Consider the following 122,953-nt stretch of genomic DNA (forward strand, 5'->3'; position numbering starts at 1 on the left):
GGATAGTATGTTTCTCATACAGGGCAAACAGTGGCTCACTGGGGCTGCTTCTGGTTGGAAAAAGAGTGTGTGCATGGTGTGTGTGGGGGGTGCTAATCCCCTTCTCCTCGTGTACCTGAGGTAGCCAACACTAACCTGGGAAATTCCTGGGGTTTGGGGGGGGCAAAGCTTGGGGAGAGCAGAGTTTGGGGAAGAAAGGGAGTTCCGCAGGGGTATGATGTCATAGAGTCTACCCTCTGAAGAGGCCATATCCTCCAGGGTAACTGATCACTGTGGTCTGGAGGTCAGTTGCAATTCTGGGAGAACTCCAGACCCCACTTGTGGGGGGGGGGCAACTCTATATGCACCATGGTCCCAATCTGAATTGAGCCCTGTTAGATAAATTTAGTTGCAGAGTAGAGAGTTTGCACAGCAGATAAAAGAATCACAAACACAGGCGTGTTCAGCTTCTAAAATAAATGTTTACTACATATAGGGTAAAATAATAAAGGTTACATTGGGGATAAAATAAAGAAGGGCTAACTTAGTTCCTACATCCTTACATCCTGGAGATAACGCTCTAACTCACCGGAGAGCAATGGCGTCCTGAGTAAGGGAAATAATGTCAATTGCCCCCCAATAAACCTGGTCAGCCAATAAACAATCCTAGATCTGTTCATTAAGCATGCAACTCCCCTTTACCCTGGTGGGAAGAACAACTCTCTAACTCTAACTGGCCTTATGCTAACTAGCTGCCTCTAACTAAACACAGATTGTATTGTCGAAGGCTTTCACGGCCGGAGAACGATGGTTGTTGGGGGTTTTCCGGGCTGTCTTGCCGTGGTCTTGGCATTGTAGTTCCTGACGTTTCGCCAGCAGCTGTGGCTGGCATCTTCAGAGGTGTAGCACCAAAAGACAGAGATCTCTCAGTGTCACAGTGTGGAAAAGATGTAGGTCATTTGTATCTACTCAGGAGGGGTGGGGTTGAGCTGAGTCATTCTGTAAGAGTTTCCCAGGGTGTGGAATGCTAATGGCGGGAGGCTTCACTGTATCCTGAGGCGGTTCTTTTGCATATGGATTGGTGCTTGATGTGCTAATCTTCTCTGCAGGGCTATTGTCGGGTGTGGAGTGTTTTGTTGGCCTGGTGTTTTTCAGAACTGGAGCCCATGCTCTGTTCATTCTTAAGGTTTCTTCTTTCCTGTTGAAGTTTTGCTTATGCTTGTGAATTTCAATGGCAAACACAGATTAACTCTTTCATGACTGAACAGAATGACACTTGTAAAAATCCCAACAAGCCCTAATGTACCTGAGAAGAATGGAACTCCAGAACATACTTCTCGAGCAGACTTGCATAGTTAGGCTCGATTAAGAGTTTGGTAATGCAGAGAAGGGAAACATTTTCTCAGCTGAGTTTCTGCTTGGCACAAGAACCTTGTCTGGGTGAAAAAGTAACTTTACTTTGAGCCACTTTTTAACTTTGGCTACTTTTTAACCTTTGGGCAAATTGACTTTTAATTCAACTCCAAATGCAGTTCATTGCTTACTGATTTGTTTTCATTTGTCTTTGTCAGCTAGCAGGCTACATCTCAGCCAAGACAGAAGGAAATTCCTAGTGTGCATGATAGAAATGCATTGCCATCGAAGCTGAATTTGGATGTTCCTTTTCCCATATTGGCACACTAGTGCCCAGGCAACTTCATATGCTTCCCTTGAGCGCATGTGTGAAAATTTAAAGGACTGGGGGCAGGAGGGCCTGTAAACAGCGGGCAGAAAGAGGGCACAGAAGGAACGGAGCTTTGAAGGTCAAGGGAGAAGATGGCTGGTGGGAAGGGTCTTTTTGTGTGCCATATATTTTCTTAGAGAAAAAGTGTGTCCATATGTTCCAGCAACTACACCTCTGCAAATCTAAAAGTGCTTGGGGTGGGGGTAGGGGTGGGGGATGTAAATGAAGCCAAGTGGGCTGACACGGCCAGAAGAAAGAAGAGGATTCATCCGACAGGAGCAACCGTCCAATTTTAAACTGACCAGACAGGCTGCCTTTTGCCATCTGCCAGACATTGCTCATGGCTGCCAGACAGTCTTCCCAAAAGGGGACCAGGCCAGCTGTGATCAGACACTTGGGGGCAAAGGAGGATGAGAGCGGAGGATTCTGGGAAGCAGGTCATGGCCCACCTTGATCCTGAACAAAGATGAAAGACACAGGGATGGGGAATTGGCTTCACTGCACAAATCAGACTTATTCTTCAAGAAGCAGCAAGCAGTGCTGTTTAGTGATTTTTATGTGAGAAATCCCTGCATCCATTGGGTTTGTGCCTGTCATGTGATTGCTCAATGCACTGGAGCTCTGACAAAAGGAAGGAAGGAAGGAAGGAAGGAAGGAAGAGAATCTGTGCTGTTAGAGTCAAATGTTTTTATCATACTTTGTAATTCACTTGCTGTTTGACTGAATAGTTCTTGTTGTATTTGTAATCTGTCTTGAGTAACAGTGAGAAAGGTGGATTACAAGTGAAGCAAATAATAACAAATATATTATGCAAAACAATTCCCCCATACATGTTTGCGCCTGTACAGTTATACCTAGCTCCGGCAGGGAAGTCTTACAGCCCTTCTGGAAAGTGATCAGGCACATACTTTGAGGTCTTTCAGGGACTCTAAATCAAATTAGACATCATGGTGGCTATGGGTCTGACCCATGGCTGCCAATGTCATTTTACAGAAGAATTAGAGAAGAATTTGGCCATTTAAAAATGCCATGGCACACCTATTTTGGCACTCTAAGGAGGGACAAGATCACCTGGTCCTGCTGCACCATGGCCTTGCAGCATTCATAAATGGCCAAATTCATCTCTAAAATGGCATTAGCAGCCATGAGTTGGATCCATGTCTAGTTCCAGAGGAGTTAGCCATGTTAGTCTGTAGTTGCAAAATAGTAAAAAGTCCAGTAGCACCTTTAAAACTAACCAACTTTATTGAGGCATAAGCTTTCGCTTCGTCAGAATCTGACTAAGAGAGCTGTAATTTTTGAAAGCTTATGCCTCAATAAAGCTGGTTAGTCTTAAAAGTGCTACTGGACCTTTTACTATAATGTTTAATGTGGGCCTCAGATCCCCACTATTGCAGACCAGCCTTCTAGATCATTGAAAGATTGTAGTAGCTTGACCGAACCACAGTTTCCTCTCCTCTAAATTGGGCTCGAGAGATGGAAGGCACTTTCAGTAGTTTTACAAATGACAACAACTCTTCAGAAATGAAAACCTGTTTTTTAATTTAATTGAGTAAAACAGTGAGAAAAAAACAAATAAAAGAATAAGTGCATTCTTTGAGTGTGACTTCCTTATTGAGAGCTGTGGAGACATCCTGAAGTACTGCATTAAAACTTACAGTATCCGCTGCAGAATCTGATTGGGGGAAAAATAATTTAAAAATCTGGCAATTAATTCCTGGCTTGCCTTCCATCACACTTACTCCAGATTTAACCTTTGGGCAAAGCCGAAGCGCAGAGCTAGTTAGACTCTATAGGTGGGTGAGGGAAACACATCCTGGTTTAGGCAACAGAAAGTTAAAAGCACAAAGAAGCAAATAATTAGTGGCCATCACCCAGTTCTGGGATGGTTTGCAATTCAGCAACCTTTATTGGCATTACAGTTCTGGGATGGAAAAAATACCTCTGTGGCTTCAGTACCATTACCCAGCCGCTGCCTGAGCAGTTCATGGAATGTTCACGGGTCAGCCACTGAGAGAGAGAGAGAGAGAGAGAGAGAGAGAGAGAGAGAGAGAGAGAGAGAGAGAGAGAGTGCAAGTCCTTTGTGGAACATGAAAGGTCAGTTGAGATTCAGGGGGGGAAACCCACCCAAGAGATACTAAAGGAGATGGGGCCTGGAGGGGCATTCTTATTGTTACATCCCCCCCACCACGTTTTCATTTAAGCACAAAACTTCAAAGAATCAAAGTGGTGTTTAAGAAAGTTTGTGGCTGACAGCATAGGTATAGCATCAATAGTGTGTGCATGCCAGTGCCTTTGCACTACTAAGCAACATGACAAACCACCCCTCACTCTCTGCCCACCACCACATTGTGCCATCTTGTTTTTCCGGCTGGGAGCAGGACCAGTCTCACTCAGCAGACAGATCGAGCAGAGATCCATGGCTTTCCCAAATCAGACTGGAAACCAAGGGTTGCATGTTACTCTCATACCTTAAATTAATTCCCATGCCCTCAAACCTCAGAGCCATTTTTCATTGGTGTTAGCCAGTAGGCATGGACACCAGCAGGCATTTCTCCTAAGGAACGACACTCCTCCCATTTTCTGTTTCTGAGCCACGAAGCATCCCGACGTGAGAGGAAAACGCAGTATGTTCTCAGAGTGGAGAGGTTTGGGGGATGATTCTTGTGGAGTCGAGGCTCAAATATTGCTGTGTGAATGGAAAGCCATTCCCACCTGTTCTCCTGTTTGTATAAATTCGTATCTTCTTGATCCTAATTTTGGAGCAACTAATTCCCTTTCTGTAGTTATAAATGCCTAAGTGCTGATGGCAAGTTACGGAGGCGTGTCAAACTGACACTGCCTGGCTGCAATGAAACCCTCCCAAGCAAGACACAGTTTTTCTCCTCTCTCCCCCTGCACTTGCCTGGTTCTGTCAGCAGTGACTCCCTGCTTTGCCTTGGATGGCACAAGGTCTGGCTAATGAAAGAACTGGGTGTTGAAATGAGTGTGGTCTTCAACTCTCTCTCTCTCTCTCATATCCACAAAAATTAGGACTAATGTTGTCAGGCTATGGATGACAGGATACAGCAGAGAGATCCCTGGACCATTGCAGCAAGACACAGGTTCTTGGTCAAATGGCTTCTACTCAGAAATCAGATCATTTCCATCTACATGTCCATAGGACTACTTAGAAGCAAGGTAGGCATCTAAGCAGCAAGAGTAGAAGTTGATAGGAATGACATCATGTGAGAGAAACTTCTCTTTTAACATTCAAGTCTGCTCTTTCTCCCCCTCCCAATCATTAACCAGATTTTGCCACGTTTTTTGTGTGAGAATGTTTCACATATTTGTAATATCAAGTTGAGTCACTAGGAAGAAAGAAAAAGCAAAGGCTGAGATCACAAGGTCATAAACACTGGAAGCTGTTACAGTCCCTCAGATAAACACCTGTGGAAGCCTGTAAGAGAAATAATTATGATACTGGTAAAATGACACTGAGTTACAGCAGGATACATTGATTCAGCAGAGAAAGATCATTAACATTGGCATGGATGGGTTTCAGACATGACAAATGTTGGCAGTGCCACAGGAAATGACTTCATGCTGCAGGTGTGGATTTTAGGAAAACTCTGAGACTATTCCTTGTAGGGCCAATCTGTTTTTCTCTCTCTCATAGATAGTCCTTTGACTAAGAGGCAAGCTGAATTCCAACTGCATGCCAAGGCAGGGCCTCTCCTTTTGGTTCTAGGTAGACCAGCTTGCAAAACTCCTGCCATGTGAGTTGACCATTCCCAAAACTTCATGATCGCAGTGCACAGAATTCATCACCGAATAAGCTGAAAGACAGGGTCCTCCTTGCCAAAGTAACTTGCCATCTGAAATTTGATACAGAGGAGAGGTGAGAACAGGTTCCTAACTCCAAATTGGTGGTGGATCCTGAGGAGGGGTGGGTTTGGGGTAGGATTGCCAACTCCGAGTTGGAAAATTCCTGAAGATTTTGGGGGAGGAACTTAGGGAAGGTGGGAGAGGGGGAGAGGAAGGAGCTCAGTGGGGTATCGTGCCATAGAGTCCACCCTCCAAAGCAGCCATTTTCTCCAGGGGAACTGATCTCTGTCACGTGGAGATCAGTTGTAATTCTGGGAAATCTCCAGCCACCACCTGGAGGTTGGTAAAACTATTGCCAACTAGCATAGGGCTGCCAGCTTCAAGTTGGAAAATTCCTGGAGATTTGAGGTGGAGCCTGGGGAGGGTGAGAGGTGATATGATAACCATCTTCAAGTACTTGAAAGGCTGTCATATAGAGGATGGTGCGGAGTTGTTTTCTGTTGTCAGACCAGAACCAATGGGTTGAGATTAAATCAAAAGAGGTTTCAGCTGAACATTAGGAAGAACTTCCTGACTGTTACAGTGGTCCCTTACTGGAACAGGCTTCCTCAGGAGGTGGTAGGATCTCCTTCCTCTGAGGTTTTTAAGCAGAGGTTAGATGGTCATCTGATCACAGTGCTGATTCTGTGAACCTAGGTGGATCGTAAGAGGGAGGGCAGGAAGGGTTACATCAGTGCTTGGTTTTCGCGACCCCTTCTTATGCACTCAGGGTAATGCTCATTGCCACTCTGGGATCAGGAAGCAATTTTCTCCAGGCCAGTTTGGCTAGGGATCCTTGGAAGTGTTTTGTCATCTTGTGGGCATGGAGAAGGGAACACGGGGGGGGGGGGTAGCTGTGAACGTCCTGCATTGTGCAGGGTGGTTGGACTAGATGATCCTGGAGGTACCTTCCAACTCCATGATTCTATCACTCAGTTCTTTATGGACTCAGAACAAAAGAAGCGGTTCTGCACACAACCTTTTGTTCTTTCCCTCCTTCAGAGTTGCCAAGAGCTCTCAGGGCCGCCAGCCAAAGAATGATGGGACAGATGTTCCCTTGGTTGCCAATGTTTGAGGAACAAGACAGGGGAAAGAGAGATGAAGTGTGACAGAGTGTGAATGGCACAAGGTCTCCAGCCACGCTCCCCTTGATTTGAGCCTCTCCTCCTGAAATTTTCATCCTTTCCCTGGACTACCTGAGGTGGCTGAACTTCTAGGCCAAGGAAAGCCAAGAGGTCTCCAAAAGCAGGGTGGAGAGAAGAATGGGGGAAGCTAATGGAAGGACCCTGAAGGAAAGTGGGGGTATGCAATCAGCTGATAGGGAAAGTGTAAGTGGAGCCAGGAACAATAGAGTGGGGGGATGCTGAAGCTCCCATGTTTGTTTGATGAAATAACCAACCAAGTCTTTGGCTGCAAGCCTCTGGCTACAATGCCTCTTGCCAAAATGCCTCTTGCATCTGACGAAGAGAGCTGTGGTTCTCGAAGGCTTATGCTACAATAAAGTTGGTTAGTCTTAAAGGTGCTACTGGACTCTTTTTGATTTTGCTACTACAGACTAACACGGCTAACTCCTCTGCATCTTGCCAAAAGGGAGTCTTCTTTGATCACAGTGCCATTGCACAACTGCCAGGGAAGCTGAAGAAAATTGAGCCAGAAGAACTGGATGATAGACTCTTCTCTCTGGATTTCAAAAGCACAAGACTCCGCTTTCCATTCACTTTTGTGCCACTTTAAAAACATTCAGAAAGGCCAAAGGCCAGAGGAATCTCACCTGAGCTCTGGTTGTATGCAGCACTTCACAGCAGGAGCTTAGTCAAGGCAGATGTTGGCTTTGCTCTTATTGCTGAGGCAGCTGGATCTGATAGGAAGCCCTGGAGGCAGCTGGTCCCTGGGATGTCTGACATAAGGCAGCTCTATTGATAAGTGCACTTTATATTGTTTTTACCTTCCAAGTAGCTGACACTCTCCTTTTTTTGGATTTCTGCATGGTGAAACATTTTTGGCTTTCTGCACGATGAAATGTTCTGTGCATCTCAAACAATCCTATGCAGAGTTATGAGTGCCGATTGGTGTAACTCTGCATAGGAATGCACTGCAAAACCATCATGATTCTTCACATGCGCTTGCATGTGGCTGTCTGGATTGGGGGGATTTGTAACTCAGAACAGTTGGTCTCGGGCAGTCGCCTCTTCCTCCCCTTGACATCTTCCACATTTCCTTGTGCAATAAAGTCTAGAGGAGGCAGGGAACAAGAGGTTTAGACACTGCACATAGTTTTGCAGGAATAACCACCAAGGGGTGCAGAATGACAGGAAGACAGGCCTTGGCTTGGCCTGGCAGACTCCCAGCTGCCTCTGCTTTCCCCCTTCTCTGTCACTCCAGGCTGCACATTGTCAGGATGAGAAACAAGCCTCTCTCCGTCTTTCTCTTAAATTTTCTCACTCTCCCCCTCCCCTCACCCTGTCAGGGCCATTTAGCAGCAGCTCTGGATATCTATCCGCCTCCTGATTCCCTTCTGCTCCACTGGTTAGTTGACGTCTAACAAAGTCTGACAGGTCCTTCCCTGAGCCATGCAGTTCTTTGGGCACAAGGAGGACCAGAGGCCAGGCAGAGGAAGGCAAAAAAGGGGCAGCCAATGCCAGCCCTGCACACAAGCTGCCTCGCTGGCAGCCATCTCTGCTTTGGAGCAGAGTAGTGGAGAAACAAGAGATGCACTACAGCATCTCATCACTGCCCTTTGCCTCCTCCTGAAAGGCTGGCTGGAGCACAGCCATTCTGACCAGCTGGGATTGGGGTGGCAGAAGGAGCTAAGGGACTGGCCCACCTGCCAGAGCAGTGCCTTCCCTTTGCCCTGCAGGGCTCCCAAGTCACTCACACAGGCAAATGATGACGATCAGACACTGACTGAACCACAACATTCATCTGGTCCTTGCTAGACTGTCAACTGACTGGGGAGAAAAGCCATGACCAGTTTTCTAAAGGCACACATTTTTGGCAAAGGCAGTCAGTGTAGAGAGTTGATGTGCCAATTAAAAAGCCCTTTGCTTATGTATCACAGAGCAGAATACTCAATCTCAGCAAACCCCCTTCTTTGTTCAGTTGTGATCCAGGGCTCTAAAAATTCTGTATTTCATTGTGTCTTATTGAGACCCTATTCTCATAGAATGGCCCAGGGCCATTAACAGCATGTCCCCTTAAGAGTTCCAGTGATTAATTTCTATTACTAAATTAATTAACATAGAGAAGTTAATTAACTTAGAAATGAATGTCTACTTCTCAAGAACAGAGCCAGGCTCAGTCCTGCTTGGAAGTCACACCCTCTATGCCATAGAGCCAGAGGAGTTAGCCATGTTAGTCTGTAGTTGCAAAATAGTAGAGTCCAGTAGCACCTTTAAGACTAACAAACTTTATTGTAGCATAAGCTTTCGAGAACCACAGCTCACTTCGTCATATGTATGGAGGGTAAGAAGAAACTGGCCAGATATATATAGGTACTGAGGGGAGGGTGGAGAGGGTGCAAGGAATGAGGGTCATGTAAATGTAAATCAGCTGCAAAAGTCATGAAAGAGGTGGAGTGTGCATAATGTTTCTGTTGAACTATGGTGACCTTTAAGTCCTTGATGGAACGTCCTGGTAGACTGAAGTGTTCTCCTACTGGTTTCTGGATATTGCCCTTTTTGATGTCAGACTTGTGTCCATTTATTCTTTTGCGCAGAGGTTGGCTGGTTTGTCCAATGTACAGAGCAGATGGGCATTGTTGGCACATGAGGGCATATATCATGTTGGAGGATGAGCAACTGTAAGAGCCAGAGATTGTGTAGTTGGGGGTCAGAGGCTGAGCATGCAGATGAGAACTGCCTACAATGGCTTAGAGCCAGGCTTCACTATCCAGGCCAGCGTTCTTTATCCAGCTGAGGGGCAGCAAGGTGCCCATGGGGAGTTTACAAGCAGAGCAGAATGGAGCTAGTCATCCCCTGTGGCTTGCCTCCAGCCTTGCGATTGGAGTCTCCTGCCTCTGTACATGGCACGTCCTGACACTATATTGCCTGTGGAGTAACAGAATATGGCTTAATGCAAAGCAATGGATTTAACACATTATACACACAAGCACCATCTTTGTGTTATTCAAGGCAGCACCTGTTGACCTGTCTAGTACTTTTTTATTTCACTCTTCCTTCAAGAAGCTCTGAACTGTATAAGTGGATCTCCCTTCTTTATTCTAGCCTCCCAACAGCCCTGTGATAGGCTAAAAGAGTGTGACCCAAGGTCACCCTGCAAACTTCCATGGCAGGGTAGGGATTCAAACCTGGCTCTTCCAACTCCCAGTCCAATATTCTGACCACAGTGGGTTCTATGATGGAGTTAAAGCAAGATATATATATAAATAAATAAATTCAGCCAATCAGTTTCAGAAGCTTCCCTCACAAGCAAAAATGAAAGTGCTATTAATATTGTTCCATAGCTTTAATCCTCTGATTTGTACTTTACTTGCAATGCTGATTTATCTCTGCCTCCCCAATAGGGTCTATATTTACCCTGTTTCCTCACTGGACTTGCATCTCAGCAGGGATATATTTTCACTGCTGACAGTAAGGTATGCCATGACACTCCAGCATCCAAAGGTGTGAGCACTTTCATTGGTAGTGATCTTCACCTGCCACCCCCACCCCCAGCAGAGGTGATAATGAGGCCAAGGTGAGAGGACACCTGGGGAAAAAATGCTAAGCAGGCACTCGGGCTACAAATGCAGCTGAGCACACCAGGATATTTGGAATGATGCAGCAGAGACTCTCATGGGTAAGGGATTGCCCTTCCCATTGGGCTATGTTAGTGAGCCCCAACATGGTACCCATGGTAACCATGACACCCACTTGCTGAGCCAATTGATTTTCCTTCACCTCCTTTGGGGCAGGAGGTGCTTCAGCTGAGCCCAGGAGCAGGGTTGCCAACTCCAGGCTGGGAAATTCCTGGTGATTTGGGGGTGGAACCTGGGGAGGGACCTCAGTGGACTATAATGCCATTGAGTCATTGCCCGCAAAGATGCCATTTCTTCTGGAGGAACTGATCTCTGTAGTCTGGAGATCTGTTGCAATTCCAAGCGATCTCCAGGTCTCACCAAAAGCTGCAACCCCACTGCCTTTGAGTCTGCGGTGAGCACTCATTTGGAAACAGCATGCTTTTACACTGATAAATATTTGCCTGATGGAGCCAGTGTAGGAACTAAGAGTAAATTAACTACTCTTGATTAGCATGCTTCTGTGACTTTGCAGTTCAGATGCAACTTCAGACATGGATGTGATATGGGGTTCCAGGACTCAGCTGCAGTAGGTGTCTGATACCTATAAAACACAGAACATCTCTCTGAGCATGTGCAGAATGCTGTTTCCTCATCACAGAATAACGACTACTCATTGGCACAGATCTGGAATGATGGGATAGGCCTCTAGGTGTATATGAGTGTTCCAGGGGATCTCAGGCTGGATTTGATTCTGTACACAGCCAGAGAATTTCTCCCCGTCTCGGGAGATCTGTCAACCTCACCATAATGCTGTGTGCCCCGTACATAATTTTTACAGTGCAGGACTGGGGTTCAAGTTTGTCTAGAAGCGATGATCTTGGACCTGGAAGAAGGGTGGCCAGATCTCCCCCTCCCCTCCCTTTTTTGCGTCTATCCTCTGAAATGTCCAGGTGTTGTCTGCTCATGGTGGCTTTCATGACTGGGGAGGCTCAAATCCTAAGCAGCCACAGGGTGCCCCGAACTCCTTGCAGCTGGAAAAATTGCTGCTCAGTCTAGCCAGGCTGTTTGAGGAGAAACAAGGGTAATTGCGGGTAGATGTTCTTACTTAAGTCCCAACAGAGCCTTTGGAAACTTTGCAAAAAGTCATACATGCGCACTCTACCGCTCCCTCATACCATACCCACTGGCTCGAACCATGTGGGCGGAGAGTTTTTGCTAACAAGCTCAAGGAGAGAGCGTCCCCATTGCATTTCTGCACAGCAAACTACAAACAAGAATTCACTGGGAGGGGGGGTGGTAAGTGACAATTATATATATGCATTGCGTAGGCTGGTTCGCTGTGTTTCACCGGGTTATTAGCGTTGACTGATTTGCACGCGTAAATGAGGCCGGTTACAAATAATGTACAAGGCACGTATGAACACACATTTGCTCCTGAGTGTGCACGTGTTCGCGCGCGAACTTTCACATTAATATAAAAGAAAAGCACTCTCATAGATTACAATAACTGTGCAATTAATCGACAGTTATAAAACACGTTTGTTTTGTCACCTCAACGGGCTCGGAGCGACCAGGGTATGCAGAGAAGTCAGGCGAGGGGGAAACTACACCTCCCAGCATACATGGCAGCAATCCTTTTTTGTCTCTCCCGTCTCTTGGCATGGCGTGGCCAATTAGGAGATGCCTTGCGGTTGCGTAAGGGACTTGGCGGCCAATAGGAAATGGGCAAAGCCAGATTCGAATTAGAGAGCGGTGGAAAGCAAAGTGTTTGTAAAGCGGTAAGTTGCGCGGGGGGGGGGGGGGGGTTAGTCTCTTCCCCTCCCCTGGTAAGGGGACTAAAAAAGACTATGGGATCGAGAAAGAACTGTTTTGGACAGTTTGGAGCTCTTTTAGCAGGAGTATTTTTTAAGGCACGGAGAAAATAAGCAGTTGGTCGTATAACTCGAGCTGCTGCTAGAGGTACAGGAGCAGAGCCCAATAGAAAGCTGGCAACCTTTCCACTCCTCTACGAGATCCGCTAGTTGGGGACTTGGGGTGGGAGAACGGGTGTCATTACTAGGGTCGTCCAGGTGTTGTCTGGAGATCTGGAATTACACCTGCTTTCCAGGCGACATAGATCAGTTCCCCTGGAGAAAATGGCTGCTGTGGACTATTGCATTATGCCCTACCGAAGCCCCTTCCGTCCTCAGATCCTGCCCTCTGCAAGATCCACAGCCCCACCCCACTCCCATCCCGGAATTTTCCAACCTGGAGCTGGCAACCGTTCTTTCCCGCTGTTTTTAAACGTCACAGTTCAGGTCCAGTAGCAGATTAAAGACCCACTAGACTTACAGGGTAACCCTAGAAATCAAGTTGGTCTTGAAGGTGTCACTGGACCTGAATCTTGCTCTTCTACTATAGACAAACACAGCTACCTATCTTCTTAAAATTAGCATAGCCACCTTTACAACGACCATGCAGGATGGTTTGTTGTTTGTGGTTGTAACACCACACGGAACTGAGTTCAAGCTCTGAGGCTTCTCCTTAGCCATCAATGACTGCTCCTGGGAGGAAGCACACACACACACACACGATACCAGAATGTAGGGTCTCAGGACTGGGCAGGAGCCATTAGCTGGGTGAGGGCAAGAAGCAAGTGGTGTAAGGCAGGCAAAAGCCAGGCTTCCAAATCAGCATCTCATGAGCAGGTGGATGAGGCTCGCTAAGTAGGGTTGCCAACTTCAGATCTGGAAATTCCTAAAGACTTGTGAGTGGATCCTGGGAAGGGTGGGGGGAAAGCAGCATGGTGTAGCCCAGTCTCATCACATCTCAGAAGCTAAGCAGGATCAGTACTTGGATGGGTGACCTCTAAGGAAAACTCTGCAGAGGAAGGCACTGGCAAACTACCTCTGCCTCTCACTTGCCTTGAAAGCCCCAGCAGGGGTCACCGTAAGTCATTTGTAACTTGACGGCATTTTACCCCACCTGAGAAGGATGAGGTTTGGGAAGAGAGGAACATCAGCAGGTTATAGTACCATTATATAGTCCACCCTCTAAAGCATCAATTTTTTTTTCTAGGGGAACTGATCTCTGTAGTTTGCAGATCATTTATAATTTCAGAAGATCTCCAGGCCCCACCAGCAGGTTGGCAATCCTATAGCAAACTATTGGGTTCCAGAGGCAGCTAGTGTGATTTGGGTGGTTCCGTATTGCAGGCTTTCTCTGTGAGTTTATAGCTGGATCCTCTGATGGGTCTTCTAGAGCTGCATACTCAATACTTGTGTTGAAATCGGTGGACTTTGCAGATAAGGAATGTTTCCTGAAACTGGCCTGTTAATGAAGGGCTGATCTGATCTATACTAGCTGGACCACTGAGTAAATTGGTGAAACACGAGGGTTATTTTGGATACTGCTCTTCGCTCCTCTGATGCTGTTAAAGTCAGGGGGAAATGGCTTCAAAATTATCAACTTGAGCAGGGATCAACAAAGCCTTCCAGGAGCTCTGCTGAAATAATCAACATGGGTTTATTTTCCTATCTGCTTGATATCCCTGGGTAGCGCACCATCATTACTGGCCAAACCAACATTCCCTATGTCTCCCAGAACAAAAAAGAGAGATCCTCTACCCTGCACTCAGAAAAAGATGTGTGCATGTCTGTGCGCACTCACAGTCAGCAGCCATAGTATGCTGATAGTTTCAGGTGGGTAGCAGTGTTGGTCTGCAATTGAAGAGTAAGATCTGGGTCCAGTAGCATGCTGTGTCTCCTCTGCCTTCCGTCTTTGCCTGTGGGTGGCTCAGAGAGGGAGGCTGCAATGGAGAGAGTGAACGGGTACTTCTATTTTCCCATCTGCTCAGCAGTGGGAAATTGCTGTTCACCCATCTGAGTGGCAAATTACCTGGTTGGTGATCCAGTCTGATGCTATTAAGAGAAACCTGGGAAGGGGAGCTTTGCTCAAGAGCTCAAGCAAAGATCTTTCTGAGCTAGTCCCTTAAGCAAAAAGACAGAATTTTCGCTCCTCGAACATTGAATGATCATACGTTCAAGTTCCAAATTTATCAGTTCAAGAAAAAACAGCTTCTAAATATATTTTTGCTTGAGGCATTTGAACCCTGGCCTAGCTCCAAGGAGTTTTTTATCCAATGTCACTCTGTAGGCCAGGGTGAGAGGGAACTTCAAGGCCATCCACAACTCCGTTTTGTCACTCAGAAGGAAAAGTTATGGATTTCCTACCGTGGGGGGTGGGTTGGAAATAAAAGTTCTTTCTTCACTTCCATAACAGTTGTTTATAGAGCTGCCCTCAATAATTCTCATAAGCATGCACAGTAGAGCTGATATTCCCAGGATCCTTCAGGGGAAACAATAGTTAAAAACCAGCTTCAAGATTTAAATTCACAGGAATGATAAGCTCTGACTGTGCAGAACAGCTTTAAACATTACTAACTGCTTACTACCAAAGAAGCAAAGGCACTGTAGGTTTATGAAGAGCCTGGGGATCTCCTCGCAAAAATGAAGGTTTCAGGGTTGGCTGGGGAAAGTCGTGGTGGTGAAACTGGCTTCAGGCAATTATGGGCTGTAATTCATCCCTGCTTCCTAATGCCTGGCTTTGACTCATGGAAGCTTATATCCTGGAAAATCTGGTTGGTCTTTAAGAGGCTCTTGGACTCGCATTTTGTTCTACTACAACAAACTTAAAATTGTTGTCCCACCTGAAACTAACAACTTTTCCAGTTATTGGTGCAACTGGATTTGGGGGCATTAAAAACAGTGTAAAAACTGGCATTTAGTAGTTATATTTTGAAGGTGATGATGCTAACTAGATAAATCTTTGTTTTTACCTGTCCTTTGGAAAGGAATTTCTACATTCTGGATTCAGTGGTTTTCAGAATTGCTGAATTCTGAACACACTTTTCTTCCTGCCATGTGTTGCCCAATTGAATATGTATCATTTCACTTGAGTTCAGGATGCTTCTGAGCTACTTTTTTATTTCTCTTTTGGCACAGGTTGGTCAAAAAGTGATTGAAATGCAGCCATTAACAAACACAAGTTCCATCTCCTAAGGTAAATGCAAACAGGCTGTCTCACTAGAAAGCCAATCAGAGGTGACTGCTGTTTTCCAGAGAGGACAGCTGTTATTAAAGCCCACATTTATAATCTTGCAACAAATGAAAGCATTGATTAGTCAATATAATCAATCAATGAATGTCTTTGGCCCTTAATCCCTAGCAGCTAAATGGAGCTGTAAATGTGTTGCTTTAGCAATGTTAAACTAAGACAGATCTTTGCAGCTATGGGTTCAATTCTGGGCTCTGAATTTTAGGAAGGTTGTAAAATCACTGGAAAGGATTCAGAGGAGAGGCATGTGGGTATTTAATGCAGAGGTGTGATTTGTGATTTTCTTGCTCAAGAGGGCTGAGATGGTGTATAGAAATAGTATCCCTGTGTCAACATTTTATACTCGCTCATGTTGAATCTGTTCTGTTCCCCGTTATTAATGTTTGGGAGATTCTTCACATTTTGCTTGGGATTGTCAGGGATGTGAATTCATTGTTCTGAGTATTGATGGGGGTATTTTCCTCTCTTTAACACAGTGCTTTGTAACGATGGTGCCTGTGCCACCTGCTGAAGAAGGCAATGTGTCTGTGGTGGTACGAGTACGGCCCCAGACCTCACGGGAGAAGGAGGGCAACCGCCAAAGTGTGGTGCAGGTGGTTAGCGATTGTCTGCTAGTTTTCGATCCCGAGGAACCCAGCCTGCTAGGCGTCTTGGCAGGCTTCCAAGGGCATGATTCTGCCCCAAGACACAAGGGCAAGGATCTGAAGTTTGTTTTTGACCGGGTGTTTGGTGAGAGCGCTACTCAAGTGGAAGTGTTTGAAAATACAACCAAAGGGATCCTGGAGGGTGTCCTGAATGGCTACAACTGCTCTGGTAAGAAGACCAGAAGTGGGTGTTAGGAATGCAGCGGACAGCCATGAGGTAGTGGTATTTGGGGGAGGGCCATGGCTCAGAGGTAGAGCACCTGCTTTGCGTGCAGAAGGTCCCAGGTTCAATCCCTGGCATCTTCAGTTAAAAGAAACAGGTAGCAGGTGATGTGGAAGACCTCTGCTAGAGGCCCTGGAGATCCACTGCAAGTCAGACGAGACAAGACTGACTTTGATAGGAAAATGGTTTGATTCAATGTAAGTCAGGTTCATGTGTTCAATATTAGCAGAACACAAAGAACTTCTAGAATCTGCCATTGGTCATGATTCTCTCTAGCCTTCTCCTGCTTCTCTATGGCTTGCACTCTGTTGGCAATTGGCTTAGCACTTGAAGTGTCACCTGGGGCCCCTGCTGTAGCACTTCCAGAGTAGTTGTGCATGAATGAAATGTTCCACTTGCTTTCCATCCCAGTTGTTCCAAAATATCTTTCAATAATGCCTCTACATTCTTGAGCCCTTTCTGTACACAAACATCTCTTGCTCAGGGTCTAAAAATTGCCTTGAAGCAGTTGCCTTGTCATAGACTTTCTATGGACACACTGGAGTTTTATGGTAGCTGCTTCCCAGGTTGTGTTTTTATCCCACCCTTCCTCTAAGACGCTCAAGACAGCCTCCATTTTATCCTCCCAACAAACCTATGTGAGGTAGATTGGGCGGAGAGAAACAGTGACTGGCCCAAGATCACCCAACAAGCTTCCATGGCAGAGTGAGGATTTGAACCTGGGCCTCCCAGGTTATAATCCAACACTAACCACTCTACTGGCCTTGAGTTTTCATGGGCTCTAGGTCTTTCTAGGGCAAATTAATAACTAAATCACTGACTGTGAGAATTACCTCAGACAACTGGAAAATATTTCAGGAATTGCCGTTTATGTGTAGGAAGGTATGCTAGTAAGACTACTTGGGGGGGCTGCTGAATTCTGTGGATTGATTGGCAAGTGCTTTGACATGGTCCTGCTGTAGCTCCCATAATTTTGACCCAATTCACACACCTATTTGCTTCAATCCAATACTTGAAATATGTTGTTAATGTAGCAGCCATGTCCCACCTGAGGATGTGAGAATTCTTGTAGCACTTTCCAGAGTGACAGTAGCAGGTTTTTAAAAAACGTACTAGTATAGCTAACGTGCTGTGTAACATGTGACCCAGCTATTCTAATTGTGAGCAACAATTGCCAGAAATGTGATTTTTGAATCTGAAGGGTATGGCAAATTTTCTGGTGGTCCTAACAGAACATTTGATTTTAAGGATTAGCTCTTCACCTTTTTCTGCTGTAAGAGAAATGTAGCATCCAGCCACACAGTTTCCCCACCAACACACACACTTGTGGCCTGTTCCATACTGAAAAACTATCTTATATAACCTTTCTTAGAAAGTCAGAATATTGGAATGAAATTGAGAAAGGAGAGCCTTATATGCCATCCTGAGGACAGACAAGGTAAAAATAAGTAAGAGAGCATTTGATCCTGGGCTAAGGGAAGCCCACCTAGACTGAGGCAGAAAGTTTGTTCAAAGTCCTAAGGAGCTAGGATCAAATTTTCAGCCCCAAATAGACTTCTATGTTTATTGAAATTAGAACAGATCATGAAATAGTGCATCTGTAAGTGTTGGGTGCGTAAAGTGGATGAGTTCATGCAAAGCAGGAGAGTGAGGTGAGCACCACCCCAAAATGGCTGCCATGAGAGGCAGAGCCAAATGCAAAATGGCTGCCACAGGAGATGGGGTCCAAAAGAGTTTGCAAAACGGTTGCTGCTGGGTTTGTGTGCTTAGGTGTTGGGCTTCTCAAATGAAACACATTTCAATCCTTCTCTACCACAGTGTTTGCCTATGGTGCAACAGGGGCTGGGAAAACACATACCATGCTGGGGTCCGAGAAAGATCCAGGTATCATGTACCTCACCATGGCGGAGCTGTACAAGAAAATAGAGGCCAAGAAAGGGCAGAAGCAGTGGGAGGTTCTCATCTCCTACCAAGAGGTACCTTTCTGACTTGTTTTACAGGCTGTAGCTTTACATTAGTCTTCATCCACAGCTTCAGAACTTATCTTACACATGTGTAAGTCAGACTCCAGATTAGCTCTCACTCCTATTCCTCCCCCCCTCCCCCCATGCTTCCTATGGGCCATATGCCTTTTTAAGAATGTGTGTGTTTCTCTCCAGGTGTACAATGAGCAGATCCATGATTTGTTGGAACCCAAAGGCCCTCTGCCTGTCCGGGAGGATCCAGAGAAAGGAGTGGTTGTGCCAGGGCTCTCTTTTCACCAGGTGGGTAGGAGAGCTGCCTTGCAGGCCAAACAGCTCTGGGTGGCTTCAAGGGCAGCTAAGAGACCACCTGTGCTTCCTCAGAATTCTGGGAATTCTAGCCCATGGGATTCAACAGCCCTGATTCCCAGACTGCGTATGTAGGATCACAAACATGATATAATAAATAACTGTCAGATACTTAAAATTGTGAGGCTGCTTAGCATTTTATATAGTCCCCATGGTGTGCAAGGTGCAGTACAGAGCTCAGTCCTGGACTGGACTTCAGTCCTTATACCTAGTAGAAAAGCAGGAGAGAAGTATTTAAAATCAGTACCGTCTGTGCCCCAAGGGCTTCAGTCTACTGCAAACTGACCAGATGAAAAGGGCGAGGTGTTGGGGGTTGATGGAGGGAGTAGGGAGGATGTAGAGAATTGGGCAGGAGTAGAGGAGGGGCTGTGTTTGCTTCCATAGCAGGCAATCAGTGCCTTTAAAAAATAATTTGAGGAGAACCTGGAAGGAAAGAGAAGAGCTGCTAGAGAAGGAGGATGCACTTCAGGCATAAAAGGAACTGAGAGTTCTGTTCACCACACAAACATGGAATTCCTTTATGTATTTACAAAAGCCTCACATATTTTTGTCCTTTTCAGGGCTACCAAGGCAGCTAAGAGACTAAAAAATATTCATGATAAAAACACGTTTTAAAAAGCATTGAAATGAAATCCTGCTCTCAAGTTGTGGTGACCCCTGGTGTGGTTTTCATGGCAAGAGACTAACAGAGGTGATTTGCCATTGCCTGCCTCTGCAACCCTGGTCTTTGCTGGAGGTCTCCCATCCATTTGCTAACCAAGGCCGACCCTGCTTAGCTTCTGAGATCAGGCTCTCCTGGGCTATTCAGGTCAAAAAGTGTTAAAGCCAAACAAAAACACATCATTAAAACCAAGCTAAAATACACATATTAAAAACAGAAACACCAATTAAAACATTGGGCAGGAAGGAGGCATCATTGAGGGAACACTAGATGAAACAGAAAGATCTTCACCAGCAGGCAGAAGACAGCAACAGCAGAGAACAGACAAGTCTATCTGAGGAGTGAGTTTTGGAGCCATGACAGAAGGCCCTTTCTCAGGTTTCCACCCACCTAATCTCAGAATGAGAGGGCGCCTGACACAGAATGTCAGAAGATGACTTCAACAGGCAGTTAGCTGTTCAAGGCACTAAATTCAGCCTTTGGACAACATCTGCTTGCTTTTAAAAAAAGCAGTTTTTAGCTACTGAAGTTGAGAAGGTAGTTGAGCAATGCCCAGTGAGATCTCGGGTGTCCCTAGGCTGGCTAAACAGTTTAGTGTAGTGGTTAAGAGCGCGGGACTCTAATCTGGAGAACCAGATTTGATTCCCCACTTGAAGCCAGCTTGGTGAACTTGGGTCAGTCACAGCTTCTAGGAGCGCTCTCAGCCCCACCCACCTCACAGGGTGTTTGTTGTTGTGGGGATAATAATAACATACTTTGTAAACTGCTCTGAGTGGATGTTAAGTCATCCTGAAGGGCGGTATATAAATCAGTTGTTGATGTTATAGTTCTGTGGGTGGAGTTTTAGTACAGCTTCTCTCTTGCAGTGGGATGTGGAGAAGAGCAGAGTGACACTCTAGCTTCCTAGAGAGCTTGCTGAGTGTGTGAGATGCAAGAAACTGAAATGTTTGAGTTTTCTCCTGTGGTGAGGTGCAGGGGAGCCACAGTCCTGGAGCATCTTATCAGACCATTCCTGACCTTTTCCTTCTCTCTGATGTCTCACTTCCTTCTAGCCCAAAACTGCAGAGCAGCTCCTAGAAATGTTGGCACGAGGGAACCAGAACCGCACGCAGCACCCTACGGACATCAATGCCACTTCTTCTCGCTCTCATGCTGTCTTCCAGGTAAGCATAGCCTTGGCTAGAAACAGCAGCCATCCAAGAAAGCCTGAGGTTCCATCTCCCCATTGTTTAGCCATCCTGCAAAGATATCAGAAACGTGAGGACTGTTGACTTCATGACATTTCATGGCAGAGTTCCAGAAGTCAACTATCCATTGTGTGAAGCAGCTCAGCAGAACATCTACATGCAGAGAGGCACTCTACCTCTGAAGGCTGGTGACAAGCAACTGGTGGGAGTGAGGGAGGAGAGGCTTTTGCCACGTTGTCCTGCTGATTAGTTTCTGGGAGGCATTTTGCTGGCTGTGGCTGGAAGTGACCAGGATGGTGAATATTCATACCTTTTGTTCATGTGTTTTATTGGGCTCCATGTTTAGCCAGCCACAGACTGCATTCAGGTAGGGGGTGAAGTCGTCCATCCACACGCTGAATCACTGTTACAAGGGGTGCTTTGTTAGGTGGGGTTGCTTAGAGAACCAATGGACTAGGACTGAGGTGGAGAAACCCTGGTTCAGATGCCCGCTCTTCCATGAAGCTCACTGGGTAACCTTGGGACAGTCACCCTTGCAGTTTTGGAGTTGGCATAAAAATGGAAGCACAGACAAACATGTATGCCACCCAGAGCAACTAAAAAGTGGGATACAAATTTGATTGGAGAGAGATTGTCAAGCACCTCCTAGTATTCAGGGCAAAAGGGTTCAGAGGGAGAAAACCTCAGTCTTAGCAGCAGGAGGCAATCTTGGGGGAAGGCCCTGGCCCCTGAGCAACTGGTTAGCCGGTTTCTGAGACAGGACGCTGGACTAGAATGGACGTCTCGTCTGATCCAGCAGGACTCTTCTTCTGATCTTCTTAGCTTTTTAAAGGATTCTGAGGCTGTCTGGGGCACCTTACCCTTTCCACAGCACCCCATGGGCCATTCTGTGTAACTGAACACTCCAGAAATAGCCCTGAGCCAGAGTTATATAGTATTTCCCAAACGTCTGATGTTCTGAGTCCCACTGCTTTCAGAATCAAAGTTGGAGCCATGCTTCACTTTTATACTCCCAAAGTTGCATTGTGCATATGTAAGAGTATTAATTGCTTTCCCTCAATGGAACCCATCCATTATGAGTCACTGATATTAGTGGATGTCCTGAATGAAAGGAGGCACTCCCAGAGCAGTGACTCATGCTCAGATGCAACAGTTAGCTTCCATAGAGCGAAAAGTAATTTTTCTTGGATTTGGGTATGAATTAATGTTCCAACAACACCTGATGCAGCTGAATTATCTGCTCTCAGCAGAAGGAAAGAGACCTAAGAAGAGCAGGATTACTCTTATCAACTAACTTACTCACAGTACAATTTCCACCCCTTCCTCTGACTCAGTCATTGCAGAGATGCAACAGGCAACCTCATTTAGGGGGATTTTTTGGGCAGTGGGTTTGTTTTTAAAGGCACTTTGGCACTTCTCCTACAGCAAGTTACTGTGCCCTGGCCTAGTTTGAGCATGACTGCCCTAATGTCCTCAGACAGGGTTACTTGTCAATGTTGTGGGCAATGGAACCCCTTCAACTGACTCTCTTTTTATTTGTTTGTTTATTTACAATATTGATAGTATGCCTTTCTCACTGAGGCTCAAGGCACAGTACATAGTGCAAGGGAAATATAATCAACAGGATGAGGTATCGTACTGCAGAAATCTATAACAGAGCTGAAACAAAACATAAGCTTTTAAACATGACACATTAAAGATTGCAGAAATTACATAGCAGAAGTATATTTACAGCAACAGACATGGTATATTTACAGCAACAGCATGGTAGTATAGTCCACATTCCCTATCCAGCAACAGACGTGGTATATTTACAGCAACAGCATGGTAGTATAGTCCACATTCCCTATCCCTTTACCAGTGCAACTTTCGGAACCATTGCATTACCATACAGCGCTATTACCTTTGCAAAGAAGCCCTCCTGAACAATTCAGCTTTACATAGTTTGTGGAAAGCCAGGAGATTGGGAGCCTTCCTACCCACCTCAGGCAGACCATTCTGTAAGGTGGAGGCTACAGCAGAGAATGCATGTGTTTAGGCAGTTGTAGATTTTGCCCATTTGCAGAGTAGCACCTGCAGAAGGCCCTGCTCAGATGAGCAAAGCTGTTGTGGCGAAGCATAGGGAGAGAGTTGATCTTGCAGATATGAGGGACTAAAGTCACAAAGGGTTTTGTATTGGCTATCACATACTTCGAATGCAGAGCAGACTAAACCGAGTTGGAAGAAAGCATTTTTTGTAGCTGCATTAACCCACTTCTCCAGCAGCAACGCTGGTATCAGTATAACCCTAGGTAGGCTCTTAACCAAGTCAGCAAGGGTCAGCTGAACCCCATCAAATGAGGAGAGCGCAATGTCCTTCGATGTCTGTGCCTCTCCAACCAGCATCACTTCAGTTTTGTCTGGGTTCAGTTTCAGTCTGCTTTCAGCCATTTGACTACATTAGTCGTGCAGTGGCTCAAAACTTCTACTCCATCACCAGGGGATTTTGACAGAGAAATATAGAACCAGGGGTCATCCACATATCGATGATGTGTAATTCCAGAACTATGAATGATTTCTCTAAAAAGCTATGAATAGAGGTTGAATAAAATGGGGATAAGATTGCACCCTGTGGAACCCCACAAGATAACTCGTACATTGAAGAAAGCTGGTGGTTCCAACAACAATCTTTTGAGCTCAATCCATGACGAATGATTTAAACCAGTCCAAAGCCCCTGATACCTACTTATGCCTCCAAACACTTCAATAAGACAGCTTGATCTACTGTATCAAAAGCTGCAGATAGATCCAGGAGGAGCAACCAAGAAATATGGCTTTTGTCTACATTCAAGCAGACTCATTAACTAAAGCCACCAGAGCTGTCTTTGTCCTGTAGCCCAGACTGAAAAGGGCCCAAAGCCCATGAGTTATCCAAGAAGATCTGACTTTGGTCTGCTACTGCTGTCTCAATCATTTTGCCCAGGAAGGGCAGATTAGATTAGAGTATCATCTTTGCACGAAGCCCTCAACATTCAGGACTAGGTTCAGATGTCTACTAAGTACATAAAACTGGCTTGATAGTCTTGTCTGGGATGGAGCAACGTACACCGGCAAATGCACCATTCACAACTAAGACAAAGCAAAAATGAAGTTTTAACACACAAGGTTCAACATGCTCTGTGATTTAAAAAAACAACCACCGTGAATTCTGCAGCAGGGAATCTCTGCTCCTGCCCCCAGAAGAGCAGTATTACTTGTGTTAGCCAAGAACAAACCTGTACAATTGCTGCCTCTTCCTCTGATAAGGTCTGTGCCTGTGAGCTTTGATTATCTTCTCTAGTTGCAGATTTCCTTACTTCAGTTGCAAATACTTTAGAATTTTAACAGAAATTTGAGGGTACACTGAAGTGACCGACAGAGCAGGAACAGAACAGAACAAACAGTCAACTAAACCTATATTTTGATCCAGTATCCTCTATCCTGGATGTTTTCTGCTGTTCAGAGAGTCCCAGTGCCCTGCTAATCCCATGTGTGACCTTTGCTCTCCCTCTCTCTTCTTTGCAGATCTACGTGAAGCAGCACAACAATGTGGCGGGCATTACCCAGGACCTGCGAGTAGCCAAGATGAGTCTGATTGACTTGGCAGGCTCAGAACGGGCATCCATTGCAAACACCAAAGGGGCGCGGCTGCGGGAGGGTGCCAACATCAACCGCTCCCTTCTGGCACTTATCAATGTCATCAATGCCTTGGCTGATGCAAAAGTAATGAGCGTCTTCCCCGCCCCCTCCTACTGCTTGTTGAGCATGACTTCCACAGGAATGTGGAAAAATTTTCTCTTAGAGCTAGACTATAAGAGACGAATTACACAAGGATGCTCGTGTGAAGGGAGTCATAATGTTAGCCAGGAAGCTGAGTTTTAAAAAAACGGAAGGCACTGTCAATTTCCCCTCTCTACAGAGCTGGAAAGATGGCTCCTCAGGGGGTTTATTAATTTCCTCTTCACCTCTGGAAGGCTCTGTCAGTTTCACCTCCCCTTCTAGGAGGCAAAGAGGAAATAAATTCTCTGAGGAGCCATCTTTCCAGCTCTGTAGAGAAGGGAAATTGACAGAGCCTTCCGATCTCTTTTAAAACTCAGCTTCCTGGCTAACACTGGAACTCCCTTCATGTGAGCGTCCTCGTGTAATTCGTCTCTTGTAGTTTAGCTCTCAGTGGAAAATTTGCCACTTAATGGCAAATAACTAGATTACTTTATTTTAAAAAAATAGTACCCCTTTAATCTTAAATTTCCAAGCAGTTAACAAAGCAGAGTATAAACAAAATGTAGAAAGCATTCATAAATACATCCTAGATAAACTGGTAAAAATGGATGGGTGGTTTGTTTGAAAATAACCTGTTTCTTGCTGCTGAAGCTCAACCAAATAGGAAAGTCTTGGATTGCTTCCTGAACATTGGCAGAAGAGTCCACGACCGATCTCATAAACGTGGAATCTCCACAGAAAAGGCCCAAACTTTCCCACCAGTCTTAAGAACATTATGGGAAAGATTGATCCACTTTCTGTCTGTGTGTTTGCCACTCTTCTCTGTAACATCTAGATAAACAAAAAGTGTGATGTGATATTGTCATACTCAGCTACACTTTGCATTGTTGGCTGTCAGCCACAAGAGCGGGACTGCACACAGCAAGATGGTGCTGCATCATGCATGATTCGTTCCTTTTTCTACTCCTTGTATCTGACAAAGGGAGCTTTGACTCTCGACAGCTCACACTGGAAATCTAGTTTGTCCTTAAGGTGGTACTGGACACAACTCTTAACTTTCCTACTGCAGACCAAAATGGCTACCCACCTCAAACTACCATCATGCACTGTGTTTACTTAGTCATTGTGGAACAGTGGCAGGGAGAAAGAGAGAACAGCAAAAGGTCACTAACCCTCACAACTTCTAATTAGCCCCCAACCACAGTTGGAGGTTAATAGAATTTTATGATCAGATCTGCTTAGACAATATTAAAGGACGTCCTAGTGTCCTCCCTGGAAGTCATACCTTTAGATTTGTTTTCGTATAATGAAATATATATATTTTTAAATCTGTTCAAAACTTTTAGCATGCAGAATTACATGCTGAGGGCATTTGTGCTGCCTTTTTTCCTTTATGCAGAGGTGTAATTGTAATTTTTACTTGGTTATTTGTTTTTATACATTGTTCTCTCCACATAAAAGTTGAGAGAACACGAAGAGAAATTCAGCCCCTGAAAAGGACTTTCTCTATATTGTCGCTAAAAACTACCTTCATAAACAACTTCTCTTGGTCCCCAGAGCAAAAAACCTCACATTCCATACCGGGACAGCAAGCTGACACGCCTTCTGAAGGACTCCATTGGGGGGAACTGCCGGACCATCATGATTGCTGCCGTCAGCCCATCTATGCTTTCCTATGAGGACACTTACAATACCCTCAAATATGCCAACCGGGCCAAAGAGATCAAACTCTTGGTGGGTACCAACACTGACATTTAGAGCCTGATAGATCAGTGATCTGACCCCAGCCTGGCAGTTCCTGTGCATGTCTCCAGTACTCTAGTTTGCCCATCACTAGAGCTGCCATCTAAAAATGAAGCCAAATTCCTTTCAAATTCTGCATCAAAGACCAGCAGGATTCAGCATAGATGAATGTCCTTATTTTTGCAGGTCCTGAGGGGGGAGCAGGACACAGAATCAGTATGACCGCCAAGCACCCTTCTCACTCCTTTCTTAGGCTTCAGAAATTACACCAGATGTGTCCCCGCAATTTCAAGCTTATATTCAGATTCACAAGTGCTAGAAACTTGAGTTTTTTAAAAAAAAGAACTTAAGATTCTGAGGACACTGAATTTTATATCTCATACCAGTTCCTTGGTTTGCATAATATTCCTGTCCCTCACTTGTGTGTTCTCTGATTATGAGAATGGAAATACAGAATGCAGCATCTTGTGTGGATCAGCTTTCATGATTTTTTTAAAAAAGCAATGAAAAAGCAAATATGACAATGAAGATAGGCGATAGCAGTGAAATCCTAAGAAGAGTTATTCCAGTCTAAACCAATTAACATCAATGGGTTTAGACTGGAATAACTCATCTTAGGATTTCACTGAAAACTGTTTCTCTTCACTCCAAAGGTGAGAAAAACTCAGTCTCCACCTCCTTCACAGCTTTCTCCTGTTTGAATGTTACACAACATAAAATTTAGAGGGCAAGGCCTGAGTGATCTTGTCTTGTCCCTCAACAGGTGGTTGATCTCGAGAGTAGTTCAGTTCCTCCTAGGTTTATGGAATTGGCTTGATAAACTGATGTTGGAGTCAGGCAGGAATGGACTGCGGTGGCTTGTGGGCCTTCTGCCCCATTTGTATGAGCCCCTAATCCATGGAAAAGCTGGTATTTTCCATTACTTGGAGTCCTGGCTTTTGGGTCCTGCGTGAATATATAGTGCATTTTATTCCCTCAGAAAGTTTTTTTTAACTCCATCCTATTCTTGCCTAAGCTAGTTCAAATTCCACTTACCTAAGAATGGGACAGCTGGGCAGAGTTTCCCTTTGTTCCCAGCTGAACTGACATTGTTTTGTTCCTCTTCCCCACCTCGGCCTGCAGATGAAAAGTAATGTTCTAACCTTGGACTGCCATATCAGCCAATATGCAGCCATTTGTGAGCAGCTGAAAGCAGAGGTGAGATGCCCTGACTGAGGTTGTCTCTGGAGGGATGGAGTGTGCCTCCCCAAGGTCATGCCAGAGGCCTATTTAGGGTGGGAGTGGAAATATCCTGGCCCTTCATACCTGCCTTGGCACATATACTCCCCCTCTGCTTGGCTTCCCATTGGTGCCATGGATGCCATATTGGATCTAACATCCTACCTCTTACTTCCCATTCTCTAAGTCTGGGCTCACTGATTCCAAATTCTGTTGTGTGGGGAATTATGGTTCTGGGAGGGTGCTAAGGATTTATATGCTACCATTCCTCTCTCAGAGAATCTTCAGGCCCCTGGGCCTCTCAGATAGTGCCGTGACAGTAGCGTTGCCAAATTGGGGCTGGGAAATACCTGAAGATTTGGGGAGGGGGGGGGTGGAACCTGCAGGGGGGACAGACCAGAGCAGGATATACCACCATAGAGTCTACTCTCCAAAGCAGCTATTTTCTCCAGAAGAACTGTAGTCATTTGTAATTCTGGGAGATCTTCAGGCCCCACTTGGAGGATGACAACCCTATGTGGCATTGAAATCATCTCACAAGTTAAAAGTAGATGCTGATCTATCTCCAAGGCTCTCCACTAGCACCAGAAATAAGACATTTTCTTATTCATTTTCATCCCTTTCAGGTGGCAGACCTGCGAGGGAGGCTCCAAGCTTACGAAGAAAAGGGTCTACCAGTGAACCCCCACGGACCGGCTCAAGATTCTAGGCCTAAGCAGGAAGAGCTGGTCAGGTAAGGCTGTGACTTCTGAGGGAGAAAGAGGAGGGAGGGAAGGCCTAGTTCCATACATTCCCTTCTCCACTGACACCATGAAGTGATTCTTGTGTGCTGAACCACAAGGCAAGTGAGAGGGACCTGATTTGGCCAGGAACAAATCTTGGCATTTGAAGGAGGCTTCTAGGATAATAAAGGCCTTCATTCTCTTTTCCCACAAGAAATTAAACCTCTCTTGTTTCAAGATACTCAGGTCTCTATACTTGTCCCTCTTTTTTCTGTCATAACCATGAGGGCTAGAAACTTTATTTAGAAAATTATTTTCTAAATCTAATAATTCTTTAAGATTCTCAGTGTAGTGGAATCAGAGGGACACTATTGGTTAAGTCCTTACCCTACTGATACATACATACATACAAAAGAGGGATGAAAGGGGTCTTTGGCTTGACTTCCTCTGCGCTGAACTCACAAGAACCTTAAGGAAGCCACCATCTTTTGCCATCCATTCCCTCTTACTATGCCCAGCATGACAAATTTCCAATATGGGTGAAGTGCCTTACCGTACAAGGTTTTTGTAAGGGTTAAAATGAAATAATGTATTAAAACACTTTGAACAGCATTTATATAGTATTTAGGTAAGTGTAGTTTGTTTTGGTAATTAATCCTATATGATTTATCAGGAACAAGTATGAGGCTCAGCTAGTTCCCCTGAGGCTGCATTGTAAGCACTGGGCCCATGCTTCTCATCTTTTTCAGTTAAACACAGATTCCTGTGGCCTGAACTACACGTTACACCCTGTAATGTGTAGGGCCTGGATTCCCTTGGCCTGACTTTGCTGCCAACAGTCAGATGCCAGGAGTGGAAGATCCTTTTTCAAGCACCTAGATCCCTGATTCGGAGTGGGACCATGGCACAAGGGGGCAGAAGGGTCTTCAGCCTTTCCCCGCTCCTCCAAGTTGTTTCAGGTCAGGAAAATGGCACAGAGAGAAAACGCTTTTCCCCCTGCCCTGTGCTTCCACTCTGAATCAGGGCCCCAGTCACTTGAAACCTAAGCTCCCCCACTTCTGATGTCTGACTGTCAACAGCAGAGTCAGGGAGGGAAACACAAGACCCTACACGCTACAGATCATAAGCTGTAGTTCAGGCCTAAGAGAGCCTCCAGCTGAGCAGGGGAGATCTTTGTACATGGATAGGATTGGACTAGGTCAGCTGTTTCAGCCCCTACCATTTTTCTATGGTGTCCTTTGCCTGCTGCAGGATAAAGGAAACCTGTCTGGGACATAAGGGTGATGGGGAGATGGATGCAGAATCGAAGCAACTGAAACTGGGTGGTGGCCCCTCATGTTTGGGAGAAAACAGCCTGAAGCAGGTAAGGGGAAGGAGGATGTGGGATGGGATCTAGATCAGGGAACGTTGACATAGAGGGAGTTTTCCCATTAGGTTTTAGATTCTCCCTTTTGTGATTTGGTTCACTTTGTCCTGGGGATTTGCATATACAGTTGAGAGTTTCTTTGCTATTGCCAGGAGCTGTTACTGCCCCTCTTCCCAGCCCCAAGGAAGTGATGGCTAGATCTGTAAAACCCAAGTTCGTTGGTCAGCAAGGAGGATCCAGCATTTGGGTTTAGAATGCTGTCACTATGACTTCAGGGGCTGAAAGGCATTTTTCCTGAGATTAGCTGTGGTTGGAGTTTCCACGGAGGACTCTTGCAGCATTCATTGAGACAAATGAGCTTGCTGTTGAGTGAGCCACAGAGAGTGCTCAGCATCATGGGCTTGAAGGAAGGGGCATCCTCCAATTCCCACTCAGCCTTGAAGTTCCCCAGATTTCAGGGCGCATCCCCCACGTCCCATCTAGCTGGCCACACAAAGTAAACGTGAAGATGAATTGAAGGACTTTACTGTTGAAAAAGTAGAGACCTGCATTTGAGAAGTTGTCAGTGAAGGTCAGAGAGAATAAGAGGACATTTTATGGCCTCTGCAGTCTGATATAATGGACTTTCCTTGGATTTTTGTCAGTAGCACATGCTTCCTTTATCTAGGCCCCATGTAAGGCTTTTTCCTTGTCCCACATTATCTCCTCAACTTTCAAACCTTCTCTGTTCCTCCTCCGTTGCCTCTATCTTTAGTTCTCTCAGGAACCAGCCCAATGGCTGTCCTGTCCTTTTTCCATAGGAGCCTGAGTTATTGGGGGGGGGGCTCCCTGTCTCAGAGCCAAGCTATAAGTGATGCCTGACACAGGTTGGACACTTGTCAGCTTCCCTCAAGTTTTGATGGGAAATGTAGGCATCCTGGTCTTGCAGCTGTAATGGAGAGCCAAGCTGTAAAACCAGGATGCCTACATTTCCCATCAAAACTTGAGGTAAGCTGACAAGTGTCCAACCTGTGTAAGGCATCACTTGTAGCTTGGCTCTAAGTCTCTTGGGCTCCATCTCTCCTTTCCTTCCTAGGTAAGAGTTTCCTCTCAGCCAGATCGTTCTCCCCTGCCCCCCTCCACAAAATTTTGCCGCATTGGTGCCAGCTTCCAGTGAAATGCCCCTTCCCCCTCAAAACTTAGAATGAATTTGAAAGTTGCATGAAACCACAGCAGCCCAGCCAGTCGTCAGTGGGAGCTTACAAATGATAAGCATGGCTTAGCCTCTCCTATATAATATCTATTCTGTAACTCTATATTCTCTGTATACCATAATGCAACTCCATACTCTCTGCCTTTTGCTGTGTTGGATGGATTCAGGAGTCACAAGAGAAACCCAGTTACTCCAGCATAGAATCCTCAAACCCAGTTAAACAAGAGGAAAACGTGGGCATTGGGCAACAGAAGATGGAAAGAAATCAGCTGGAGAGGTGAGTTAACGTGTTCCTGCCCTCCCCTTCAGTATAGGGAAGGAGCAAAGGATTTGTTCAGCCTGAAGTCCTTCACCCCTCTACTTAAGCCATATGTGAGTGGTTGGATCAATACTGCAGACTGTTCAACATTTCCAGAGTATGCTTTTAGCAAGGGGTGTGGAGCAACTGCTGCTTCTCAACACTTCAGGGAATTTTACCTCTCTAGTTATAGTTCTGTGGTTCTTTGTTTTTCTCTTCAGGCTAATAACAGCCATCTTTAGCATAGCACGAAAGCAGTATGCTGTGCTGAAAGCCGCCAAGCTTCTCACCCCAGATATGATAACAGAGTTTGAAGAGCTGGACCTCTTGGTACCTCGAGAGTCTGGGGAGGCACCAAAGGCTCCCACTGCGGAGAAGAAACAAGTGGAGCCATGTGCAATTCCCGAGGTTGCCCTGCCTCTGGAAGTGCCACAGCTTGTAAATCAGGGTATGCCTTGAACCAGGAACACGACTGAATCAGTTAGGGAATGGGGAGGAGGGGTTACCTGACTGCAAGATGTAGCTGTGGGGGTGGGGGAGAGTGGCATCTCTTGTTGCCTTCTGTATCAATGGCATCTGTTTCTGGCTTCTCTCCCAGCAGCTGAGCATGCCACTCCAGCAGGCATCTCTGGATTTCCACCAGCTTTGCTAGAGATCTCGCCGACCCTGAGCAATGTGTTCAAGACCCCCCGGCTCCCGGCAAAGAGGAGAAAGTCAGCGAGAAGCACAACACCAGCTGAAAGAAACACCCCGTCTGTCCCGAAGGGACGGGCGAAGCGTCGGCGGAAAGCTAGTGTCCCTCCCCAGCAAGAGAACTCCCCAAAGAAATGGGCTATCCCTGCAGGAATGGACTGCACCAGCACCCCTATTGCGGATACAGCAAAATCTCACCAGACCCACCTGCATATCCCACAGCCCTGTCCTTTGACAGTCACCAAGGGCCGAGTTCCCTTAGCTTCCTCAGTTGCTCAGAACTGCGCTACGCCACTTCCGCCATGTGGCCTGAATGCAACTTTTGACCTTGGTGAGAATCCCTGTCCGGCAAGCGCTCCAGAATTCCCTGCTTGGGAGAGCATACAGCAGTTCCCTAACCCCCAGGGAGTCCCTCTGATACCCAGGTATGTCTCTCTTAGCTACTCTGCATGTTTTCTCTCTTTGCAGAGGCTTTGCCTAAGGAAAAGGGCTGGCATGTGATACAGATTCAATTAGAGTGGTATTTCCAGGTTCTAACAGAATGTGGAGGAGACAACCCTACAAAGTAACAGGACATGTGTCCCGCATGTGATAAGCATTCAAATGGAATGTGTGTATTCCTCGTCCTTTTCTAGTTCTGAACCCTCTTAAAGGGATAGTGTAAATGCTTTAACACAGTGATTCTAAACTGGGGGAGAATAGCCCTTCAGGGGCTGATCTACATATTGTGGATAGCACTGCAGGGGAAGCAACTAGACGGCTATCCAAAATTTTAGGCAGCCCTTTCCCCCCACTTGCCTTCTCCCACCCCATCTTGATCACTTCCCTCTTTCCATTGTTGCTATAGCAACCCAAAATGCTACCAAAAACATATACCTTATCTCTGTACATCCCCTGTCTTGTGAATATTTAGATCCACATTAGTGAAGCAGCATACTTGAGCATTAGATTGGTGATAGATAATGTTGCCTTGTCTGAAGTGTTGCTTATACGTCCTCATTTTTTATTTGTGGCTTAGGCAGCATTTAGTGATTATGCTGTGTACTTTGTGGGCAATAAAGGCGAAGAGCCACAGTCTTGGCATGTGTGCTTCTTCAGATTTGGTTCTTGGTTCTGCTGCTTAAGGGATCTTGGATAGCAAAGCATAGTTTCAAAACAAAACAAAATATCAAACTGTCTGATTTTTCCACCCGTCAGCCCATTACGTTGATCAAACAAAATCACTGCACAAAAGCTGAAGTGCAAAGACAGCATTCAGAAGGAAGGATGCAGTTTCTTTAAGTATGGCGTTAAATGAAAACTACTTACTCCTCCTTGGAAAGAAAGTTCATCTTCCATATCTTATTACTTTTGGGGATAGGGAACGTTTCCCTATGTGGTAATGCAACAGTACCAAAATGACTTCAAAAATTAACCATGTCGAGGCCTCTCAGTGCTGTGTAAATAGTTGAGGTTTTGAATGATGTATTTGCTTTGTGATAAATTGCTGGGTTGGGTCCTGCCGCTAGAGTACGACGTCGGAGGAAGGCAGTGCCATTGGCCGAATGGAGTGATAGGATCCAGTCCACTCTCTTTGTTCTGGGCCTCCTTGAAACCTGCAGAGAACGATTTTTCCCTGTCATTGGGATGGAAGCAGGCAAACTAACCTTGCTCTGATTGGTCAATTCCAGGGCATCCATGCCAGTGTTCACTATGAAGGGCTCCTCCATTCCAAGATCGTCTTCCTTGGCCTCCAGAACATCAGTGCAGAAGAGGAGACATGCTGCAGGGTATGTTGTTCTGCAGCTTCAAGACAAGCTTAGACAGAATTGGACTTGGATCTGGTCAGCGTATGCCGCAGAGTGAAATGGGAATGGTCCTTCTTTCTTAAACAGTATCGTCCATGTGTATGTGTGGCACTTTGCAAGGGGAATAAACATTCTTTACAGATTAGTTTTAATAACGTGGGAGAAGTACGGGGTTGTGCCAGAGGCTTTCCACAAAAGGTGAGTTTTATGGAGGGATTTGAAGGAAGAGAGAGGTGGCATCACACAGGTGTTCTGGGAGGTGGCTGCAGGCATAAGGAGCAGCAAGGGAGAATGGGCAAAGCCAGCTGAGGGAGATTCTGAGGTGGCTGAGGGAGGGGGAGCTGGAGGGGCCGCAGGTCATGGGCAAAGATATATCGGGGTATGAGCAGAGAGGTAAACAGAGAGCAAGGGTATAGAGGCCATTGCAGACAAGAATGGGCAATTTGTGCTGGAACCAGTCCAGGCAGGAAGACATTTATGAAAATGAGTCCCAGCAATGATCAAGAGTAGTGAAACAAGCAAATGATTTTCAACAGCAGGTAAGGTGTGATAACAGAAGACCAGAGAGGAGGAGGAGCTAGTTATCAAGAAGAGGGTGTGTGTGTGTGGGGTGGGGGGGTGGGGTGGGGGTGGGGGGGTGGAGAGGATGGTACTGGAAAAGGAGAAGTGACATGACTTGGGGAACAGCCTGGCAGTTGGGAAGGGAAGAATCAGCAGTAAAGCCAAGGCTTCTCCATTCCACAAGGTGGAAAGCTGTGTTGCCATTGAATATGGAGTGCACAAGGAGAAGAAAGAAGAGGAATTGCTCTTTAATTATAGCAAGGGTGATCAGGCATCCTAGTAGAATAGACAGTTGTGGATGAGATGGAGAGGAAGAGAGGCAAAGCTGGGTTTCATGAGTGCATGCCATGGGATTTGATAAGGTCACATGTACATAGTGGGCAAAAGAGGGCCCAGGACCAGAAAAGTGGAGCCCCTCTTTTGGAAATACTGAGTGGAATAGGAAGGAAGAGAAACAGCCAAGGCACATTTCCAGAAACCTAAGGAACAAAGGGAGTTGGAGGGAGTAATCAGCTGTAAGAAAGGAGGCAGAGAGGTCAAGGAAGGTGAGGATGGCACTGAGAACTTTGGATTTGGCAATGAAGTGATTTTGGTGTGGGCAGTGGAGTGCAGAGGGCCAAAGCAAGAAAGGAGATAAGAGTCGAGAAAGTGGGAGTAAGCAGCGTGCTCTTGAGGGTTTGGAGGGGAAAGGAAGGAAAGGGATGGAGTGGTTGTTGGAGAGAGTAGATGAGACAAAAGATGGATTTTTGTGAAAGGGGAGGACCAGTGGTGAGGTTAGACTGCAGGAGCCCAAGGAAGCAGACAGGTCGATTATGTGGTGGAGAGGACAGAGAGTGGCGGGGGATAGGGGGTAACCAGGAGGGTATGGGATCAAGAGGCCATATGGAGAGTTCTTAGAACGGAGGGCCCGCTTGTAAATGCTTCTCAGTGATAAAATTATCACAGCAAGAAATGGGCTGGTATAGGCCTGGATAGGCTAGTTTTTCACTTGCAAGATATATATATATATATTAACATGGGGAGTATTCAGAAATGTTTTTCCCCTTCCTGTGGTCTGAACTTGTCCTGGTCCATTCTGCCGCGTGAGTCAAACAGGGCTCAGTTTCATTTAGTTGTTAGTAGGGGCCCATTATATCAGTAAGATCCAGAAATGTGTGGAACATGCCGGTAGAAAAGAGCAAGAGTCCTGTGGCACCTATGAGACTTAACAGAAGTTGTGGTATGGTATGAGCTTTCATGAATCACAACTTACTTTTTCAGATAGGTATCTGAAGAAGTGAGCTGCGACTCATGACAGCTCATACATGTTAGTCTCATAGGTGCTGCTGGATTCTTGCTCTTTTCTAGTGCTACAGACAGAATACCATGGCTACCCATCTGGAACATGACAGTGTGCATAATGGTAAAAGGCTAGGATCTGGGAGCCATAGGTTCAATTCCCCAGTCTAACATGGCAACGTGCTGGGTGACCTAGGGCCAGTCATTCTCTCATCCCAACCTATCTCACGGGGTGGTGGTTGTGGGCAGAGGAAAACCATGTTTTTAGCTGCTTTAGATCCCCACAGGTGACAAAAGCAGGGGTGTAAGCAAGTAATGGCTGAGATGATTTTTAGAAGCAGCTTGAACGCCAAGATTTGTAAATGTACTGAGTATGTGTAAATTTGGGGACTCGGATTTTCATGGGTTCTGCAGTTAGGTAGCTTGGGAGCAAGGGGTGATGCAAAAAAATACGTAAAGCCCCAATAAGGTCTAGAGAGAATAATGTGTATTTCCTTGTGTCTCATTCCAGTTCTGCTTCCCACTTGCTGGGTGCCCCACGGAGCCGCATTGCCAGGCTACAGCAAAGATCTGTGCAGGCTTCACAAGCTGTGAAAGCACCAGGTAACCTGGCTCTGGCAAGGAATATGGTTTGGGTCGTATTCTAGCAAACACTGAAGCCCAGAACCTAAACTAAATCATGGGGGGTTAGGGAGGGGTGTGTCTGTGTGAAGGCAGATGAGCAATCAGGAAGACAAACCTCCCCCCCCCCCACTAAAGAATGCCTAACCATCCCTATAAATAAATAGTTCACACCAATGCCAAAGGTCTGCCATTTTTCCCCTCGGTGCCCCCCCCCCTCTCCAGCACTTAAGAGAGAATAGTTTCCCTCTTCAAGGTAGTGCTTGGCAGCTGCTGTGTCCCGTTTCTAGCACTGCATAGAACATTAGAATTGCTCCAGAGAGTGGGAATGGGAATTCTATGCGTACGTGTGTGTGCGCTGTCAAGTCTCAACTGATTTATGGCGACCCCAGCAAGCAGCTGTCAAGGCAAGTGAGCAGCAAGGATGGTTTGCCATTGTCTTGCCATGCAGAGTCTTCCTTGGTGGTTCCCCATCCAAGTACTAGCCCTGCTTAGCTTCTGAGATTTGATGAAATCAGGCTATGCCATGCTACCTTCCCTCCCTGGGTGGAGGGAATTCCTCACAGGGTGGAAAATAGAGAGCTGGAACTGAATGATCTGGGATTGGTGCTCAAACTCCTGTGTGGCCATGACTTCCAGCAATTTCAAGGAATTATAGGGAAGACAATATGCTTGAGTAGCAGTTTGGGAAATTCTCAAGGGCCTTAACTTCACAGAGCCAAGGACTTCTTTTGACGAACGTCTTCCTTGGTTCATGCAAATGTGTCTGAAATGCCGGTAGGCATTGGGAGTTTCCAGGGATCCCCTTTCTGAAAACTACCCCTTCACCCCTACAAAGGCAATTCTAGATTCTACAGAGAACTGCAGTAGCATAGTGGTTAAGTGGTTGGGTTGCAAATCAACAGTCTTGCCCATTTGAATCCCTCTACTGCCATGAGCACAGCAGGTGGCCTTGGGTAAGCCACTCCTCTCAGCCTTAGCTCCCCAGCTGTATTGTGGGAATTATCCAATATGGACTTTGTTTACCGCTCTGAGTAAGACACTCATATGTCTAGAAGAGCTTTATATAAGCACTAATTATTATTATTATTCCTCACCTGCAATTTCCAGGGTGAATGGAGTCCTCCTGGACGCCTGTGTCCCATCCTAGGTGGTGCCTTGAATCCCATTTTGGAGGGGAGGGGATGTAGCAAAGGCTGACTTGGTATTTCAAGAGGAGCCGCTGTAGTTCAGCGTCCGTGGCGTGATCTCGGTTTTTGCAACTGGCATGGTTCATGTGCGTGAATGGCTTGAATAAAGTGTTGGTTTGTCAGGCTTCAGGCAGAGCATTTTTATTTTCAAAATCAGCATATCGTTGCTCTTTTCTAAAAGGAAATGTTTATAGGAGACTGTTATAGGGACAGGGAGGATGAGGTGTTGATGGTATCAGCACTGGTCAATTGCCACCACTGCCCCCTCCCAGTCTGCTTTTCCCCAATTGACTTGGAGCCACTCTGCAAATTTGCAGAATGTACCTTGTTCTAGACATGATGGGGCTGATTTCAGACTTGGCCAGCTGCTTTAAAGATGTTGATATCTGTCTTTGCTTCTGAGCATCTTCTCAATCCACCCATGCAGTTTAGCTCCTTGGGACCTGCTTTGTGTCTTGTTGTCTGTAGATCTGGTGGTTTTCCATTAGGGTGCTTTCAGTCAAGTGTCTTGTTCTCTAGAACTCAAGGTAGAGGCTGTTAGAATTGTTTCAGTTATGACCCTGGGAAGTCCACTGCCCACAGATTGATTTATCTGGCATCTCTCATTCTGTGTGTTCTCCCAGCAGGACATCCCTCTTGCCGCTTCATGTGGAAATGATGCTAGAAAGGTTCTGCGGTTCCAGAGAATCAGCACCATCTACTGCGAAGCTGATTTACTGATGCCTTCTGTCCAAATTTGGGGCCATCAGCATCCTCCCTCTCTGTTGTCTTATCATATGTAATTTCCTTCTCCCTGTAAGGGCAGATGAATTCTTGTTACATTTTCTGACCCCAGCCTCTCTATAAACTTGGCCTTTGTCTTTAGAATTAACCATCAAAAGCTGAACAGCAGCACATTTCTAAAATAAACTCTTTGGGAACAAAAATGAGGGTGTGAGGCTTTATGCAGCACTATCCTAGATCTTCTTCCCTGCTACTGAGTGGGGTGGGGTGGGGATGGAGAACACACTGGAATTCAAAGCTTGCAAGCTCAGGGCCAAAATATACATGACAAGAGTTTCTTGTCTCTTTCCCACAAATTCACGTAAACTGAAAAGCAATCTCAGGTGGCTGTGGTTGGCAGCGGAGGCATAATTACAGGAAGGCTGCCTGGCCCATTCCTCGCTTGCTTGTGGCCTGCTTAAAACTATTCTCCCACCCCAGCTCCTTTTTTCTCTGCAGGGAAAAAAGCAGCTTACAAGGGAGAACGGACAACCAGTCCCACTTCCATGCCTTCTGCTCCTGATTGCAGCTTTCCAATACTACTTTTCATGTTTAAAAACTTACAGATATGAAAAAAGCACCAACTTCCACATCACGTCTAGTTTTGACAACCCTAGAATTTGTCTGAGAAGGTGGAAATCGCTTGCTTGCTTAACTTTTTTTTAAAAAAAACCAATGAGACCCGAATAAGGCGTATGTTCTCTCTTTCTTTCTCTCTCTGTCTCATTGAGGTAAAATCAGAAAGTTGTTAAAAGCAGGTCTAATTATGCAGCTTGGAAAGCCCAGGTTGTTGAGTTCATTGAAAAGAATTCCTTGATGCTGAAGTCATGTATATACTTTGCAACGTAAACTGATTGTTTTACAGCTCTTTAGCAGAATTCTCAGTTTGCTGACCTTGACACTGGAGAATGTAAAGTTGGTAGCATAAATGTGCCTGGGCATAAACTGGTTAAATGGCAGTGCTCAGAAACATGAATGTGATCAAACCAGCCACCCAAGGAGCCTAGGTAAATGCAGTTCTTTCAAGTGGTGGGAAATCATATTCAATGCCAAAAATGTTATTGAATGTTCTGTGAGGCCATCACATCAAAATCTGGAAGTGGGGCGGGGGCACGGCTTGCCACCATCTAGCAGATTTTAGCCTACCACTTGTATATGTCCCATTCAGAATTCACATTTCTCAATTTCTTTCTGAAGACACAGCCTCCACCCCCTTTACTTTCCGCTGCAAAAGGAAACAAGGATGATATGATTACATTCACAGAAATGGATTCATTTTCGAAGAAAGTCATTCACTGCTTGTTTTGTTTTGACTTCTGCAGTGTCAAAATGTCCAGAAACCAAAGTTGATCTGAGAACTAAAGGGAGTAAATGGGCAACACAAAGGGCAATGAAATTCCACATAAAGTGATGCGCAGTTGGGCCAGAAATCCCAAATCATGAATGCATAGAACTGTCTGTGAGTTTCCAGGAAAGATTTTAGGATTATGGTGTAAAATGCAAAGTCAACATCACCTCAGTCAGTCAGCTTTGAAAAGGAGAGATTCCACTTTAAGAATATTAGAAAAATACTTGAAATCAAAATGTCCTGCAGAAGAATAATATATGGCAGCACCTGAATTTGGACTAGTGCCCCATGTGCACACTCCTGCCACACATCCCGACTTAGAAAAGTCAAGTCCTTGAAGAAAACACATTTTCTCCTATTCAAATGGTTTTAAATTGTGAAGCTGAGTGGAAGTTGAAAGGTTAAGCCTTGCCTCTGTTCTCTGTATGACCCTAAGGCAAACAGAGGCAGCACTCACCTGCAACGTGCTTTTCAGGGATGGATCCGGGTATAATCTGTGCTTCATCTTTTTGGGCCAATAGCGTACAAGCTTGTCTTGCAGGATGAACCAGCTGCAGATGGAGCTGGCTTTGCATTAGAGGCATACAGATGATAATTGCAACTTCCAACTCCCATAGAGTTTGTGCCTTGTGTTAGAAGCTAGGCAGACAGTCCAGTTTCGTTTCCACACAGGAAAATGCTGCATGGTGAGCTCATCTTGCAGAGAGCAAAACTGGGAAGATTTCATGGCCGCCCCAAAGACCTTTCTGCTCTTTGTCATCACACTCCTACTGTGCTCCCACTCTTATTGGGGCTACAGGTCTTTGCAAAGCCATCACCTCAGAGATAACAAGCCTAGTGATGCAAAGGGCCACCCTTCAGTTCGGGCTTCTCTGCCTGCCTGCTTGCAATCTGGGAAGGTGTCACAGAGATGCAATTAAAGAGCCTTGTCTGGTGGAGCAGAGAAAGCGGCTGCTGTTCTGTTATAATTCTGGTTTACTAGTAAAATGTAGGTAGAATCCAGCCAACATTCTGTATGTTTAGGTCCTTAACTTTCCAACTGGGGTGCTAAAGGGAGCAGATCAGGTGTTAGGACCGGGTGCAGGGGGAGGAAGCTTTCTTCAAGCTTTCTGGGTGACCTGTAGCCAGTCACATCGCTCAGGATAATCCATCTCCTGGAGATGATACAAGGATAACTCCAACACATTACCCAATTGAATTCTGCCTAGCATGAAGGTAGGATAGAAATGTGACAGGTAGATACAAAACTGCTTACTTATGGTACTTAGATATGCCTTAGGAGGGCTGGGGATATGGCTCCATGGGACGCAGAAATAGAGAACGATTCACATTCATCCCCTAGCCAAGATACGGCTACCCAGTCCGCCATAAGTTATAAGAGCAAAAGCCTTCCTGTGCCATTCAAGACAGCCTTTTAAGAAGGCTGCCTTGCCCATCCACATCCCAAGTGCTGTGAATGAGCCATTGAGTTAGGCCATAGCACCTTAAAGATCAACATTACTTTGTTGGGTATATGCTTTCATGAGTCAAAGTTCACTTCATCAGATAAAAAGTAAGCTTTGATTTATGAAAGCAAGGAATATTTTGTTGGTTTTTTAAGATGCTACTGATCTTTAATTTTGTTTAGCTACTATGGATTAACGGGAGGGAAGGCAGAATGGTATGGCCTGATATTGTCAGATCTTAGAAGCTGAGTAGGGTTGGATGTAGTGAGAATTTGGATGGGAGACCACCAGGGAAGAGAAGGGTTACTCTACAGAGGAAGGCAATGGTAAAACACTTATGCTTCACCTGCCTAAAAAGCACCTTGATGGAGTTGCCATAGGTTAGTTGTGACTTGGTGGCACATACATACGTAATACAGACTAACATGGCTACCACCCTTGAAACTATCTTCAGGCCCAACAATTGTTCCTGGAAGAAAGTAGATTGTCATCCCATACCATGCATGCTTGGCTTGTTTAGAAAAATTGTGTGGAAGTTTAGACCAGTGACCATTTCTGCTGTACTGAGGACTGTTATTCTGGACTGCTTGTTCATTGTGGGCCTAGCCCCAAGTGCAGTTACCTGAGGGGAGGGGTCTGCTGCAACATATGCAACAGCTGTATTTGCACTTTTGTGGCTGTGATCCAGCAAAACTTGATGTGGGCACAGGTGGCAGCTGAGCACAGAGCTCTGGATTTCTTTGGCAGGCAGCTGATGAAGCAAGCTGCTTTCGTTTGGAGTAAGAAGTGAGTTGCCTCTTCAGCATTTGGCAGAAAACTTTTTTTTAAAAAAAACTTTGGCTCAGCTGCATTTTCTTCCATTTTTTTTACAATCAGGGTATAGGAAGGTGCAGTAGGACCTTCTGACTGCTTCCACCACAGTTTTGAAGTAAGTGCTTTATACTAAATGTGAAGATGCATTTTATAGCTGTGATTCTTAAGTACAGTGGACAGTCAATTCCAGTCCTTTATTAGTCTACTTTTTAAAAAACGTCTCTCACCTGTTAAAAGAAGCAGCCTTCTTTTTGTTTAAGTGAATAGCAACATACCTCCAGTTGGTAGCAAAATTTAAGGCGGGTATCTCATGCATAAATAGCATTTAGCATCCAGCTATCCAGCGCTATCTTACAGTTCAGTTTCCTCAGCTAATCAGAGACCAAAATAACCCAGGTCTCGCAAGCATGCTCTGATGTGGTACAGCAGCTCACATTTTGGATTTTGAATTTTTTTCCCCGTTGATCGAGCCTCACATCTTGCAAAACTTTCTTCTGCCACCTCTCACTCCTGTTCTAAAAGGGCTCCAGGTTTAGGATTTAACAGTTGGCTTAAACGGGTGACAAACACAATTCTGAGGGATCATTTAAACAATGGTAGAACAGAACACAGAGATCAGGACTAAATGAAACAAATTTATTTGAGCAAGAAATAGGATGTGTTCCAGTTGTCAGAACAAAATGGAACCTGTAATTACCAACTATTAAAATACTCTCAATAAAATAAATGCTCCAAATGCCGACATACTATTTATTTAGGGCACTTTTAGCCTACTTTTCTCCATACAATGTGGACTCAAAGTGGCTTGCAATGTACAAAAGATGACAAAATTTTACATATGTTCTATATAAACCAATTTTACAATTACTTTTTGCCATTAACAAACAAGTTCATAAAGCAGAGGAAGGTGGCAACAACTCTGCTCTTGGCAAAACCTTCTGTCCCCCCAAACAGGCAGGCAGGCAGGAAGGCACTCAATCCTTCCTAAAAGGGAAGCTTCCTTAATAATTCCAGGAGCTGGAGGGGAGAAGCTGAGCGGGTGGAAACAGCTGTGCCCTTAAGGAAACTGTATCTTCACACATGCAGGCAGAGGCACCCAACTGATACATTGCACTACGCAATTCATTGCACTATGCAATGTATCAAATCCAAAGAGAAGTTTGGAATGAGGGAGGAAGAGAAATAAGGCAGCGGAGAAAGCATTAGTCAAGTGTCTACTGAAACCAGTTCCAGAAAGTGTCCACCCAGAAGATGTTATCACAGGATGGGCCAAGATCAGCACCCAATCAGATACCTGAGACCCTGCCAAAGCTGCCCACCATTACTATATACGAGCATCAGTTCTGGTGAAGGGATGCTATAAAAGGCAACTGCTCAGAGTCAGGACCATTGAGAGAGAACTCCCTGGAAGCTCTCTCCTGTTCAGTCGGCTTCTCCCTGATTGATCTGTATCTGATGCCTGGGTCTGGCCAAACAACTTGGGCAAGCAAAGTACAATCTTACTTAATAGGGCTACTTGGTTATTGATAAAAATTACAGCTTTGTTTTCGAGGAACTCTGAAGTCTTGCCTCTCTTTGGTGTTTGTAGCTTGTAATGAATTCCTGTGTGGGACAAAGGGTGGGGATTTGGGGAAGGCTGATCATCTGCTCCTTAATCCCCAACTCAAGGGAGTTTGGGAACGGCAGAGTGGAGAAGCATGGTCAACTTCTCATTTCCCCACCTGGGTAAAAAGTTCTTTCCACACTCTCAGTATTCATATTGATAATTTCGTGTGGTTGATTGGATTGGATTGGATTGTAGGGAGGGGGTCTCAGATGCTTTGCTAATGAGTTAAGGACCATAGACTTCACCACTATGTTGCCTTGCATATTATCTGTTGCTTTGAATATGTACTCCTATATACTACCTGTACTTCATGTTATCTAATCTCAGTCCTAGAACTGATTATCTTCGGTTTCAGCAATTCTTCAACTCTGTATTGGATCCTTGCTAATGCTATGTCTTTGTAAAATCCTCTAACATTGTGTATGGAAATGTCCTTGATACTGTATGGAAATGTCCTTGACACTGATTGTACTAATCTCATGCTATGTAATCCGCCTTGAGTATCAGTGAGAAGGCATCCATATGGTTTTGCCTTTTTGGCTGCTGTTACCAGTATCAAACTGAATGCTCTTCCTGATGTTCTTTGCATGGATGGAGCATTTGCATGGCTCATCTGCTCTCTGGATTCTCTTAAGGTCGGGATAGTCAGAGGTTCAAGAGATGCCCTTTTCTAACTGGGATCATCAGTGTGGTCTTTTCCAATACCCCTGCATTGACTCAGTTGTGGGGATCAAGCTGCATGTTCTGCCTGAAACTCTTCTCAGGGTCCTGTGCTTGCATGGCTTCTGCCCAGCGTGTGTTCTTTCATGTGCATCAATGGGGACTTCTATATCAGCAGGAAATTTGTTCTCTTTGGGTGCCTTTTGTCAACTTGAAGTCCATAGAAAGTATAATCAGAAGGAAAGGGTTTCTTCCTCCCCTGAGTTCTGGCTTCACTTTTTTCAGTCAGCCCTTTTCCCCTTCTCCAATTCTCCTTCTTTTTTGGAATAAAGAGAATAACCAAATGAGGGAGAAATTTTCCACCAGTGAACAAACCTATTTTTGATGTTGCAGCTGCACGACTAAAACCCAAACATGATACTGTTTTTTGGACAATGTATATCAACAAGTCCATATAGCATGGCTACTTTTTCTGCACGCAAGAGATTCACGAGACTCTCTTTTTTTCCTGTGATGGCCAAGAAGCAACAAGATACTGATAGGAGAAGGAAGGACTGACCCCTCTTGTTCTAGATGAGGTGGCATTCCCCCTGATGGAAGAAGTCTGTGGCTTAGGGGTGCTGCTGAAGCCAGGCCTACTGCTTGATAAGCAGGCAGCAGCTGTGGCTAGTTAGTGAGCTGCTGCCTTTGGTGCACTCCTGGTAATGTTTAGGTTTAGTTACTGGCATTTGCTTTATGTGGGGTTACCCTTGAAGAGTGTTTGAAAGCTTCAATCAGTGGGATGCTGTTGCCAGGATACTGACTGGAGTGGGTTGTTGATGCCTTGGATCCTCCTTAACTGATTTTGAGATCATGGTGACCCCTGGGTCGGTCCCTGCCTGTCCTGTGGCTACAAATCAGGGTGGGGGGAGCCTCTATGGGCTTGGGAGCAGGTCAGGCAACCCCAATGGTTCTTCGTTCAAAATCCGTCTGAAGAAAACTCAGAGAAAGTTTCAGTCTCAGGGGCCAGCTTTCTATTTCTCTTTTTGCCCAGTGATGGGTTCAGAGGACTTTCAGGTCAATAGTTCAAATCCAGCCCAGGATACTTGCACAAGTGAACGGGGTCCTTGGTGGCTGCTTTGCTGCTCTGGTGAAGTGTTTGCTAATTGGTCCCAGAGTGGCCATGGAAACAGGGAGAGTACCAGAAAAGAAAACGGAGTCAGGCTCTTTTGCAGAGCCATTAAGGATACAGAAATCATGTGGAAATGCAAATAGAGAAACAAACAAGTCATGAAAGACATGCAATTCAGGATGTGACAGGTTATTTTGAATCAAGGTGTGGTCTTCTGTCTCCCCTGACTCCTGGGCTTCTCTGCCCTTGACCTTCCTACTGTGTTCATTTATTCACGATAATTTACCGAGCTTATTATAAGCTTTGTTCAGGTGATACACGATAACCACAATTTAACAGCATCCTAAAACAATATAGAATAACTATAAAATACCCTGAAACATCATATTGCTGACTACCTCCTAAATAGCACCAAAAAAAAAATCACTCAGTCCCATATAAGCCAACAAATCCCTCCCCCCTTTGGAGAAAGACCAGGCCATCCCTCTCTTTCCCCTGGCCCTGAATGAGGCTCCTTCCTAGCACTCCTGCTTCTTTGAGCCTTATCCCTAGACCACAGTCTGCTACTCCTTTCCTACACAGAGCGCCACCCCCTTGGCCTTTGCTCTTCTGCCTAGCGACAACATCCAGCTATTCCTCCCCTTAGGCCCTATGTGAGTCCCCAACCCCCATCCTCGGGGGTCAATTTTCACTTTACAAAGTCCTTGTGTTTGTTAAGGAACAAACAGCACAGGGAACTTGTATCACACATTCAATGGGAGTTTTGTACACCCCACGTGCTCTTTTCTGTTTATGACCATAGTACACAATGAGAAGTGGCTATTGTTCTCCTCCCCCCCCCACCCTCCACAAACACACCCCACCATGTTTTGATGTCTCCAAACTACCTCATAGTCTTTGGACCAGACCACATGGAGCTATCAGGTAAGGTGGCAAAAACTTCTTTATGTTTTTCTAAAAGGTGTATGTCTATGTGTTATGCTTAGGATTGTTCAGTTTATTTACCAGATGATATCATCTACCTCCATGCCATGAAAAGCTTCCACTGCTCATTCCCACACATTAAGTCACTATTGTTTTTTATTATTATTATTTAAAATATGTATAGGCCTATCTTACTCCTGAGCATCGCAGGACCCAAGGCAGGTACCAACCGTATAAAAAGAATTATTTAAACAGCAGGTATAAAACACTAAAACCAGTCTAAACACATTATCCCATTAAGGGACAAGACATTTTTCTCCAGGCTTGTTGGCTACCCTAGAAGTGCTCCACTTGCACCTATGATTCTAATAGCATGCTGGACTGCTGCTCCTGTATATATAGCACTTCATTGGGATCATAGCCTGACTAAGCCTTTTCAGGCTTACAGAATGCCTCTTAGAGAAAGAGTGGGACTTCTTCCCTCTGGGACTTAAGCCTCAGTCTTGGCAGAGGGCCTTGCAGAGATTCAGCTGACTCCTATGGACTAGTTTGTGACTGTCTAAATAGGCCCCATGCTTGTGGTAAAGCCAGAGAAGGGTATTAATCTTGCTGCAATGAGCATGAAACTCAAAAACCTTGAGGCTGCAGACAAAGCACAGAGACCCTTCTGTTTCAATATGGAGGGTATTAGGTCTGGAGATGACATCTTCTCTCCAAACCTGGTCAATAATATTGGATATTATAGGATAAAACTGGTTGTTTCTTCCTTGTCATTCTCTCATGACTGGGAAATCATGAGCTGTCATAGGTTTGCCAGTTTGGGTCGGGAAATTCATGGAGAACTTGGAGATGGAGTCTGGGAAGGGCAAGGTTTGGGAGGGCTGGAGATCAGCACAGTATAATACAATAGAGTCCACCCTCCAAAGCAGCCATTTTCACCAAGGGAACTGATCTCTGTTGGCTGGGATCAGTTGTAATTCTGGGAGATCTCTAGCCACCACCTGGAGGCTGGAAATCCTACAAGCTGACCTACTGTAAAAGTTACAGGATATTCACAAAAAGTGCTTATTTATTTAAGGCGGGGGAGTCATACAGTACTAGATACCAAATTTCCAGATTTAAACCATATGGAAAAACCAGGCTTTTTTCTTTTGTGTGTGTGTGGTTGTGTTTGCACACATGTGGCAGGGAGGAATGGAAATGTGTGGATGTGAAAGAATCGTGCAGAATTATGGGCTGTATCCACTTCTTTCTTGCATGCATATCCTGTCTTCCTTCCTGTTCCATCCAGGCACCTACTGAGGTATAGAAAGGCAGCTACATCAGGTTCCTTCGCTGCATATTCAGGTTGCAGCTATGAGGGTTATAGGAAAGCATTGCATAAGGAAAAGAGCAACGCTCACCATTGCACAAGTTTACTGGATGCAGGGAAGTGTTTCCATGAGGCGAAACACTGAAATGAGCTCATAATGTGTAGACTAGCAGGATTTGAGTCCAGTAGTACCTTAGAGACCAATGAGATTTTCAGAGTATAAGCTTTCAAGAGTCAAGCCTCCCTTCTTCATATTGGGAATTTTGGTTAATTCGTATATAGTTTAGTGATATCTTTATGGTAACGCAGCAGACTTATTTAGGCAGAAGTGTTTAAACTCCAAACATGCATTAATTAGTCTTCAGACAAAATCATGGACAGATACAACTTACAGTTTTATTAAAGTAGATTCCTTCCATAGCAATATCTTGGAGAAGAGGGAAAGATCCTAATCTAAAGAGTTACATTCCCTAAATCTAAACCACAACCTGAAACTAGGCAGCAAGGCTGAGAGGTGCGAGTTTGTGGACAAGGCTTCATGGCGGAGCATGGAGAGTTACATCCTTTTCCTTGGTGAACCACAAGGCAAGAGAGCTCTCTCACGGGGCATAGAGACAAGGAGGAGCAGGTGGCATTCCCACCTTAGACAAAAGAGTAGCAGCTTACTAGAGTTACACATACATACAGAGAGACACACAGCACCCCCCAATGTGAGTCACCTATTCCAGTACTCCCTCTCGACTCAAGGTGCCGTCAGCATTCACAATGTTCAGGTCGTTTCCTAGACCTTGGTACTTGTCTCTAGGCAGCAGCTTGGTAAAGATGTCTGCTGTCATTTCTTCAGTGGGTCAATAGTGCAGCTTGACCATTCCTTGTCCTTGAAGTTCCCTTACAAACTGCTGTCGTGTTCCAATGTGCCTGACGTGTGAGGTATTTCCTTCTAAAAGAGAAAGAGCTATACAACTCTGGTTATCTTCTAGCATGTTAACTGGTAAAGGTTCTATAATGCCAACATCTTTAAGTAACATTAAAAGCATCTGCAAATCTCTACACGCTTCTGAAGCTGACACAAGTTCATCCCAATGCAACTGATATTGTTTCACCATAGAGTATGCAAGTGAATACCACGGGAGATTTGTAAGTATGTTTTTGGGTCTGGAAATTTCTGTATACTTTTGGTGTTGATTTTGATATGTGGGTTTATGGCACTGCGATTTATTTTAGGTGTAATGGCCTGAGGAAAGAGACAAGTCTGAAACGAGTGCAAAGAAGTCGGCAAGGCTCGTCGCCTTTTCCTTACGGGGTTGCAGCCTTCCCACTTGAAGTCTCGCAACTCGAATTTGACAGCCTGTTCACAGACGCCAGCCTGAATATAGGGCGGCTTTCCGTCTACACCAAACTGTTTTTGAATTGTTCCTGATTCTTTGGAACTGTTCATTGTGGGGACTATATGAGTCCAACAGTTGTTATTATTACTACACCAATTGGGGTCTGAATGTTAATACACCCTATGTTGATAAACTACACCTAGTAGCGCTTCTTGGTGTGCTTCCTTGAGTCTCGGGCTCCCCTTTGATCTGAATTATCTTTAGCCCAATCTGCATCAGCATATCCCAATAGTGTAGGATTTTTAGTAGCTAGCAGCCTTAGTTTAAAGTCTGCAGTACCCTTTAAATATCTCATTACTCTTTTTCCTGCAGTCCAATCATTCACAGTGGGTTTACTTACCCTCCTGGATAGAAAACCTACAACTGTTGCAGTATCAGGTCTTGTCATTGCTAGGTGAAGAAGCTTGCCTATGGCAGTTCTGTACCCGTTATTATCTGGTAGAGGTTCATTTTGTTCCTTTTCCTTTAGAAAACCTGCTTCCATTGGTGTGGGCACTAGATTAGCATTTTCTAGGCCAAAACTTTCCAGAAATTCCAGTATCTTCTGACTTTAACTGAGAAGGTAACTACCATCTGGTTCTCTTTCAATCTGGATTCCCAAGTAAAAGTTAGCATTGCCCAAGAGTTTCACTTCAACTCCCTTGTTTAGATGAGATATAATTTCAGCACAATCATTTTGATATGGCAAATAATCAGATCGTCAACATAAACCAAGATAATTGTCCATCTCCCATTTTTGTATCTACTGTAAAGACAGAAGTCAGCTTTGCATCGTTTAAAACCTAGATCAAGTAACATTTTGGTCAGTTTGTCATTCCAAGATTTCGCAGCTTGCTTAAGACCATAAAGTCTTTTCTGAAGTTTACATACTAAATGTTTATTCCTTTCATCTATGAACCCTGATGGTTGACTCATATACAATTCTTCCTCAATTTCACCATGTAAAAATGCAGTCTTTATATCCAGGTGTTCTGTTTCATATTTCTGGAAGCTGCTATGCTTAAAGCATTCTGATTGTGGAATATTTTACAACTGGTGCAAAAGTTTTGTCATAATCTGTTCCATAAATCTGAGAATATCCTTTGGCTACTAATCTAGCTTTGTATCTCTCAACTGCACTATTGTAATCTTTTTTATCTTTAAAAACCCATTTATATCCAATAACAGTCTTACCCTTAGGTAGTTTAGTGGGAGTCCATGTTTTATTCTTGTGTAGAGCATCAACTTCCTCTTGTGCTGCTTGCTTCCATTTGCTTGCTTCTAGTTCAGGCATTTGCCGAACTTCACATGATGTTGGTTCTTGTGGTAATGGCAATCTCATGAGGTAGGTCAGTTTCTTGGCTGGAACACCTTTGTTGGTGCACTGAGATCGCCTGAGGTCCTCAGTCACCACTGCCTCCTCAGTGGGCTCTGGCTTCTCTGGCACATCTAATAGCCTGGGAATTTCCACCTTTACTTTCTCACCTGGTCTGGCTTCTGGTTGCATCTGCTCAGTGGCTGCACCCATTGCCTCATCACCAGGTTGGATATCTGGTTGTATCCGTGTAGCGATGTCATCTGGGCAATACAGCAGCAGATGACTGTCATCATCTCCCTCTGAAGAGTCCTGTGTAGCAGCAGTCTGGTTGCTCCTTTGTTGCTCATCAAATTGCACAACTCTGCTTATAGTAACATTGTTAGTCTTTGGGTCAAAAATTCTGTGTCCCTTGTATCTTGGAGCATATCCTACAAAAATGCCTTCTAAGGCTCTGAGTTCTAGTTTGGATTCTCTTTTCTTCTGGTATATGAACATAAGCTTTGCATCCAAATACTCTTTAAGATGTTCTGTGCTTGGCTTCTTATTATGCCATAACTCATAAGGAGTTTTGTTTGTAGCTTTAGTGGGCAATCTATTTTGTAAGCAAATTGCAGTCACAGCAGCTTCTCCCTAGTGTTTGTGGGGAAGTCCTGAATCATTGAGCATGCATCTGATCATATTAATGATGGAACGATTTTTACGTTTAGCTATCCTATTTTGTTCTGGAGTGTACGGAACAGTAAATCTATGTTGAGATTTCCCTGAGAAATATCTGTGCGGCTTGAGAAATGTACTCACCACCATTATCGCTTTGAAAAACTTGAGGTTTCCTGTTGAACTTGTTAGAGATCATTGAAACATAATCACGCAGTTTCTGCACAGTTTGCGATTTTGCCCCACCCCCCAGCAAATAACATACTATACATCTCAAGAAATCATCGATAAAAGACAATATATAAAGGTTATTTTCTGTTGATGCTGGTTTAATAGGACACATGGTCCTATTAGTTTAAGTGGTTGCCTTGAGCACCTTTGGCTTTGTTTGGGAATTGAAGGTGGAGTTGCCTTTCCCTTTATACAACATACAGAAAATTGATCATCATTGGCACATGCACTTATATTAATACCTGTTACCAAGTCCTTAGACTGTAACTCCTTTATGGCTTGCATTTCACAATGGGCAAAACGTCTGTGCCAAAATTCCAGCGATTCTCTTTTAGTAGCAGCTGTTGTTGTCGTGTAAGTCTTTTCTCCTTGGCAGTCCAGTTCAAAGACTCCATTTCTGAGACTACCTGTGGAATATATCTCTCCTTTGCAAGAAACTGTACATTTGTTATTCTCAAAGTATATACTAAATCCTTTTTCTGATAGTACAGGTACATTTAGCAAGTTTGCCTTTAAGTCAGGGATGTATAAAACTTCTACTTTAACTTTGGTTTTAGAATCACCAGTATCACAATGAAGTGTAATTGAGCCTTTGCCTTCAATAGTCACACAAGTACCATCAGTCATTACAACTTTTCTAGATGTACTAGTGTCCAGTACATCAAACAGATTAATATCTGGTGTCATGTGACTTGTTGCTCCACTATCAATTAACCAGTGCTATGAGGTATGATTTATTCAAGCTATATGAGACACATGAAAATTACTGGCCCTTGGTTGAGAAAAATCTCCTGTTTCTCTCCGTCTGTGCCCTTTTTAGGCACTTGAAGAAGCAAAATTGTTTCTACCTTTGTTGCTAACGCTTCTATTGCTAAAGCACTCCCTCTGGAGGTGACCAGGTTTGTTGTATTTGTGGCAGAAAGGAGGAGCCTGCCTCTCTCTAGGATTGGCTCTTTGCTTGGAATCAATTTACCTAGGTCCTGCCCCTTTGAGTCTGGCCTCTCTGACTATGTAATTTGAGTCAGTTTTGTATTTCCTTTTCTCATGATAAGATCTTTGCTTGTTGTACTCTGATCTTATCTTACCTAACACTTCCTCCAGTGTAACACCTTTTGAAGAAACAGAGCTGGCAAAACTGGAATAACTGTCTGGAAGTAAGCGTCAGACTAAGCCAATTTTTAAATCTTCATCTAGTATCTGACCAGCAGTAGCTAGCTTATCAATTAGATTCAACAATTATTCAATATTAACATATGCATCTCCATTTTCTGGCATTTTACTAGAGAAAAGTTCGCTGAACAAAGCAATTTTGCTGACTTGGTCCTGATCCCCAAAGATACTCCTAAGAGATTCCACCATGTCTTTTGCAGTTTTCTTTGTTTTAATATGCACCAACTGGACTTTGCCAGTGTGGTTGTAATGAGGTTTCTGTCCTTTGAATCAGCATCCAGCCAATTTTCTACATCTGAGTCATCATCTGAACCAGACAGTTTAGGACCAGTTAATACAAAATATACTTTCTCTTCTTGCAATTGAGAGTATAATCTAAAATACCAGGAGTTAAAATTCTCTTCTGTGAGCCTTTCCCAAACTGCATGTCTTTTCAACATCTTCAAGAAATTCCAAAGAATTTCTCTAGGAAGGTTTATTTTTCCCTCTTTAATTTTTAGTTTCTGTATGCCAGGCTGAAATCAGCCAAAAAGTTTTAAAAGAAAGGCTTCTCTACTTCTCTGCATATTGGAGCCTGGGAGGGGCTGTTAGGCCATTCACCCAGTTTCTTTGTTTCTTGTGAATTTGCCTGTTAGAGCAGCTCAAAGATAATTAAGTCCTTTTGTTCTCTTACTGAAGACTGTGAGGCCAGGTTGAGTGAAGGAAAAAAAACCTTTGCAGTTTAAAATTACTTCTTAGATTCAAGTCTGGGCCCATAACCCTATTGGGAATTTTGGTTAATTCATATATAGTTTAGCAGACTTATTTAGGCAGAAGCGTTTAAACCCTAAATGTGTATTAATTAGTCTTCAGACAAAATCATAGAAAGATACAACTTACAGTTTTATTGAAGTAGATTCGTTCCATAGCAATATCTTGGAGAAGAGGGAAAGCTCCTAATCTAAAGAGTTACATTCCCTAAATCTAAACCACGGCCTGAAACTAGGCAGCAAGGCTGAGAGGTGCAAGTTTGTGGACAAGGCCTTCATGGCGGAGCATGGAAGGTTACATCCTTGGAGAACCACGAGGCAAGAGACAGCCCTCCCATGGGGCCTAGAGACAAGAAGGAGAAGTCAGGAGGCGTTCCCACCTTAGACAAAAGACTAGCCGCTTACTAGAGTTATACATACATAAGACAGACATGTAGCGCTCCCCAGTGTCCAAGGCATGCTGAGTCGCCTATTCCAACGCTTCAGATACTGCATCTGTATCTTAAGAAGGGAGATTTGACACTCAAAAGGTCATTCCCTGAAAATCTTGTTGGTCTCTAAGGTGCTACTGGACTCAAATCCTGCTGTTCTACTGTAGACCAACATAGTTACCTACCTGAAACGAATGTGTAGACTGGCTCCTAAGTGCCTTTACACTAGCAGCTAAAGGAGGGTTACTTTAAGCTTATGCAGGAACTTCCTACAGCTGCACATAAAATACTCCATGGAGGGATTTACAGCAGGACGGGAGCATGCAGGCTGACCGTAGGTGGCCTGTCTTGTCGTTAATATCACAGGAAGTTCCAGAGTAACTGTTAGTACACAAATGCATCCTTAGTTGGTGTCTCTGCTGCTATAACTGCTCCGAGGAAGAATGCTACAAACCCTTTGAAAGCTCCTTAGGGGCAGAGATCTGTTTTTTTTTTTCACTTAAGTCTCTCTGGGAAGAGCCGTTTACAAAAATGGTGCTCTATTAATAACAAGGAGGAGGAGGATCTGTTGCACTGCAAGGCATACAGAGGCCAAAAGGGCAAAAGACTTGGGATGCCGAATGTGCTGCTGGTGCATAAATGGCAGGGGATCAGCCAAGGCCCGAGTGCTCTGAGGAGGCCCTGACCTTGGTGGCTGGCTCCCTTCCCAGTTGCTTGCAGAAGAGAAGAACCAATGGCAATGAGGCCGCCTGGCTTTTCTACACCCCTCTTTCTCTTTCAAGATTAATCTGCACCTGGAAGCCGAAAACAATTTGTCTTCCTACAGACAGGTGAGGCAGCAGCTGAGATGATGAATCCTGTTTCGGGATTATGGAGGGGGAATGCAGGACAGCCTTCTAATCGGTGCCATGGTGGGGTGGGGGGAATTCTTGCTGTTTCATTTCCAGTCTTTCTATAGCGGCTTTTACACACACGTTAAACTGAGCTGCTTGCTCATGTTAGAGCAGCCCAATGCATAAAATGCCAAAAAAGAAAAGTGGGGGAGTAGGAGGTTGCCCCACCCCCCTCTAATAGATGCCAAATTAGTAGCTGCTTCATTGTAGGGGCTGCTGATGCTACGGTTTCAAGCAAGGAATCAGTAAAGGAGCTCAAATCAAGAACTATCTAGCATTTGAAAAATGCAGTGGAAACTGCACAGCCCCAATTTGTATCGGGGCTTCAGGGGAAGGAGGGGCTTAATCCTTCCCTCCCCCCACCCCCGTGCAAAACTGACATCCGCACCAACATTGTTGTTTTCAAAAGGAGAAAAGTCATATTTGTTTCATTTTGAGGACTAATAACAGCACAGAGAAGGGGGAATGTCTGTTCTGACTGGCAGAACTACTGGGTGGGGAGCTAAACCCCCCCCCCCCCGCTGAAGCCTGATCTGAACAGGACCCCTGACCCCCTGAATGGCTTCTTTTGACATACTGTATATTCAGGGAGGATCCAATTTATTACTGCAGATCTTCCAGCATCTAGTCCAGTTGGCATGACCCTTGTTCTAGATCACAGGAAGTAAGTGCATCCTGTTCGAGCCACGATGCTACCATTAATGACAGCACCCTTCTTGGCCCTGGGAGTAGGGTTGCCGGTCCCCCAGTGAGGGTGGGGAATTCTCCACTCCCAGCCTCCCCCCCCCACTCAGCTGGCTGGCAGGGGAAAAGGTGTAGGAATAGGCCTCCTGGTGCAACACCATTGTTTCCAGGAGTGATGTCATCACACAGGCCCTGGGAATGCTCCCAGGCTTCATGCCAAGCCGATTGGTACTTTCCAGGTTTGGCCAAATTGGGATGTGCCTCCAGTTTGCCAAGCCAACAGGCTGTGTGCCACAGAGATTCAATGGCAGAGCAATGCACCAATCTGCTTCCATTTATTGGCAAAGCTCACAGTGGATTTTAATACAACCCAGAAGTTCAAACTGTGTCACTCCCGTCTTTGTGGCTGAGACTCCTTCTGTGGCTAGATAGAGAAATGCTGCCCTCTCCTGGGTCAGAATGGGCTGTATTCATCTGGTTAGTAACACAGGGCTGTTAATTGGTTGTTCCTGCACTCATAGTGGTCCTTCTAAACTTGTTGTTATTAAAGAATCTGATCTATAGAAAGATAATTTATTTACATTTTAAAAAATAGTGGGGTAGAGCCATCCATTCCTCAAGTAGCCTTCCTCCAACTTAAAGTGGCTCTTCCGCCAATAAAAGAGCTTCATAAGTTGGAGGAAAAGGAAGATTCAGGTCCAGTAGCAGCTTAAATACCAATTTGATTTCCAGGGTATTAACTTTCAAGAGTCAAAGCTCCCTTCATTAGATACAAGGAGTGGAAAAAGGAAGGAGTCCTTACAATCCAGGCAGAGGTTGGGAGAGGAATGTAAATTGTAGTGTCAGGAAGCTAGCTGTAATACATGTTGTAGTTAGCTTATTCGAGCCTGAGTGTGACGTGCAGAAAATTAGCATCTGTAATGCGGGAAAAATCCTGTGTGCCAATGCAACGCAGGGGACTCCTTTGTTCCTAATTTGCAAATAAATTCTATTTCAGCGATCTCATTGTAATTTTCCTTTGAAGTTTCTCTGCTTGAGAATGGCTAATCTTTGGTCAGTGTTGGAATGTTCTGGCAGATTAAGTAGTTCTCCCACTGGTTTTTGCATGTTGTGATTTTGATATCAGATTTATGTCCGTGCAAGCTTTTGCAAAGGGACTGACTTGTTTGTCCAATATAAAGAGCTGAATAGCATTGCTGACACTTGATGGCATATATAAGTTGGAGGAAGGCTCCTTAGGCTGGAGGAACACTTCAAACCTGAGCCAAACAGAAGGTAGGACATAAAAATTTTAGTACAGGCATTTTTGATAAGGCTCTTTTTTTCTCAGTTCTGGGTTTGGCACCTACTTGGGTGGGTATGTTGAATTATCGAAGCACCCTAAAAGGATCTCCCTTTACATGCAGAGTTCAAAGTACACTTGGCCCTGATGCATCAAGGAACAAATCAAAGAACTCATAGGTCAAAGAGGGTCTTTTGCAGTCACATTGAAACTCGCTTGTCTCTTTTTACAATAATAAACTAAGCCCTTAAACTTCTGCCTGACAGTTTGCAGACCTGACGGATGTAGCAGCTCAAAATATTGAAGCCTGGCCAAACAGGATGCCAATGAATATCACCAGTTACTGCAGACCCTCACCTGTGCCTTGGAGCCCCTGCAAGGATCAGTAAGTGGAGGAGAGTAGCTCCAGGGTCCAAACTGCAACCACAAACAGGGTGTGTGCAGAAAGGGGAAGCAGAGTGTACATCCCTGGAATGTCTGCCCCTTTCAATCTCTGACTCATTCTCAACACTGCTGTTTTCATTGCTGGGATTGTCAGGGACCTCCCCTCCTCGGTCAGCAATAAGGTTCCTGGTAACCCTTTGGGTCGGTTCATTAGCAACTCTTCCATTTTCCTGCTTACAGAACAAAGGCATCTGAGAGAGATGAAAGGCTGCTATGCCCTTGAGATGGCCAGCTACCAGGACATGGTGATCTTGTTGGAGGCAGACACCTGGAGCCTCAAGAAGAAAAAGGGTTGCCAACTCTAGGCTGGCAAATTCCTGGAGATTTGGTGGTGGAGCCTGGCGAGGGTGTGGTTGGAGGAGAGGGTCCTCAGCAGGATATAATGCCAAAGAATCCACCCTACAAAGCAACAGTTTTCCCCAGGGGAACTGATCTCTGTCATCTGGAGGACAGATGTAATTCCAGATCATCAGGGCCCATCTAGAGGTATACAACCCTAAGGAGGAAATCGCCCGACACCTCTAGGAGTACCAGGACCTCCTGAATGTCAAATTGGCCCTGACTTCTTAAGTGCATGCCTGTATCTGAATCTGGCCTAACCAGTCATTCAGAATACACTCATCATGAAGGAGCTGTTGGGTGCCTTTCTGTTCTTTTGTTTAGCATGCCTGATGTCTCCTCCTCAGCATTGAAGGCCTGATGGAAATGTGATGCTTGCAGGCAAGAAGACATGACCAATGTGATGTGTGTACCAACCACCTAGTTTGGCCTAGATCCCCTTGCTTCTATGGAATAATTCCACACCTAGAGCAGCACTCTGGTTTATTCAACACATGGGATGCATGTAGTGTCATATGGTAACTTCTCTTGGCCCTTTAGCTTAAATCAAGCTTATGCTTCTCTAGAGGTTGGAAGGGAAGCAATGGGGGGAATTAGCTGCTGGGAGGAGGGAGGATATCAAGGGAGAGGGCAAAACCAAGCTGAGATGCTCCTTTACCGTATCTGGGTGTTTCCCCTTCTCCCCACCTTTCTCTGCCTGTCAGTACAACAGGCAGCCCAGGCCCTCAGTGACATTGTAGATGGATGCCTCCTCAGTCTCCAGGAAGTGAGATTCTGCCTTCCAAGGGAAGGAGGCATCTGAGGAATTTATTTAGGTATTTATTTCATGTATATCCTACATTTCTCCCCTATGGGGACTAAAGTGGCTTACATAGTTCTCCTTTCCTCTGTGCCCTCTTGCCACATCCTGGAATGAAAATTTTCCTTTCCTGCACTAAAAGGGGCCAGCCATGTTGAGAGTTAGATGTGAAGTTTGCTTCCTGGTAAAATGAACGATGCCTTAGCTAGCAGGAACCATTGTGACCCTGCAAGCAAATGTACCAGCAGAAATTCTTTCAACTTGATCGACCTGCCTTGCTATGTCAGTTTCAGTAACCTTTAGGGCAAAAATATCTGTCTTACCCTAGCACTGCCATTCCAAAACCAGAAATCTACCTCTGAAAATTTTTGTCCATAATTTAAGACTCAAATTCTTGAAATCTGGTTTTGCATGTTAGAATCTGGTTTGCAGAAATTCATGTGGAAGTTGGACTCCTCTCCCGCTCTTTGTACTGTGTACTGTGTGTGGCAGTTTGGCTCTTTCTTCAGCTCTTTCTTCAATTCTTTACAGTTGTCTGTTCCACTAATACACCTGTGACACTACAGACTTGTTAAAATAAAAGTTTTATTATAGCTATTCAATACATAAATAATGGTTGCTTTAATATTGAAGAGATCACAAAACAAGATTCTTGAAGGCACCTGGGGCCCACAGTTCTTTTCTACTATAATAGTAGCAAGGAATGGCTGGGGGGCTGGTAAGATCATTCTTTGATTTGTGTGATCCAGCAAAAAGGATGGATTCAAAGGTGAGCTGTGAAGAATTTGCCTGATGCTGGCATTTCTATAGAACATACAGCAGCATGGTTAAGAGTGACAGGACTCTAATCTGGAGAACCGGGTTTAATTCCCCACTTCTCCACTTGAAGCCAACTGAGTGACCTGGGGTCAGTCACGGCTTCTTAGACCTCTCTCAGCCCCACCCATCTCACAGGGTGTTTGTCCTGAGGATAATTACACACTTTATAAACTTCTTTGAATGGGCATTAAGTTGTCCTGAAGGGCGGTATATAAAAACGAAATGTTGTTATTAATCGTTTCAGGCACTACAAACACTGGGGGATTGCCTTGAGTGGAAATTATACTGTTTCAGTTTACACAAAATGTGTGAGGGGGCACAATCCAGAACTAAAAGTCACACTACAACCTCGATTAATGTATTCCTTGAACCTGTGGGACTTGGAAACCTTTTTATCAAATGAGTGGAATGGAACTCAGTCACAACCACTCTTGAAACCTATTGGAGAGGATCCAAACCGCATTTCTGCTGGTGAGAAAGGGGGAGGGGTCCCCTTTAACCACCTAAAAAGATTATGCTGGGGATCGTGGGACCTGCCCAGACAAAAGCCATATTGGACGGGCACTGTAGGAAGAAGAGGTATTGGGTAAAAAGGAGTGAAATAACCGGCTGGATCTAACACACTGATTTCAATGGGTCTTAAAAGAGCAGCCTGGATAGCCCAGCCTAGCCTGAGCTCAGAAGCTAAGCAGGGTTAGCCACAGTCACTATTGGGAGACCACCAAGAATAGGGGTGCTGTGCTGTGCTGAGACTCGCTTGTCTGCAGTCACCACTCCTCCCCCCCCCCCCGCCCGGAGCAGGCAGCGAGACACAGAGCAAGCACCCTCACACAGCTGCCCGCCGGGGAGGAACGGCTGAAGGGCTCCCGCTTTGAACGGGACTCCAAATCTTCCCCAGAGTTCTCTGGCTATTATTGGCGGCACAAGAACAAGACGGGCAGGCCGGGAATAGTTCCATAACTGGACGGTTTTGCTGCAGGTTTTCCCCCGTCTATTGGTGGATTCCATGGGCGGTGGGCAGCGCGACAGCAAGGGTTTGATTGTCATTATCCAGTTTTAAGAGATTGTGTCTAGGACTTTTAACATGTTACTATTAAATTTAGATTTTAATATAACCTGGTTTAAATGATAAAAGATATATATTAACATAACTTTAGCAAATTAAATCAAATCCAATTTATTTTTTTAAAAATCCATGTATTTATATTCTATATTTCTAACCAACCAAAGCCCCATGGAGGCGGTTCAAACAGGTAGATGATAAAGCCAGAGGGGCTTCAGAGACAAGGGGTTTCAGCCATCATGACAGATAATGCAAGAAGCAGCTTTGTATTTGGAAATAAAGTTGCTTTGAGGAACAAAAACTTGCTTGCACGAGTGGTATACTGAATGATATAGTGCAAAGGAGAACTAAGCTCACAGGATCACCTTTGCTGTCCTGTGAACTGGAAAAATACAAGTTGTGATTTTATAGTGCCTGAAAAGATGCCTGACTCTCATGAGTGTTCATCATTCCAACATTTGCATTGCTCATGGAAGTGGTTTTTGCCTACAAAGAATGTCTTGTGATGCGCATTCCTGTATCTAAAGAAATCTTCAATGCTAACAAAAGGAGGCCATTGGGAAGGCACGTCCCCTTTTCCCTGTAGAAATAAACAGCAGAAGGAAGCCTGTCCAATCTGGGCCCTGAAGAAGACAGATTTAAGTGGTTTGTGCCAGAATGAATACCAAAGAAGTCAGAGGCAGACCTGTGAATCAGAGGACACTGAAGGGTTCTGTGGGCCATAATCGGCGATCAAGCTCATTACTGGTATTAAACATTCTGAAAAGCCCCCATTTAAATTTTTACACCAAGAAAAGCTCTGTTTCTTTGACCTCGGTACCAAGGAGTCCCATTGCTGTACCAAATTTGTGCTGCTTTCCCCCAGGTTATGGGGGCAGTCCTCAGAAGAAGTGGGTCTCCTTAAGCCTAGGCACAGTGCTGAGTGTGTGTCTTCTGGTCTCTCCTCAGCCTGAGGGGTTTGCGGTATTTGCACTGGATCCACACCCTGTACATGGTAACTTGTTTTCCTCTGTTCACCTGCAGACGACGGTCCACTATATTTTGGACTTTTTCCAAGCCAGCTGTGGAGAAGAGCAAATCCAACTCATCTGTAGAAGGGAGAAAATAAAAAGATAAACTATTTGCTTGATCATCAAAGGCAACCTTTTTAAGGGCTCCATTTAAGCATCCCAGGCAAGCCTTGGTTTACCCATCAGAAACATGCTCTGGACTAGCATCCCCTCCACTTCCTGATGGGCTGTAATTCTAGAATGAAAGGGCACTCAAGGGACACTCACTGTGGAATGTGATTCCAGGACTAAGAGCATGCTCAGTATGCAGAACATCCCAAACACTATCTCTGATTTCTCCAGTTAAAAGATCTTGGGTAACAACCGATGGGAAAGACCTTTCCCTGTCAGAGAACAGCTGTTGGACCAAGAAGATAATTCAATGCTAGATGCGATGGGCTGGTGACACAGCAGTTACAAACCAAAATCAAAACCCCCTTAGAATGTAGACAAACTATAGTTCCAAGCAGGGGTCATTTCGTAGAAAAAGAGTTGCAGGAACTTATTAGCATAACTCATTAGCATAACTGATTTTCATATGTCACACCCCCTGACATCACCTATCCTGGCTGTTTTGGACCCAATCCTGGCCATTCAGGGCCGAAATTGGGCCCAAAATGGCAAAAGGGGCTGAAAATGGCTGAAAAGGGGCCCAAAACGGTCAGGATTGGGCCGCTACTGAGCAGGAGAGTGATCCACCACCTGTCAGAGTCCCAATCCTGGCCATTTTGGGACCAATCCTGGCTGTTTTGGGCCTGATCCTGGCCATTTTGGGCCCAAATTGGGGTGTTTCGGCCCTGATCCAGGCCGAAACATGCCCAATGGCCGAAAATCAGGTGGGCAGGGCTACCTGACATGTGACCTTTTTGGAGAACTACTGGAACTGCGTTCCTGCGCGTTCCCCCTCAAAATGAGCCCTAGTTCCAAGTAATGATATTTGGCTGAATTTAAATGTCATAGAAAACTGTGTCTAACCAGGAAGTGGAGAGAGGGCGAGGGCAGAGGCTAGGTTAAGAAACTAGGAGGTGGTAAAAGGACATTGAGGACCTTTTGAATGGGTGCTTTAACCCTGCTTTGCTCAAAGCAGCTTACAATATAAAAAGAAAAAAGAAAGCCATCAAATCTCATAAATATTACTTGCCATTAACAGGCTAGTTCATAAGGTGGCGGTGGGGCAGAGCATGTGGCATCTACTCTGCCATTGGTGATGTATTCCCTTGATGCCCTCCTCCAAAACAGAGGAGGAAAGAGGCAGGACACTGTACAGCCCAGTGCTAGCAAATGGGGGGGAGGGGGCTCACTCAGTGGTGCAGCATGGGTTGAGTGGAGCTCTTTTTTGCTCTACATCATGCATGTGTGCGCAGAGTGTGGACACACGCTCCTGGGCCTGCACAATGACATCATCACACAGGGTGCACCACCTCTCTCCACTGCAGCTGCCCGCACCGCCGTAGCCAGCTCAGCTGCTGCAGGAAGGCCAGCTCGGCACCCAGCAAGCCGGCTCCCCATCAGCACTCAGATGGCGCAGGCAGCCTCTCAATGGGCACGGTGCAGCTGGGCACCAAGCTGGCTGCGGTGGTGCAGGCAGCTGCAGTGGACGAAGACTGGGCCTGTGGGGAGGCTGCCCACGCTGCCTGCGGCCAGCTCACTAGGCACCAAGCTGGCTGCGGCGGTGCGGGCGGCTGCAGTGGAGATGAGCTGGCCACCCCATCAGTGCACAGACAGTGCAGGCTGCCTCCCCAAGGGTGCAGTGCAGTCTCTTGCACGCCCATGAATTTTGCACCCAGGGCAACCGCCCTCCGCTACTGGGCTCACTTCAGGCCACAGAAGCTATGCTTCCATTCATCCAAGATCTGCAGCTAAGATTCCTCTGACCACATCAAAATTGCCATATGCAGACGGCCAGATCAACAGGGCACTTGTTCTCCTTCTCTAGAGGCTAGAACGTACTACCCATTACCACTCGGAGTCCCCACCCTCCATCAGGGTTATTTTAGATTCCTCTGAGGTCTGACCAGGAGGCTTGGGTTACCAACAAGGAAGACAAAGAATGGTCCAGGATTGAGGTGCACGGACACCCTCCGGTCCCCTGAGAAGAAGAAACGCACTCAGCAATTCCGGCGCTTTACTTCCATCTGGTTTCTACCCCACAGCAAGCCAATCTGATTCATTCCTTAAGATCAGTAACCTTCAAGATGCCATGAGGATGCTTGCAAGTGAATTACCTTGCATGAAGAAATAAACTCTAGTGCCATCTCCTCTCACATAAAAATTATCAGCCAGACATTGACCTAGAAGAGAAGGTGGTAGATTTTTATTACAGCTCTGCTTATGACAACTGCTAAGAGCAGTTGATGGCAGAGACAGTGAATTAAAGGCCAAAAGATGACAGCATGACTGTATTCGTTTAGAATTCTGGATACAGTTCTGTTTGCTCCAGTGCAAAGGATATTGCAGAGCTGGAAAAAATGCAGAAGCGGGCAACCAAGACAATTTAAGCTTTCCCGTGAAGAAGGGCTGAAGAGTTTGGGGCTTTTCAGTTTGGAAAAAAAGACAACTAAGAAAGGACATAACATATCTTGAAAGATATTGTACTCCCCACTTTTGATGGAGTTCATCTGACCCTTGCAGACTCAGTTAAGAGACTAGGAGTTACACTGGATCCAGCACTACTACTAGAAAAACAAGTTAAGGCAGCAGCAAAAAACATTTACTACAATCTCACTCTAGCCTGGAAGATAGCTTCTTATCTCAACATAGCCGACCTGGCCGCCTGGATCCATGTTATGGAAACATCAAGACTTGACTATTGTAATGTATTATACTTTGGTTTCCCATCCAAGTTAACTAGGAGGCTCCAATTGGTGCAAAATGCTGCAGCTCAACTGTTAGCAGGAGCGAGCAGGAGCATGAACATTACTCTCATCGTACAGTCACTCCACTGGCTACCTATCAGTTACTGTGCTCAATTCAAGGTATTGGTTATTACATACAAAGCTCTTCACAGCCTTGGGCCAGCATGCCTACAGGATTGCCTCCCTCCCTATGTCCCTCCATGGCAGCTTCGCTCATTTGAACAGGGTCTCTTACAGGTGCCTGCCTGCACATGGGTGAAATCAACAGCAGCCCATACACGAGCTTTCTCTGTGGTGGCCCGTACCTTGTGGAACAGCCTGCCTGAGGCGGTCAGGAGATCCCACTCTCCTAGCTTTCCGCAAATGATGGAAAACCGAATTATTCAAAAAGGCTTTTTACTCAGATAAGAGTGTGGTGTTGTAGGGAGGGGGTCTCAGATGCTTCACTAATGAGTTAGGGACCATAGACTCCAGCACTATGTCAGCTTACATATTATCTCTTGCTTTAAATTTGTACTCCTATATGCTACCTGTACTTCATGTTGTCTAATGTCAGTCCTAGAACTGATTATGTTCTGTTTCAGCAATTCTTCAACTCTGTATTGGATCCTTGCTAATGCTTTGTAAAGTTTCATTTATTTATCCTATGACATTGTTTATGGAAATGTCCTTGACACTGATTGTACTAATCTCACACTATGTAATCTGCCTTGAGTTTCAGTGAGAAAGGCAGACTATAAATGACATAAATAAATGAATGAATAAATAAATAAATTTATACAATCATACATGGGGTGGAGAAAGTGGAGAGAGAATTTTTGCCCTCTCCCATACTACTAGAACTAAAATTGATGGGCAATAGATTCAAAACAGATTTATTTCTGCAACAAGTAATTACATTTTGGAATTCACTGTCTTGGATCTGGTGATGGCCATAAGCATAGATGATTTCAAGAGGGAAACTTGATTTTTGGAGGATAGGTCCATCAAGAGCTACTAGCCGTTATACTATTGTCTGTTCTTGTACATTCTTACAGTTTAAAATAAAAAATATATTTTAAAAGGAAAAAAAAAAGAGCTACTAGCCGTGACAACTAAAGGGAACCTCCACATCCAGTGGCAGTCAGCTTCTGAATACCAGCACTGGGAAGCAATAGCTGCCTTGGCCTCTATGCCCTCTTTGTTGGCCACTCTGTGAAACAGAATGTTCGACTAAACAAACCACTAGTCTAATCCAGCAAGGTTCTTATGGGATGTAGTGCTATGGGCTAACAGCTGCAAGTGCAAGTGATGAGGAAACAAAACCCAACCTCCCCTTTTCCCACTCTCATCCATATAGAGGATTATGTGACATTAACCTCTCCCATGTGCACCCACCCAAAGTGACAGGACCTTTCCCACACCCTCCCAGAAACACTCTACTGTTTCTTTCATTTTTCCAATCATGAAGGCTGGAAACTTTTTTTAAGAATGCAAATCAATCAGAGGGAGAACTATATCCCACCTCAAATGTTCCAACACACCTTTCTTGAAGCGGAGTTGGGCCAGGTCATAACGGCCATAATCTCGTAATAGAATCATTCCACCAGGCTTTAGAAGCTGGCTAAGTCTGTTAATTACGCGCTGCATTCTGGAGATAAGAATAAAAAAGGTTTTAAGGAAAGATTCTACAACCACTGTTAATCATTCATTTTACCAAAATTAACTGAGTCAGGAAAAATTTAACACTCACGCCTACTTCCAGTATAGTTAATCCTTTTTTAAGGCTTTACTTCTGTAACTAGCAATAAGTGAACTCTCATCCCTTCCCCAGTTACAAGAATCACAACCATGACATTTTAAAATCAAGACTTCTAAACTGACTCATAACATAAAATGAAATTCTGAAAATCACACTATTTAAGCTTATTTTTACCCCAGCGTAGAGCTGACCAAAGGGACAATTTGTGTGGTGAGCAAACACACAGCAGGTGCTTCCCAAAGTCTCCGTATTAAAATGTGTGAGATAAATTTGTGTTCCAAGCCAAACAATCACAACTTTCACTGGTTTCCCTAACTGCAACACCTGTTCACACAGGAGTGTCTCACCACAAAACTGCAGTTTTGCAGCACATCTGAACAATGCAAACAAGAAATTTAGGAGCAGCATTACATACTTTTCTGGAAGGAGCGCCGAAAGGACAAAGATAAGGACCACCACATCAAGACTCTCATTTGGCATTGGAAAAGGCATCTGATTTTTGCAAAGGTCGTGAACGAAGGCAAAGCAGCGAGACGTGTCATATTCTGGATGAGCCTGTATGTCCACACAATCATCACTTTTAAAACACAGTTATTTTACCCTCATCTCAGCCCTACGAAGGAGGTTAGGCCAAGATGCAAAAACCTGTTGAAGTCCCATCTAACAGCTTAATGTCTGAACCTGGATCTTCCCTCCACCACATTCCAAAACATTTTACTGTCCACCACAGATTTCAGCAGCAGGATACCTCTAATGCTACATCCAGATTAAGGGTTTAAAAAAAAATTACTTAATTTATATTCCACTTTTCTCCCCAACAGGAAGCCAAAGCGACTTTCATTGTTCTCCTCTCCTCCATTTTATTTTCACAACCACCCTGTGAGGTAAGCTAGGCAAGCTTCCAAGGCAGAGTGGGGATTCCAACCTGGATCTCCCAAATCCTAATCTAACATTTTTAAAGTGAACATTTTCATGCAGAAGTAAAAAGTAGAAGAAATGGAGCAGAAGAGACTGCATACGTTTGACATATAGTGGCACAAACACTCCAATCTCATTTTGAAACTAAAGGTTGGAGTTCTTTCCACTACAGGGTGAGTATGGGAAGAATAGGGACAGATGGTCTATTAGGAGGTCTCGGATCCCCCACCCCTGATCCACAAGACTACAGTGAGTGAAAGGGTGTAAATATTTAGAAACAGGGAGGCTTTCCCATCTTCTAGCAATGAAGATAAGCAATCTCTCCGGTGTTTTTACCTTGACAAGGTCCACTGCCCTACTGGAGAAGTCACAGCAATAAACAAACAGGTTGGGATCACTGAAATTAACCAGAGAAAAACTAGTGAGGGCACTCAGTGTTATTTTTAGCTCTCCAGATATAAGGAAGTAGCAACACTGCAGAACTGGATGAAGTTAGGATGGCTGTGACTAGAGAGTAATGCATCACAATTCAGCCAGGTTTAGAATCAACAGCTGGCCAGTGCTCCCCGCCCCCCTATTTTGGCCAGTAGCAAGGGTGTGTCATGCAGAGGGCACTCTGAGAACCAAGCTGGGCACAAGGGACAGGACTGAAATATTTCAGACAAATAGAAGCAAGACAGAACATGGTGGCCAGAAGCACAGCAAGGACAGAATCTGGGGCCTATTTGCTTTAATGAGTGTAAAATGGCAGGGGGTGGGGGTGGGGAGAGACCATGTCTGGAGCACTGAACTCCCTGGACGAAGGAGCTTCCCGAAGGAAGCTGACTGGGGCAGGCCTTAGGTAGGCTGTCATCTCTAGATCTACTCCACAGTGTTGTACCAAGAATAAAGCAAGGTATTGGAGTGTTTGTTGATAGAAGTAAAATTATTTAAACCCTCTATTGAATAAACAAATCTATTTAATGTTCTGAACCCTCCCAGGTCTGTAACGCTTTACATGCAAGTGGGGAAAATAATTTCTATCCGATTCCCTTCTTTACCTGCATATACCCCACCTAGCAAAGCCACACACAGTACACATATGGCAAAGCGAGTGTGAAGTTGTGACCCCTCCACCTGTACACTGAAGTGAGGCAAAACCAAAACATGCTTTTTCTAAGCATCTGCTCTCAATACACTGGAGTCCGACTGTAAGCAAGATGAAAAATAAACTTTTAAGACTAGAGTTCTTTTCATCAGCTGACAACTTCAGGCTTACAATCTAGCTTACTTGTTGGTTTGGAGGATGGGGAAGACTGTATTTCCAGCACCACAGCCCACCTGTCAGTAAAACAAAGAGAGCTGAAATGGTTGCTTATTGTACACATTTGCAGGTTTGAAGCTGTCAAGAAAGCTCTCTATCTTCCCCTGTTGTTCTTTATTTAAGAGATGTCTATGCAGCCTCTTCAGAGGCCCAGTCAAGGTGGCTTACAATTAAAATATTTTAAAAAATAATAATAAACTATAAAAATAAAAATAAACCATTAAAACAAGCCCAGGGACATAAACAGAATGAAACTATCCTAAATACAGAGCTCAGACCAGAAGCAGACCATTAAAAAGCTGGAAAGATAAACCCCCTAATTAAAAGCATGGGTAAAAAGGTATATTGAAAAGCTAGCTTTATTGGAGGGTTGCTCAGAGGAAGCAGACTCTCCACAAGAGAAAGGATGCTTTACTGTACTAGTACCTCTAGTATCCGGTAGGTAGCAGACGACCCTGGGAAGTCATTCAGTCTTATTTCCCCCAGGTTCTGTGATGCCATTTCCACTTGTGTACATAACTGGCAAACAGCGTTACAACTGCTCATCTTGGAGTCTGACCGGTGCTCTGAGGCCCCAGTCTCCTCCACTATATCAAGCCCATTGCTACAGTAGCACCCAGGGCCCAAGCGCTTGGACTGCTGCACAGAGCCACTGTCTTCAGAGATAGCCGTGCCATTCTGACTGACATTTTGGTTTGGAGCCAGTTCAGGAAATTCTGTGAAAAGCCAGTGGCGGTCCTTGAAGAAGCCATTTTCATGGGTTTTGTAGAATTCATTCCAATATTCGTTGGCATTGGCTTCATAGGCCTCTGCAAAGAAGAAGGCAGAAGAGAAATAAGCCAGAGTGAAATATGCCAAAGTTTTTTCCCAGTCAACAGTAGGGAGCCCCAAGTCACACACAGGATTCAGCCCTTTAGGAGACCACAACTTAAAACTTGGAAAAGAACACTCCAAGTTTGCCTAGTCCAACACACTCAGCATTTAAGGCACCTGGCTGAATCAAGACACTTGGCCAGATTTTCCTTGACATTTTCCCCAGGAAATTAAATTGTATAACTTCCCTAAAACGGCATCCTTCACTCTTTCATTTGTGCACAGTTGAGTAGGCTTCTCCCTAAAGTTGATCGTCTTCATACTACTCATCATTCCATCTTTAGGAGATAAAGTGAATACTGCTCCTCTTCCTGACATCCATTAAATACCAGAAACTGCCAAACACATCTATTAGGTTTAGGTTACCCCAGGGAACAGTGTTAAGATGCACAATATACAGTGCAATCCTGCACAGAGTTACACCCTTCTAAGTCCATAGAAATCTACTGATTGCAACCTTGCTGAAGCCAAATGTCTGGAGAGAGTATTAATTGGGAACTTTATTCTCTCTCTCCAGGAAGAGTCAGAGTACATACATAAACATAATCTCAAAGGTCTTTAGCTTCGGTGGAATCACATCCTTTCAGCCTGTTCGCATTTTACTTCCTCTTTTCCTCACACATGCACTATGAATCCTTCCCAATGTGACAACATCCTGCTTGGAACTACCCCTCCCCAATTTTCTCATGCAAGCCTTCAAGATGAGATGTGAAGCCACCTCTGGAGACCTGTATTCCTAGGTAGGTGGACAGTAGTCACTTTGACATGTGACAATGCTACTGAATTCTGGATGCTCAGTTGCCAGTTCTCCAGATACACAAGAAGCATTCCATGGGTCACAGAAAAACAATGGCCACAATCCAGAAGAAAGAGAGTCACTACCTCGACCTGTTGATTTCACAGAGGCTAAAGTACAACTCACTTTCTTTGCATCATGGTCAAATTGTTGTTGGAGCTTTTAAAGGAGAGATATGCCCAGGCAAACTTGGGAGTACCTTGCTGATCTGGAGATACAAACTGCACACTGTTCTCCTGTACCTTCCTTTGTGCAGCTGCTTCCTGCTCTTCAGACCACTCCACATTATCCCTGCAGGAAGGAAAAGGTGGAAGGAAATGTTAATTCATCTTGGTGAACCCTTGATGTAGATGCTGCATGAAGTCTGCAGCAGTCAATAAAAGAGGAGTCCAGTAGCACCCTAAAGGCAAACACAATTTATTCCAGCATCAGTTTTCAACAGGGAACACTCCAATGCAACTGACATAGCAAGCTTTAACACAGAAGAGCATCCACTGGAATAAATGCTGTTAGTCTTTAAAGGTTCCTCTGGGGCTCCTGATTTACTTCTTTTCCTGCTGAATCCTGGATGCCAGACCCAGTGGTCAGGAGGCTAGCTGATTTCATACTTGCTTGCTAGGAGCCCCGGAACCCTGCAATCTTTGTGGAAAGAAAATAAAATGGCAGATTTTGGAACAAAGGCTCAAGATTTCAAAGCAAGGCTATGACTGAAACATTCCTGAGGGGTAGCCGGGTTAGTTTGCAGTAGGGTTGCCATCTCCAAGTTGGGAAATTCCTGGAAATTTGGGGGGTGAAACCTGGAGATGGCAGGGTTTGAGGAGGGAAAGGACCTCAGCATGGTATAATTCCATAGAGTCCACCCTACAAAGCAGCCATTTTCTCCAGGTGAACTGATTTCTGTGGTCTGGAGATCAGTTGTAATTCCAGATCTCCAGCCACCACCTGGAGATTGGTAACCGTAGTTTGCGGCTCCTGAAAGGCCGACTAAGTGGCCTCTAATCTCCGGAAGCTTCTGCAGGAATCAACCTCGTTGTTCGCCCTTAAGGGGCCATCAGCCTCTAGTTAAACGTGTCGAGTACAACCGGCTCCAGGAGCCTCCACAGCAGGATCCCAAGGCCCTAGGCCTCTTCCCCAAGGCAAGCCCCAGCCAGCGGTGACTGAGGGGGCTCACCCTGTTCCTTCCGGGTCCACCGGCCGGGTAGCTGAGCAACCCGAGGCGGGCCTCGGCTGCAACGACTCTGTCCCGGACCAAGCCAGGGGAGGCGAGCTCCTCGGGCGCCCCCGCCGCCGCCTCCTTCTTACCAGGCGTTATGCTGGAAAAGGCGGGCCGGATCGGTGAGGAAGCGGCTTCTGAACGGCGTCCTTTTCCCGCCTCGGCAGTTGCCTGGAGCCGCCATGGAGCTGCAGCGGCCAGCGAATAGAGCCGACCGGCTGGGGCGCGCCTCCGCTTAGAGCCGCTGGAGAGCGCCCGCGGCCGGGAGGGAGGCCAGCTGCCCGCCTAGCAGGCGTGACTAGGGCGCACAGGAGTTTCTACGGAACCTTTCACTCCAGCGTCTTCCAGTGCGGGCTTGAGCGCGCTTTAGACAATGGGCCTATCAAGCTAGCGCATAGGACCGCGGCTATCATTTATTGTTGCTTCTGTGGTCATAGATCCAGAGGAGTTAGCCGTGTGAGTCTGTAGTAGCAAAATCAAAAAGAGTCCAGTAGCACCTTTAAGACTAACCAACTTTATTGTAGCATAAGCTTTCGAGAATCACAAAGAACTGTGATTCTCGAAAGCTTATGCTACAATAAAGTTGGTTGGTCTTAAAGGTGCTACTGGACTCTTTTTGATTTTGTTGCTTGTGTGTGAAGCTCCAGCACCCCACTTCTGGTCGCCCCTTCTCGCCTCCAACTCCGGGCAAGGCGAAGACATGAAACAAAACGTTGATTTTATTTCGTTTCATGAGGGTCGGCTTAGAATCTTCTGGATTGTACTTTTATCCAGCCCCTCGCTACCTCTGCACTAGTCTAGGCTTATTATAACACAAACTTGCAGCCTTAAACATACCTATTGGGATGCAAGAACTATTGAAATTTACTCCCAAGTAAACAGTGATAGAATTGAGCTGTGTAAGATATGTAAATTATCTTTTGTACTAAAGAACAGTGTTATGAAGGAACATTTAAAACAGTGTATAGGGGTGTATGTAAACAATATGTTTTCTGACTAACGCTCGTTTAGAGTAACTTTTATTAGCACAAACTCGTGTGTTTGATTATTTCCACATTTCCAACAGCCTCCAGAGGCAAGCGCGCTCAGGAGAAGGGGCCAGAGCTCAGCTCCGAACACTCAAACGGCCGTGTGGGCTGAGCCTCCGATTAACTGCCATTTCTCACAGAAGTGGGAGGACCACTGAAACATTTCTTATGGGGTAAGAGAGGTTTCCTAAACTTAATGCCGGAAGTTTTTTCTTTCTCCCGCTCTATGGTTACGTATGTGACGTATTTGGGCGCAGAATGCGGACGAGGAATCTGTTTCCGAGTTAGTTGAGGGACGACCAAAATGGCTGCGGCTGGAGGAGGCGACTCTGAGGGAAGCGGGAATGGTGGGCCAGAAGGCAGCCCCCTTGGGTTGGAAGACGAGGCCGGGCCGGATGCGGAGCCTGACTCCGAAGTGTTTTCGTGCGCGGCTCATTGTTCCGAGTTGGCCTGGAGGCAGAACGAACAGCGGCGGCTGGGCCTCTTCTGTGATGTCACGCTGGCCTTCGGCGGCGGCGGCAATGGCGGGGAGGGGGACGCGGGCGGGGCTCGCCTTTCCGGCGACGACCCGCCCCCCCGCGAGTTCCGCGCGCACCGCTCGGTCCTGGCAGCCGCCACCGAGTACTTCGCGCCTCTCCTTTCAGGGGACTTCGCCGAGTCCCGCTCGGGTCGCGTGGAGCTGCGTAAATGGAATTCGGAGGCTGGGCCCGATCCAGAGACGGTGGAAACCGTCATCAGCTTCATGTATACAGGGCGAGCCCGTGTCAGTCCCGGCAACGTCCACGAGGTTCTGGAGCTGGCTGACAGGTGAGTAAACGGGCTTATGCTAGCGAGAAACAAAATCCTGTTAAAACAAAATCCTCGTTAAAAGACCCAGTTCATATATGCAGGAAAACGCGATGACAGAATGGGGTGCACGACTTCAGGCTGTAGAAAAGAGGTTCCAGCTCTGAATATATTTTTTTTAAAAATTCATTAGACATAGCTGGTTCCCCCTGCCCCCCAAAGAGGCTTATCTCTCTTTTATTCAAGGTCTCTTAGAGAGAGTGGCAGGCATAATCAACTTCTGGGGCAGTTATTCAACTCTAGGTCTCCCAGATCCTACTTTGATGTTCTAACCATTGCACCATGCTGGCTCTCAAAAAAGCATGTAGATAGAAAATTATTACGTGGAGAAAAGTTATATTCTCGCTCTTTGTTGTAATGTAGCATAGCATTCCTCCAATTGCCCTTTGAAATGCTGCTATCCATTCTACCTCCTTGGGTCTTTACCCTTTTCCTTTGCATGTATGAACTAGGGCTGCAAGAGGGTGGGATTGTAAGAAAAGTAGAGGAAGAGATGGCAGAGTGCATACAGTAGCAAGTCCCAAACTTCCAGTACCTAAAGCAAGTTTTTTCCCCTTCCCTTTTGTAAAGGGGCAACATTTCAGGTTTCAAGCCTTGCTTTAGGGTATGTTTATCATATGTAAAGTAGCTACATGCAAGTCTTTCTGTAGTTTTTCAGAATCCTGGAGGCTTTCCCTTCTACTTTCTTTGCTAGTTGGTGATCTCTGCCTATCTTCTGTTTCATTTAGCAGCTGTGTAATAAAGAGCAACAGAGGAGAGAAGTTCAGACATACCAGCTTAAAAAGGCAGCAGATTGCACTATGATCTTTTCTAACTTTCTTTACTTGTTTCACATCCTTGACAGAGCCTGTAACAGCTGACTCTCATGTAATGAATGTATCTGGTATTCAGGTTATTTCATCCCAAATGGTTTTACTTCTTGCACAGAAGTACAAATATGATTTGCCATCTGTAGGGCCATTTGAATCCCAGTTTTGTAGGGCATTTCTTTTTTTCTGCATCTAAGCAGTTAAAGCATCTTAAGCTGGGAAAAACTGTAGGGAGGAGAGTATAGCTTATTGTGTGTCTGCAAAGAGAAGTAATCACCCACTGTGAATTTGTGGTTACACAAAAGCAGGTTTCAAATATTTTACATAATATGTTTTATTCTTCTGTGAGCTGATTCTAAGCTGGTTTTTCTGTTGCAGGTTTTTATTGATACGTTTAAAAGAGTTCTGTGGAGAATTTCTCAAGAAGAAACTAACTCTCTCCAACTCTGTGGCTATCCATAGTTTGGCTCACATGTACTCCTTGAACCAGCTGGCTCTAAAAGCTGCAGATATGATCAGGAGGAATTTCTACAAAGTCATCCAAGATGAGGAATTCTACACTCTCCCATTCCACCTCATCAGAGACTGGCTTTCAGACTTAGAAATCACAGTGGATTCAGAAGAAGTTCTTTTTGAGATGGTCTTAAAGTGGGTTCAGAGGAGTCCTGATGAAAGAGAGGAGTACTTTGGGGAACTCTTTAAACTTCTCCGACTGTCTCAGATGAAACCCACTTACTTGACTCGCCATGTCAAATCTGAAAGGCTAGTATCAAGCAATGAAGCTTGCCTCAAACTTGTGTCAGAAGCAGTGGAAAGCCATGCTCTCAGGGCTGAGAATGTGCAGTTAGGCACCTTTCAACAAGTCACTTCACCTGTAACTTTGCTGCCTCGTTTTGGACAAAATATGGATGTTATTATGGTAATTGGTGGCGTGTCTGAGGGAGGTGACTACTTGAGTGAATGTGTAGGGTATTTCATTGATGAAGATAGGTGGGTGAATTTGCCACATATACACAATCACCTTGATGGACATGCTGTTGCAGTGACAGAATCCTATGTTTATGTAGCAGGCTCCATGGAGCCTGGCTTTGCCAAGACTATGGAAAGGTACAACCCAAATCGAAATGTATGGGAGCAAGTTTCCAATCTAATAATTAGGAAACATTCCTTTGGTCTTGCTGAGGTAAATGGGAGCATATACAGCATTGGAGGGCATGGGAATTTTAGCCCTGGCTTTAAAGAAGTAGCTGTCTATCATCCAGACCAAGATAAATGGCAAAATTTAGAGTCGGCGCCAAAGATACTTCGGGATGTCAAAGTGATCACTATAGATGACAGATTTGTTTACATGGCTGCTCGCACACCAGTGGACGGAGAAACGGAAGATGGTTTAAGGGCTGTCATCATCCGATATGATGCAGATGCAAGACAGTGGCAGGATACAGAGTCTCTGCCACTCCTTGACAATTATTGCTGCTTCCAAATGGCTGTGGCCAACACCAATTTTTATCACACAGCCTCATGTTGTCCCAGAAGCTACCCCATGGATCATGAAGAGGCCAAGAGGAAGATTTCTGGCCAGGTGTCTGATGATATTCTGGAAAGCTTGCCCCCGGAGGTTCTTAGCATTGAAGGGGCAGCCATATGCTATTACAAAGATGATGTGTTCATCATAGGTGGGTGGAAGAACAGCGATGATATAGACAAACAGTACAGGAAAGAGGCTTACCGCTACTGTGCTGAGAGGAAGCGCTGGCTGCTGCTTCCTCCCATGCCCCAACCTCGCTGTCGGGCAACAGCTTCTCATGTGAGAATCCCTTTCCGGTCCTTGCATGGTACCCAGCGATATCCAATGCCGCAAAATTTAATGTGGCAGAAGGACCGGATTCGACAAATGCAGGAGATACACCGTCATTCCTTAAGCTTGAGGAGGATGCCACGGTCTCAGATAGAGTGCTAACGTGAATAAATTGAGTTTGAGAAAGGCCTGTTTGTGTTGCCGTGTGGTCCCCTAATCATAACCTAAACCATTTGCTAAAGCACTGGGTTAGTAAAGGAGGTTGGCCTTCTGGGTGTTAAACAGTTTGCCAGGATTGCCAGCACCTCAGGAGAAGTTAATGTATTTTAGCCATAGTATATGGTAGGCACACTTAGCAAACTGCTGGAGTCTTTAATCCCTCCATTAAAATACATATATAGAACAAAAGTCAGAGGAAGAATTGCTCTGGCTATCTGTAGACATGTGAAGAAAAAGTCTGGGGGTTTTGTGCAGCCCAACTGACCCCTTTTCCAGGATGACCCATTTATTCCAGTGAGACGAAAGAATTTGTCTGTAATATGAGGTTTTATTTTACTTCTTTTAATACATGTGTTTAGCAACAACAAAAAATTAATTTAACACATCCATATTGTGGAAAATCTTGTAACACTACTCCAGGCTTTGTTTTATTTTAAGGCTTTTATTTTGTTTTTCAGGTAGTATGAATATGCTTAATTTTCTGACACTTGCAGCCATGTGCAATAGTTTAAAATATGAGTAAAGCACAATCTCTTGCTAACTTCAGCATGTTCCTATGCGTATAAATATTTTATAGTTGTGTTTATCTAGTGATATTAGAGTTTACTTAAAGGTTATTAATGAAAATGGATTTCAACAGTTGGATCATCCTCAGTCCTATATTAAATGGTTTTTGAGTCATTGAGGGATCTGCTGTAATTTTTGGAAGCTTCTGTTACTACTTTGGAGTAAGTCCATTAACTTCAGTGAAATGGATATTATGTAAATGGATCAGGATTGTGGCCTTAAATAAATTAGTGAAAAGACCAAATAGATCAACTCTACAAACCCAAATTCATAATCTGAAAATTAGGAGTTCATCAATGCAGGGAGAAAGTGGAATGAACTTCTAGAAAATAGGTGTATGAGTTTGGGGGAGGGAGTGACTGCATGTGTCTTCAGGCAGGTAATTGAGAAAATCTGATTTGAAAGATTTCCACCCAATCTGCCTTTGACAATCAAATCTTTTTACCTTCATAATATACCATTCCTTTCCCTGACTGTTTTGAGTCTTTGACACTTTGGCTGAAGTGAAAGAATTTCAGCTTGTGTGTAGTTTCTGACAGTAAGGGTTACTGTCTCTTCAGTGTCTTATTTTCTGTCAGCAGACAATTAAACTAAATGGTTGTAACACAAGACTTCTTGAGAATAGTAGAAGTTACCCACTGCTTTCCCTTCTCTCAAAAAGAAAGACTTTGACTTTCTAAAGGGTACTTTTGATTTGTAAAAGGTGAAAGTAGGTCAAAAGTCTTTTTATTCAAAGTATGGAACTTCAGAAAATTCTTCCTCAGGCATACAAATTGCACAGTCAGGAATTGTGTGAAATGCAGAATCCTGTACCAGCAAGCCATATGACAAAACACTTCATTTTTCTTTACATATGGATCCCAAGGGAGAAAGTTTACAATGATGGTCTCCTGACAAAATGCATAGCTGTCCAAAGCAGTTGTCTTGCAGTATGGCCAAGGAACCACTCCTTTTCTCTTTCCCCCTTCTCCCGCAAGCATACTTTGGTAGAGTTTTCTTGCCCCTACTGCTGGCTGATACAGAATGTTCTTGGGATTTATTCTTGGTTCTTGGTACCACAGCCTTCTAATAAGAACTATTGTAACAAGATGTAGTCCTCCCCTTTCCATTGTAGCATTCTCACTTTATAGTAAGATGTGCAGAAGCTGAAGGGGAATAGTTAATGGCAACCAAGCCCTGACTAGTAACCGCGTAGCTTTTGTGAAATGGACTTCTTAGAATAAAATCAGCCTGTCTTTGCCTAGTCAGTAAGAGCTTTCTATGAAGAGTTCCAGTTATTTCACCTTGACCAGTCTTCCTACACTTTCCCCTACCTTAACTGGTCCAAATTTATTTGAGGACTTAAGAGCATTTCAATGGAAGAATGAGAAATTGGTGTGAAAGGTCTGCCTTGGCCAAGATTATTATGAAAGTTAATGGCAACATGGTTGTTTGAATAGCAAGAAGCAGTGTCTTAACATTTGGAAAATGTTTGTCAAATTGTCCTATTAAAAAAAAGTCCTGTCTTTATTTAAATACAGATTCCTCAGTAGTTACAGTTAACAAAAAGCCTGAAATGTTACAAACAGGAGGGGCCAAACAAATTTGTAGAGTTTACATAAGGCAAAGAAAAGGAAGAAAAGAAAGTCATTGCAGCAACTGTCACTATATAATAATTTAAAAATCAGTTTTAACCAATATATTAAGAAGAAAATGTGTTGCTTCAGTTCGTGTTTAAAGTATATAGATTGGGCTAAGTTTAGTGAGGGATTTTTAACAGAAATTGTCTTTGGGTTCAGTGTGCAAATGAAAGGGAGCCGTTTCTTTGAAAAGTTGCCAGTATAGGTAGGATGGGATGATAACTTTATCTAGTACCATAATTTTCCAGATCTTTGAGTACCAGGGTGAAATAGTAGGGAGGATTCCCCCCCCCCCCATTTTTGAGCTGTGTGTAACTTGGCAGCCACCAAAAGTGAGTTTATAAGTTCTTGCCTAATTGGAGGAATCTGTTTATCATCTGTATTTGGCTTGAAGGGGAATAGAGTATCCGCGTATTCTTTTGAACATGTTATCTAAGTTCCAAAATTAATTAAGTTCCAAAAATGCTGAATTTTGTAAAAAGCTGCCAGGTATGATAGAAGATACTTGTTTCCCCAGATTTTCTCCAGCACAAAGATGAATATATTTTGTGAATTGTTACAACTTTTGAGGAGTCAGATACCATTACATCATGTTTTTAAAAGAAAATTCCCTTATATTAAAGGAAGCAGAGGAGAAAGGACTAGTCCCTGTATGAGAGCATACTTTAGTATCAAAAGACAAGCAAATGTTTCTTCCCCATTTATATACATTACTGGGGGCCATGCACCAAGAATATGTCCCCAATATAGAATAGATTTAGTTTTATGTAGATGAGTAGGGTTATTTATTATCTTCTCAAACTGTGTTACCTCCCTTGTAATTTGCTTTTTAATACCTGGGGTATTTATGAAATGTTGCTATCGAAAGACATTTGGAAACCAAGGGAGTTGATCAGATGAAAGTTTTTGCTGTATAGTTTATTTTAGTAATATTATCCATTTTGTAGTCACATGACATATTTGTGGATTATACATCTTCCAAATAGAAAAAGAACCCTATTCTCTGCCTGGAGGGGATCAGTTTTGTTCCAAAAAAGTTTATGCTAGAGATATTACTGGAGTTACTTTCTCCTGCCATTTATCCCAAATATTGAGAGTAGCCTTCAAAGGGGGATTATTTAATACATCTTTGGGAAGATGTTAATCTTACAACCTTTTTTGTTTTGAGAAAGAAATGATATCTTAAGGACTTTCTATTCTTATTTTTCCTATTTAGCCAGAAGCCTTAATTAATGTCTCTGATATGAGGGTAAGTCTTAATTGCATGGGTGTGCTCAGGTTTCTTGACTTGCATTTCTTCCCCTACTACCACCTTTTGCTAGATTTATTTTCTTTTGGCTTGGAAACTAGTGTGCATTAAATAACTGTCTTTCTATAAAATTCAGACTAATGCATTCTTGTAAAACAAAGTCACAAGATCCCAGCAGTGTCCATTTGTCTGGCATCAGGATAGTCTGTGTACCAGTTTATTTATGGTGAAGGTAGATGCTTTGCAAAGCTAGCATTAATCTGTTGAAAACTCGTGGACTTAGGTCAGAGTTAAAACAGACAATTCAAAGTAACAGGAATGAATGAATCTGTGGATTTATTTTTATTACACATTGTATTGTGAAGTTTGGGGTCATTTGGCCCTAATTTTTGCTTTTCTCCTTTTTAATGTATTTTTAACTGTATTTACCCAATCACACTGCAACAACCCAGTTTCTTTAAAGAAAATGCCTAAGTTTGTAATAATTTATCCCCAATTTATCGAGTTAGACTTAAGTACAGTGTCACTTGGCAGTTGATATGTTACATACAGGCTGGCTATTTGCCAGTCCTAGTTCAACTAATGAAACTAAAATCTGAAACTATATTGATGTTGCCTAGTGATAGTTTAATGTCCTTTTACTTCTCCAAATAACTTCATTACTGACTTGGATGTCAAGATATAGTGCTTAGATAGCATCTCATGTCATTCTTCCTAAGTGAGGGGTTGACCAGAAGGATAATATCAAGGCTCTCATTTGAGAAAAGGTTCTCATTCCACTGCTGCTCTGTTTATCATCTGGAGGGGAGATTTTGTTTGATCTAGGACTGAACAATGTAATAACTTTTAGTCACATCAGTCTGTAAGGGAGCCTCTATTCAGATATTTTTATTAGGTGTCTGTTCTTAGAATAATAATTTTTTTCCTCTAAAGAACCACCTTCATTATTGCCCACATCTATAGCTTTCTCTGTCATCTGGTAATTCAGGGTAATACTTTAAAAAAAAAGTGTTGTGGGGGGAGTTAGTTGATTAATTTTGGAGAGTCCCCAAACCAGTTTACAATATTAAAACATTCACCAAATCATTAATCAGTGCCTACCAGTCTTGAACTTCTGCTAAGTTTAGAATTTAAAATAAAGGTTAGGTTTGTTACAACTTTGTGATCATCCATATTGATCTATTAGTACAAGCTGAAGATGATGGCTGGAAAGACTCTCAGCTTAACAGAAAGTTGATTCCCCCAAATGTGTAAGCAGGGTATATGTTTCCCACCATCACCGCCCCTCCCAGTTTGTCTGCCTTTTTAGCAGCCACCCAAAGATGCTTCCTCTTGAGTAAGTAGGTGAGGCAGAGCAACTGGAGAGACCCAGCCATTGATAGATAAATCTCTCACCCCAAGCCAGTACAAACCATTAACAGAGGTGCTGATCAAATGAAATATGTAAAGTCAATTATGGATATGCATCTGGGGAAACTTAGTGTTTTAACTGGATTTCTAATTGTTTTTCTGAGGTTGTTCAATGTTCTGTCAAGTGTTGCAGCCTTAGAATTAACAGGATTTTTTCTGGTGAAAGTTTGACTAAAATCAGTTTAAGTTTGTAAAGTAGGCATGGTCCAACATGTGTCTGTAGTTGAAATGCAACACAAGTTTTGAGACCTTTCAACAGCTATATCTGGCCTGTGGTGCAAAATGTGATTGGTTGGTAGTATCCACAAATGAGTAAATCTGTTGGCTATTGATAGTCTTCTTACAAACTGACTGGTAAGCTTTGCTTTTTAAAAACAAATTCTGTCATCTTGGAAATGCTTGTGAATGCCAATCGCTTATAGCAAACAGTCTTGTCACGCCACAAGTTGTGTCAAATGTTGGGATCTCTTAATATAAATGTTGGGTGTTTGTTAGGACACTAACCTGCTCCCACTTCTGAGTCTCTCACACAGCTGTTATGATGCATGTTTAATCACATGACTTCTTGACAAAGCACTTGGTAGATGTAGTGTTGAAAGACATTGCTAGTTGAGTTGTCACCCAGCAAATGGAAATCCTTAAAAGGGCCATCCAAGGTGTGCCCATCCCACACCTGGGGGGAGGTGCAACTCTACGCTGCATTCCTAAGCACAGTACCAAGGAAGTCCCACTGGAATCAGTGGGGCATGTCTGAACAAACATGGTCGCTCATTGTAGGAGTCATGCTGCTTCTAGCAAAATACCTCAGAATTGCAGGTGACAAGTTGCAGGGCATGCAGAGGTACTAGCTGCCAAGCAACGTAGGTGACCATCATCCCCCTTTGAAAAGCTGTTCTGATCCTCTGTTGTGATGCATGCTTTGCACGCTGCTGCCTTCTCCTTTGTGGCGTTAATGAAATTGAATAATTTTTGACAGCTCTTGAGCCGACTTTATAATTGTCTGTAGGTTACATAGATTTGCATATAATCTTCCCATTACAAGAGTCAAGCTCTTGTCTTTGTGTTCGTGTGTGCCCAGTTCGGCTTGCCCCTTAGTCTTTAAAAGCAACAGATATGTTGATGTAGCCTCTGCTGCTAACATTGCCATAAAGAACTTCTGTTGCTGTAAAGGTAACAGCAACAAAAACACAGATTACCAAAAAGATATAAAATGCTGATGTTTGCAGTGCGTTACATAGGCTGTTATCAGCATGCCACTGGTATGATAGCCAGCTGTCTTGTAGTGTCACTCCATTGACTTTTAGAGCTGAACTCGTATTGTCATCTCGGTCTGTTTTCCGCCTCTTCCTTCTGTAATTCTGGGACTCTTGCCTTAAGGCAGCATCCTAGTTATGCGGCACTTTGCTGTTATAGCTCCTTCCCCCCACTAAATCCCAATAAAGTGACATGTTGTAGCACTAAAAGTTAGATGGCAGCTCTAAGAATTTCTTTTGGATCAGGGAACTTGAAAGGCAGCACATGTTCTATTCCTCATCCTGCCCCCAGTTGGTTTTGCTTCTCTCTAAGTGGAGCTAAGTCAGCTTTGTTGACTGAAATGCAGATTTTTCTCCTTCCATGTAGAGTTCTTTTGAAGCCAAGGATGTCCATAAAGTCTTATTTAAAATGTTTGCTATTCAATATATGCTGTACTACGGTTCTGTCACTCTAAATCTGACTTCAATAAACCTTTTATTTCTCTATTATCATTGTCATGGGTGTGTCTGTTTGACTCAAAGCTGCTATTGCACATGTTCTAACTTTGTGGTCTCCAACAAAAGACAGAATTTAAATCTTGGTCTCAGAGATCTATCTCCAGTTTCAGTTTGTAGCCATGGTGTTCTTTAGCCATGAAGACCTCCCACACTTCTAGAACAAATGTGGGGAAAGCAACTTGGAAATTTAATTTATCTATTTATTTAGAACATTTATGCTCTGCCTATAATCTATGAGCTGGCTTACACTAATGCAAATTCTAAAAACAGTTTAAAAGCAGCCAAAACAACATTGCAACACAACCATTTTATAACCGCATCAGATAAAACCAAGACAAGCTTATTAAAAGAGCCATGGGATAAAAGCAAGATAATCTGGTGAAGCATCAAAACCAGGGAAGGGGTTCTAAAAGTCTGCGGGGAATAAAAACATCTTTATCAGGTGTCTTGAAGCTTGCAAATTCTGTGCCAGGCAAGCTTTTGCAGAGAGGAAATTCCAGAGTTTGAGTACCATTACAGAAATATGGTTAATAGCGCTACTGAGGAGATGTGTACTTCCTATCTGTAGTCTGTATTGAAAAGCTCCCCTGAATTGTGTGACGGCTTTTTAAGGGGGTTCTGGAACTATATTGGCCAACAGCAGTTCAGTCTTCTCCAGACTTGAGTTTGTTCATGCTCTCAATGGTTCTCTTATCAGATCCAGGCACCTGTTCAGGCCATCCACTTGGAAAAGGGGAAGTAGCAAAGAAAGTTGTCCTAAATTAATATTGATGACACTGCAGCTAGGCGAAGGCCTAGTCTGCATGTACAAAATAAAATGAGGTGATAGACTCTTGAGGTAGAATGGACAGGGCAGGGGAAGAGGCTCTTAAATAAACCGATTTGTAAGTAGAAAGTAAAACATGGCACGTGACAAAAGAAGTTCTTGCCTAGTCTTCTCTTGGCTGTGCTAGGTTACTGCTTCTCAAGAGTGATTTTGGTAGGGGAGCTTTTGAAAATGCAGTGCCATCTTGTCTGCATCCTGACCCTGGTGTGCTGTCAAGGTGCAACCAACTTACGGCAAACCCAGAGGGATTTCAAGGCAAGAGACATTCAGAGGTGGTTTGCCATTTCATGCCTCTGCTTGGCAGCCCTATCCTTCCTTGGTGTTCTCCCATCTGAATACTCTCCAGGGCAGACCTTGCTTAGCTTCCAAGACCTGGACCATCCAGGTCAAGGGGATAGATCCTTTTATAACCTCAGGACTCTGCCATCTCATGCCTACTTCTTTCAGCTGTGTTGATTGACCCAGCCTGTGTGTGTTTGTGGGGGGGGGGCACTACTCATTGATTTCTGCTGAGATTCTTCCTCTGTGCAGATTGAAGGAAGATTATTTACTCCACTGATTTCTTGGGGGGGAGGTGGTTGAACCTGGGGAAAAGAGGCCAGCTCCTTCAGCAAATGTAACTCAGGATTCCAGCTTCTATGACAGCAGAAATGGAAGCATCCTCTCGGCGATGGTTGTTGTGGGTTTTCCGGGCTGTATTGCCGTGGTCTTGCCAAGACCATGGCAATACAGCCCGGAAAACCCACAACAACCATCGTTCTCCGGCCGTGAAAGCCTTCAACAATACATCATCCTCTCAGCCTTTCCCCTTCTGCATCTGTAAAAGATCTGGAGAAAGATCTGCAGTCAGGAGAGCCACTGAAGATTATCTAGGAAGAGCAGAGTGCAGAAGTGACCTGGGGGCATGAGGCACATTCTGCAGGGACACGTAGGAGTTCAGCATGTGAACTTTTTCCTCACAAGGACTAAGCAAAAAAGGTACACTGGAGACCAGAGCTCTGTAGGGACGTTCCTTTTTTGTTGACCTTCGTAGAAAGAAATGGCCTGGGCATTTATTTTCAGCGCTGTTTCTTAAAACCCGTAACATACAGTGGAGGAGCAGGCAAAAAAAGTGGCTGCAGGCAGGGGCAGAAAGTTTTTAATTTCCTGCCGAATACCAAAAGTACAGAGGCTTTCCTGAATCAAGGACTGTGGTAAGCACTAAAGATCAGGGGAAAGGGGTTACGATTTCAAGAAGGTCGTTTATTATTATTTCCCAAGGCCAATAGCCAGCCACAGTTTAAGTACTTGAACGCCTCATTGATTTCGTTGGGGGAAGAGAGAGCTCAATAATAGCCTGTACTTAATACTCTTTCTCCTATTGCAATTAACTACCCTCTGGGGCTGGAAAATCTTTTACTCTTGAGATTGGGTGTTGTTTTGATCTCTGCTCTGCAATGTAAGCTAGGGTACACGTGCCTTGGAATAACACTGGACCTTCTGGGCTCCCTTTATAAGTCCCTTCTCCTTCCTCCAGATTCTCTGTTGTTTTGGCTGCAACAAACGGACTTGGAAGTGCTTCGCTGGATCGTGCCCTAAATATGTTTTTATCTTGCAGTCGCCCCTTGCAGGAGGGCTGCCTACCCCGCCCCCCCCCTCGAAATTAAGCACTGCCGGAATGGGGAGAGTGAGAAGGGCCGCTTATCAGCAGCCAGCAGGCAACCACCTCCACCCTGGGAGGAAGGGCGCGGGGGGTGACCCCAGATGCCTTGGCGGGGGGTGGGGAGGGAAGTTCAGCAAGAAGCTCGGCCTCGAATGACCCAGCCTGGGCCCGCATCTCCTGCCGCTGCAACGGAACAAGCGCGCAGAAAGCAAACGCTGGAAGGAAAGGAGGAGGCGCTTGCGAAGCCCAACCTGCGGAAGGCTGCCCTCCTCTTTTCGCTCCCCCTTTACTCTTTCCTCCTTGCCTTCGCTCCATTCCGGGTTCTTGCAGGTCGGGTCTTCCCAAAGGGGGCTGCTGGGCCAAGATCATGGTGAGTTGCTAAGGGGGGAGGGGACGCGATTTCGTGTGAAGGAGGGGGGCTAAAACTGCACTTTAAACGAGCGAGAGCGCGGCGCGTTAAAAAGATTTTTTTTTGAAGAGGCGAACTCAGCAACCGAGGTCCAGACTGTGCCATGTAGGACACATTTTGGGGGTGGGGGAGAGGTGGTGGGAAGCAGTCGAGATGTGATTTCAAGGGAACCCTTTGGATTGAGAGCTGCTGCAAAGGGGGGAGTATACATTTGAATAGAAGAATATAGGCTGATTAAGGGGAGGGAATGGGCTTTCCGAGAAGCACGGACAAAAATTAGACAAGAGGCAGGGAGGAGCAGCCCTATGAAGGGGGTCACTTGAACCTGATCCTCAAAAAGACTAAGCAAAAACGGACAGGGCTGTGTATAAGGGGTGTGTGGGTTTGACAAACCGTACAACCCTATGTAAAGGTACACCGGTCTAAAGCCTGTGAAACCAATGGCTTTAGACAGGAGTGCATAGGATTGCACTGTAGCATTACTGAATAGCATATGATTAGGAGGATGAAAAGCTGAGGATACGTTTTGCGCTAGAGATGTGGTTGAAGTGAATACTGGGACCCAGGTGGGCTTTATTTGATTTAGATATTTATACCCCACTTTTCTTCCTGGCGAGGACCCAAAGTGGCTTGAGACATCATTCTCTCCTCCACCACTTTACCCTCGCCCCTTGCCATCACCAGAAGTGGTTCATTAGTATAACTGATTTGCATATGCCACACCCCCTGACGTCACCTATCCTGGCTGTTTTGGACCCAATCCTGGCCATTCAGGGCCGAAATTGGGCTCAAAATGTCAAAAAGGGGTTGAAAATGGCAGAAAAGGGGCCCAAAATGGTCAGGATTGGGCCGCTGCTGAGTGGGCCACCCGTCAGAGGCCCGATCCGGGCTGTTTCAGCCCCAATCCAGGCTGAAATGAGCCCAAAATGGCTGAGAGTCAGGTGGGCGGGGACACCTGACATGTGACCTCTTTGGGGAGCTGCCAGAACTGCGTTCCTCCGCGTTCCCCCTCGAAATGAGCCCTGGTGATCAGAACTGTTGAATCTTACAGAGTAGGGGAGAAGAATGGGGGGAGTTGAGGTTTTAGGAAGGATATATGAGGGGAGGAGGTAAAAGCTAAAGTCAAGGACAGAAGGGTTGTATGAGCATACTGGTTTGTGAAGCAGGATTTGATTGCTCCTTTGCCACTGATGATATGTCCCCTCAGTCATGTCCCTCAGATCCTTTGCAGCTTGTTTCTCTCTTTTGTGTAATTAATAACTTAGTGCCACAGTAAGACTGATAGAAAGGTACATGCGCATAAAACTCCCCCCACAAAAAAAGAAACCAATCTGTTGAGAAATGACTTCTTTTATCTCTCTCTCTCTCTCTCACCAGGTGCCTGAGTTGGAGAAAGAAACTGTCCGGATGAAAGATCCTGAACAAGTGAAAAAGATTGTGTCAAGGCTCAAAAAGGGAGGAGCAGTCCAACTTCAGGTGTGTGCGTACGTTTACTGCATCTTCCCACATCAGTCGGGGGGGGGGGCTGTCTGCTTTCTATAAACAGGTTTTAGCAGCATGGAAGGGTGGGGTGGAGTGAAATTGTATCTTTCTGTAGCCGGGGTGAACTTTTACACTCTTGTCTGTCTTTTTGTATTAGCAGAGATACTCACAAGATTGTAAGAGCATTTGGCATCTATAGCACGGTCCACTTTATCATTTTGAGCTTGGAACAGTCCAGCATTCAAATAGGACAGAGGAAATAGATTGTTTTTGGCTGCTGGCATCATCCTGGTCACATGTTCAGTGCGTCTTCCTGAAATTCTCTGTTTCGGGATGGGATCTTTCCCGATTGCAATAGGGAAGTGGTTCTGGAGGAGGACACTAGTTATTATAGGTTATCACATTTCCTCCGCTGCTTCCTCCTAGAGGCTCTTCATAATGGGGTGGATCCAGCCACTCTGCTCAGCAAAGTTGATAAGCTTCCTCCAGCATAAAGGAGCCTTCCTCTAACTTAAATGGATGATTTGTCCTGTGCAAAGGGGTGTATTTGGGGCTTGGAGCAGAACCAGGGGGTTCTGGCTGGCTCCAAGTTTGGAAACCCCACTACAGTTTCTGGGAACCCGAAAAGATCCACTTGCTGAGGTGGCAGCTCGTTATGCTCCTGCCTGATTTAACTGCTGTGGCTCTGCTTCCTTTCAGCTGACCTATACTGGGGCTGGGAAGTCCGACCACATCCGTGCCTTGGACATAATTGGGTCACTTATGCAGAATTGCTGCAGAATTAACCGCCCTCAGATGAGCTTACCTTTTGCATCTCTGCTTCTGCAGTCCAGACACTTTCACAGGACTCCTTGAGAAACACAGTGGGAATATTCCTTTCCATATGGGTCATTAGTAGTGATGTTGTCTTCCAAAATTAAGCCTTTCCATTCTGCAGTCCCTACATTGAGTGCTCATCAGCTAGCAGGTTCCATTTAAGGCACTGGCTAGCACATACATGCCTTGCCTACATGGCCTTGGTTCCTCATATCAGCAGGATTGCCTCTACGCTTGTCATGAATGACAGCTTTGCTCATCTATTCTGAGCCTTCTGCAGGGACCACCCTGCAAATGATCAAGATCAACAACATGTGTTTGTTTGTACATGTGTTTTTTCTGTTGTTGCCCCCACCCTGTGGAACAGCCTGCCCAAGGAAGTCAGGAGGGATCCCATGCTTCTGTCATTCCACATACAATATATAAAACAGGGTTGTTCAGGAGGGATTTTCTATAAAGGCAATATGGTAAAAATGTGCAATCCCCGCCCCCCAAAACACATTGCATCACAGAACAGGTTAGAATCTAGATTTCTGACATGACCAGTCCACACCTTAACTAGATAGTTGTACTGTATGTTATGCTACAGTTTGCCTGTAAGCAGCCACTCAACCTGTCCCTCTGTTTGTAGCTGTTGAATTTTTGAGTTACTAGAGTACCCACACAGCCAGTAAAGATGCTTGTTGATTTTAAAATACACACACACACACATACACACACAAAGGTAATATGGCTGTGGGAGGGAAGGCAGCATGGTATAGCCCGATCTCATCAGATCTCAGAAGCTAAGTAGAGCCAGTACTTGGATGGGAAACCACCAAGGAAAGACTGCAGAGGAAGGCCCTGGCAAACCACCTCTGCTTCTCACGTGTTTTGAAAGCTCCAGCAGGGGTCTCCGTGAGTCAGTTGTGACTTGACAGCGCTTTACACTCAATAGGGCTGTACTATAACAGAATGCTTCCAGAAAGCACTTTATAAAGGGAAAGGAACTGTGGGCTATACCACTATGGGCATATTATGTATTTGCTGCACATATTAACCTGTTGTCACTCCCTTGTTTTTAAATGATGCAATACTGTTTTTCTGCAACATATCAGCACTCTGTACTGTATCTAGTATGTTACGCTTATTCAGATTTCTGTAGTCCTAGTACATTACTTATTAGAGGTCTCTTCATATTGATTGTATCAATTTACACTATGTAATCTGTTTTAAATCTGTGAGAAAGGTGGACTATAAGTATAGTAAATAAAATCTTAAATTTGCGCCACAGGCACTAGAAGTATGTACAGCAGAGGGTTAGTAGCTTATCTTGCAGATGCTGTCTGGGGAAGGTTTGGGGTCTGGGGGCAAGTGGTCTGGGGGCAGGCAGAGGGAGGAGAAAGGAGAAGAGGGACTGATATTAAAGAAACGCAAGGAAGAGTCAGGCAGAAGAAGTTGGAAGGGGCTTGATCAGTGTGGAGCCCAGGAGTGAGATACCACAGAGTAACTAGCAGTTCTTCGTTGGAATTCGTGAGTTCAGTTTTCATAGAGAGTGGATGCACATGTCCAGGACCCACAAGAAAACCTCATTATTGTTCATCATGGTATGAAATTGTTGGTTGAAGGTTTCATCTGGAATGCCAGTGTCACAGACACCGGGGCCCCGCTGCTTTCACCCAAGCCAGAGAGGAATGCACATCAGGCTCCAGCTCTGATAAAAGTAGGATTTAGAAAAATCCCAGTGAGGAACCTCTCACGTTAGCCTAGGAAGCTGCCACCATTCCTTTTGTCTATCCCAAAGCACAGGAGTAAAAGGACAAACCTCTGCAGTCTTGGTTCAGCCTCTTTCCCACAGGTGGGAGATACGCTTAGTGCTTAGGAATGTTAATTGGTTCAAAGCTGTACCATGGGGGCTCTGCCAATGAGCTGTCTCTTATCTCCGAGGTCACTGTGAACTGAATCTGCTAGCAAGCTTTGTAAACATTCTCAGGCCTTTCTCCTGAACCAGAGATTTTAAGATGGCCACAGTTTGAACAGAAAAGCCATTTCTTTACAGCCACCAAGGCTGCTTTCACACAAGTTGGACAATGCACTTTCAATGCATATTAGCAATAATTTGCTACTGGATTTTCTTGTTTACACAGAAAAATCCAGTCGCAAACATTTGCTAAAGTGCATTATCCCACATATATGAAAGCAGCCCAAGTCTTGGTCTTGATCTCTGCTATGGTACAATTTGGTTTTAAACATAATCTTTAGCCCGAGGCATTATGTGATCCCACTAGACTGTGATTTGACTCCCTGATACTGCAGAACAGTGCGGGGGGCCGGGGAGGTGGAGGGAGGCATGGTGTAGCAGCCTTGCAGAAGGCAAGCAGGCTCTAGCTCTTGTCAGTGTCTCGATGGGAGATGGTTTGGGAACTACCTGTATACTGTCTTGTGCTGCAATTTATTTATTAACAGTTTCTATAAATAATAACAATGTAAATATCACAATATAAGGAAAACACAAATAAAAGAGCAATTCAACAATAAACAAAGAACAAGAAACAGCTCACGTTTCACAAATGGGCGCACAAATCAGTAGGTAGATACTCAATGTCATATCGAATTTGAACTAATAATGAAGTATTTAATATCCTTAAAATCTGACTACTTAATAAATGAAATTTATTTTATAGGATGGAGTTGTATTTCATCGGCCTTTTGTGGACTTCTTGTAGAGATTTTTTTCAATGAATTCAGAGAAGGATAACTGCCTATTTGTGAAGTTAGTTGATTAAGGTGGACTATTGGAAATTTTAAACGGAGAAGAAACTGTATCCACAGTCAAGAGGTCCCAGATCCTTAGACAACCTTTTTAATTTTAGGTACTTTTATTTTCTTCCCAAATGCTTCTAGGTAATTTCTGATTTCGACATGACTCTAACTCGCTTTGGGTTCAATGGACGACGCTGCCCCACCTCTCACAGTGAGTCCAATTTCTGGCTTTGGCCTCTTTGCAGGCTCCTAGCTTGACTCCCTGCCCTCCTGAAGATCTTAGGGTTGCCAACACCAGGTTGGGAAATTCCAGTTGATTTGGGAGCCAAGCCTGGAAAAAGTGAAGTTTGGGGAGGGGTTAGAAATTCAGCCGGTATATGATATCATAGAGCCCACCCTCTGAAACTTGTCATTTTCTCCAAGGGAACCGATCTCTGCAGTCTGGAGATCAGTTGTAATTCTGGGAGAATTTCAGGCCCCACCTGGAGTTTGGTAATCCTAGAGCATGGGACTTTAATCTGGAGAACGGGGTTTGATTCCCCACTTCTCCACTTGAAACCAGCTGGGTGACCTTGGGACAGTCACAGCTTCTAGGAGCTCTCTCAGCCCCACCCACCTCACAGGATGTTTGCTGTTGGGATAATAATGACATACTTTGTAAATCACTCTGAGTGGGTGTTAAGTCATCCTGAAGGGTGGTATATAAATCAAATGTTATTTATTATTATTATTATTAATATTATTAGACCTCCGTGTCCCTTGGTCTTCATTTCTCTCCCATTTCCATCTTACAAAATACTGTGTTTCACCTTGACAACTTCCTTTCCTGTAAAAATCTCGATTTATTACTGTTATTTTTGTGGGGACTTCCTTACCCTGGCATTTGTCTCTCTTCTAGACAGCTGATGTCACATTGTGGTTAAGAACAGGAGCTGTAAGCCACATACCTCTGGTTTAGTAGAAGGCTTCTTGAAGCCTGTGAGATGCTGCATAAAGAGTAGCCAAGCTGCATCAGACCAGAGGTATATCTAGTCCAGCCTCCTGTTTCCAACGGAGGGTGGTGAGATACCACAGGGATGCCCACAAGCAGGGACTGCAGACTGCACCCTTCCTCTTCTGAATGCTGCCTAACTCTTGACAGTTAGAGGCATTCTGTCTCTGAACTCGAAGATCTTGTTCCTCTATCGTGGCTCATGGCCAGCAATAGACCTGTCCTCCATAGATCTCTCCACCCCCTGCCCCTTTAATCCATTTAACCCAGTGGCCATCACTACATCTTACGGCTTTGAGTTCTACGAGTCTTTTGAGAAATACTTCCAAGTTCCATCTCTCTTGAATCTACTACCAATTGGCAGTTTTAGTAGCACAGGCTATGTTATTAAGTTAAGTTGTAGGCATTATATGAAAGACTTTACCGGGGTATGTGTCAGAAGTTGTCTAGCAAGTGGAGATCTCCAAGTATTCCCTGCCTTTGGAAATCGTCTGCTAGAGAGAGGTAGATACAGCCATTTGGGGGGGCTCCTTCCTGAGGTTTGTTTGCCTGGCATCCATTAGGCAGCAGACAAAGTCTGTCCTCTCCCTCACCTCACCCTTTGTCTTAAGTTCAATTGCTGTAGCCTGTGTTATTTTATTTATTATTTTTTAAATATTTTATATATTCTACCTTGAATATTGATTGGGCTTAAAGGCAGCACACATTAAAACAACAACAATAACATAGTTTACACTATAAGAGGCAGGGGTCATTTCGTAGAAAAAGAGCTGGAGGAACTCATTAGCATAGCTCATTAGCATAACCTATTAGCATATGCCACACGTCTTGCCATCACCGGAAGTGTGTCATTGGCATAACTGATTTGCATATGCCACACCCCCTGACATCACCTATCCTGGCTATTTTGGACCCAATCCTAGCCATTCAGGGCTGAAATTGGGCCCAAATGGCAAAAAGGGGCTGAAAAGTGGCCCAAAATGGTCAGGATCAGGCCGCTGCCGAGTGGGAGAGTGATCCACCACCCGTCAGAGGCCCAATCCGGGCCGTTTCGGCCCCAATCCAGGCTGAAACAGGCCCATAATGGCCAAGAGTCTGGTGGGCAGGGCCACCTGACATGTGACCTCTTTGGGGAACTGCTGGAATTGCGTTCCTGCGCGTTCCCCCTCGAAATGAGCCCTGATAAGAGGAATTGCATTTATATGTCAAGAAAAGTTGAAGTCTGTGATTTGTATAAATTAAGCAGGAGGGCAAATTTGCACCTATTCATATAATTTATCTTGTTTTTGTTATTCCTGGAGAAGAAAAAAAGCTAGGTGGGTGAAATCTCATTCTCTGGCTTCTGGAAATCTTGCCCTACTCAGCATGTCTCATCTCCCCAGCTTGAGATGCCAGTGACATTGCCCAAAGCTTCCAAGTTTACCCTCTCAGCCCTGAAGGCTAGAAACTTGTTTTTTAAACAACAATGATGAATTCTGTGCCCAATATTACATTTGATGCTTACATGGAATCATGCTGTCCTTTGGCATGACTAGAAATTGTCCTTTGGCAGTTTGTTTGTGTGTGTTGACTTCCAAAACTGACATTTTTTTTACCTCTCCAGATATTATAGATAACAGCCGGGTCATCAGTGAAGAAGGCAAAAAAAGGGTATGAGTTTCCATCTTCATTTATATTTTAATACACTAACCTAGTTGTCAAGATCTCCTCCTAATATTGCCAAGAACCCTGGGAATTGTAGTTTTGTGAAGGGACTCAGTCCAGGTGGGTTGGTAGGCTGTATTACCCAGAAGGCAGACACAAGGTGTTAAAGTAGCTCTAAATAAATAAATAAAATTAATTCTCCATGCTGTCACAAAACTATAATCCCAGTGTTCTGGGAAGGCAGGCACGCCAGTTTCAAAGATGTACTTGCTAGTAGACTTTCCAGTGTGGGACAGGAATATTTGTTGAAGTGAGTGAGGAAAGTGAAGTATTTATAACTTTGGCATTTTGGGAAATAACAACACAATCATCCTTTAGCATTAAAGAGATACTTTGTTGGTCAAATCCAGGTAAAGTTCTCAAATGAAGTTTGCATTCAGTGGTACTAGCAGATTTTTGTAAGTGCTCTGCAGGCATATGGACTCTCTGCAGTTGTCCTCATGTAACAGCAAGAAGAGGAGCTAGTTGGTGACCTTGAGCTAGAACCCATAAGCTGGACCAACTCTCTCTGTGAAAATGCAGAGCCTTTTCTTCTTCCCAAAGCTGAATGTTCTTCTTGTTTTTTGTTTGTTCTGACAAATGTTCCAGCTTAAAGATCTGCTCCACTATTACTACCCTATTGAAATTGACCCCTACCGGACTGTAGCGGACAAACTGCCCCTCATGGTAGAATGGTGAGTATTTACATTCGACGAGGTGACTTGGTTTATTGGGAAGGAGGGATGTTAACCTTTCCCGTTACAAGGAACCCCCTGGCTACCAGAGGTTGGAGGAGAACCGGAGCACATGAAAGGACAGCTTTACCCCCATCTGGTCTGATCTGAATTAGTGTGCCGCTAAAGGGTCAGCTCTCAGGGATGGAGGATTGCTGAATGCACAGTTGAGATGTCAGCAGTTCCCTTGAAGTGTGCAGGTCTGCCTCAAAACTTCATGTGGGGTTAGAATCTCTGGCCTATTATTGCTGAGAGTCTTTCTGCATTCTCTCCTTTTGCCAGAGGAGGGTGGTGGCACACATGCTGACCTCATGTTCAGGATCTATGTAGTTTTGTGTCCTGAAATAGAGAACTGGGATGTGGTATAGGAAAGGTCTATCAGGCCAGACTGTACTACGTTAGAACAGGAAGCATGACATGCCAAATAAGCAGGGCTATATAACCTGGGATTTTTGAAATTGTTGTTCTGGACCACGTGAAACTCTTGCTTTAGATGTACATCCTCCCCTTAACTCAAAGTACTGGGTGGGATCGTGAATCTGTTGTGGTTTACCCAAAGTAGATGGAAAAGGCAGGTCACTTAAAAAAAATACAATAAAATAATAAAACAACAATAATTATCAATGTAAAAATAAGTCAGGGAAACGGAAACCAGATAAAACAAAATTCAACAGCCTAAAATGATAGCCAACCTATGACAACTTGTTTTCTTTTTCTTTGGAAAAGCACCTTGATAAAATTGCTTGATCTATGCATTTCTTCCTTCTCCTGAAAGAAATGAGATTATAACATACATCATGATCTTGATGCTGTTGTTTTTTTATGAATGTATTATTGTGGTGTTTGTACTACTTTGATGTTTCTTTGAACAAGTACAAAATAAAAAATAATTTTCTGCATATGATTTTAATTGAATAATTTTTCTTTCAAAAGGAAAGAATTTACAATACATTGTCAAATCTCATAATCAAAGCTCATTTATTTCATTTTGAACCAACTCATCTAAAAAAAATTACAATATAATAAGTTTAATTATAATTATGTAAATTTTAAAGCTTATTGATGTAACAGTTACTTAATTCACACTCAGTCCTGATAATTTACTAGGTTCTGTTACTCTATTTAATGTAAAAGTGAAGCACTATTATACAGGTCTGTTGGTATATTTAATTTGTTCCTCCAAAATTCAATTTTTTTCCAGCTATCAGAAAAATTAGCCTAATAAAATTATCTCTTAATCGAACACATTCTGACAATTTTGATAAAATAAAACAAATAATTTTTATGAAGAAGTTTATAGAGGTTGGGGATTTCTTGCAGGTGGACAAAGGCCCACGATCTTTTGTCCCAGCAGAAGATTCTGAAAAGTGACATCAGCCAGATAGTGAAAGAATCGGACGTCATGCTCAGGTAGAACAGTGGAAGGGGGATTTTTTTTTGTGCAGCTATACTTTGTATGAAGCCTTCCCATGGCTTTTTTTCAGCAGGAATGCGGTGGAACGGAGTTCCAGAACCTCTTGAAAGTGGTCACATGGCTGGTGGCCCCGCCCCCTGATCTCCAGACAGAGGGGAGCTTAGATTGCCCTCTGCACCACCGAGCGGCGGGGAAGGCAATCTAAGCTCCCCTCTGGAGATCAGGGGGTGGGGCCACCAGCCATGTGACCATTTTCTCCGAGGGCAACCCACTGAGTTTCACCACCTCTTTTCCCAGAAAAAAAGCCCTGAGCCTTCCCAAGTACTTTATTCTACACTTTTAAAATACTCCACTCTACACTAAAAATAAACAACCCAATCCTCCATATTCATGTTTGCTGATTTTATGCACAAATGCTTTATACTGAAGGCAGACGTTTCAAATTTATTCAGAATTTGACCAATTTCGGGAAGCAATGTGGGGGCCAGGGGAGGAGTGTGGGCGAAAGGGGGGGCAAGAGGGAAGCAATATTTGAAACCATAAGGTATGGGCAGGTAGCACAAGCTGGAAATGTTGTCAGTCACATTTTAGTCACAGGAAAGTCCAAGTGCGGGCAAATGATTTAATGAGAGGCAGAGAAGCATTCTTGAAATGAAAAGGGAGAAGGGGAAGTGCTAGTAAAGTGTGATCAGCATATGGAATCTTCCTGGGTGGAGCCTCGTTCACAAAAGTGTGATGCTGAGCAGGCTCACAGGAGCCAGGCAGTGGGAGTAGACGGGGGGGGTGCACGTATCTGTGTGTAAAACAGGTGGATGCTTGTGTGGGAATGTCTGGGCATGGAAGCAAAGGCAGAGTTCATAGGTCTCAAGAAATTTAGCAACATCTCTCAGGGATTTGACAAGGACCTGGAATTCCTAAGCCATTGCAGGGGGTTAGCCAGTTTAGCAAAACTTCGAAGATGATGGTGCTGTGTGAATAATCCCTGTAATTTTCTTTATTGTGAGGAGGACCCACTTCATGCGTATGATGAAGTGGACTCTAGTCCACAAAATCTTATATTAGCATTTTATAAAACAGTATTCAAAGTGTCAAAAGAATCTTGTTTAAATCTGTTTGTTCATGACTGACACAATCCCGGTTAATTATAGTTTCAAGTGGGTTGGTCTGTAGTAGAAGAGGAAGATTCAAGTCCAGTAGCACCTTAAAAACCAACATGATTTCCGGGGTATGAGCTTTCAAGAGTCAGATTATCAGGCTCCCAAACTCCCTCCCCCTCTCCTCCAACTTCAGAAGTCTTCAACTAACTCCAGTTAGTTATGATGCCCAAATGTGGCACTTGAACAACTGGGGATAGTTTCCTTCCTACTAACTGGTATTCTGAACTAGAATGAAGCACAGCCTTGGTAGTGTAGTGATATAATTTGTTTGTATCCCTTGGTTATTTGCCACAGACTTCATGGTAGTGTCTGTGGTCAACTGCCTGTCCCTGACCCCACAATGCCCCTTCCACAATAACAACATCCTTGTGTGATGTAGTAGTTAGAGTGGCTGGCTAGAATCTGGCAGACCCAGATTCAAATCCTCACTCTGCCATGGAAGCTTTCTGGGTGTCCTTGGGCCAGTGGTGTATTCTTAGCTTAACTGACCTCACAGAGTTGTAAGAATAAAATGGAGAAAATTAATGGAAGCCTCTTTAGATTGCCCTCAGGGAGAAAGGCAGTGTATAAATGAAGTAAATAAAAAGACATAGTGCATGGTTTATTTTGTCAAATGTATATCACATTATATTATTCCTTTAGTTCTTCATTTACTTAGAAAAACAGCCTATAACTCCATGTATTTGACAGAACATTGATTCAGTTTTAAGAAAGAACTGTACATTTTAAGCATGCTTGTATTCAGATTTTATTTATTTTTTTAAAAAATAGGCACTTACATTGTGTTTTTATATTTAATTTTTAAAATGTTGGTTTTTGTTTCTTTTTTTAATTTATGATGTCATCTGGGCATATTTTTCTGAGGCAAGATTTGAACCAGGGACTTCCTTACCCCCCTCACACTCAGCCACCTGTCATGTCCGATTCTGCATGAGAGTCGGAGCGCATCGAATGCTAGAGAATTCTTGCACACACAGAGCCAGTGTCATGTAGTGGTAAAAATGTGAATGGGGAGATTTAACATCAAATCCCTATTTAGCTGTGAAACTCACTGTCTGACTTTAGAACAGCCAGTCCTACCTCACAGGATTGCTATGAGGCTAAAGAAGGTGCGGTAGATGGTAAGTTGTCCTGAGCTCCTTGGAGTATAAGGGTGGGATAAAAATTCTTCTACATAGGGATGTAGCTCGAAGTACATGCAGCCTTGGAAACAAGCAGCAGAGGGACAGAGTGCCGTGGGAGAATTAAATTTAAATCAGCTCTAAGACTCCTACGCATTTTGCATGCACTTCATCAGGATAGTTTTAGGTGGGTAGCCACGTTGGTCTATAGTAGAAGAGCAACATTTGGGTCCAGTAGCACCTTAGAGACCAACCAGATTTCCAGGGTATGAGCTTTTGAGAATCAAAGCTTCCATCTTGGATTCTTAAAAGCTCATACCCTGGAAATATGGTTGGTCTTTAAGGTGCTACTGGATGGTGCTGAATCTTGTATCATCAGGGGGATATGAAATAAATTCAAGAATAAATAAAAACCATAAAAGCATTAATTAAAAGGCATACTTTCAAAAGACAAAAAACCCTAAGTATATAATAATAATAACTGTGCTTATATACTGCTCTTGTAGACAGATTAGTGCTCCTTTCACAGCGATGAACAAAGTCAGTTTTATTGTTATGCCCACAATACAGCTGGGGAACTGGGGCTGAGAGGAGTGGCTTACCTAAGACCACTTTCTGAGAACGAGCAGAGTGCTGATCTGCAGCCGAACCACTTAACCAGTATGCTGTAGCAGGAAATAGTCAACGTACGAGCATTTTAAAGACTAAACATACAAACATATAATATTAGGCTCAGGGAATTCTTTCACAGATATTGTAGAGAGGCAGTTTACATGTTCAGACATAATTAAGAACAGCAAGATTTTATAAAACATATCAATATATAGATGTATTATAACTGACCTGAAAAATATCATAGTCTAGACAGTTCCCATAGCATTATTTTGAGCAAAAAGAGTGATGATCTGGTGTATTTTTTAAATCTCAAACCAGCAATAAGAAGAACTCCAGGTTTATGTTTAACCCGTGAGGGACCAAAGCCTGGAGTCTCCAAATACACTCAGAGCGGAACTACAAGTGACAAAAGGCACAGATTGGACACTAGTCAGCTTCCCTCAAGTTTTGATGGGAAATGTAGGCATCCTGGTCTTGCAGCTTGGCTCTCTGACTGCTGTCCAATGGACTTTTCAACTGTCACTTGTCCAACATTCCGCCAAGCTGCCTACATTTCCCATCAAAACTTGAGGGAAGCTGACAAGTGTCCAACCTGTGCCTTTTGTCACTTGTGGTTCCGCTCTGTTTCTTTTTTCCTGAACATTCTACTGTTGTGGTGATCTGATTTGCATATAGCCCAAAATATGAACTCTGTGAGACCATAACTATTCTATGAAGAGTTGAACTAAAGAGGCCGCTGTGGTAGATATTACTTTTATGTTCAAAGATTAATGTTCTTCATTTCCTCCTCCTTTAAGTGTGAAGAGGCAGGGTGTACATACGGAGATTTCTCTCCCATTGCCTCTGGCCACCTTAGATGTTCTATGAGAAGTCAGAGTAATGGTTGTGTTGGACTGTGGGCCCTTTGCCTCCTTTGAGGCCCTAGCAAATGTTTGACGTCATCGTCTGTATGTTTCAGCCAAACACTGCATTCCTTCTTTTTCCTGCATTCAGAGATGGCTTCAACGTTTTCTTCAACCAGCTGTACCAGAGCCAGGTTCCCCTGTTCATCTTCTCAGCTGGTGTGGGCGACGTGCTGGAGGAAATCATCCGTCAGGCTGGCATGTTCCACCCCAACGTCAATGTGGTCTCCAACTATATGGACTTCGATGACGATGTGAGTTGAGCCCAGATCTTTCTCCATCGTCCTTGGCAAGGGGGCAGGGGCAGCTTATGGCAGGGGCACTCTAAAAGAGATGGAAAAAGAATGCATAACTCATTGGAATTTAGGTTAAATGTTTAGAGCATTGTCTGAAGAGGCCGTTCTCTGGATTAAGAATGGTTTTTAGGAAAGAATAAAGTGTGTGTGCATGTGTGCGTGCGTGCGCACGCACACACATGCACATGTAGCCTCTGAGCTTCCCATAGTGTGTCAATTAGACTGGGCATTTGATTGTCTAAAAAGATTTGTTTAGTTAAGCCCATTGTACAATATTGGTCAAGTCTGGTTCAAGCAGGAACGGTGATGGTGGTGTAAAGTGCCTTCAAGTCATAACTGACTTCTGACGACCCCGGCTGGGATTTTCAAGGCAAGAGACTAATAGAGGTGGTTTGCCATTGCCTTCCTCTGCAACTCTGGTCTTCTTTGGAGGTCTCCCCTCCAATTACCAACCAAGACCGTCCCCGTTTAGTTTCTGAGATCTGATGAGATTGGGCTTGCCTGGGGTATCTAGGACAAGGGCATGAATGTTGTTAGAACAATGAAAAAACACTTCAGTTGTTCAGCAGGTTTGACATTTACACCAGACACAGATGGTTTATTTTATTTTGTTGATTCATGGCAACAGTTAACTTGAAACAATTGTGATGGGCTTACCACTGAATGAATTTACCCAGGGGCCAGTTCTAGACAGGGACCATAACTGCTGGTGTGCTTGATCCTGTTTGGTGATGCCAGCAGGTATAGTGGTAGGAGAAGCGACTCTGCTTCACTGCTCAGCTTGATCCTGACTGTGACCAGTCTCAGTGGCAAGCAGCTGCTTCATCACTTGCTGCTAGGAGTGGCACAGAGATGGAGGCAGGAAGCTGCCTCCGATGCAGTGGCCCTGGTCCCCGATGACCCATGGATTGGTTTGTCAGGACTCATACGCTTCCAGCATGTACTCAAATATAGGAAGTGGCTGAGTCTCCTGCAACAGGTGGATCAAGATTTGCCTCTTTGTGTCTCACGCAGGGCGTCCTGAGGGGTTTCAAAGGGCCCTTGATCCATACCTACAACAAGAACAACACTGTTCTGAAGAACACGGAGTATTTCCAGCAGCTGTGCATGAAGACCAACATCTTACTTCTCGGGGACTCCATGGGTGACCTCAGTATGGCCGATGGGGTTGCCAATGTGGAGAATATCCTCCGAGTCGGCTTCCTGAACGACAAGGTGAGTTGGCTGAAATGACAGTCCAAGGGACACCTTAGAAATGAACAGGATTTCTCCCAGCAGAAGCTTTCATGAGTCAGAGCTCCTTTTATCCGATGCATGAATTGAGCTGAGATTGCCTGCCTAGGGAGCTGGCATGGATGAAGGACACCCTGCTAGTGGGCAAGGCGAGGCAGCTCTGCCAGGCGGTGAATTTTGGATGCCGTGAAGATAAGGTTATCAACTGACCCGAGAACATACCCAGCTTGTTTTGCTCATGCACTTTTAATGGCAGTGTGATCTGGAGAAGTTAGCCGATGAAGCGTGTCATAGTATGGAGGTCAACATTACCTGACAGTTTCTGCAAATCACACTGCTGTTAAAAGCTTGTTGAAAAATCGACAACCCTAGTGACAGAATGAGGGATGGACAGATCTGCTCTCTACAGGGGCCCAGTCCACTAGGAAGCCTCCTGCACATTCTTTGCACGGCTCCTATTCCTTTGGATGGGGCTTGCACAAGAGGACTTGTCAGGGAGTTGTGTCCTTGTTAATTGGTACGTAGGTGGGGGGTGAGGCATAAAATTGCACACCGTGAGCACCAAAATGTCTTTGGGTACGTCTTGGCACTGAGAGACAGTGCAAGCTGTCTTTACAAGTTGGATACACAAGAGAGTACCCCGAGGTTGCCAACTGTTCAGGGAACAAGAGCCAGGCAGGTGCATCCCGCCCCCCCCCCCCCCCCGATCAGCTAGCAATCTTATCTGCTGCTTGTCACGGCTTTCAGAATATTTATTTATTTTTAAAGAATTGTGCCCTGCCTGTGTCAACAAAGTTTCCAAGGCAGCTTCTGCACAAAAAGAGCAGGGATTATAAATACACAGTAAACAAGTTGCCTGGGGTGGCCACCTCACCTTGTCCCATGGTAGAGGAGCCTGGCAGAGTGTTTTGATGAGTGAGGTGGCTGCTCTGGACATTTGCCTAGTGAGGCAGCAGAGGCAGAGCAGCCAAGACTTTACAGGGGGCTGCTGCTGTGAGAGTCAGATGGGGAGGAGAAATCTGCTGTGTCCCTGCATTCCTTCAGGATGGCTCCAGAGACCCAGTACTCTATTCCTGAAAGTAGAACTGACCTGTGGTGTTCCCCAATGTCCATCTCTGTATGCGAAGATGTTAGAAACCCAGTAAGACAGGCAGGCACATAACTTCAGGCAGGGGCATACACATGAAGCTGTCTTATACTGAATCAGGCCACTGGCCTATCAAGGTCAATATTGGCCATTTCCACACACGTTGAATAACGCACTTTCAATGCACTTTCACAATCCTTTGGAAGTGGATTTTTTGTTCCACACATGGAAAATCAGTTTCAAATGTTCACTAAAGTGTATTGAAAGTGGATTATCCAATGTGTGTGGAAGCAGCCATTGTCTACACAGACTTGCAAGGGCTGTCCAGGGTCTCAGGTAGACGTCTTCACATCACCGACTGCCTGATCCTTTTCCCTGGAGATGCTGGAGATTGAGCCTGGGACCTTCTACATGCAATGCAGGTGTCCTGTCACTGAGCCATGGCCCCTCCCAAGAGAAAGTCCTGACCGTTAAAGGTGGTGGAGGGAAGAACTACCGAGTTTTGAAGATCAGCATTGTAGTTGCACGCTTTGGGGCTCCAGGATTTCTCAGATGTTCGCCTGGGCAAGATTCTGTGCTTGCCCTTCCCAACAGAAAGAGGCCCCCTACATTTCTGTCATTTTACAGAAGGTCCCAGTGTTCAAGAGTGTTCAGAAATGTTCAGGAGGGCATTTTTATAAAAGAATTAGAACTCAGCAAACATCCACTTAGTTTTAATCTGACTGGGGAAACTTTCTGCATCTGAATTATAAGTGAGATTTGCTTGGTCTTTCAAGCTACCTGACTGCAGGACTGTGGTGCCACTGCAGAGAAGGCCTTGCCCTGAACTCTAAAAGAGTTTTCAGCAAAGGACAAAGGTGTTTGGAGGAAGTCCTCCATAGCAGACCTCAGGAAACGGGGAAGTACATGTAGGAAAGGGCTGTTCCTATCCTGCTTGTGGGCGTTTTAGAAGCATCTGGCAAGCACCTTCTGGAAACTGGAAGCTGAACCTAACCCATAGTCTGAACAGGAGGGGTCTTCCCATGACCATCTGCCGTGATTCCTGTGTGCTGCAACGGATTCTGGGAAGTTCAAGGGTTGCAAGCTCAGTTCACGTGACTGGACCTTTATTTCATATCTGTGAAACCTTTATTTCATGTCTGTGCCTCACTGTGGTTTACAAATAAACTAAATACACACAAAAATAGGCAGTTACCAGTACTCCTCCTAAACACTAATAGCAAAGAGTCCAGTAGCACCTTTAAGATTAACCAACTTTATTGTAGCATAAGCTTTCGAGAGCCACAGCTCTCTTCGTCAGATGCATCTAACGAAGAGAGCTGTGGCTCTCGAAAGCTTACGCTATAATAAAGTTGGTTAGTCTTAAAGGTGCTACTGGACTCTTTGCTATTTTGCTACTACAGACTAACACGGCTAACTCCTCTGGACCTAAACACTAAGATATCCAAATACACATGGATTTATGTGAAGCAAGGATTTGGCTTAGAACAGTTTCCCCAAGAAGTTGAATGCTACACGGGAAATAAGCAATGTTGAAAGCACAGTTCTTCAGCTAAGCGTGTTAGTGAGCTGCTCATTTTTCTGATAAAGTTCTAAGGAATTCCAGAATTCTGTGGAACACAAGTTCTCAAATCTCCACAGTAGTTTATCGTAGTTAGCCAACGCAGTGAAGTTAGCCTATGTCAAATGTGCTCTTTAAGACCAGCCCAGTAAGCCTTGCCTATTCTCCTTCTGTGCAGATAGAGGAACAGCGAGAAAAGTACATGGAGGCCTATGATGTTGTGTTGGAGAAGGATGAGACTCTCGACGTGGCCAATGGCATCCTTCAGTTCATCCTGGCTAAAACCTGAGCCTCGCAGCACAATGCCCTCTAATGACAATGCCGCCTTTGTGGAGGGTACATGTGCTGTGTGTGTGTGTGTGTCTGTGTGTGTGAGAAAGAGAGAGAGAGAACATGAGGTGATTCCTCAATACCCTACTATCTCTTGATGTGTTGCAGATACATACCCACATCACCCCACTTTTAGAATTGTAGAACCTGTGCTGCAACAAGCTGAGGGATATCCCACTATGGTCCCCATTAAAGCTGAATCCTGTTTCTAAGGAGACATGCAGTCAGCTTGTCTGCTGACCAAAATACAGAATTTGGGGGTCAGCAATCATGTGAGCCAATGCTTAACACTCTTTGTTGGGGGCCCTGTGTTTCGTTATGTTAACCAGTTCTTAGAGGGGAGCGAGATGCACTCAAACTGCTGTCCACACTTGGTCCCCATTAATGCTGGCTCTGTAGAAATCATTTTAGACCTGAGTGCTTAGTGAGGCCCAGTTTGCAGAAGGCCAGTTGTGTGGCCTGGCTCTTGCGTATGCAAATCCTGACAGTTTGCGCACCCATTGCATTTGCTCATGTGCACTGCAGTTGTACCTATGGTAGTAAATGTACACAACCAGGGAGCATTCAGCCTGTCAAACTTAAAGCAAATTCTTGCAAAAAGGCATTGCAGGTTTGCAGACTGATTTCCATAGACAAGTTGTAATGAAGCAGGGACGTCACGGTTCCTCAATAAGCCACGTGACTCTAGGTTCTTGTATGCCTTTCTCAGTTTCCTCAGCATCTCACCACTTACATCCAATATCTTCTTTCATGTATCATTTCAGTTGTGTAGCACAAAGAGGGAGAAATGGCCACTACCTAGCCTGCTCTATGAATTGTCCCATACTACTACTCCCCTCTATATTTTTACCTTATATTGCTCCTGATCTCCTAGATGCAATGGAAGACAAGACCCCTGTATTTTTAAGCAAATGTAGAAAGGGAAATCCTTGTCAGGCAGGAGGAGATTTGGCTCTGAAGAGGAAGTGGGAGGTGCCTGATAGGCTAGCCCCAACAAAATCATTCATCTTTGAGAACGGTAATAGTGGACAGATCAGAGATTGCCTTATTGGTTGAGACCTCTGGATGGCAACAAGGACAGACACCTGGAAGTTGCAGAAAGTGCAGTTTGTTATGCAGGACTGAAAAAAAAACCCGTGTTTTATCAGCCAGAATTCCCTCTGCTACACAAATCTGAAAGGTGAGGCAGCAGACTACACAAAATCGTTTTGTCCCATTAAAACATAAAATAAATCTTAGAAAGATAATGTTAAAAGATTCATTCTCAAAAAATTACAAGATTTCTTTTGCACTGCATTTTGGTTTCACAAAACACAATTTGTTTTCAAAAGCAAATTTTAAAATATACTGGGGGGGGGAGGTTGTCTTGGAATCCAAACAAGTTAAATTGTTTTATTCAAAAGATGAATAAAGACAATAAAGATTTCCTATTTTGAAAAATTTGTTATCCGTATTTCTTTACTTGACTGCCTGCCTGCTTTGTTTTAATCCAGTCCCCCCCATAAAGGCAACATTTATTTTAAAAAGGAGGTGTATTTGAAACACTCGTGGGTTTGAAAATTGGGATGTTTTTAACAAGGATTTCTGAATACTGATTCAAAGAACTATCCAAAAGCACTTAATCTGTTTTCACAAATGTAAACTTAATGGCTTTTAAATCTCTTTCACTTTCATGCATCCCTCCCCCCCCCTCTCAATTCTGGGAAATATAGGATTGTGAGAGTACTGACAATTATTTTAAGATAGCGTATTTTCTCACAAGACTATATTCCCAACGGTTCTTTGGGTGAATGGAAGTTACGATAAAGTTAAGTGTGAAGCACAAATATGATGTAAAATATTACACCAGCTGGTGAAGTGGGTGGGTTGAACTATAGAGATGACCTGCCAAAGGCAGGGTGGAGGTGGGTCTAAATAAGTTCATGTATCGGAATACAGATGGAGGAACTGCACAGCTGTATGTGCCCACTCAGGAAGATCACCAGCTTCTTCTCCAGCAGAATTGCTGTTTTCTCAGCTGCTTTGTGGCAAGCAAGCCTTCAGCAAGCCATGCTTCTGATGTGTACATGGGAAAAGCTTGACTGGCTGGCTTTCTGCTTGCCCTCAAACTATTAAGGGCATAGGAGCCCTGTCAGCAAAAAAGTTGACCCATTTACGACACCTTTTGCTGCTTCTTTTTCAACCGGGGGAACCATTTTCCTGGCTAACCCAAGCGCAGTTGCCCCTTCCTATCTGTTCAGCACAACAGTAGCAACACTTTCTACAGCTGGGGTAGCCTGCAATAGTTAAGACGAGAGGAAGTGAGGCTCTGTCTCAAGCGGTACAGCCCAAGTAGGCTTCATTCAGACTGCAGTGGTTTCACCCTCACTGGCCTGGCCCTGCCTTTAGCGTAGCAAAGACGTTTTAGGAGGCAGCAGCAGGATACCGCTGGCTTCATCCCAGCTGCCAGTGGTGAAGCAGCACTGTGGTATGTAGACAACTACTAAGATGGCAACAAGCACTGACCAAAATGGCTGCTGTGGTTTCCCTCATGCTCTCCTACATGATTTTGTTTGAAAGTGACACGAGGAAAGGGCTCTCGCCACAGAAGTGGCCTGACCAGTCTATTCCCACTCAACATCTTATAGGTAATAAGCCAAAAGCACCAACTTCTCAGAACTGTGTGTGTTTACTTCCCGAATTATCTCTCCAGTTAAACTGGCACTACTTTTGGGAGGGCTCCAGTAGTACCCAAGCAGTGGCCCTAATCTTCATGCTCATTTGGCTCCCTCTTCAAAGAATTTCCAAATTCTGACTTCAACAAGAGGACTAAAAACTTGTTTTGCAGAGGTTTTTTTTTAAAGTTTAAAATGGAGATTCCTCAAAATACAAAAATAATCTGTACAGCAATCTCTCATAAGAGGAATGAAAAACCATTATCAAAGAGATGGATGCAAATCCCAAAGACTGCTTGTTTAAAAAGAAATAAAAGAAGAGGAGCCTGACTCCAGATTGCAGCCTGTATAGAATTGGGTATTTAGAAGTATTTTTCATTTTTAAAAAATAGGCTGTCAAAAAAATCCAGCAGGCAGTGTCAATTGGAATTCTTGAAGTAAGGAGATCGCTGTCCAGAATTTCAATGGCAGCAGAGAGGTATTGTTGACTAACAAAACTCTGCAGCCTTCTCTGATGGCTGCTATAGTCTGCTCCCCCACCCATCACCACACACACACACCTTAACAACCAACCAAAAATTGCTTTTTTTGCCAGCCAAGGCTCTGGTGCCTTTTTACAACTAACTGCCTGAGAAACAAAAAGGCACAGAATTCTGCCTGGGGGGAGTGGGGGAGGAGATAGTTGCAGAATAGCAATGCCACCTGAGTATTGTGTTCCTTCCATTCTTTGAGTTCTTGCCCTCTGTACATAATCCTCCATTCTTTCCTAACCCAGAAGCGGAATAAGCAAAGCAAAGCTTACTGAAATGGCACATCTAGTCTCCAATCACCCAGTTTGGGATGCCCCACTGCAGAATTCATGCTTCGCTGATTGGATCAAGAGTACACAGGCAGCACCCCCAGACATGATACCTGGATCTGGCACAACAAGAAATCAGCCGACATCACCATTTAGGACAATCGGATGTAAATAGGTACTTCAGGCTTTGATTGGGGGTTGCAGATATAGGTAGTGGATCCAGAAATCTTCCACTGTTCTGTAATCTCCCTGGTTTTGGTTTGTTCAAACTAGATCTCAATTAAACAGTTCTCAAAAAAAAATGTGAAAGGAGTACAAATAGCCACCTTTCCTCATGGAAACAACCTGACCAACAAAGGCAGGAAAAATTGAGTGCTTTTTTAAAAAAAGCTGAACCCCAAAGTTTTCCCTTTTAAAGTTCTTCATGGGCTGGAGCTTGATCCTCATCTGACTTCAACTTCAGTTCTTCCGCTGTAATTTTCCCATCCTTGTTCCTATCTTGGTTTTGGAACATGTCAGAGATTACTTTTTCTGGCTCAACACCTGGCATGAGATGACCTTTGCCCTCTGCCATCTGGGACTGGATGAACATCGAGAACTGCAAAGAGGGCATAAAGAAAGAAGAGAGAATTGGGGAAAAGATCAAATGTTTCCACAAGTTTCCACCAATGGGGAGTGGCCAACAGAACATGTCACAGTTCAAGGTACCCATTTCGGCTTCTGCCTCAATCACTAACCTTTCATTTTACAGTGAACAAGATGCATGCTGGGAAACTTATGTTACCTGGTGCTAAAAAATAAAAAACATTATTACTAAAGGTGCATTAATTTGAGTGGCTCTAGACTACATTTTATATCGAGGCAAAATATTGCTAAACTGTTTACCATTTGCCAAATCTACAGTCCAATTCTAACCAGTGTTTTACCTTTCTAAATCTGTTGAAGTCAATGGGCTATAACTCCAGCAATGTAAATTGCTGGACAGCAATGTAAATTGCTCTTGGTTCCTCTAGTGATCAGAAATGTACAGATTTGCCATCTTAGGTAACACAATTCAATACTACTACTTTGTGGAAGAGAAAACCAAGATCTTCAAGCTCAGGTTAATGTTCATTCCCAGAAAAATGGGAAGTAGCTTATGCTGGAAGCAATTAGGCCACAAAGGAGAAAACAGAATCCCAGAAGTAATGGTGTTACCCCAGAAACATAAAAAATTAGCATTGCTCAACTCTCCCTTCCCACCCAGTCAGATTCACTGGTCACTCATACTCTCTCTAATGCAAATCACACCTCTTCTGGTGGAACTTCATCATCCTTGTTGAGATCCATTGCTTCAAACAAGTTCTCAGGTGGTTCGCTATGCCAGATGAACAGGTAACCTTCTGGAACACCTGCCTCAAGGTGCAGAAGTTCTATCTCAAAGCGAAGAACAGCACTGCCAGGTACACCTCGAGCTGGAAAGACAAGGTGTTGTGGGCCAAACGATGTGTTACATGAGATATCATCGGTCAATTCTCTTGACATTTTCTGATGAAGAAAGCTGTAGTTCTCAAAAGCTTATGCTACAATAAAGTTGGTTAGTCTTAAAGGTGCTACTGGACTCTTTACTATTTTTCAACTACAGACTAACATGGCTAACGCCTCTGGATCTATGACATTTTCCGTAACATTTAAAAAGCATTACCCACCCATGTGGAATGGGGCAATGGCAAATTCACTTTTAGTAGCGGCAAGGAAAAAAGAAAGCCCAGGAGAAAAAAACCCGGCAACGCAAGATGAGGTTCATAATGTTGTTGGCTGGGCAGCAATGACCCAGAATCAAGGCTGGAGGAAGCACTTCTTTTGATAGGAAATGACATCACAGGATGTAATTTCCATTACTCAGAAATTGCAGTCTATAAATATAGACCCTTCTATTGTTGCTCAGAAATAAACTGAGCAGGTAATGTTAAATGTGGTCTGTACTAAAAAATTTTTAATAGTATTTGTACATTAAGAGCATACAGATGAAAGTAATCTGTTTATCTCACTTAGCTTCCTTGTTTCCACTTCTGCCAATCTTTGGAAAAGGAAGAACTTTATGCACATCCCAATGCGCCACCTTCTGGGCATCTCCATTCCCACTTATCTCTCTCTGGTTCCTCAGATCTCCTCAGGCATTGCATAAACATATTATTTGCGCTTGTTGCAGCCTTAGACCGAGATTCTCAGGATGCTAGCTTCTGCATCCAGATTTTTTTTCTGCTGCCCCAGTACAAATTGAATTCTGGCATGTTTACAATGTTTACATGGAAAAGTGCCCACCCTGACTCCCAGGATGCCTTACCACCATTTTCGCCATGTCCCAAATGCGGAGGGACGATGACAATCCGTTTCTCTCCCACACACATGTTGAGGAGACCGTTGCTGAGGCCTTCGATTATCTTGTCGGTACCCAGTGTGGTTTCTTGAGGGTGTTCATAGTCATAGCTGCCAATGAGGAACAAAAAATAGAGGTTATCTTGATAATATTTATTAGGTGGGAGTCTCAGAACTCACATAAGCTTAGGAGCTCAGCTGACTCCTCCAAGAACTCTGCCCTAGAGGGTCCTATTCTGAGGAAAACTGGATGCTGTCACCTTTGTAAATTGTATCTGTTGCATTTACATACATCTGATTATTTTACATAACTTAGTCTGCTTCAGATAGGTGGGAAGGGGAGCTATTTGGGCACTAGCATTCAAGACCTTCAACTATGTCTCCAGGACTAGAAAATTCCCTAAGCAGTCCCACCTTTGTTTATTTTTGTTGTTACAGTACAAAGAATTCCTTTTTAGTAAGACATTGAAGGAAACTAGAATTACAAAATTTTTATTGAGTTTTAGCACTAGGATTTCTTTAGGGTTAACCTCTGATGCTAAAAGGAAGACTAGATGTGTATATTTGCTATATGGAGTATATTTTTAAAAAAGCCATTTGCATGCATGTGTAATGGTTTGATGTTTCCATTTTAGGAAACTGGCTTGGGTATTTGATGATAATATAGGCTATAAACCAATCTCTGATCAAAGGACTCACGAGGAGAAGAGCCTGGTGCCATCCAGCAGAGAGCAGTTGTAATGATAGCGGACAAAGTCTCTGTTTTGGGTAGTGACGTTACAGTCTGCAGACCGGTAGACTGTCTCTATCTCCACAGCGTCTGTGGGGTTGTGGAAATCGATGACATGGACATCAAAGATGAGGACAGCTGAGCCTGGGATCTTGTCCCCTGAAAGACGAGAACAGATTGCTTGCAAATGCAAAGAGCAAAAACAGCCGACTCAAAACTTTTTGCTACTTTTTAGCCATAGACAAAATCTTGTTTGAGATGTGCTCCAAGATCATCTGCAATACAGCTGAAGGTGCTTGAGGTGCCACTGAGCCTTGTTGCATGCTCTTTGCTTTATGGGATGACCCAGATGGTTTCAAATCTCTTACCTTCAGGGAGCCCTTTCAGCATCAACATCTGCTGATGAACCACAGCACATCTGCCATGGAATCCCTGCATACAGCAGATGGTTCTTGGACACATTCTCAACTGTGGCAGGGCACTGTCTCGGGCCTCAGCAGTTGCATTCCATGAACTGAGGGGGGCGGGGAGGGCTAGAACTCATCCAGCACTCTTCTGTGGCCACATGTTGCAGAGGAAGATTGGCAAGGGCGGCAGGCAGGCTGCCTTTCGTGGAAGCTTGTTTGCCATCACTGATCTTCTCATCGACAAACCCTCAACAAAATTTCAAGGAACTCCAGGGCTCCACAGAAAAATATTTTGAAACCCTCTGGTCTGACCTACTTCAGAAAGTTGTCCTGGGCCCAGTTGAGGACCTGAAACTAGGGCCAGCCAGGTCATCAAACCTCCTCCTCCTTCTCTCTTCCCTCCATGTCCCTTCTGCCAGCTTTCTCGGCCTGTCTTTTAAAATGAGTCCCAAACGCCAATAAAATGTGATCCTTATTCGAATTCTTTCTCCTTGAATACTGTATTTACCCAAATGGAAGGCAATCCTGAAAGTAAGGTGACCACATCTCAAAATACATTATAAACAAAAAGCTGTTTTATTTTAACGTACATAACTATGTTCTACCTTGGATGGCCCAGGCTAGCCCCCATCTTGTCAGATAGGGGAAGTTCGAGTTAGTCCTCCTGGATAATAATTGGAAGGGAGAACACTCGGGAAGTCCAGGGTCTCCACACAGAGGCAGCTAATGGCAAACCACCTCTGAATGTCTCTTGCCTTGAAAACCGCATGAGTGGGTTGCCATAAGTCAACTGCAATTTGCTGGCAAAACCCCCCTTATAAATTGTATGCAAATATAAGAACACCCTCTCTTTTTCTTGACAGCTCACTTAGAAAAAACTATTCTTCCTTTTGAGAAAATACAGTGTGTTACACATGAACTGAAGAACAGCCACGATGGAGCAAATCAACAGTCCATCTGGTTCAGCGCCCTGCTCTGAACAGAGGTCAGACATGCAAGCTCATGAGCACCACCTGCTGGCCACAGCCTTCCCCCTGCTGACTGCTCCAGTCCCTACATTTGACACTCACATTCTGGCCTCTAAACACAGAGGCGCCATTCAGCCCTCATGGCTAATAGCCAGTACAACCAGACTGCTTCCTCCATAAATGTATCCAACTTCTTTAAAAGCCCATCTAAACAAACAGCCCTCACAACATCGTGTGGCTGTGAGTTCTGCAAATCACCTACGTGTTACTTAAGACTTATTTGCTTTTTTCTGTTTGATATCTACTGCTAACCAGTTTCACAGTCATTATTTCTAGCACTGGGGGCGGGGGGGGGCATATTTCTCTCCATCCATTTTCCCACAGCATCAATAATCTTGTTTCTGTCATGTCTCACCCACAGTGGCTGTTTTTCTAAAAACCCAATGACAATGTTATCTTGCACCTGTATAACTGTACCATAAGGCATCATTATAACCAATGGACCTTTAAAACCAGGCCTCCTTTGGCCTGGACCAGTGTGTGGTTCCTGCATACTGCTGACATTCCAACTACAACTGCGTGGGGTCATCAGAATAACATGGAAACTTGTCACAGTAGGGCTAGAACAGAGTGGGGTTTCTTGGTGGGGGTAGGAATGCTAGCACGGGCAATACCCATACCTATGCTGTCTACCCAGCCATTCCACACTGATGCTACTCATAAAATATTACAGTAGCGAATGAGCATTAGACATGGGATAAGAGCAACCACACCACACTGCCAGCGTCTGATTTCAGCCTTGGCTTCTCTTGCAAACCAGTTCAGGGCCCCAAATGAGAGTCCTGCAGGTTATCATTGGTTCAGATGCCTTGCACATTTTGACCCGTGCTGCTACCTGCTTTGGGTCTCCATGTTCTGAGTCCAGCGAGTAACTGAACAATGGGATTTTCTGAAGTAGTTTTTTGCTCCAGCTTGGCTTATGAACAGTATCCTGCTATCCTGGTTTTTCTCCACATTTTCCTGCATTTTTTCAAAACACTTATGAAGAGGTCTTGACAAAAACACAGGAAAAATGTGGGGAGGGGCTCTGGTCTGAAAAAAAAAACAGGAAAAACAATCAAAATAAACTGGGAGAGCAAGAACTAGATACTCTCTTCAATAGGGAGGAAAAAACTGATGCAGTTAGAAGCCCAGCTGCATCAAAAACCCAACGTGGAAAAGCCCTGCACATATATGCCTTGTACCAACTCAGAGCACTCAACCTTTACTCTGAGAGACTGCAACTCTTTAGGATCTCAGGCACAGCAACTTCTTTTCCCAACACCTGTTCCCTAAGATCTTTATAACCAGAGATGCCAGGGAGGGAACATGGGATTTTCTGCTCTACATGAAGCCATAAACCTAAAGAATCCCTGGCTAGTAGTTAACGTCAAGAGCATCTGAATTATGTCTTATATTAATTGGATAGCTTTGGAACTATCACTGGGAAGGGACCACCTTTCTTAGCTTCATCGAAAGGACAGGAAACCTAAAGCAATATTGATCACAGCGATCGTGTATGGCAATTGAAACCCCAGCAGAGTTACAAAGAGGGACATGTGGACCTACAAATGGATCCCTGTTTGCAGCAACTGAAAGGCTTCCTCCAACTTGCTTGCCTCCAACCTACCTGCCCCATTTTCTCCATATGCCAAATGGGGCGGGATGATGATTCTTCTCTTTTCACCAATGCAGACCCCCTGAAGCCCTTGGTCCATTCCTGGGATAATGTAGCCTTTTCCAATATAAGTATCATAAGTGTGATTCCGTGAGTAACTGCAAAGAGAAGGAGACAGAGAAATGCTGGAGACAAACCAGAGGAGGGATTCTTAGGAACTGGTCCTCCAGCGGAATCTGAATGGCTTCTGAGATTTTCTAAACCGCAGCTGACTCTGCCTAGAGACCCCTCCCCTGTCTGCAGAAAGGAAGGGCAAGATGGGCCATTTGCAATTTCTGTGCATCCAGGAGATGAGCATGTGACACTTATACAAAAAGCTCCCAGGCAAACCATTCAACCAGGGTGGCCGGAAGAATTCCAGGACCTGCTTGGGGCTGCTGCTCAGCCTGTTCTTGCATCTGACTTGTTTTGGCCTTTCCTGTACAGAAGGATTCTTTCTGGATATAGTACCTGGATGCACTATGGACCCTGAGTTGCATCTGGGTGGATAAAGAAATGACAATCTCATCCCTCTACCCCATATCTGTGTTTTTTGTCAATAATGACAACTGGGATTGGGTTTAGCCAATTAGTTCATGGAAGTGCACTATTTGTGTTCATTATTTCTAGCAAGTGACTCCCACATTTCTTGCACATCACAAAAATAGTGTACTTTGGTCTGGGAAGAAGTCTCTGACCGAGCTTAGCTGCCAGAGAAAGCAGATCTGGTGTATCATGGAGGGCATTCTGTACCCTCCAGAACGTTCATGTGATGCCCCTTCCCAGGTCATATTTTCAACTGGCACAGGGCTCCAGCCAGGCTCGAAACAGTCAACCAGCCTGGTCTTGCTTGTTACATGGAAGATCTGTTGGGCTGTCTCATGCAGGTGCTGAGTCTTCCTGCATTGTACAGACAGTTTTGCATTTGTCAGTGTCAATCTCTTTTGCGCAAATCTTTCTGAGTCAGATCTACCATCTCTCTAGACAGCTTGTTGTTCTCACTGCTTTCTAGTAAGAAAGTTGATTCCCCAGATTTGGTAGCAGTTCACAGGACTATCTGCACTTCTCCCCCTGTTACCTGGAATCAAAGAGGGTCCCATCCATCAAGGTGCCATTATAATGGTAGCGTACAAAATCCCCGGTCACAGCCTTGCGTTTGCATGACTCAGGCACTTCCAAATGTTCCAGGAAGATGCCATCTTTGGGGTTGTGTAAATCCACCAGAAAGACATCAAAAACCAAAGAGGCTTGAGGGGGGATGACAGTTCCTGAGAGAGTTAAGGAATGGATTTAGTTCAACTGAACTATACCTAGCAGGCAGTCAACAAGGAACAACAGGGTATACTCTGCCCCATTTGATGGTCAGTCTGTCTGGTTTCTGAACATAATTTCTTTGTTTGAGAATTTCATTGGCAAAATGTAAAAACATTTTAAACGTCTGTTGATTCAATTCAATGTATTTCACCATTTGTGATAAATGTCAATGTTAAGTTAGTGGACTTTGATCATCAGAGGTTGATATTCTTAACCTCTTCTTCACTGATGCATAGCCCTGGGCAGATGTTTATGCAATGCAAAAGTCAACATGGGAGGGTAGGTGGGACAGCCCCAGCTTCCATGTAGTCAAGAGACTGCTTCTGCAAACACCAACATGAGAACACCCCAAAGCCCCTGAGCAAATTGCACAATCCAATCTTCTTCTCCCCATGTTCAATTTGGCACGAGGAATATTTGAACAGAGTGCATCTTTACTTTTTAACATGAAAAAATGTTAAACCTAGTTTTGGCAGCAATGCAAATACTGATTGAACATGACGTCTGGGATCCATTTTTATAGGTGAGTTCAGCTCCCAACTAAAACTCACCCCACCTTTCCCACTGCAGATCTAGAAGTCTTCCATCCAACTTACCATAGCCTTTCTCTCCATAAGCCAAGAAGGGAGGGATAACTATTCTCCGCTTTTCTCCAGCACACATGCCTACAAGGCCCTGGTCCATGCCTTTGATCAGCCAGCCCGAACCCACATAAGTATCGTAAGTACTGTCTTTTCCATAGCTGCAAAGAAGGTGACAGTGGAGGAAGGGACATTACACAAGGAACCAATTCAGAGGGAGAATGAGAATTTGTATGTAATACTTCCCCAAGTTTTAAAAAAAAAACCCTTCCCCGCATGTAGAGAACTGGCATGAAGTTTTTTCCCGTTACTAGCTTATAACATGCAAGGAGTTTCTTTCCAGAAAAACAAACTCCTCACAATATGTACAGCTGTGCTACAGTCCACAGTTCCACTAGCTCTTTGTAATGTGGCCCTGCAGCAGATGGTAGAATATTCAGGCAGCTGAGGAGAATGTATCAGTTCAGAATGCGGGTAGCAGGTGTAATTTCTGAACAATTCTGCCATGTTAAAACCTCCACACATGTAAATAACATCCAGGAGAAAAGGTTCTAGTTCAGTCCTCTCCTTACTGTACAAATTTTCCATTTGCACAGTTTTGGGTTTTTTAAATTTCTACTCACAGGGGCTATCCAGAATGGTGTAGTGGTTAGAATATTGGACTAAGATCTGGAAGACCCAGGTACAAATCCCTACTGTTCCATGGAAGCTTACTGGGTGACCTTGGGCCAGTCATGCACATACTGCCTAATCTACCTTACAGGATTGTTGTTGTGAGGATAAAGTGGTAAATGCTGTAAATCACTCGAATCTCTAATGGGTGAGGAAAAACAGGACATACATATCTAAATAAACAAATAAATAAAATGTGATGCCCCCCATCTGTGATCTGAAATGGTATAGTTAATTCCTCCACTTCAGAACTCCACCATCTCATTCTCTGGTTATTCTACTGTATTGCTGAGACTGTGTAGAACAGCTCCAAGCTGTCCACGGTTTCTAGGGAAGGGAAATACAGCATGAGGCCATGCAATATGAATGAGTTCGTGGGGAGGAAGAAGAGACATATGTGGCTATAAGAGCGATTATTACAGTTTTTAGTTCAGTTTTCCCTCTGTTCCAAATTACTAGCCCCAAATCCGCCACTACTGCCTTTGCTTTCTGTTACCTGGAGTCAAAAGGGGTGCCGTCCAGAAGGGTGCCATTATAGTGGTAACGCACAAAGTCTGAATTCTCCACAGTACGGTTGCAACGCTGCGGCTTGTATAGGGTGGTGATCTGCAGCTTGTCTTCCTTGTTCCAAATGTCAAGCATAATGACATCAAAATAGAGGGTGGTGTCTGGGGGAATCAGACCAGCTATGGGATGGAAAACAAGGTCAGCTTTGACACATATCAGATGGGAACACTCAATTATTCTGTGACGGAAATCGCAACCACCACCCTTCTCCACCAGCAATGAGAAGGGAATTATGGGAAGAGGAACATCAGCAGAGGGAGAGAGAGGGGATGGGGAAATCAAAGCGTGGCATCCATCTTATACAGAATAGAAAGTTTGGCCACTTAAGCGTCTTACAAAAGTTGTGACATCTTAGGGCTAAACTAGCCATGGCAGCATCCTTATGTCTGCCATGGAGCTGCCGCTGCCATTATAAAGAGATGAAAAAAAATGCCATGAAGGCCTGATTCTGATCAGGACTGCAGCCACAGCAGGCTGTTTTCCGTCCCCACATCTTTTCAAGGGCCCAACCCCCCCCCCTCAGACACACAGCTGTTTTGGCACTTGAAAAGGCATGGGGTGGACAAGAGTTCCACAGCCTGCTGCATGGTGTACCCAATCAGGATCAGGCCCCTTTGGCATTTTTCAGTCACTTCCAAATGGTAGTGGCAGCCCCGTGGCCACGACAAGGATGCTGCCCTGTTTAGTTTGGCTCTTAGGAACATTTGCACTTTTTTAAAGAAGGGGGCAACTCTGGCACACCCGTTCTGGAGCCTGATATTTATCTGATTGGTACTGAGCCTAACTTTGCAGCCCCACTTAGGACATACAAGGGTAGACATCCCTCTTTTTCATTGATTTTTGAGAAGGCACTGCAAAACATTGTTCCAGAGATAGAGGGAAAGAAGCATAACTCTGCATTGCCCGGGCAACATAGAGATCCCTTTTCCCTTCCACACTGCAGGTCTGAAGCACCGTGTAGGAAGACAGGGAATGTTCCCTGGCTGCCAAGGTAATTTGAAGACTGGCCATCCTGATGGATTATGAAGTTTACTTAATGCCTGCCATTAGGTGGATAATGACTTTGGCACTTAAGACCGAGGAAACTCCAGCGTGGACTAATTAGAATCTTGAAGATGCACTTAGTTTTAAACTGAAAAATAAAAAGACTTCTGAAATGATCACACTTTAATGCAAAGGAAAGCTTTCTTAATAAGCTTATGGATAACTGAGATCCAGTAGACGTTATATACTTGGACTTCCAAAAGACTTTTAACAAGGTCCCTCACCAAAGACCCTGCGTAAGCTTAGCAGTCATGGGATAAAAGGATAGATCCTCTTATGGATTAAATATTGGATAAACTACTGGAAGCAGAGAGGAGGAAGAAACGGACAGTTCTCTCAATGAGGCAGCAGGATCCCACAAGGATGAGTATTGGGACCAGTGCTATAGTTCAATAATGATCTGGCACTGGGGGTGAATGTACTCGCCAAGCCCACAGATGACACCAAAGTATTCTGGATCGTGAAGACAAACAGCCACAACAACATAGCAAATGTTCAGCAAAGGTAAGTGAATTCTTAACTTTAAACATATGCTGATGCCCGGGAAACCCCATGCCAGGGATTATTAGGAAAGGAACTGAAAATAAAATGGGAAGCATTTTAATGCCCTTGTATGAATATATGGTGAAGCCTTAATTGGAATACTGCATACAGTTCTGGTGGCCATATCTCAAAAAGGATATTGCGGAGCTGGAAAAAGTACAGAAGCGGGCAGCCAAGATGAGGGCAACAACTATAGGCTCTAGGCATATAGTGAAAATTAGTGGGAGTAGGAATGTTGAAAGCTACTTTTTTATTGCTACTTAATTTTAAGTGGAGAGTTGGCAGAGATAGTTTTTGTTTGAGGATTGGTAGTGACGTCGTAGTTTAGGTATTGGGATAGTTCTGTTACCTTTTCCTCACCCACCTGGTTAATATTAACTCACCGACACCAATGCTGCCATAGCCAAGATGAGGGGGCACAATGAGGTGCCTCCTTTCATTCACACACATGCCCTGGAGGCCTCTGTCCATGCCAGTGATGAGCCGTCCCACTCCTGCCACGCCTGCCACAGTAGCACCTCGGTCATAGCTGGGGAAACATTGTTTGGAAGGTGTGGGCAGAACCGTTAAGATTTTTAAAATGACTACAAAAAGTAGGGCTGCAATCTTAGACCCTTTCCTGGAAGGAAGCCTCATGGAATAACATGGCACTTGCTAAGCGGGAGTAGACCCGCCCAGGCTTGCTCCCTCGTCACTAACATACAAAAGGAGCGAGAGGGAGCTGTTCCTGCACTGCTTCCAAATAATGTCTTCTCCTGCACATCATCAATGGCAAACTATTATTTTTTCAAAAGTTTCAAAAGTTCAAGTAATATATTTTACTGTTTTACGCTTCTCTCCCCTCTATGACAGTGCGTCTATAGAAGAGGTCAGTACTACTTTTGTACTTCTACAAGCACCTTTTGGGCAGTGCCTGTAATATCACTTATTATTACTATTACTATTTGGTTGTTAATTAATAATAAATAATATAATGATGATACCACCGTGTGAAGTTCTAGATCTATGTTTTAAAAGTTCACAATATGTAAATGGCACAATTCAGCCAAAATTTAAACATCTTGTTAACATGTGTACCTAACTCTTAAAATCAATTGAAATTACGCAGTTCAGTTTAGCAGGATCATGCCTATTTTTAAAAGAGTTCTTTCCTCCCCTTACCATAATGTCATATTTAAAAAAAAATAGAGTCAGACTACCTCTGCAGCATTGGCTCACTATTTCAAGATTAGATCAAGATGGGTAGCCATGTTAGTCTGTCTATAGCAATAGAAAAGAGAAAGAGTCCAGTAGCATCGATAAGGCTAACAAAATTAGTGGTAGTGTATGAGCTTTCATGAGCCACAGCTCACTTCTTCAGAACTTATTTCAAGATTAATTTGTCCTAATTTTTCTCCCTTGGAAAGCTTCTCCCACTCTGCAAAATTACTCATCGAATCAAGATTTTCTCAAGCCACTTTGCACAGTGATCACACTATGATTGTAAGATCAGGGCAAGAAAAGTGTAATGTAGAAGTACAAGTCATCCCCAGGCTTTGCTCAAAAGAAGAGGTAGTCTGTTCAAGCCTTGAGAACAGGGAACTATAACAATTAAGAGGTATGATTTTTTCCTAAGTTAATTGCCAAAGCAAAAAAAATTCTGCTGCTTTTAAAATGCAGTTGGATAAATATATAATGAATACATTATGACCATTATTTTATCTGCTGTGACTTTTTTACAACTGTGTATATCCTCTACTAAGGGGACAGGAATTTGTCTGTTCAAGAAGGGAGCAATTCTGTAAAACTTTGCTTACGAATAAATGCACTCCTGCTAGCAGGGAAAGGAATGAACGAAACATGATCTCCGACTTCCTCTGCAGTTGGGAAGGGAGGAACAGAATGGTCTGATGCAGTATTGTGAAGGCACCCGGAGGCTTGGAAAAGCAGGCTCAGCCTGAGTGGGCTCGCTCAAAGCTGCTTCTGTGGTGGTTTAAATCAGAATGGAACTTTCTTTCAAACCTCTCCAGAACATCAAATCCATACACAAGTCTTTCTTTCTATGCAGTTTGCAGGACTGCTGCATCTCGTGTAAATTCTAATAGGGAAACTGCAGCAAAATCTCGCCACTGAAAGCCATCTATTTCAGTCTTTCTTTCCAGCCTAGAAGCAGCCACATGTACATGACACGTCTACAGCTAAAATGCAGATTCCGTTATGGACGCTGGCTCTTTCCATGACCTATTGCAACTATATGCCTTTTGACTTGAAAACTAGACCCTGTTGTAAAAACTCTTGGAGAAGGTTTCAAAATGCATTTTTAAAACATACAATTTATGCCAAAGTTTATCCATAAATAAACTGAAAAATACAGTAAGTTAACCAAGTCCCGGAAAAATGTATATTTTACTAATTTTCAGTCCACTTAAAAATCATCTAGAATCCCTGTCATGATTATTTCTTAATAAAAACTTTGCACAACTTCAGAAAGTCAAATACAAAATATCTTTTATTCTACAGGGTGATATACACACACACACACACACACACCACTGCCCTTTTAAACATGAATTTCAATTGCTTTGTTTTTGTCTGATTTCATTTTAGTACAGGGCTGGAATGATGAACCTTGATTCCGTTCTACAAAGCAGTTCTCGTGTTCTAAACTTAAATGGCTTCAAAAACGTATTTGCCATGATAGCTGGACAGACGCTCCATGCAGCACTGTGGAGAACCACCATGGGGCCCAGAGACAAAGATACACTCTGGTGCCCCCCCCCACAACATCTGGACCCAGCCTATTTACAGATCACATGTTTTGTCTGGCACCATGGAGTGTCCCCCCACCCCCCGCCGGTATCCAGGCCCCTGAAATTTATCTCTTTTTTTTATGCGTTTCGGCCCTAAGGCCTTCCTCTGTCTTTACTGTAGATCCCTGAAATTTATCTCCATAATTCTTCCCTGATGACTCCTGCTTCTGTTGTACCTGATACCCAAGGGGGGGAAAAACAGCAAGGCACTAACTAGCTGCACCCTGTCCTACTTCTAAGATTTCTAGAGGCATACAGCTAGCCACTGGGAAGCAATTTCCGAATAAGGGGGACCTCAGTCCAATCCAGCCCATTCTACTGTTATCTGGGTGTCTTGGCAAGCCAGTGGTTATGGAGAAAGTACGTGGAATTTCAATTAACAGCATTATTATGGCTGCAAATATACGGATTTGTATTCAGATCTTCTATACCCTTCAGATCTTTATACCCTTTTGGTATAAAAGCAGTCACCTGCGAGATTTGGATGAGGCCAAGGGAAGTGGGCTTAGAAGGGTATAACTTTGCTTAGGGTGGCACCATTAATGTCTTGTTTGGCTCTGTGTCCTGCCTTCTTGACCTGGCACATGCCATTTTATGCCATTATTGACCTGGCACATGCCATTTTATGCCATTATTTCTCCAAGGAGCTCAGGCTGGCTTACATGATTCTTGCCTCCTCCATTGTATTCTCACAACAGTTTTATGAGGTAGGTTAGGCAACGAGCCAAGGTCACCCAGTAAGTTTTATGTTTGCATGTATTTGAACTCAGATCTGACAGTCTGACAACAGTGTAACGTGCTAATTTCCAGAGCTGTTCCCTGCATAGATCTGGCATTCTCAAAAGCAAGGCAAGCCCTTTTCCTGAATGTTCAGCTTTTACTTATAGAGGCATAAGGGGAAACCTGAAAACTGATTTCTATACAATCGCTTAGTAACAAATGAACTTGTTTCCAGTGTCCAATGAGCACTAAGACCCTTAGCATCATTGAAAAGTACTTGGGACTAGTATTTTTTAAAAAACATTTTATTGTATTCTTCTTATTGAATAACTTTTTAAAAATGTTAGCTTCTTTATATTTCAGTTTTTCCCTCTTATGCACAGACCTTCCTGCTTTCTGTCCTTCGATTCCAGATCAGGATCTTTGCAAAGTCAGTTCTGCACCATGCCTGCAATATTCCCTGAGGTGGGGTCACTTATTTTTATTTTATTTTGCAAAGTAATTGTTTCATATTTGATCAGCAATGAGGCAGGCCAGAAATATTACAGCACATGTAAACAACCAGTTTAAACTCCTGTTTAATTTTGCTACAACACACCAGTATGACTACCTTTCTGGAATGCAATGTCAAAGGAGGAAAAAAATTTAAAAACAAAATCATCATCATCATCATCATTATTGCTTTTACTACTATCAGGGGTGCTATTGCAAGAATTCTAAAATAAGATTATGGATGGTCATCTGAATTCTTGGGAGGGAGGACATTTTATTCTCAGGCACAGTCCGGGGACAACACATTTTTTTTGCTGCACCATCTGACCTCTCCACCCTCCCCTTACAACCAGCCAGACTCTATAATAAAGCACCTAGCAACCAAGGTATTACATACATTCAACAACTGAAAAAGTTATAACATGCACATGCAGAATTGTCACTTCCTTAACTTTTGAAAAGCATTCTGTTTTCCTAAGGGGTTTAATTTTTACCATTCCTTGATAACAATTTGGAGAGGTGCCAGGGACCAGACAGACTGATTTGTAAACTGGACACAGTCTCTAGGCCACTGGTCACTCATCTCTGATTTAGACATGGGATCTGTTTTTAAACAAAGTAGTTTCCTTCCCATCTGCCCTTTTGGATCAAAGTGATGGATATCTGAATCTTTTGGTACCTGGAGTCAAACTTGGTGCCATCCTGAAAGGTCCCGTTGTAATGGTAACGGACGAAGTCGCCCATCTGGACTTCTCGCAAGCAAACTTTCGGGATGAAGTATCTGTCAATCACCACATCCTCCAAAGGACCCGGGTCTCCCAAGCCATGAACCCCTAAAAGGCTCAGGGCAAAGATGAGGCACAGCAAGCTCATTACGTCTTTTGACGGCTCTGTCCTGAAAAAGGAAGAAAAAGAGCTGCAGTTTAGAGTTGTTCACTGGAGGCAGCCAAAGGAAGGAGGAGGAAGAGAAGCAGAGGAGGTGCCTGCCTAAAAAGGAGGCCTGGAGGATACCAACCCACCCACAGAAATTCTGTAGACGTGTAAGAAAGAGGCCTGGAGATAAATTGCAAAAAAGGACCCAAGAACCTGAAGGCCTCCAGTTTCTACACTTGTGGGATCCACTCAGTTTAAACACAAGAGCTGGTTGCAGATTGGAGATTCTTCTTTCAAATCTTTGCACAGCAGCAAGTATTTCCAGAAACTATTTTTAAAGCAAGTTTGGGCAGCAAAAGACCTGACAAGAAAAGAGGATTTGCTCTCTCAGGTCCTAGTGCCTGTTGTATATCACTCCTGAAAAAGTCAGAATGTAGAAGCCTGTTTTGTCAGTCAAGGAATGCTTACGTGGTCCCTAGGGGGCGGGGGCTCCAAAACTTCTCACAAAATTAGCGGGGGGGGGGGGGACTGTCCCATGCAGATTTTAAAGACAGCACATCTATTTATTGTTCAGATACTTTCCCCCACATCTAGTGTGGGAAAGCAGCATAAGAATCATAACAAAAATCCCAAGGTAGAAATACAATATTGCATATTTTAAAAACACATTCTAAACAACAATTAGAGTTGCCAGCCTCCAGGTTGTGGCTGGAGATCTCCTGGAATTACAACTGATCTCCAGGCCATAGAGACCAGTTGCCCTGGAGAAAACGGCTGCTTGGGAAGGTGGACTCTATGGCATTACAGTCCACTGAGGTCCCCAAACTCGCCTTCTCCAGGTTGCACCCTCCAAATCTCCAGGAATTTCCCAACCTGGAGCTCATAACCATGACAATACAAGGTAAAGTTCCATAACAGCATCACCTTACATCAAAAACCAAGTCATTCCTCCAATAATCCAACCTGAAATTAACCTAAATGTTTGGCCAAAAGGTTTTTACTACTGTCCTAAAAACGGAGAGGGAAGGTGCCAACCACACCACACAGGAGACATCATTCTGCAGTCCTGGTGCCGCTGCTGAAAGGCTGTCATATATTGTTTCAGGCTGGGAACATGGAGGCAGGGGAAAGCCTTCACACACACTGAATAATGCACTTTCAATCCACTTTAGCAATAGCTTTAAAGTGGATTTTCCTGTTTCACACAGTAAAATCCAGTTGCAGACTACACTATTCAATGTATTAATCAATATTGTTATTCAGTGTTGTGTGAAAGCTGCTGAAATTCCTCTTCCCCCATGCCACAATCTCAACCCCAGTCAGCATCTCCCCTCCTTAGGCAATTAGTTCCTAGTTACCATCTGGCTACAGGAAATGCAAGCCAGGTCAGTAGTACTCAGATCCAACAAATTAAAAATGTAGAGTCTAATTTGGCCTTAAAGCAGAACTGTTCAGGAGGGCACTTTTAGAAAGGAATAGGGATATGATAACACATAATTGCACAGAAGGGCAGCTTTAATTGTCTGTGGAATTTTTTAGACACCTCCCCATACTGTATTATTCACTGGATGTATTATTTGTGTTTTCTAAATGTGTAATCTACTT

At 44.2% G+C, this 122,953-nt stretch overlaps 5 protein-coding genes across 13 annotated transcripts; 3 read left to right on the forward strand and 2 right to left on the reverse strand.

Moving 5' to 3' along the window:
• The first annotated feature begins 12,008 nt into the window (after positions 1–12,008).
• KIF18B (kinesin family member 18B) lies at positions 12,009–37,741 on the forward strand. Of its 4 annotated transcripts, none has more exons than XM_054994675.1 (17): positions 12,009–12,064; positions 15,269–15,326; positions 15,857–16,193; positions 18,066–18,223; positions 18,407–18,511; positions 20,291–20,401; positions 23,969–24,166; positions 25,721–25,897; positions 27,029–27,103; positions 27,751–27,857; positions 29,098–29,209; positions 30,572–30,681; positions 30,924–31,150; positions 31,301–31,820; positions 33,066–33,164; positions 35,533–35,624; positions 37,456–37,741. In XM_054994675.1, exons 3-17 carry the CDS (start codon positions 15,869–15,871, stop codon positions 37,488–37,490), a joined length of 2,451 nt encoding a protein of 816 aa, XP_054850650.1. In that variant the 5' UTR covers positions 12,009–12,064; positions 15,269–15,326; positions 15,857–15,868; the 3' UTR covers positions 37,491–37,741. The 4 variants fall into 4 exon arrangements, with proteins under 4 accessions (XP_054850650.1, XP_054850653.1, XP_054850651.1 ...); XM_054994678.1 differs by having other exon boundaries at positions 37,459–37,741; XM_054994676.1 differs by having other exon boundaries at positions 31,304–31,820.
• Positions 37,742–57,741: 20,000 nt separating this feature from the next.
• LOC129340572 (tRNA N(3)-methylcytidine methyltransferase METTL2-like) lies at positions 57,742–69,991 on the reverse strand. Of its 4 annotated transcripts, none has more exons than XR_008598029.1 (10): positions 69,894–69,991; positions 68,791–68,882; positions 67,349–67,731; positions 66,890–66,939; positions 65,956–66,016; positions 65,117–65,256; positions 64,484–64,590; positions 62,331–62,396; positions 60,334–60,463; positions 60,087–60,144 (listed from the first exon to the last, which is right to left on the reverse strand). XR_008598029.1 is itself a non-coding variant. In XM_054995442.1 (9 exons), exons 1-9 carry the CDS (start codon positions 69,986–69,988, stop codon positions 59,963–59,965), a joined length of 1,176 nt encoding a protein of 391 aa, XP_054851417.1. In that variant the 5' UTR covers positions 69,989–69,991; the 3' UTR covers positions 57,742–59,962. The 4 variants fall into 4 exon arrangements, 1 of the variants encoding a protein (XP_054851417.1); XR_008598031.1 differs by having other exon boundaries at positions 64,465–64,590; XM_054995442.1 differs by lacking the exon at positions 60,334–60,463 and having other exon boundaries at positions 57,742–60,144.
• Positions 69,992–71,131: 1,140 nt separating this feature from the next.
• On the forward strand, positions 71,132–81,089 carry KLHL11 (kelch like family member 11). Of its 2 annotated transcripts, XM_054992999.1 has the most exons (3): positions 71,132–71,639; positions 72,866–74,163; positions 77,907–81,089. In XM_054992999.1, exons 1-3 carry the CDS (start codon positions 71,137–71,139, stop codon positions 77,921–77,923), a joined length of 1,818 nt encoding a protein of 605 aa, XP_054848974.1. In that variant the 5' UTR covers positions 71,132–71,136; the 3' UTR covers positions 77,924–81,089. The 2 variants fall into 2 exon arrangements, with proteins under 2 accessions (XP_054848974.1, XP_054848973.1); XM_054992998.1 differs by having other exon boundaries at positions 72,866–81,089.
• A 2,608-nt stretch (positions 81,090–83,697) lies between these two features.
• NT5C3B (5'-nucleotidase, cytosolic IIIB) lies at positions 83,698–103,581 on the forward strand. The gene is made up of 9 exons (XM_054992348.1): positions 83,698–83,938; positions 85,355–85,453; positions 89,159–89,228; positions 91,612–91,658; positions 92,301–92,386; positions 93,746–93,835; positions 97,726–97,888; positions 98,945–99,145; positions 101,990–103,581. The coding sequence occupies exons 1-9, from the start codon at positions 83,936–83,938 to the stop codon at positions 102,098–102,100; spliced, it is 870 nt and encodes a 289-aa protein (XP_054848323.1). The 5' UTR covers positions 83,698–83,935; the 3' UTR covers positions 102,101–103,581.
• Positions 103,386–121,658, reverse strand: FKBP10 (FKBP prolyl isomerase 10). Of its 2 annotated transcripts, XM_054992347.1 has the most exons (11): positions 121,562–121,658; positions 121,155–121,370; positions 116,858–117,003; positions 114,817–115,006; positions 113,664–113,809; positions 112,832–113,021; positions 111,727–111,872; positions 108,652–108,841; positions 107,921–108,063; positions 106,885–107,048; positions 103,386–106,192 (listed from the first exon to the last, which is right to left on the reverse strand). In XM_054992347.1, the coding sequence occupies exons 2-11, from the start codon at positions 121,346–121,348 to the stop codon at positions 106,007–106,009; spliced, it is 1,695 nt and encodes a 564-aa protein (XP_054848322.1). In that variant the 5' UTR covers positions 121,349–121,370; positions 121,562–121,658; the 3' UTR covers positions 103,386–106,006. The 2 variants fall into 2 exon arrangements, with proteins under 2 accessions (XP_054848322.1, XP_054848321.1); XM_054992346.1 differs by lacking the exon at positions 121,562–121,658 and having other exon boundaries at positions 121,155–121,411.
• Positions 121,659–122,953: the final 1,295 nt, after the last annotated feature.

Source organism: Eublepharis macularius, chromosome 12 (assembly GCF_028583425.1).
Source record: "Eublepharis macularius isolate TG4126 chromosome 12, MPM_Emac_v1.0, whole genome shotgun sequence".
Lineage (NCBI taxonomy): Eukaryota > Metazoa > Chordata > Lepidosauria > Squamata > Eublepharidae > Eublepharis > Eublepharis macularius.

Coding starts and splice junctions, on each gene's coding strand:
- FKBP10 (XM_054992347.1), bottom strand. CDS start 121,348: ATGAGCTTGCTGTGCCTCATCTTTGCCCTGAGCCTTTTAGGGGTTCAT. Junction 108,842..111,726: donor ATATGGAGAAAATGGGGCAG/GTAGGTTGGAGG, acceptor CTCGTCTTTCAG/GGGACAAGATCCCAGGCTCA. Junction 107,049..107,920: donor GGGACATGGCGAAAATGGTG/GTAAGGCATCCT, acceptor TTGTCTTTCCAG/CTCGAGGTGTACCTGGCAGT.
- NT5C3B (XM_054992348.1), top strand. Junction 93,836..97,725: donor GAATCGGACGTCATGCTCAG/GTAGAACAGTGG, acceptor TCCTGCATTCAG/AGATGGCTTCAACGTTTTCT. Junction 97,889..98,944: donor ATATGGACTTCGATGACGAT/GTGAGTTGAGCC, acceptor TGTCTCACGCAG/GGCGTCCTGAGGGGTTTCAA.
- LOC129340572 (XM_054995442.1), bottom strand. CDS start 69,988: ATGGCGGCTCCAGGCAACTGCCGAGGCGGGAAAAGGACGCCGTTCAGA. Junction 66,017..66,889: donor CCCATCCTCCAAACCAACAA/GTAAGCTAGATT, acceptor GGTTAATTTCAG/TGATCCCAACCTGTTTGTTT. Junction 65,257..65,955: donor GGGCAGTGGACCTTGTCAAG/GTAAAAACACCG, acceptor GTGGACATACAG/GCTCATCCAGAATATGACAC.
- KIF18B (XM_054994675.1), top strand. CDS start 15,869: ATGGTGCCTGTGCCACCTGCTGAAGAAGGCAATGTGTCTGTGGTGGTA. Junction 24,167..25,720: donor ATGCCTTGGCTGATGCAAAA/GTAATGAGCGTC, acceptor CTTGGTCCCCAG/AGCAAAAAACCTCACATTCC. Junction 35,625..37,455: donor ACAAGCTGTGAAAGCACCAG/GTAACCTGGCTC, acceptor GTGTTCTCCCAG/CAGGACATCCCTCTTGCCGC.
- KLHL11 (XM_054992998.1), top strand. CDS start 71,137: ATGGCTGCGGCTGGAGGAGGCGACTCTGAGGGAAGCGGGAATGGTGGG. Junction 71,640..72,865: donor GTTCTGGAGCTGGCTGACAG/GTGAGTAAACGG, acceptor TTTCTGTTGCAG/GTTTTTATTGATACGTTTAA.